Source organism: Dipodomys merriami, unplaced genomic scaffold (genome assembly GCF_024711535.1).
Source record: "Dipodomys merriami isolate MVZ:Mamm:240054 unplaced genomic scaffold, mDipMer1.0.p SCAF_1, whole genome shotgun sequence".
Taxonomy (NCBI): Eukaryota; Metazoa; Chordata; class Mammalia; order Rodentia; family Heteromyidae; genus Dipodomys; species Dipodomys merriami.
In genome coordinates this window covers 132,314,369-132,458,547 of record NW_027202270.1, presented here as the reverse complement: position 1 = coordinate 132,458,547, position 144,179 = coordinate 132,314,369, and the positions used below count along the sequence as shown (strand labels likewise).

Sequence of the window (144,179 nt, the reverse complement as noted above, 5' to 3'; positions counted from 1 at the left end):
GGGTTTGTTAGAAGCCTGAACGGCTCCGAGTCTTATGACTTCAACAGATGTTTCTGCTTAAGGAGCCCTGGCATCTTTATGGCCTGTTTTTTCCATTCTTGCCTCTCTTCGTCTGTCCCAGCATCCCTAAACGCAATTTGGATTTCATTTTCTTTCTAATGGTTACAGGGATAGAAAAGACGTGGGTTTTTGGGGTGTGTGTGTGTGTGTGTGTGTGTGTGTGTGTTTCAGTTTTTTCCCCCTTTTTCCTCCATTCTTCATGTTTCTTTCTCTCTCTCTCTCTCTCTCTCACGCGCGCACACACACACACACACACACACACACACACACACACACACACACATATGCGTTCAGATCTAGGCCCATGATATATATCCTTAATATTGCATGAACATTTTTTTATCCCGTCTCTGTGGCCTGAGTTCCCCTTCTTCTCTGCCTGTCCCCACACAGGTGACCTTAGGAACTGACAGGCATCCACGTAAGTACTCATTCAAAAGTTCATGTTGACCTCAGCCTGGAGCCTGTCCCTCCAGCAAAATCCCAGGAGCCTTGCTGCATGCCAGGTGATGTGTGTCAGGTAGATACAGGCTGATGGATAGAGTGAGAACCCCCTCAAGACATGCTCAGTCTGCCCCCCTGCCCAAACTGAGGTGGGGCCAAGTTGACAGTTGTTAAAAAATGGAACCAGTTTTCCACAGGCAGATCACAGGCTGGAAACCAGTCAGGCCACTCCTCAGCTCACACCTGTAATCCCCCTCAGCTTGCCTGCATGGCGGGGTGTTTCCCTGTCACCTTCCCTGCAGGGCTGAGAGTGACCTGTCCCACGACCTTAGGTCTTCAGCTTATGGTTTGTGGATGCCTGAGGCTGAGGCCTCTTTATTGCCTGCCAAGACTGAGGAGAAGGCTGGAATTTCTCCTCTGGGCTCCCACTGAAAGTCTAAACAGATCTACCTGAAATCCTCAATCGTGATATCATCTGGTTGCCTTGCCCGGGGCTAGACACGTTGCCTGCAAGCCACCATCTGATTCTAAATTGTGTCTCTACATCCTTTCTCCAGGTGTGGACTCCTCCTACCTGGGGATATTGCCCTACCCAGCTAACTGTTCCACACTGTCCAGATCAACCTGTGCTGAGCAGTGGATGGGGAGAGTGGTCTTTAGGATGACCATCATCAATGCCCTCACCATGGAGGGACCTTTCCCCATGACTGGGCTGTACCTCCTGTTTTCACTAAGCCATTGTCCCACCTCAGCAGCCAATGGCTGTTGTCCACGCCCCTGAACCTTCCACAGCACTGCCACACACACCTCACCCCAGACCCTCTCTTCCCTCCTTCCTAGGTAAACATGTAAGAATCTCATCCTTCTTTGTTCATTTTTTTTTTGTTTTGTTTTGGAGGCTGGAGGAACACAGAGCCCTTGGACCTGGCCTCACCACCTCGACTGTGAAACCAGTGCAGACTTGGGGTGGGGCAGGTCACTTCCAGCAGTCAAAGGGAAGCAATCCATGTCTTCTTAGGGGCTCAGTTCCCGAAGGACCTGGCTACACCCTTCCTTCTAGATGCCCATGTTTCATCAAGGGCAGCAATGAAGATGGATGCTTGCCATGACTTATAATACCACTCCCTCTCTGCCATGTGGACACCCTGATTTATGGGCTGGAAGAGGGACAGCTGAATCCTCAGGTGCTTCACAGTACCATTGACTTGAGGGGAGTTGGAAGAATGTATGTACCATGGTGTGTGTGTGTGTGTGTGTGTGTGTGTGTGTGTGTGTGTGTGTGTGTGTGTGTGTATGCGTGTGTACCTACAAAGGAATCTGTCATAGAGGAAGCACTGAATGGACCTCAATGCTTTAATATATGTATCTCCTTTTTAAACTAGTAATGGTATTAATGCCAATATTGTTTTTGCAATCACTGATTGAGATCTTTGGGGTGGCTATAATACTTCACATGAATTATTTCATTGAATTCTTTAAGAAAAGAAAAAGCCCCATGAATCATAAGTACAAAAAAAAAAAGGTCAGGATTAGACCCCCTTAGAGCCCAAAGTCTTCCCCAAGCTGCTTTGATAACAGTAAGGTGCCCATAATGTTTACCTTGGCCCTTATGGGGCAGGCCCCATATGCCAGACTATTATAAGTGCTTTATGTAGACTTGCCTTATTAACTCTTATAAAACCCTGTATTTGCTATTACTACCTCATTTTTATTAGGAAACTGAGGCACAGGGTATTTTCAGAGAGATTAATGCCAGCCTGGACCAAAATAAAGTTATTCAAACCTTCATCCAAACAGATAAACCAATCATGAAAGTGTATTCTCTAATCCCAGCCACACAGAGGTATAGATATGAAGTCTGAAGGTCCAGTTAGAATGTGCAAGACTCTATTTCAGAAACAGAAAAATGGTTGAGGGCATGACTCAAGTGGCAAAGTGCTGGCTTCGCAAGCAGGAAGCTCTGAGTTATAACCCCTAAACCACTATATCAACAAAAAGCAAACATATATACACATACACATATACATATACACATCTGTTGATAATAATGCATATGTATGTGTGTATATATACTGGCTAATTTAGTATAGATGTAGTATATATGTGTGTGTTTATTGATTTTTATTTACTTATTTAAATTCTTTCTCCCTAGCTGTGTAGCCTTGGGCAAGTTAATGAATTTCAATATCCTAGCCTGTGAAGCAGGGATAATGATGGTGCCCACCCTATGATCTGCTGTGAGGACTGTCAGCCCGTGGCTGTCAGCGGCAGGCAGCTCTAGGATAGGAGAGGAAAACTAGCAGGAATGGGTGAGAGCCTATCTTTAGGCTGGATGGAGATGGACTGGGTGGGTGTGCACAGCCTGGGTGTAAGTATCGTGGCAGCTCTGCACTGCCCGAGGCCAAGGTGGAGGTGCCTGGAAGTGGGATTGCTCTAGCGGGCTTTATTGTGGCGCCACTGTCACCCAGTTATCGGCATGAAGAGAAGCTTCTGTTGTCTCCTCATAGCAACTCCCGCATCCTGGACAGGAATATTGATCTCTTCCCACCACTAATGACCCAACCCCAGCCTCCAGCTTGGAAAAGACCAGGGGTGGTGGGCGGGATGGTGGAAGACGGCCACGTTCTGCTGCTGTAAATCTTTCCTAGGAGAGGAGATGGCTGAGCTCATCAGCCAAGGCTGGATCTGCCGGGAAAGGATCCTTTCCAAATCCTCCCCCCACCACCCCCCCCTACCCCGCTTCCCCAAAGGAAAAAGACCCCTCAGCAGCTTGGGAAAGGAAGGGCTCACTGGGGCACTGGGTTTGTGTACATGGAACTGTCTGCTGGCCAGGGGTGTGTGGTGACATATTAGAGCAGCTGAGAAGAGTGGGAGTCCTTTTGGAGGTGGGACCAAGATGTTGGCTGAGGGGAATCTTGTGATTGCCACCCCCCACCAACCTCCCACCCAACCAGCTTTTGAGAACTTATTCCAGGACTTTCCATGTGCATTTGAGACAAGTTTTCTCTCCCAGAAACCCCATTAAACTGAGGGAGCTGGAGGGAGGAGGGTAAGGGGGAGAGCATGTGATATGCACAGCTAGTTTTCTCGCCTGCATTTTTTTTTCTAAGTACATTGCAACCATTTTGGATATTTCTATGCCAGGTCCTTTATGAACTCACTCTCTCTTTCCAGTAAGTCTTCTTCCATCCTCTTTTGGAAGCCTTGGGTCACCGGTGGGGGCTGTGGGGGTGTAGAGATTCAGAGAATGACAAAGAGGTCTGGACTTTGCCTTGTAGAGGAGAATTAATTTTCATCCAACGTCTTGCTACAGATGTGTTCTAGATTAGGAATGAGAAGGGGGAAATGGGGAGGGGAGGGTTCTGCCCCATGTAGACCCCACTTCTGAGGCTGGCAGCCCCTGCCCCTCCAGCTGGGAAATGCATTTCCTAGCTGACGGGCTACTGGTGGAGGGGATCAAGGATGCAGAAAGAGAAGGTATACTAAGGCACATCCAGTCCCATGGGGCAGCTCAAGTGTCTTGAGCGTGAGCTGAGCCGAGGACCTGTGGCCTAGATTCTGTCCCACATTCTTCATTAGGAGTGGTTGGTGCTGTCAGCTCAAGTGTCCTCTCTGTCTAGGCTCTCTGGCCTGCAGGGAGCCCTGGGCTTTGATTCTATTTGTTCTGATTATCTGCTCTAATAGAGCAGAATCAAGACATAGAGACTGCTGGACATAGAAAGTGATGGAGTCACTCAGCCAGGTGCCTGTGGCTCACGCCAGTCATCCTAGCTACTCAGGAGGCTGAGATCTGAGGATCAGTTCAAAGCCAGCCCTGCAGGAAAGTCCTTAAACTTTTACCCCCAATTAACCACCAAAAAATCAGAAGTAGAGTTGTGTCTCAAGTACTAGAATACCAGCCTTAAGCAAAAAAGCTAAGAGACGGCACTTAGGCCTGAGTTCAAGCCCCTGGCACACACACAAAAATAAATTTAAAAAAGCAGCCTCCAGTTTCTGTACAGATGGACCTCACAAAAGCATTTAGTTTCTACTGCTGATGCTGAATTTGCATCAGAGAAGAGATGGCCTAGCCAAAGGAGATTGGTCCAGGGACCTTGTTTTGTCTTTTTTTTTTTTAACATTGGTGGGAATTTCTGTGGGATTAAACAACAACAAACAAACACACACAACAAAACAGTCAGGATGCTGCTAGCTTGAATACATTAAATCTACCCTTGTACTCTGACCAAAGATCAAAGGTTAAGAAGCCTCCAAAATGACCCATGGCTTTTCAGGAAGGACTAGACGACTTACAGTCAAAGAAAAAAGAACCCCCTGAGTTAATCTCCCCAATGTCTACATTATATAACTTATCATAGCAAAAAAAATTAACCACAAGCTAAAATGCAAATAACCCTGCTGCATTATTCTTTAATATGTTTTTTATTGTGAAAATACCATACAGAGGGGTTACAATTACATGAGCACGGTAATGAGAACATTTCTTATCAAGCATTGTTGCCTCCTCCTTTGTTTTTCCCCTACCATCCCTGCCTTCCCATCTCCACGACTACACTCCCCCCTCCCCCATGCCCGCCAAAGTTGCAAAGTTCATTTTTTGACATAGCATCTTGTACATCTCATTGTTGCAATGGGTCCACCTGTATCCCTATTTAAACAATTTGTTTTTTCCCTTCCCCTTCGCAAATTATACCAACATCAAATACAGTGAAAACAAGGGTTATACAGTGGGGGAGGGACATACAAAGCAACAAAAAAAAATCATCTTATAACTATATTAGAAACAATAGCAAGAAAGAAAAAACCACTTGTGTCCTTATCTTGAGGTTCATTTCGCCTAACACCATCTTATCTGTCCTTTTCTGCTTGTCTCAGAAATATACTAGTTATTGAAAATAAGAGAAACCATGGGACCTATGTTTCTTTGGGCCTGGCTTACTTCACTTAATATAATTTTTTCCAAGTCTTTCCATTTCCTAACAAATGGGGCAATGTCATTCTTTCTGATGGAGGCATAGAATTCCACTGGTAAATATACCACATTTTCTTGGTCCATTCATCTACTAAGGGGCATCTGGGTTGGTTCCATATCTTACCTATGGTAAATAATGCTGCAATAAACATAGTTATGCTGGTAGCTTTAGTATGGTCTTGTTTGTGATCATTTGGATAAATGCCCAAAAGTGAGATTGCTGGATCATAGGGGAGCTCTATGTGGAGTTTTTTTAGGAACCTCCATACTACTTTCCAAAGTGGCTTAACAAGTTTACATTCCCACCAACAATGCAGTAGGATATCCTTCTGTCCACATCCCCTCCAGCATCTGTTGTTATTAGAGTTCTTGATTTTAGCCATTCTAACTGGGATGAGGTGGTATCTCAATGTTGTTTTGATTTGCATTTCTTTTATGGCTAGGGAGGTTGAGCATTTCTTCATGTGTCTATTGGCCATCCTTCTTTCCTCTTCAGAGAAGTTTCTCTCTAAGTCTTCAGCCACTTATTTATTGGGCAGCTGTTTCTTTGGGGATTTAATTTTTTTGGGGGGGGGGATCAGGTCGTGGGGCCTGAACTCTGGTCCTGGGCGCTGTTCCTCAGCTCTTCAGCTCAAGGCTAGTGCTCTACCACTTGAGCCACAGCGCCACTTCCAGCTTTTTTCTTTTTGCTTATGTGGTGCTGAGGAGTCGAACCCAGGGCCTCAGGCATGCCAGGCAAGCACTCTAGCCACCTTCCCAGCCTAGAGATTTAATTTTTGAGTTCCAGGTATATTTTAGATATGAGACCCTTGTCTGTTGTATGGCTAGTGAAGATCTTCTCCCAATCCATGGGCTTTCTATTGATCCTTTGCCATGCAGAAGCTCCGCAACTTCATTCAATCCCATTTTTCCAATCTTTCTTTGATTTGTTGTGTTTCTGAGTCTCTATTAAGAAAATTTCGGTTTGTGCCAAGGAGACCTAGGGTTTCTCCTATTCCGTCCTGTGATGTTTTCAGGGTGTCTGCTTTGACTCCGAGGTCTTTGATCCATTTGGAGTTGATTCTGGTGCAGGGTGATATATAAGGATCTAGCTCTAGTTTTCTACAAGTGATTAACCAATTTTGCCAGCACCATTTACTGAAGAGGCTGTCTTTCTTCCATTCTATTTTTTTAGCTCCCTTATCAAAGATTAGATGGCTATAGGTCTGTGGATTTATTTCTGGGTTTTCAATTCTATTCCATTGGTCCTGAGGTCTCTTCTTGTTCCAATACCAAGTTGTTTTGATTACTATGGCTTTGTAGTAGAGTTTGAAATTTGGTATTGATATTTCTCCAGCACTGTTCTTTCTGTTAAGGATCATTTTTGCTATTCAGGGTCTCTTATTGTTCCATATGAATTTTTGGATTGCCTCTTCTATTTCCTTGAAGAATGAGGGTGGAATATTGATAGGTATCCCATTGAATTTGTAGATCCCTGCTCCATTATTAACATCATTAAAACTATATGTCAGAAGAAAGCTTAATCTGATGGGAAAGTGTTCACCCTCTATAACCAAAGGGAAAAGCAGATTCTATGCAGAGACATTAATAGATCAAGAAAAATACAAGTGTCATGTACATTTTTCAACTGGAAAAATATGTATAAAAATGTCCACCATGCTGTCTATGGGTAATAGATGTTTCTGCTTGACTTATCTCTTCAGGAGGAATTGTCTCTATTTTTCTACTTTTTTTTCTCATGAATATCTGCTTTCCAAAAACAAGGAAGGATTTTACATTTTAAAAAAGGGGGGGAGGGCTGGGAAGTTGACTCAGTGGTAGAGTGCTTGCCTTGCATGCATGAGGCCCTGGTTTCGATTCTTCAGCACCACATAAGCAGAAAAAGCCAGAAGTGGCGCGCTGTGGCTCAAGTGGTAGACCGCTAGCCTTGTGCTGAAGAGCTGAGGGACAGCGCCCAGGCCCAGAATTCAGGCCCCACAACCGACAAAATAAATAAATAAATAAAAGATTATCTGAGGAAGTAGGAGATATTTCCTGTTCCTTATCCCACATCTTTTCTTAATTTGATTCCTAAGATTCCCATTCCCTGGCCTTAACCAATAGAAATAGGTGGAATGAGAGAGGGGCGGGGGAGCTGATGTCCTCAACATCACCAAGGCCACTTCTCAGTGCCAGTAACAGCTTTGGAGAGGTTTCCTTTCTGACACTGGGAATTAATTGTACCCAACTCTTTTTTTCCCCCTGTCTCTCTCTAATTGATAATGAGCATCTCTGAGGGATCCTAAATACATTTCCAGGGGTTCATGAAGGACAATTACAAACCTTGACAGCCCCTCAGTGGGTTTTCAAACATGAGTGTGATTCATCTCTTCCCCTGGGCCTTTTCACATCATCTATCCCTCAGAGCTTTGTGGGAAATAAAAGGAGCTGGGGAGAACAATGGCCCTTCTCCTTTTGTGGGAGGATGATGAAGGGAAAGGGAGAGAACAAAACCAGAGGGGAAAGACAATTCAGCTTTGTCTGTTCAGCTCATAGCACAGTGTCCCCTATAGAGTGGAGCCCAAATGGATGAAGAGAGAAATGAATGACTTCACAGAGGGAACAGTTGGGCCACTGTAAAACCTGCTGCAGTGTCCATAAGCCCTCATGCTATCATTCTGGTCACAGATCTTAAAGAACCCTCACACCACCTTCATGCCAACTCCAACCAAAGTGTATCAAGATTTCACCTGTATGCTAGGCACTGGTGGCTCACACCTACAATTCTAGACACTCTGGAAGCTGAGATCTGAGGATTGCAGTTCGAAGCCAGTCTGGAAAGGAAAGTCTGTGAGACTCTTATCTACAATTAATCACCAAAAAGCCAGTGTAGAGCTATAGTTCAAATAGTAGCGCACCAGCTTGAGTGAAAAAGCTAAGGATCAGCACTCAGATCCTAAGTTCAAGCGCCATGACAGGCAGTGAGGAGGGGAAGGATTATGTCTCTTCTCACCACAGAGAAATGGTACCACAGTGTTCTAACTATCCTGAAGTCCCTAATCCACTGGGAAGATGGGAGTGTAAAGTTTTTCCTGGTCCAAAAGTCCAGCCAGTCATGAGCTGCACCAAGAGGTGCCACATTCTGGTGCCTGGTCAGATGGTAGTTCTTCTCGGATAGACTGTCCTTGGAAAATTCATTCCCCTGTTGTATTGGAAAATTCCTCTTGTGCCTGTCATTGCTCACATCAGGAGACCAAGGTTTCCATTTTCTCAGAAGAAATTAACCAGCTACTGTCATTGACAGCAAGCCTGCTCCTGGAATGTTTTACTCATCCTCTTAGAACCATAATCCAGGAGAGGCAGTCTGAGCTCGAGGCCTGGGTTCTTCCCACGGCACAGAAATAAGCTACAGAGAGGCCGGGAATATGGAGGCTGGCGTCCATCCAGTTCCAGTGGGACAAGGTAAATTCGGTCCCAACACTGGCATCTTTGGTGTTATCTACTCCTGGTTGTTGGGGAAACCTCTGAGCCTGGTTGGATAGTCAGTGGGGAAGGAGGGCCAGCCAAGGAGCACTTTGTGTATAGGATGAGATCCCCTTACTCCTGCCCTCATGACCCTTCTAATGATGATCATGAGATTCACATGGGAACATAGAAAATAATAGGAAGAAGTCCATCTGATGTGCCAGGTCACAAGAAGGAAAAAAATGTTTGCTTTTCAAATGATTCACCAGAAATATTAAAATTGGTATTTCAGGGCCACAACCTCAACAGGTTGATGGAAGATCCTTGTCATTCTGGCTCCTGGGATTTGCTAATGCAGGGACATCGGCTTGCAAGGTGGTCTCCGTTTGGTTTTCAATCTAAATTCTCAAGTACAAGTAGCTTCTGGGAAAAGAGATCTCCATACACACAAAATAATGGATCATTGGAAATCTTAGGCTGGACCATTGTCTTGTCAGTGATGATGAAAATGAAGTATTTCCTGTTGATGTCACCAGACTGTGTTAGACTATACACCTACCTAATAACTCTTCAACGGCTGGTATATTCATGAACCAAATAGTGGGCTTAAGCATGAGGATTCAGAAATGACTTCATGTGATCCCCTGTTGAGAACCTCGAAGTCCAGAAGGAGGGATGCTAGGAAGACTGAGGTACTGTAACAGGTTATAGCTGGAGCCTAAATCAAGGTACAAAACAATGAGCCACAGAAGCTCAAAGAAAGAAGTGGTGCTGTGGCTCAAGTGGTAGAGGCTAGCCTTGAGCTGAAGAGCTGAGGGACAGCGCCCAGACCCAGAGTTCAAGCCCCCCCCCCAACTGACAAAAACAAACATACAAACAAAAAACTCAAAGAAGAGCTGCAAATTCGACTCAGAGCTTCTGGAATGCTTCCCAGTAAAGGAAGCTTGAGAATTGAGGTTGACACTGAGCAGTTTTCCAAATAAGTGGACCAGCTTTTCTGACTAGGCAAGCGTGTATTTCACCATGTACTCTAGGGAGGCAGGAACACAAGTGAGTGACAACTGCTCAGAGAACATGGATTACATCCACTAGGAACCATGGTGAGCTCTTGGATAATGTGTCCAGTAGCATAGTGACTTAAGGCATGTTCAGTGTCAAATAGAACCAGCCAGCCATCTCAGAGCAGAGTCCGGAAGAAAGGGCATGTTCCTCCAGGGGCTGCTCCTTCTCACAAAAAGGGAAGTCCAGCTCTACTTCAGTGTAAAGGACCAAAAAGAAAGAATACCTGGACAAAGAATGCAGAGGGTGTGGATGATGGCAGGTCCAAACTCACCAGCATTTTCCCTTTTATAGTATTCCCTCCAAATTGCTCTATGCCCTGGCATCTGAGGCTCAGGCTTCAGCTCAAATGTCATCTTCTCTAAGACCACTTTTCTCACTCCTAGGGTAGAATGGCCATCCCCTCCAAGACCACTCAGTTTAGCACAGGTCCTGCTACCTGTCTGAAGAACTGTATTTACTTAGATGTGTGTGTGTGTGTGTGTGTGTGTGTGTGTGTGTGTGTCTCCCTGAGGGAAAGCAGGGGTGGGGCTTCCTCATCTTGGCAATCCCAGTGTCTAAGTACCATTAAGCTTTTGCCGAGTACCTCAATAGCCCTGGCTCCGTGTATAAAGAAACTAAGATGTGAAGAAAAGAGGTATGTGCAGAACTCGATGCGTCCCAAGTCCAGAGCTGTGGCTAGCACCCCTCAGTCTAGAATCAATCCACCAGGATAGTGCTGAGACCAAAATTCCTCAGAATCCATGGGCCACCCCAAATCAGATGATTATCTAAACAAGTCATCATGCCAGACTCCAGTATGTTCTGGAATGTTCTCCTGAGCTGTGCCTCTGGAAGGCCAGAGCCTCACAGGCCCAATGCAGTGTCAGATTTCCCCCTTTTCTGTCAGCAGGCATGGAAGAGCCTTTAAGAAAATGGGGTATTATTATTTGTTTGTTTTTACAGTGACTCAGTCTGTAGTAACTGGGTTAAAGTCCACTTTGAGAAAAGGAGAACAAAAGACCTCCTGTTAGTACTGGAAGTTTGCCTCTTAAGATATCGCTGAGAGGAACTAGGAAGAAAAAAAAAAAAAAAAAAAAAAAACACCAGCAGGGCAGGGGAAGCACAGGCCTTCAGAAACACAGCAGCACTTTAGGAAGGAAAACACACCGCCTTTCATCTCCAGCACCCTATCTGCGCTGGCCACTCCCTTTGCCTCTGTTTCATGGCCCACTGCAGGGCCAATGCCTGATTCCCACACTCCACAAACGTGGCAAGGCTGCCAGGAGTTGTGACAAAATGGACAGACCTCCAATCCAAGCAGCATGTGGGAGGAGAGGAGGAAGAGAAGGAGAGGGAGGAGGAGGGGGAGGAGGAGGAGGAGGAGAAGGAGAAGGAGAAGGAGGAGGAGGAAGAAAAAGAAAGAGGAGATCCAACCCTACAGAACTTACGATATTCCTGATGCTATTGTAACAGTATCCATTGTTACCCATGTCATAAACACTGAGGAGGTGGACATGCCTAGGTATGGCAATAGGAAGAAGCCTTGGGAGGAATCTGGCCTATTCTCTGCCATGCAAGTAGAGGAAGGAACCATGAAGCCAGGTGACATCTCCCAGGTTACTCTCAGGCCCTCTGCTACGAGCATCTGAAAAGGCTTGACTCTATTCTCTTTAATGAACAAAGAAAGTCGAGGGGAGATGAGAAAAAGGTTCTCCTCCCATCCCTCTCTTCAGATCAGCCCCCTACCTATATGAAACTTGTACCCGTGACCTTTCTCATCTTTGGGAATGTTACTCTCACACATGACTACCGACAATGAGGCACATCTGTACCATGGATGCCCATTCTAGAGTTGCCCCTCTATATCTCCGTTGTGAAGACTTGGAGATTGCTGTTCTAGGACTATGAAGATGAGACTGGAGCAGGAAGGGAAAAGAGAAATTCCCTGAGACTCTCAGGTCCTTCCTCCCCTCAGAATCATTTATTGTCACCGTCTGCCTTCTCAGTTTCTTCACAGATGAGGACTCCATAGCAGGTGCCAGACCCTGTGCTACAGAGTTGTAGGGCCATCTGAATCTCCCAACTCAACTCAAATCGTCAACCCTAATCATTCTGTTTTCTGAATGAGTTATATTTGTGTTGATTTGTGACCAAAGATATACCTAAGTACAAGTGTTACTGTGCTAACCTATACTCTGATTCCTCATAGGCACCCGTGTTCCAGGGGTGCAGCAGATGAGTGTGGGAAATGAGCAACAGAAGGGGTGGCCCGAGTGGCTAAACGACCTCTACTTGTCCTCTGACATTGTGTGCAGTTGCCAGCAATTTGGAGGAGATTGTTTGCAACAACAAGCATTACTTGGATAAACAATGGCATTAGGGGAAGACTCAAAAGAAACTGATGGGTGTTCTTTGGGATGTTTCTCCTTTTGGGGGAGGTTTGGAGCCTAATTAAACCCTAGTATTAGGTCAACATGCTGGTGGCTTCTTGAGGTTTTCAGATCCACCCAAGTGGCACAAACCCAGTCTGAGTGTGTATATGACTTAACCCCACAAAAGCAGTGGTCCTCATTGGGTGAGAGCATACTGATGAGAGCAACTAGGGCCCAGTCCCGGGAAGAACATGTGACTTTAAGTCAAGCACTCTCTGTGGGGCTTTGCAGCTCTCCTCCACTACTGGAACCTGAGGGATTCCCCCCTATTGTCCTGGGGAGCCAATAGCACACCACCAAAGGTGACCAAACTGCTTTCTTAGCTGGATGTCCCTGGTTTGTCTTTGCAAGTAGAGAGAATTTGGTCTCTAAGCACATGAGTGGTTCTTGCACAACTCGAAGCATAAGAATTGAGGTCCTTCTGTACTTTACACGGAAGAGAATTTCTCATGTGAGCATTCCCTCAATACCCAAGCTGAGTGACTGCATGTTTTCTTGAGTCGGACAATTTGGTTAGTTCTTGGTCTCAGCCTGTGCTGATAATCGTTGAGCAAGCAGAGGGAGGCTGCTTAGGTCTCCATGTGTCTAAGACAGAGCATGCAAAAGACCCGTTCTCTAAGCCTCACATCTGGTCCCAGGATTCTCCCAGGATTATCTTTCAGCCAATTGATGAATCATCAAATCCTGTAGTTGAACTCAAGTCCACAGCTCATCAGTAAGATGGAGGGCATGGCCAGATGTGGGTGCCTTAGCAACAGCTGACCTACAGAGAAGGTCAGACGCCCCCTGTCACAGACACTTTGTGACCCTGGAGGAGTCATTCTCATCTCTGCCTATAAACATAATGATACATTCCCCCCACGGGAAGCTGGGAGAATGAATTAATTAATGTTTATTGAGTACTTGAAGTTCTTTGGAGAAAGGCCTTTATAAATATAAGGCATGATTAAAGGATATCAGTTTGCTAACTCTCAGAGGAAGTACTTAATGGGATCAGGCCTGAATATCCTGATGATTGAGTTTCATTCTTTATTCAAATATGCACAGAGCTCCCATAGCTCAACTCTGCTGCCCATTCATGTGGTTATTCTGCTGTTTTTCCATTTCCATATAATCATGGCGGGGGTCCAGCAAATGTTGCCCTCCCACCATGCATACCCATGACCTTCTTTCCCTTATTGTCAAATCTGATGGCTTATTCTCATTCTATGGTTTCCAGTCCTTTCTGCAGTATGACACTGTTCACTATCCTTTCCTCTTCCTAGAAGTCTTGCTCTGCAACATTTTGAATCCCAGCAGGTAAAACTTAAGTCATCATCAACCATAGAGTTATTATTTCTCACCCTAACTACCTGATTTCTCTTCTCCAGGCCTCTTCCTCTGTTGCCACACATTGCCCCCCACTTTCCCTATGAAAGTTCTTATTGTCCCAACCTGTTTCTGAGAAGGTATGGCATGTATATGTCCCTGAACTGTCTCCATGATCTCTCTATACCACCTCTGATCTCTGGCCATCCTGTTCCCAAACATATGCCTGTCTCTTTGCTGTCAGCTGATCCAGCTCTGTATATCACGTATGATCTACTTTCTTGTAGTCTACTTCTTTCCCAGTCTTCAAGTCCAGTTTATAATCTCCCTTCCAGTAAGCTGCCTGAATGAACTGAGAATCAAGTCACAAATGTCTTTTCTGAAGTCACTATGACAGACACTTCCTCTGCCCACATTCCTAAACAGGCACCAGACACTCATAGCGTGATACCTACTGATCCATGCCTAAGTACACTTACATAGGCACACACACGTACACATGCACATACACAAATACACAAGAATATATGAACTTCTATAGACATACAGACCAACAGAGGCACACACAGGCTAAGGCAAGGACATAGAGACAAGTTCATGTACTTCTGTGTATATAGGTACACAGAGAAGTACATGGACATTTGCACTCAAGGAAGCACGCACACAAATGATGTCCTCACATGCACAGGCATATGTAGGGTCAACAGCATGCATTCACATACCCCTTTTTACTGCTTTTTACTGACAGCATCTTAATTCACCTGACTTCCTTTAGCCTAATTGAGAAGCCAGCTCTTTCTCGCTCCTGAGTTTCTCCATTCCCACCTGCGTCAGTTAGGGTGCTCCAGAGAAACAGAATCAACAGGACGTGCATGTGCATGCATGGATGGGTGGGTAGTGGGTGGGGATTGCTTGTGGTTACAGAGGTTCAAAAGTCCAAAATCTGTAGGCTTGCAGATAAGCTAAGGAGAGCTGATGTTATAACTAGGGCCCAAAGGCAGAGTCGAGGCAGAATTTCCTCTTCCTTGGGGGGGGGTGTCTTATTTTTTTTCTCCTATGGCCTTCATTGAATGGATGAGGCCCACCCATATTATTATATTATAGAGAGTAATCCGATTAACTCAAAGCCCACTGGTTTAAGTATTAGTCTCACCTTAAGAATACCTTTAGAAAAAACATCTAACGTTTGACCATATATGGCCAACCCAAGCTGGTACTTAAAATTCTACCATGCCACCCATCTAGTAAATCCATGCACATACAACTCTTGAGACCACTTTCAGCATAATACTTGCTCCAGCACCTGGACAACTTCACTGACAAATAGTAGACTCAGAGTAAATATGTGTTGAGTAAATAAATAATGAACAGCCTTGGGATGGACTCCATTGTGCTCAACTCCGCAAACTCTCGCAAGGATGGAGTGGTGAGTTTTGCTAGGAGCTGAGGATACAAATATGAAAAGCTACTCAGTGTTCCTCTTTTCCTTCTTCCATTGTCTCCATGTCCTATAGACACCTCTAACAAGCCACAGTAACTAGCACACAAGTCCCTTACACACAAGTAGGCCTTGGATTATTGGTGGGTTAGTTGATTCTATTTTTTATTGATACCTCTGTCAAATTTGCCTGAAATATTGCAGGTAAAATCCCCTATAAAATCATGAACTGCGATACAAAATTGGTCTCCACTTTTATTTTTAAACTACAGATGTGAAAAGGTATTTTCATCATCAAGAAGGATATTTATACCCCAGAACATTGACAGTGTCTCTTGGGATGAAATTGTGGGTAACTTCTATTTTACTTTTTATACTTTTCCAAATTTTATACTTTTTCTAAATTTTCCTCTGTGACCATGTTCTTACTTTTAGAACCATAAAACGTACGGGGTGTTTTTTTCTGAGTGTGAGGAAGTTCGGGGCTATTCTCAGTTCTTTCTTGGGACCCTCAGCCATACATCTTGGCTTCTTTGAAAATCAGGTGATCTGGGACTTCCTTGTAAATGTCTATAAGGTTGTAAAGGGCTAATTGCCAATCATTGCTCTATTTTAATTCCCTCTGAGTGTCAGCCACATGGAACTTTTAATGAAAGCATTTGGAGAGTTAATGATGCCTACCTTTGTCAGGCAGGGGTACACTGGATCTCCCCTTGGACCACTCCTTTAGTCTGCCTCGTCCTAGTGATTGGTGCTGGACCAGCTGTCGGCAAGTTGTCAGGCTATGTCTGTGTCAGACAAAACCCAGCCCTGGTGGAAGCGACTGTTCCTTGAACTTTGCTACAGCCCCCGCCTGGCTGGGTCTCCGGAGGGAACCATTCACCTCTAGCCCAAATGAAATGGAGCTTCAGAAAAACCACAGCGGTCTCAGGCCCTGAATTTTGTATTTCTTAGACTGCCAGCATCATTCACCGTGGAGTGTCGTATAACTCAAAAAAAAAAAAAAAATGTGAAGAGGAAACCAAAGACCCAGAGGAACGCAGGTATCTCACAGCCGGAGAGTCTGTCTAGAAAGTCACCTTTCACAGTGTGGCCAGGTGTGCTGCAGAGGGGCTGAAAGCCTGCGCAAAGGTAGCTGATCCCAGAGAAGGCAGGCCAGGCCTGCTCCAAGGCTGCTGCGGTTCCAAGAAGCCCTGGACAAGGCCAAGGTTGTGAAATTCCCCTCCTTCTGGAAAGCATCCTACACAAACTGCTGGTTTCCAGGTTTCCAGCCTGATATTTGATAAGTGCAAATGGACTGAAAATATTCTGGAGATATTTTGGGGGGTTGTGCAATTAGTGGCGGCTGCAGAGGCCCACTTCACCTCACCTCAGTACCACACCAGTATTTGTCCCTGAGTAAAATGTTTGCTTTGCTATTTGCCTCATCTTTATTGGCTCATGTTCTTTGTGGCCCTTCCTCTGGCCCATCCCTTAAGAGCTGTGGCCACAGTAATGGTACCTTGGTCCCCAGCTGGGTGTCTCCTTTCCTCCTCTGGGTTACTGACTGTCAAGAGGCTCATGGTCCTCTTTGGTAACTCTTGGGCTCAAACTTCCTGAGGACAGGGTGGGTCTGGCTGTGGCCTTGTGGATCTTTGTGTTCTGAGAGCTTGGCTCCTGCTAAGTTCTTGGGGGGTTGTGAGTGTGGCAGTGAGTGAATGAATGAACTGACCCCTTTGATTCTCTTCTCCTCAGAATGACACTAGGTGGCTCACAATTTACTCCATCCTTCAGCTTTTCTGCCAGTGCTTGTTCCCTTCCAGGGGCACAGAAATGAGTTGTATTACTATGGTCCTTGAGACACCCAAGCCATGTGGAGTCTAAGGGAAGAGCATCGCAGCCAGACTACTAATAATAAATAGGCTTCTAAGCCTGCCAGGACAAAGTACCACAAACTCAGTGAAGTTGAACTTAAAAATAGCAGAAATTTATTCTCTCACACTTCTGGAGACTAGAATCTCAGAATCCAGTTGCTGGCAGAGGTGGCACTTTCCAAGCTGAAGGACAATTTGGTCCAGATCTTCCTCTTGCTTCTGGTGGTTTCCAGCAATCTGTGGGCATAGCCTGTGGCCGTGGACATATCACTCCAGTTTTTGCCTCCATCTTCAATGGTATTCTCCTGTCTCCTCTCCCCCCACCTTTTTTTTTGTTGGCTGTGGTGCTTGAACTCTGGGCCTGGGCGCTGTCCCTCAGCTCTTCAGCTCAAGGCCAAGTGCTCTACCACTTGAGCCATAGTGCCACTTCCGGTTTTCTGGTGCTTTATTGGAGATAAGAGTCTCATGGACTTTCTGCCTGGGCTGGCTTTGAACCATTACCCTCAGCTCTCAGCCTCTCAGTAGCTAGGATTACAGGCGTGAGCCACTGGTGCCCTGCTCCCCACCTCTTCTTATAAGGACACAGTAGTTATACTGGATTAAAGGTCTACAACCACCCTACTCTACTATCTTAGCCCTTTACATCCACAATTGACCCTGTTTCTGAGGTTCAGGAAAAGGATATGAACTTTGAGGGAATGGTATCTAGCCTTGTACAACTTTCCAGACTGCCCCCTCTGTCAAGTCTTGCCTTCTACCTCCCCCCTAACCTCTCTGCCCTTTCCTTTACTTCTGGAAGCCAGTCTCACCCACCCACTAGCCTAGACAGTAATTGATAAACATAGTGTAGGGAGTGGTCTGTGCCACCAGTTCCCTCTCCAAGGATGTCAATGTCCTGGACATCTCTGAACCCTGAAGTCTGGACTGTAAGTCAGTATACCCAGGGACCCACCCTGAGGCTCTTCAGACACAAGACCCCTAACCACGTTCCCAGGAATTCTGGGAAATACACAGCATGTGTATTTTTTAAAATTGACCAGTCTAAGGCATAGCCTGGGACAAAACCAATGCTGTGCAAACAGCTGTCTGAATATAGGTTTCTTCACCCTGAATATGGGTTTCTTCCACCCACTATCAAGTGGCTCAAAACCCCACTGGAAAGAGACACCCATGCCAGACTTCTAGGAGGGTCTAGCTCAGGTTAGGGCCTGGGGCAATGTGTCTCAGACTCCTACCACATTCTCAAAAGGCAGGAGAAAGTGAATACCTTCTTTAGAGGAACTGAAATAGACCAAAACAAGCTCAAAATGGCTTTAAATTTCCTGCCTTAGCTTTAAATTTTGAATTTCACATCTCCTTTCATAAAATATTTGGTTTTATAATTTTTTTATATCAGGATGATTTTTCCCCTCCAAAAATTGAAATGAGGCGCTCTGGAAAGATATGCAACATTTTACCTCTGGCTTTGCTTGTACTTGTTTATGTTTATGTATTCTTTCACTCCACATTGAGTTCCTCTGGAGTTCCTGACTTCCCATCCTTCTCTAGAGTTGTGGTGGAGGCTCTGGTGAGGTAGAAGCACTTAGAAATGATGAGACTTGTGTGTCGGGATAAGGGGCTATGCCCATGGGTCCAGTCTAACACTTCTGGCAGGTCCTAGCCACAGCAACCTTCTCAAGGCCATGCTGGGCAGATAGCTGTCTAAAGGAGCACCAGGATGGTGCCCCTGCCATCTACCAAGTGGTCTAGGGTAGGCTGAGGCCCTCCATTGGCTTTGTTGGACCAAGTTTTTACCTACCCAGCTAGAACAACAAGCCACAGAAGTGTTTCTTCAAAGACCTTGTCCCAGTCCTGGGCACATCTCTGCAAAGGGAAAAAATTACAGGAAAGGAGAGGCAGGCAACCACAGTGGCCTGTCTTCTTCCTTCCTTACTGAAGCCTAGGCCCTCCCCCTAACCCCTCTTCTTCAGAAGAAGTCATGCTCCTGTCCTGCCTAGCCTGCCTGCCCGCCCTCCCTGTCCCAGGCCCACAGAGGCTGCTCAGCCCCATCACCCTTTTCTGTTTACACTAGGAGATAAGCTTCTGCTGAGCTTAAGTGCAGTTCTGGCCCTTTTGTTTGTTTTTAAGTCAAGTTATGACTTTGCTCCTGGATTGATTGCAAATTCCATTTATCTTCCTCTGCTCAGAGTCTCTGCTCAAAATCCCTTAGAGCTTCCCTCCCCCACTGAGGCCACATATCAAGGGGCATAGGGAAAGGAGGGCAGCACAAAGATGATGGGAGGGAGGCCAACAGGAAGAACCAGAGTCTGTCCTGGACTAGCTGCAGGGGCGGGAGAAGGGATGCAGATTACCCAGGAGGGACAGGCCAGGGGCTTGCCTCATGCCTCCTTCTTACAGACCTTAATAGGAAAAGAGAGCCAGGCTGAAAGAAATCCCAGACCTTCCCAGAGGGAGTAAACAAAAGAAAGTTCTGGTTTGGAGGGAAGGGAAGAGACCGTAGGAAATGGTATGAAGCCAAGGATCCCAGGAGGCCTGGAAAAGTTACCTTGGTGGGGCTGGTCTGACAGGGGCTGAGGACCTGGGGGTAGAATATGCACTCGTGCCCTAGGAGAACCATCCCAGGCCTGACTGGGCACCACCACAGCCTCCGAGCCTCCCTTTCCCTCTCATAGGCCACCCTGACCCTCTCCAAACCCCACTGTGTGCACACACTGTTGATGAAGGGAAAATAACTCCACACTGATGCTCACTGGGGGAGAGGAGAATCAAACTGATCCAAACAAAGTGGGAGAGTCCAACTGGACTGCTGGTGTCTCCTTTCCAGACAGGAAGTGCCATGGCCTGTGCTTCCTTCTCACAAGTTCCCTGGTCAAGAGCAAAACAGGAGACATTCAGGGATTTACATGGCTTCACAGCCTGGTGAGGTGGTCCCAGGGCTTGACCTGGAAATGGGGACTGAGTTTCTCAATGGCCTAGAGAGCAGCTACAGGGCTTGGTGGCTGCAAGAGTACCCAGGAACAGGCTATAGGAAGTAGGCAACAGTTGCAGGACTCCTCTTCCATGTCTTCCCTTCAGCATCACAGTCCCAGGGAGTGAAACGTGGGCCTCCATGTCTCAGTCTAGCCCTCTAGGAAGTAGGATTAGCACCATAGCTGCCAAACAGGTACTACTGAATATAAGGAAAGGGCTTGCTGGGTGCAGGTGGCTCATACCTGTAATCCTAGCTACTCAGGAGGCTGAAATCTGAAGATTCAAGGTTGAAGCCAGTTCAGGTAGACAAATCTGAGAGACTCTGATCTCTAATTAGCCACAAAAAAAAGCCCAAAGTAAAGATGTGGCTCCAATGGTAGAGTGCCAGCCTTGAGCAAAGAAAGAAGAACATAAGGCCCTGAGTTTAAGCCTCAACACCAACACACACACACACACACACACACACACACACACACCACACACCACACACACACACACACACACACACACACACACACACACGAACTTGCCTCATAATTTTACCATCAAGACCTAGGGCTCCATCCCTGCCCCACTGTTCCAGTGCCTCATCAATTCTACCATGAGCCCAGCCTCTTCTTGCAGCAAGCTGTAGCCTAAAACCTCCCACACTCTTCTGCCTTCCCTTTGGACTTGGTTACCTAGCAACTTGGCTCCCTCAGAACCTCCAGCCTCTCCCTCAAGGGGAGACCTCCACCACCATCCTCTGACCATTAGAGCCTGTCCCTCATCTCTTCCTTCCTGTGGCTCTCCTTGGTCTCTTGTGTCCCCATACTTCCTCAAATCCCTTTGGGCGGTTCTCTGGGCTGCCCACCAACCCGATCACTTCACCTTCAATCTCTCCATCCTGGCTGTTCCTGGACCTATCCTGAGGACCCCCACATGGATGGCCTCCCTCCTTCCCTCTACACCTGCAGATGCCAGGCCGTGTAGGGCAAAGCGCAGCCCACATGCTGGCTACAGACCCAGCAGACCCTGTAATTCGGCAAAAGATGGCTCTTCCCTAAGGCCTGTCAGTCAGCCAAGCCACTGTCCCTGAGCTTACTCTCCCCACCCACTCCCTCTCCCACCTTCCACCTACAGAACACCTCACTTCCTACCTTGCTAAAATGGTCTAGTCCTTTCCACAGGGACCCCTGCCATTTGTTCTCATTCACCTCAATGCCTTCCCATCACCACCCTTTCTTTGGTGGGGAAAAAAATATTGTGGCTATCCTCGCCTCCATTGCAAACTAACTTATTTACCTGGTCTATGACAGCAATGGTCCATCATGTCATCACCTGCCCTCCTCCCATTCCAGACACTGTGTGGTCACAGGATCTCTGGTGATTCAAGCACACGTTCATGTTTGAGAAGCAATGCCCTAAAGCATGGCTGCCTCTTCCTTAGGCAACACAGTTCTATTTAGGCTGCTTTTTCTCAGTTCACTGTTCTTTTGTTCTTCTCTGTCAGCCCAATCTGTACTGCAAGCGCTGCAGTGGTTGATCAGCAACTGTTGACTGAGGACTTGCATGTGTCCATGCTCAACTCCTAGTCATTCATGTTCCATTCCCAGAGCTTGCCACTCCCTATACCCCAAAGCACCCAGTTTCCAGGTTCCTCTTCCTTTCTTTCTTTCTTTCTTTCTTTCTTTTTTTTTTTATTGGTTGTGGGGTTTGAACTCTGGGCCTGGACGCTGTCCCTCAGCTCTTCAGCTCAAAGCTAGTGCTCTACAACTTGGGCCACAGCACCACTTCTGTTTTTTGTTTTTTGTTTTTTTTTCTGTTGGTGGTTACTTGGAGATTAGGGTCTCACGGATTTTCCTGCCCAGGCTGGCTTTGAACCTCGATCCTCAGATCTTAGCCTCCTGAGTAGCTAGGATTACAGGCGTGAGCTGCCCGGCTGGTTCCTCTTTTCATTGATTCATTTTATCTACTGATGACACCTCTCTTTTGCTCCTATATTTACCTGCCAGCAACTTATTCAACTTTGCTCAGGACTTAGCTCCTCTTCCTCATTCCACCTTAGTATACTGCTCCCTAATACAGTGTATGTGTGTGTGTGTGTGTGTGTGTGTGTGAGAGAGAGAGAGAGAGAGAGAGAGAGAGAGAGAGAGAGAAAGAGAGAGAGAGAGATCTCCAGACTGTGCAGTGTTGCAAGCCAAATAGTTCTTATTCAATTTGTGTGTAGTTTATATGTACATAATATTTGTTTGTTGCCATTGAACTGGGTTTTATTCCCTCATTTTATTCCCTCATAAAACTATGGCCAGAGTTAGAGTGCAAGTCTACCTGAATCCTATTTCCTGGTTCCTAAGAAAAATAAATCCCAGGCCCAGTGGCCTGAAAGTCTGACAGCACATGCCCTGCCAGGGGGCTGCAAGTATCTACTCTTCTGCTCTTCCCCCTACTAACTGGGTGGAAGAGAGAGACTTTGGATGAGCATCCACGAGTCTCTCAGCCTGTGTTTACACCACCATCTCCAGGTCCACATATAATATCTAACAATGAGCCAAATGAAACTCCAGGGCACTCGGAACCTTCCTTGCTTCTTTCACAATGGGAATCTCTTCTATGTTTTAGATCTTCCTCTCACCCTCCAACACTTGATGCTTACACTATGCCCCATATCCTCCAGCCAGTCTGTGAAGTGGAAGAGCTTCTCCTGCTTGCCTTCTTTTGGCTTGAGTATGAAAAGATTTTTGAAGCTTGTAAAGACTTGTAGTTCCTGGGAAGGAAGAAAGAAAGGACACCAAGTGCATTTTATAAAAGTTGACTGGGGATCCAACTATCTATGACTGCCGAGGCTGAGTGGCCACGTGGGTATTCTCAAATGGGAATCTGGAGGATGCCAAAGTTCACAAATTCTCGTGCCTGGGCATACACAGCACAAGTTGCTCTCAGCCTTCCACCAGGAAACTTGGCCTAAGACATCCCAAGGCCTGTTGATCCATCTTTGTGTTTGGTCTGCTTTGTTCAGTCTAGCTGAGTCCTCACTCAGAATCTAGTAAAGGATTTTCTCTGTTAATAATAAGAAATTGGATGCCAAGTGCGGGTGGCTCACATCTGTAATACTAGCTACTCAGGAGGCTGAGATCTGAGGATCACAGTTCAAAGCCAGCCTGGTCAGGAAAGTCTGTGAGACTCTTACCTCCAATTAACCACCACAAATCTTGAAGTAGAGCTGTGGCTCAAATGGTAGAGTGCTAGCCTTGAGCGAAAACTCAGGGACAGCACCTGAGTTCAAGTTCAGGATGTGCACAGATGATGATGATGATAATGATGATGATGATGATGATGATGATGATGATGATGATGATGATGATGATGATGATGATAAGGAATCGGTTCATTCATCTTCACAAAAAAGCCAGAGGAAGGATTATTCATAAGGCTCCAATCCCTGCCCTGAATTTCAAAGAACTGGTTACATAAATAAAATTATCATGCCAACAAAGGGTGGTGGAGATTGAATGAACCTCTGTGAGTAGCAGGATGGATGTGTTTTGAAAGTGCTCCACACTGGTCTCTGCACAACTTGGAACACAAACCGGTCATGGCTCTCAGGGAGCTGGTGTTCTCTGTCAAGGGTGAGCTGGAGCAGGCTGACCCTGGAACGGGCAGTCATAGCTGAGTGCATCAGCTTACGTGGGAAGTCCAGCTGTCTCAGTGGGGCCCAGGAGACAGACTGACGAGAGAATTCCTGTGTTTGGGATCAGGCTTGAAAAGTCTCCTGTTTGTAACACTCAACTCACACAAGAGCAGAAAGAATTTCCAGCTGTTGTCAGAGTGCAGAGAGCCCTCTTAATTCTCTTCAGGGCTTATTTTCTGCTGTGGGCATTTGTGCCCCTCCTCTTGGGCTGGCTACCACATAGAACACCTGGTCCCAGAGGCTAGCTCTGGAACTATATGACCCCTTGCAGCCAAGGAGCAATATTGTGTGGTTCCATGTATATGAGGTCCTAGAGAGAGGAAGTAAAATAGTAGTTATCTGGGGCTGGGATGGGGAGAAGAGAATGAGGAATTAGGGGCTCAGCATTTCAGTGTTGTAAGATGAAAAGTTCCTGAAGATGATTGGTGGTATACTTGCAGATCACTGTACTCAATGCCATTGAAGTAGACATTGAACACTTGTTGAAATGAGCAATTTTATGGCATGTATACTTTATCATAACAGCAGGAAAGGAGAGAGGGAAGGAAGAAGAAAGGAAAGGAAGGAGGGAAGGAAGAGAAAGGGAGAAGGAAGGAAAAGGAAGGAGGGAGGGAAGAGGAAAGAGGGAGGGAAGAGGAAGGAGGGAGGAAGAGAAAGAGGGAAGAAGAGAAGGAGAGAGGAAGAGAAGGAAGGAAAGAAAGAAGAGGGGTAGGCAGACAACTGGAACTGTGTCTTGGTCACCCATCAATAAAGTTTCAGTACCTTTATTATCTTTCTTCATAGGACAGAGAAGGTGAGGAGGTAGGCAGTTCTGGATGGGTTGTAAGTGATTGGGAGAATGAATGATCCAAGACGACAGAGACAACAGTTCATAAGTGATTCTCTCTAGAAGAATGGTTGGACTTGGAGAATGAAGAATAGATATGGGGTTATGACATCTTCAGTCTTCCTTCCAGAGGTATAAACTGATGGAAATCTCAGGGATTAAGCTGAAGGCAATTGTTTTTCCTCTTTGGTGGATCTGGTCTTAACAAAGATAAGGGAATATCAGTAAAGCCTCTTCCAAAATCTGCTGATCTCCAAAGACCTTATCTTAGAATAATCAGCATACCAGCATATAATGTTTCAGACCAAAATCCCTGGGCTTCTAAAGTATAACCACAAGCTTGAGCAACCATTACCACTATCTAATTTAGAATGCTTTAATCATTCCTGAAAGAAACCCCATACTCATTACCAGTCACTCACCATTTCTCCCTCCCTTTTCTGCTAGCAACAATTACTCTATTATTTACCTGTATGGATTTGTTTAGCCTGACATTTTACCCAAATGGAATTATACAGTATGTAACATATCTTGTGTTTGAATTCTTTCAATCAGCGTCCTGTCTTCAGAGTTCACCTTGGTCCTAGCATGTATCAGAATTTCATTGCATTTAATGGCTGAATAAGATTCTGTGGTATGGATATATCCACTTATTGTAGATACATATTTGGGTTGCTTCCACTTTGTGATTAATAGTAATTGGGTACTAATTCTCTTATACAGCGTGTGTGGACATATGTTTTTCAGTAACTTGTGGGTATATATCTTAGGAATAGATTTTCCAGGTCATATGGTAACTTCTTGTTTGACTTTTTGAGGAACCATCAACATGTTTTTCAAAGTCATGTCATCATGTACATTCTAACCAGTGGTATATGATGGCTACAAATGTTCTGCATTCTCACACACTTGTTATTAGCACTGTTATCATTATTGCCATCCCACTGAGAGTGGGATCTCATTGTGATTTTGATGTGCATTCTACTAATAACTAAAAATGTTATGCATCTTTTCTCCAAATGCTTCAGAGAAATGTCTGTTTGAATCCTTTGCCAGTTTTTAAAATTAGATTGTCTGTGTTTCTGTTGTTACGTTGAAAGAGTTAGTTATATATTCTGGATACAGGTCATTTGCCATATATTTAATTTGCAAATATTTGTGCATCCTATGAACATTTCACATATTTGATAGTGTCATTTGATGCAAATATTGTTACTTTTGACAAAGCCCACTTTGTTTCCTATGTTATAGCTAAGAAACCATTGCCTCATCTAAAGTTATGAAGATTTGCATCTGTTTCTTCTGATAGTTTTATATTTTTAAGTGTTAAGTTTGTGCCTTTGATCCAGTTTAAGTTAATTTTTATGTGGTGTGAAATAGAGGTGCAACTTAATTCTTTTATAGATGGATATCTGTCTCAACACCATTTGTTGAAAAGACTATTTGATCTCTCTTGAATTGCATTGATAACCAGGTCAAAATGAGTTGATTTTCTTTTCTAAAATGGGAGCCTTTAAACTTGTAAAATTCTATCCAAATGCAAGTGAAAGAAGCAAGACACAAAAGCCACATAGTATAAACTTCCATTTATTTTAGACATCAGATGTAGATCCATGATTTCTGAGGATAAAGAGAAGTAGTGCTGACTGTTTGTTAGGTATGGGTTTTCTGTAGAAGTGATAGAAATGTTCTGGAAGGGAATACATATATAGCAATGTCTTCAATTTCATTCCGTTTGAAATGATTTTAAATTATCCTCATTTTTTCTTCTTTGAGAAGCAAAGAAGACTCACTTGCCTACTAGCCTAGACAGTAGCTGGCAAACATAGTGCAGGGAGCAGATCTCAACTTCCTTAGTAGCTAGGATTACACAGTAAGCCACTGGCATCCAGCAAGTGCTTTATGGTATAGCCTTTTAAATTATTTTGCTTGTAAATGATTTGGATTTTTTTGTTTTAAAAAGAGTTTCATTAATTAAAGGTATGTGTAACATATACATTACATTTTTTTATTTAAAGGTATGTGTAACATATACATTCCATTTTTTTATTTGTCTAATATGTTCTTTATCACTTTTTTCATCTTTTCCTATCTTCTTTTGGATAGAAGTTTCTTTTTCTTATTTCATTTTTTTTCTTTTTCTTATTTCATTTTGTTTAGAGCATAGACTTTCATGTTTACATGACCCTCAAGTTTACCATTTCTAGAACTTTTAAAAATATTTTATGTAGGTCCAAGCATTATTTTTCTACTGCTTAACAAACTTCCTTTAATACTTTTTGTAATTCAGATTTGTTGGTTGTGAACTCCAGAATTTTGTCTCAGAAAGTCTTTATTAGGCCTCCACTTTACTGGGGTATTTTCACTGGCTACAGACGTCTAGATATGTATGTATGTATGTGTGTGTGTGTGTGTGTATGTATGTATGCATGTATGTATGTATGTATGTATTTGCTATACCAGGATTGATTCAGGGCCTTCCTCACACTTGATAAGATGGTGCTCTGTCATTTGAGCCCACCTCCAGCTCTGTTTTACATTGGTTATTTTCAAGGTATAGTTTTGTTTATACCTAGACTGGTCTGGGTTGAGATCCTCCTACTTGTACTTCGTGCTATAGCTGGGATAACAGAGGCATGCATGGCACCCAGACACTGGGCTCTCCCTATAGGTGACACATGTCACCATACCCAGCCATTGGTTGAGGTGTAGTCTTAAAGAAATTTTTTTGTTAGTATAAAAGTGTTGTGCAGAAGGGTTACAGTTATATAAGGTAGGGGCTGGGAAGGTAGCTCAGTGGTAGAGTGCTTGCCTTGCATGCATGAGGCACTGGGTTCAATTCCTCAGCACCACATAAACAGAAAAAGCCAAAAGTGGCACTATTGCTCAAGCGGTAGAATGCTAGCCTTGAGCTGAAGAGCTAAGGGACAGCGCCCAGGCCCAGAGTTCAGGCCCCATGACAAAAGAAGAAGAAGAAGGAGGAGAAGGAGGAGGAGGAGGAGGAGGAGGAGGAGGAGGAGGAGGAGGAGGAGGAGGAGGAGGAGGAGGAGGAGGAGGAGGAGGAGGAGGAGGAGGAGGAGGAGGAGGAGAAGGAGAAGAAAGAAGAAAGAAGAAAGAAAAAAGAAGAAGAAGGTGGTAAAGAGTACATTTGGACAATGTCACCCCTTCCCTTGCTCTCTCTTGGTTTTTCCTTCCTGTCCTCTCTTACAAGTTGTATAATTCATTTTCAACATAGTGTCTAGTGAGTACTACTGCTGCATTTGTTCACCTTTTTTTGCCTGGGGTGGCCTCTAATCACAATCTCCGGATCTCTGCCTCTAAAGTAGCTAGGATTACAGGCTTGAACCAAACTATCAGGCTTGTGTGTGTGTGTGTGTGTGTGTGTGTGTGTGTGTGTGTGTGTGTGTGTGTGTGTGTGTGTGTGTGTGTGTGTGTGTGTGTGTGTGTGTGTGTGTGTGTGTTGAATATATCATTCCATTGTCTTGTGGTTTGCATAGTTTTGATCAGAAGTCTGCAATATTTCTTATTCTTGTATAAATTGTACATTCTGTCTTGTCCTTGGGCTGTTTTTCAGATTTTCCCTTTTTTGCTAGGCTGGTTTTTTGTAATTTTGCTATAATGAATCATATTAGGATATTGTTTAAGTCTTTGTAATTCTTAGGTTATGTATAGTTTAAAAATCAAATTTGTGATAATTTTGCCAATCGTTTTGTCAAGTATCTGTTCACCCTGTCTTCTCTCTCAATTATACTTGTTGAAATTGGTTACTTAACATTGACAAATGGGTTACTGGAGCCCTGTTACATTCATTTCTCTTCTTTTCTTTTCTATTTTCCAGTTGAAGGGAATTGAATTCACTCAGCTTGCTTATTCATGCCTGGCACTCTACTACTTGAGCCAGCCTTATAGTCCAGCTTTTTGTTGATTAGTTTGAGATGGAGTCTCATGGGCTTTTCTCTATGGGCTGGCTTCAAACCAAGATCCTCCAAATCTCAACCTCCTGAGAATCCAGGATAACAAGCATGACCAACCAATGCCTGACTTATGTTTTTTAAGTCTTTCTAGTCTGTGCTTCACTTTGGATTTTAACTCTTTCTAGTCTATGTTTCACTTTGGATATTTTTTTCACTTATTTTTATTCTGCGGTGTCCAGTTTACTTTTAATTTCATTACTGACTCTTTAGATATATGTTTCATCAATAGAAGTAATATTTGGTTCTTGTTTTTTAATCTTTCCTAAAGCCATGCATGTTTTTATTCAAATATTTAAACACATCTATACACTTATAATAGCTATTTTAGTGTGTCTGTTACTCATTTAATCAATTATCGTATTAAAATATATTTCTAATTAATGTTTCCCTTGATATAGGTTACATTCTCTCTTTACCATTTTGATTGGATGATGGATATTTTAAAGGTTCCATTGTTGAGTGTGTAAATGTGTGTCTGTATTATTTGTATCTTCCTAAGAGAACATGATGTTTTTATTGAATAGGTCACTCCTGGTTCTCCTACCCACGCTGGTACGACAGGCACTTATCTAGTTTGTTTATTAATATGGGGGCTAATCTCTATCTCCAGAGTAGGTACGATTACAGATATGTACCACCACTCCCAGCCCTAGAGGTTCATTTTAAGACTTTTAGAGTGGGTTTTCTTTTTGGCTAGGAATAGTTTATTCCTACTATTTGAACATAACCTTTATTAGGCCTTTATAAAATGGAACTGGTTGATATTTGTACATCTCCTATGTGAACTGTCTGAATCATCCTGTTTGTAGTTCCTAGTCAGTCAGTATAAAGGAGAAAATACTAGAACTTGAGCTCGGGACCTCAAGCTCTTGCTCAGCTTTTTTTTTATTTTTTTGCCCACAGTAGGCATTCTATTACTTGAGTGAGGCCTCCACTTCCTCCCTTTATATGTCTATTTGGACCTGAGTCTTGAGGATTTGTCTGCCTAGGCTAGCTCTGAACCTTAATTTTAAATCTCAGACTCCTAAGAAGCTAGGATTATAAACATAAGCCACCAGCACCCCCTGGTCATTCTTTATCCAGCCTCATGCAGCTATTCTCTGTAAGTACACCTACTTAATAGTAAGCAAACACTCAGTGGAGAAGTTGTAAAGATTTCTTGAGGTTTTTCCACACAGCCCCTTCTTTTGTAGAACTCTGGCCCCCAACTTTTCCATCTAAAGTTTCTTTGACCTTTATTTCTGTCTTTTAAAATCATCATGAACATCAGGTTGTGCTTGCTATTCCTTTTCACTTCTTTAATGTAAAAAATGTGTTCCCATTCTAGAATGGGTGATCAGAGGACTCACCTCATTTATCTGCTTTATTTCTGGGATTTCAGTCCTATTGTGCAATAGCTGAAGCCATCAGTACATTATGTGATGCAGTTTTGTTTACAGTGGGAGAGCAAATCTGGGTCTTGTTGCTTTGTCATAGTCAGAAGCAGAAATTTTACAGGTTTTTTTTTTGTTGTTTGTGGATTGGTTGGTTTAGTTTGGTTGGCTTTTTTTGTTTGTTTGTTTTGTTTTGTTTTTGTGGTACTGGGGATTGAACCCAGAAAGAACTACTGTTAATAAAGAGATGATAAGAGACAAGATAATCTAAAGAACTAGACCCTGATGACCTGACTAGAGTCCTAGGGTTAGGGTAGTAGCAGAAAAGGGAGCAACTGCAAGTCATGCAAGAGCAGATATAACAATGAAGAAGATAGCAGAAAATTACAGGTTACTAAACAAATCTGACCTGTGTTTCCAGGTAACTGTGTTTCCACCTCCACTCACCCTTGCTCTGTCCTATACCCTAGGGGACTGACCTGCTGGTACTGTACCAATTGGCCATCTTTGACCTTTTTTTCCTTCCTCTGCTCAAGCAAAGGGAGGTACAAACAGGAAATTGGAAGGAAGAGAATTGTTTATTTGCCTTGCTCCTTTCCTGCCAAGTCACTGTAGATTAGTTTTGCCCTAGTACCAAAGGCCACACTATTCCATCAGATCTCTTCTAAGAGGTACCGTCTTTGGATTCTAGTAACTATTCCTTCCTCTTAAGATTTCAGATTTGGGGATAACAATATTATTAAACCAAAATTATTATACCTTTGTTTATTAGTTCCCCTAAGCTCAGCCTACAGTTTAAGAAATAGTTCTTTTTATTAAATTCTCCTATCTTTTCCCCCCAATAGAATCTTGACTGAGACTATAAGATTGTCAAGGCTGTCTCTAAATGTGAATTATCTACTGCCCTCTAAGGTATGACCTTTAGCAGATCACTTTACTAACTTTAGTTCAGTCTTCCTTTGGCCTAATATGGCTACTTCAGTTCTTATAAATCAGAAACTCCAGCTCCAGAGGTTATCCTGTAACGGCAGATTTGGGGAAATCTCCCCTCCCAGTTTTTCAGTCCTCTCCTTCCAAATTAGCTGCTGTTTCAGATGCTGTTTCTGTTGCTCCTTCCAGATCTTAACAACAGAAACAACCTAGTAAGAGCTGAGAGAGCAGATGAAAAATCACTCACATGGAGTAACCTTCACTTGTGGATCATGGTCAAGGTCCAAGTGCACATAAAAAACTCAACTTCTATTACTGACTTATAGGGCTCAACACATGAGGAACTCTTTTTCTCTCTCAACAGAGCTCCTTTGAGAAGATCTGTGGATCTATTGTTTTCTTTAAAAGTTAGTTGTTTTTGAGACAGGATCTTACGATGTTACCCAGTCTGGTTTCAAACTCCTGGGCTCAAGGGATCCTCCTGCCTCAACTTCCTGAGTAGCTGAGACTATAGTATAGGCACAACACTTAATATTACTCTTTTATGCTTGGTCATTATTATTATTTTTTAATTAAGAAGACAGGTCAATAACATGCGTAAATGTATAGCTTTAAATAATTTAAGGGGGAAAGTCATGGGTTCTAAAAGATTGGTCTTTTTTTAAAGGGTAGTCCTGAAGCCAAGGAGGCAATTTAGCTAGTACTGGATACCACCGTCTCCCTCAGGGTGAAGCAGATTTAGAAATGGAAGCCAATAGGAGGATGAAAGGAATCCAAGAAAGGGGGAGCCAAAGAGTTAGGGAGTCAACCCAAAAAGACATTAGGTCATGAGGAAGATCACAAAAGCCAACATAGAAGCTGAGCTCTGATGGTGCACGCCTATAATCCTAGCAACTCAAGAAGCAAAAATCTGAGGATTGCCATTGGAAGTCAGTCAGGGAAGAAAATACTCTTATCTTCAATTAACTATCAAAAAAACCTGAAGTGGAGCTACAGCTCCAGTAGTAGAGCACTAGCCTTGAGCAATAAAGCTAAGGGACAGCACTCAGGTCCTGAGTTCAAGTTCCAGTACCAGCATACACACACACACACACACACACACACACACACACACACACACACACACACACACACACACACACACACACACACACACACAGCCAACACAGAAGTTCTCCAGCCAGCAGGCCCAGACTCTGTCCTAAGAACAGGAAACAGTCTCATACCCTTCTGTGAAAACCTACTACACTATTCAATAAACTCCGGGGAGGTTATTTCTACTTCTATCATATTGTTTTTGTGTCCTCTGATCCAAGGAGAACTGCCAGCTGCTTGGAGGCTTCTACTATGGCAAGCTGTACGTGTCCCAAGCTGCAGTTTTTTCTAAGGTTTCACTTGATCCTTGCCTCAAATACAATGCACCTTTCCTTCATTCACTGTGGGTCTCAGGGCCAAAGCCTCCACACCTGAGTCAGGCCCTCTCTCTCCTCTCCCTTCAGGTTTCCTTCCAAAGTTTTGAGTAAGGTTGATACTTCTTTGGAAATCAGACCTCCTAACCTCATTCTGGCATAGGCCTGAATATGACATTGCATCTTTTTTAGGTTAAAGGCCAATGTTTATCTGCTATATATTGACATTAAAGGCACCCCAGTCTTACCTGAGAACACACCCACAAAGGCAGTTGCACTGGATCTACTCAAGAGTTCAGAGATTCCCCAGTGAGTCAACAGGCCTCTGAGGGAGTAAGGATCCAAGTATGTCACCCCTTTGCTCCAGCGTCTACTTGACCCTCTTCTGACCTGTCTTGCCATAGGCAGCTGTTGTAATATGACTCACCGTGTCCCTCTGTACAGCTCTGATTTCTGATGAAGTCCTTTCATGAGAGACTCTTGCTTACTTCTGGTTCAAAGTGTGCAGGGTGTAGCCCTTTGACCCTTAACCCTTGACCCTGACTCCAATGAACTATTCCCTCTGAGCCTTTCCAGGGGAAAAGCCTGTATTTAACATTTTTCACTGAAGGGCTGGAAAGAGACAATCCACCCAATGCCTCGCCATTGTGAGAGTAATCAATAGTCTAAATCCCTAAATAAGAGTGACTGAAAGCTTTACAGCCCCTCAACTCATCTTTGTTTTTTAACCAAATCTAAAGCTTATTTCTTCTGCCTCTGCTAGCTATGTTTCAGTCCCTCACTTGTCTGTCCTCAGCCTGAATATACCTGGTCCAGGACGGGATCTGTAGAAAACACATAGTGTCTGACAGATGAACTGTGGCAGCTCTGGAGCTTCTTAAAGGACCTGAAGGTGGAGACCTGGGCATCCAGGGGCTCAGGGACTTTTCTTCAAGCTGTTCACTATGTGAATACTCTAATGTTCACTTTGATTGCAGGTTTATATAGGATAACTTCAGGAGATTGGAGCAAAGAAAGGAGGAGGAAGGACCTCCTATGCTGCTCCTTGGCACTAACTTTAAAGTTGTCAAACCCTGATTAAATTGATTGGATAACCACCCCCCCTTCATTCACTTTGCCCAGCACCTGGGAACTCTATCCCACTGTTCTTTGTCTCATTCATTTATTCACCTAGCTATCCATCCACTCATCTGTCCATCTATCCACCTATCCACCCATCCCTGTATCCATGATGGCAGCTTCATATCACTGGAAAGCCATAGCCCCTTGCCAGAAAGAATCCCACTGTTTTCATGTGGGGCTGCAGGCTAATGCAACTTTGGCTTCATATCCCAAGTGATGCTCACGTGTGTCTATCTTTCTTCTCTCTCCACCCTTTCTGTGCCTTTCTCTTCTACTCTCCACTTCCTTTTCACTTCTTTTAACTCCTTTCCCTTTTCTCCCTGTACTCCCATGCTTTAGACCTGCCCAAGGCAGCTACCAGGGATAATTTGTAGCCAGGCAGAGCTAAAAAGGCCCATTGAACTCAATCCTAGAATTGCGGACAGTTCCCCACTTCATGAAAGCCTCATCACTTTCGCCATCTCCAGTTTGCCTGGGAGGAGCTAAGTTACCTTATTCTTACTGGCCACTAGAATCTTGGCCACAGCTTCAGTGGGACTGCCACAGGGAATCAAGCTTCCAGGCTGGGGCTCTGAACTGGTGGTAGTTCATTCCACAAGAGAAAAAGCTAAGTTTCCAAGGCAGAAAAGGTAACCTTCCCTCTTGTTGCTATTAGAAACAGAACAACAAGAGTTAGTGGCCCTAACCAACAGCTTTTATGCTTCATAAAACAATGCTGTCAGCAACCAGGGCCCAGCTAATCTCCTTCCCAGCAGTGATATGGGTCTAAGCATGGTGACAATGAGCGTAACCGGAGCCAAAGCTCTAGGGTGCAGGAGGTAAGCCAAACAAACACTGTACAGCTCCTCTTTCATGTATCACCTCCTGCCTCTGGCAGACCCATCAGTGGATAGGTGGTTTGGGTGAAGGATGGGCTCGTATCAGGCCCCAGAGTGCTTCCTGCTCCTATCTTTATTTCTTTCATAATGAAGGCTTGGGCCAAGAATGTCTGGGCAGGTATGCCTTAACCTGATTATTCCTGTACTCCAGTAACCCTTTGCCTATGCCTGCCTCCTGGCTGACTGAGCATCACTAGCCCTCTAGTCCTGTTGCTTTTAGGAGCAGAAGAATCCTTAATTGACATACAGTTCTCCACAGGGACTTCTTATTCTAAATCCAGAGCATCACCTGAGGCCATCCATTCTGACTCTCAGTATACTTGAGCAACAAACTAGGTAAGCCAAACCATATCATTCAGCACCACATTGTGCCAGGATGGATGCCAACTCATCGCAATTACCACAGAGAAGATTCCTCTGCATGAGTTCAATAAAGCAGGGCAGACAAAGTGAATCAAGCTCTTAAGTGGATGCTGTTTCCCAAAAGGGGCACACCAGGGGGACCCTAAGTTTATAAATGGAGGTCAAAGAATGAGGTGGCCAGGAAAGTAGGTGTGAGTGGATGCTAGTGGGATGAAGAAATGAATATCTCTATAGCCCTTGATTATTTACTGAGCCTATTAATATATCCCTTTAGAAAATATCTAATCACCCTCAATACCATAATTCCTCCTTAGGTCTAGCTATGATGTGTCGTGTGTTGTTCTTTTGGTTTGGAAGTGCATACACTGGGGAAAGTGATACCCCTGAGATTCCGCAAAGAGCCTTTCAGACTTGCCCTGCCCCCTACCAGATCACACCATGAAGAACTCTGTAAATGGATTCATCAAAGCAGGGAAAGCAAGCCTCCTGACAGGTGATTGGATTTACATCTGAAAGCAGAGATGGGTTCAAACTCTCTATGCCCAGATGTCCTAACCACAAGCCAAAGTTTCAGAGAAGAGCAGCAGCATGCTTCCAGCCCCTTCTTCCTCAGAAAAGTGTGGCCATTCTTGGAAATTCCCTAAAAGCATCCAAGTGAACAAATCCAGAGCTGCCTAAACTTCAAAATCCTCTGTGTGTGTGTGTGTGTGTGTGTGTGTGTGTGTGTGTGTGTGTGTGTGTGTGTGTGTGTGCGTGTGTATGTATGTATGTTTGGCAATAATAGGATTTGATCTCATTTGCTAGACACTCCACCTAGGCTCTACTTGAGCCATGCCCCTTTTCTGTTTTTAGTTATCTTTCAGGAAAAGTCTTCCACTATTTGCTGGGAGCTGGTCTCAGATTGTGAACTTCCTACCCATGTCTCCTGCCTATCTGGCATTACAGGTATATACTCCCCTGCTTGGCAACCAAACCTAGTTCTCTGTCCCAAGATAAGAAGGGTCTCGTGTCAAATGCTCTAAACCTCTTCTAGCCCCCAAGACATCCCACACTAATATGACATTCTTGAACTTTTGACACTCCAAGAACTTTTTTCAAATGTATAACAACAAAGTCCTCTTCTTCCTCATTCTTCCACAAGCCCCTTCCCAAGAAAAGAAACAAGAGCTAGTAGCATTGCGTAGAGTCACACACCATGTGCAATTGTGCAGGCTGTCTACTTCACAAGGCTAAGTGGCAAGGAGGGCAAATGGAGGCTAAGTCCAGCTAGTACTTGGCTAGGCAAACTGTGTCCTACCATGGCTATTTCCACACAGAAGAAGAGGGACCTGCTACACATCTGAAACTAGATGCCATATGGACTAGTAGTGACCCTGGGTGGAGAGCCCAAAGAATTACATCCAGGGAAGAAAAGAGGCCAGTCATTCCCTAAACTTTCTAACCAGGTGTTGCTCAACAGATCAGATATGCTAATAAGGCACACTTCTTAGATGGTAATTGAATACAATGTATAAACCAGTCAGACCTGTAGAACTTTATGTTTTCCTTTTGGGTCCTGAGATTCGATGACAGTGCAAATCAAACTACTGCAATGTACTAAGGAAGGATCTGATGTCTTCTTTCTTCCTGCTAAACTACTTTAAGGAGAGTAAAGATTTATAATAGGCATGACCCATCTGTGTTGGAAACACTAGGAGTTTGGAATCTGGCCCAGACATGGTACCAGGGCTTCATTTGCCTTGAACCTGTTGGTCAGGAAGTAGACCTTTGAAAGAGGAGGTAAAAAGAACATTTTCTCAAAAAGAAAAATGACCCTCCCACCAAGGTCCAAGCATTCAGCAGAGAATACATTCCATACACAACAAGTAGGTCTGGGTGCTGGCACAACACCAGTGTCCTACTTAGGAAGGGATTGTGGTACATGCTGGATAGTAAGGTGATGGCAGTGGGCAATTGCTTTACTCCTGCAGGTGGCTTTACATTGCGGGGTATTTGCCAAAGGTAAGGAAGACCTTGGATAGGGCAGCTGCCTCCTCTCAGACTAATGTCCTTAGCCAACTATGCTATCTCCTCATCTGCTCAGTCTTCTTCAGGGTCAAAAAGGAGCTATGGCTCTGGGGAATGGAAGGGGGAGGGTGCAAGCTGAACTGTGAATCACAGCTGGAGTTTGAAGGAGACTCAAGGATGGAACTGAAATGCTTCCCCAGGTTCAGGGCCAACCTAACCTCAGTTCCCTAAGTCCCACATCTTCCCTGGCTCCTAGGCCAGGCAGTGCCTGTGAACAGTCCCTGGGAAGCCAGCCAAGCTCATCCCAAGTTCAAGTTGAAGAGCCAAGGCTCAGGAGCTGTGTGGAACTCTTGAGTAGATACAGGAGTAGTTCTCTGGGTGGGACACACAGGAGTGCCCAACTAGGCCAGGAACACTTGTGCTCTATGGGGCTTTCCAGAATAGATGCCCAGAGCAGCAGGGCCCCAGGCAATGTGGTTCCTAGGAAGACCCTCTTCTTTCCTCATTTGTTTTTGGGTTTTTTTTTCTAAGCAAAAGCTATTCCTGATAACTTAGTCAGGACCTTATAGAAAGTTTCACATTCAGAGCCCTCCCATTCCTGTGAGACATAGGATGACAGCAGTCAGTGGTACAGATGCCAGGTATGAACTAAGTGCTCACTGTGCAAGCAGGATCTCATGGGATCCTCATTAAGTCCTAGTGAAGTGCTATTACCATTCCTACTGTTACTGATGAGAAACTGGGGAACCAAATAGATTTAGTAACTGGTCCCAGGTCACACAGCCAACAGTGATGGAGCAAGGGCTTTGACTCCATACTACATGACTCTAGCATCCCATAGCATAGACAGTTTTAGGGTGTTTTGGTTTTTGTGATACTGGGATTTGAACTTAGGACCTCACACTTGCAGGTTATTTTGGAAATGGAGTCTATTTTCTGCTTAGACTGGTCTCAAGACGGCAATCCTCCAGATCTCAGCCTCCTTAGTTGCTCAGATTCCTGATGTGATTTCTAGGTCTTTAATGAAGCCTAAAGGTAAGATATAAGGAGGAGGAAAGACCACATTTCACCCTATACTTGTCATCAGATAAACTCTGCCTAGGTCTTCAGAGAGGAAAGAGGCTTTGTCCTTATGCTTAAAAAAGAATGTATTTCTCTTATTTCCACTGTTTCCTTACCTCATATCCCAAGATACATTCCCAGGACTGGAGATATATCTAGCCTAGTATTCATAAGTCCTGAGTTCAATCCCCAGTACCACCAAAAAACAAAACAAAAACAAAAACAAAAAAACAAAGCACATTCCTAGACTAGGTCCTAGGTCCAGAATTCTAGGGCCAGCATGTGGAAGAGAGTGGAAAAAAACCACTTACATCATCCTCACTGACCAGCCCACATTTAAGAATGAGTTTGCTACGTGCCTGACGCTGGGAAATTGTTTGTCTGCCCTTGTTACAGCGTGGCCTTTAAGGGACATGATCTGGTGCCAGTGACGTCCCAACAGCAGCTGTCCTGGAGACCTGGAGGTCAAGGATGGTAAGGGAGCTTCTTGCCAAGATGATCTCACATAAAAATCCCTTTGCTGGGGCTATAGCTCAGTGGGAGAGTGTATACTTAGCATGTACATGGCCCTAGGTTCAGATCCCAGACTAGGGGTGGGAAAAAAAAAACTTCATTTTCTTGTGACCACCTGGTAATTAAGTTATGAAGAAAAGAGAAAGATCTGCCATAAATTCCTCAGATGTGTGTACACAGGCCGTGGAGGAACGGCTAAGTACTGCCGTACCGGTCATGAGACATCCCTTTGATTGCTTCTACTCCCTAGAATTTACCTAGAGGCTCTGGAACTTCATTATGGAATCAGAGACTGCCTGTCACATCCATCTGGACAACTCTAGTACAATACTTTCAAACTTCAGTTGTCTTTCCCCAGCCCATGCCTGTCTCTCTTTCATTACATATTTGAGGTAATTTTGATCAGTATATGGCAGAATGTTTTTTTTTTAATATCGTATTTCCCACCAAATCATTCTTAATCTACTCTATTGGTGTGATCTGGTAAACTAAGTTCTTCCCCAACAGCAAAGAACACATTTAGTCACTGTTTTCTCTCTCTCTCTCTCTCTCTCTCTCTCTCTCTCTCTCTCTCTCTCTCTCTCTCTCTCTCTCTCTCTCTCTCTTTCTCTCTCTCTCCCTTCTCTGTCTTCTCTGTCTCTCTTACTCTCTTGCTACCTTGCTCTCTCTCTTGCCAGTACTAGGGCTTGAACTCAGTGCTTGGATACTGCTACCACTTGAGCCACACCTCCACTTCTGGCTTTTTACTGGTTAATTGTGCATAAGAATTTCACCAACTGGGGCTGGGAATGTGGCTTAGTGGTAGAGTGCTTGCCTAGCATGCATGAAGCCCTGGGTTCCATTCCTCAGTACCACATAAACAGAAAAGGCTGGAAGAGGTGCTGTGGCTCAAGTGGTAGAGTGCTAGCCTTGAGCAAAGAAGCTCAAAGACAATGCCCAGGCCCTGAGTTCAAGCTCCAGGACTGGCAAAAAAAAAAAAAAAAAGAAGGAAGGAAGGAAGGAAGGAAGGAAGGAAGGAAGGAAGGGTGGGAAGGAAGGAAGGGTGGAAAGGTGGGAAGGAGGGAGGGAGAAAGGAAGGAAGAGAGAGAAACAAAGAAGGAAGGAAAGAGAACAAAAGAAAGAAAAAAGAAAGAAAGAAAGAAAGAAAGAAAAGAGGGAGGAGGAGAGAAAATCTCACCAACTGGATTTGAACCATTATCCTCAGATCTCAGCCTTTTGAATAGCTAGGATTACAAGCCTGAGCCATCAGCATTTGGCTAGCTAGTTGCTTTTTAAATAAATAAACACCATCCTCTACACAGATCAAAACAAAAATCCAGGCCTTGACAATAACCAACACATCTTCCAAATCCCAAGTGACAGTAAACAGGCAAATGACAAAGCGGTTTACACAACACAAACAAGACAGAGGCCCGTTCCTTAAAAAAAATAAAGTTTCACTTCTTGCTTCCAAAGAAGGCATGTGTCCCAAATGCCTTAGTTTTTACATGGCCCAAGTGTCCTATTATTCCCGGTCATTTAAAACCTGAGTTCCCAACTGGTATATCATTTTATTTTAATGATCTATGCTTCCTACAGAAACATGGAAAATAACTATTTCTTTTTTCAATTAAACATGTCGTGACTAACAGATTAAAGCCAGCCTGTCCTTCAGTCTGAGCAGGGAAGGGGTTAACGCAGTGCCCAGGGAACCTAGGGTGAAAATGGTCCAGAACCTGGAGGGGGGGAGGGGGAGGGGGAGCGGCCTGTGACTGCCTGCGCCTGCGCAGGACCTCCGAGCTCTGAGCAGGCCGCAGGGCTGCACAAAGGCCTGCTTTGTGCTCTCGGCTCTGTTTTAAATATCTGACGAATATTGCCCCAGTCTCTGCGCCAAATCCCCCGGCCTGGCTACAGGCCCAGCACAAGGGCGCATTGTCGGGCTGAGTGAGGGGTGAAAGGGGCCGATGGAGACGCTCAGGTTGTGTCAAGTTGACTCAGCCATTTGGGTCACCCCGGCTGAGTGGTGGGGCGCATAGGATGGAGGCAGTGTGTGTGTGGTGGTGGGGGGGTTGTGTGTGGTTGGGGGGTGGGGGCCTTCTTCTTCCTATCCCAGAAGTAAAGATTTGAAAATGAGGCACTTGATAGGCAATAGAACCTTTTACAACAATGGCCTTGTAAGGAGGTGCAGAAGTTTCCGCCCAGCATAAGAGTTGGGGTCTGCTTCCCCATCCTGAGCCATGCAGGGGCATGAACCTGCCAAGCCAGCCCCTTGGGTTCTTATCTGAACTTCTGGTCGCTGTGCCTGTCTCTGGGACACTTTGAAAAGCGTGGAGTTCCAGGGCTGAGTGGACGTTCTTCTCCACCCCTGCCACCCCCCTCCTCCACAAAATCTGTGCCCAGGAGTCACCCCAAAGGCCCCACTGGTTTCCTGCAGGTACAGACAGGCTGATGCGGTGACCAGCTTCATTTTAGCAGTGGCACCTGGGGGGAAATTGCACCTACCATTGCGCCGACTTACCCTCCTGGGAGATGGAGGTAGGATGTGGTTCCAACAAAAGTAGGCTCTCAGCTGGTGGGGAGCAGGTGGGTCCGCCCTTCCCTTCCCCTCCCCTTCGCTCCCCTTGTCTCCCTGGCCTCCCCATGGGCAGTAGGTAAAGTTCCTTCCCAGCTCAGGTGTTTGGTTTCCTGTGGCTGCAGGGAAGGAGGTCTTGCACTGTCTCTTGGGAGCCTTTTAAAACAGGAATTACAAAAACCCACATTTCTCTCCTGGTTTCTTCTTTAGAGGGAGAGGGAACATTGCCTCTTAATCCAAGCCTTGAAAACTCAAAAAGCAAAACAAAATGTGGGCCTAAGCAACTCTCAAAAACAGGCACTTCGGTCTTAAATTGAATTAAAAGGTAGGTTTGGGTGCTGGGAATGTGGCGGCGTAGTGGTAGAATGCTTGCCTAGCATGCATGAAGCTCTGGATTCAATTCCTCAGTACCACTTAAACAGAAAAAGCCAGAAGTGGTGCTGTGGTTCTAGTGGTAGAGTGCTAGCCTTGAGCAAAAGAAGTTCAGGGACAGTGCCCAGGCTTTGAGTTCACAAGCCCTGGGACTGGCAAAACAAAAACAAAAACAAAAAACCAGGATCAGCACCAAAAAGGTAGGTTTCATATCTCATCTGTGAACAAAGCTCACATAGGGCTCAATATCTCTAAGGGAACCTGGGACTCCCCTGCCCCAGCAGGGGAAGGAAAAGCCATGGTTTGCAGGATTTGAATCCAAAGCAAGTGGCATGGTCATTTGGCTGTACTTGTTCTGGCCCTCATAGTTTGTTCTAACTCTCAAAGTCAAATTTATATTTCCCAGCAGAGAAAGAGCATGAATACCTCCAGCAGGAGGGCTTTATTTTTTCTACATAAGTGACATACTTTTAAAAAAAAGTCTTTAAATAGTTGTACAAAGGGGTTTCAGCATGTCATTTTACAAGTGTAATACATCTTGATCAGTGTTACCCCTTCGATCATGCTCCTCAGATATATTTTTAATTGCACTTTACAGGTGGTTTTTTTTGTGGTTTTGTTCTTACATTTCACCAATTGTCACATTTTGTCAACACTCTGATACCTGAATATAGATCTGCTATCTATCAGAAAGCATCCTCTTCTACAAATGAGGAAACTTGTCGAAGCCACTCAGACAGATAAGGCAGAAACAGCTGGGGGCCCAGCTCTGAGACCGAGTTCTGTCCTTCCATGTAATAAGACTAAAACTCCAGGTTCTCACCCATTACTTCCTTGAATCTTTCTCACATGAGAAAACTAATTCCATCTCAAGAGTGAAGCTCTGAGGAAAGGCTCTTAGCATTCTAGTAGTTTTGTAGGGAAGGGATCTTTTCTCATTGAAAGATGTGGGGCTGCTGGAACTACTGTATTTTCAAGGACCCCAGCCTACAAGCTTGAAGACAGAAGAGTCATGGATGTCTGATATCAGGCACTCTGGCCTACTGAGGAATGTCTTCAGGGAATACTAAGGGTCCTTTCACCACTCTACAGGCTGTGAACCTCCTATCTCTGGAGATTATAGCATCTTGTTCCCTACTCCACCTCCCTGCTAGTAGACCAGTGTGGAGCTATAGTATCTGAGCCAAGTGCTAGCTAGATTGTACCCAGCTTGCAGAATCTCCCCAGCTGTGAAATGGCATGGCAGCTTCTCTTCTGCAGCTCTAGATTTAGGGATGCTGAAATTTTTCTAAGCATATCTGTTCAATGCTTCAAAAATAGTCTTTGTCCACAGTCTCTCTGCATGGCAGTGACAGCCCAGGTAAGCTGGAGGTGCCAGGATTTATACCCCACCCAGCTTCAAAGGCTAAGATCATGCTAAGTGACCTTTTGCTTATACCACTGACTTTGGCACACCATTCCTTAAAATATATATATAGTAAATACATAAATAAGAAATATATAATAATAAATAGATAATGATAAATAAATATACAGCCAGATATTTATTATCATATTATAAATTGTATTATATTATGTATTAAATATTATATTTTATTATACATTTTGATATATAGTTATTATATTATACATATTTATATATAATAAACATATAGTATAATAACAATAAATATTTGTTTGTATATATATATACATACATACGTACATGCACACACATACACACTTTTTTTTTAACCTTGACTACCACCACCCAGCGCTTTGAGCCAACCCCTGGCTTCTGTCTGTCCAGTCTGGTGGGAAAGCACTTCAAGCCATCACAGTGACACACCCTGCCGCCAACTGATCCATTTCAGCTCTGTCACCTTTTAACTGTTCAGCATTGTTTGTGCATGTATTTGAATATTTTCTTGCATTTTGACATTATTATTTTATAAGAATGAGTGGAAATGGAAAAATGAAGTGCTGATGCTAGTGATAAGCAGGGCAGGTCTCATAAACATAATGTAATTGAGACCAAGATGGAAATCATTAGGCATGCTGATGCTGAAAGGGGGGAATAGTTACCCTCAATCAGATGTTCTCTGGATTGAAGCCAGATAACTGTGTGTTCACTTGCGAAGAGAAAAAGAATACACTTGCAAAGCAGACATAAAATTCAGGACATATATGGGCAAAAATTATGTCTAAAAGGAGGATAGAGTTAGACATTGATTATAACCCATCATTTAAACTGGATGGATTAGTAATTAATAACAGTTTTAACTGAATAACAGGTTTCAAGGCTTGGTTGGGGAGAGATATTGTGAGACTGGAAGTCAAGAAAATAGAGTTATAGTGTTGATTTACTTCCTGGGAACAAAGCCTTCCTTCTAGCACACAAACAGGTGTGGGAGAGCGTTAGGGATGAGAGGATAGGGTGGCCTAGAGATGCGATCTCTGTGTGACACGCCACGGTACCAATGCCAGGGACAAGGCTTTTCATGAATGTGCTAGAAGGAATGGAATTTGACCCAAGAGAGGCCCTTGAATGCAGCATCACACGCCCAACTTATAGAAAAGCATGAGTCGGAAGCCAAGAGTATTGGGTGCAACTTTTCCTCTTTGGGCACAGCGCCAGTGTGGCCATTGTCCCAGCTCTCCCTGAGGGGCTGGGGAAGGCTTATACTCACAGCCTTTGCATGGTCTGTCCTTTCTGTCTGAGTAGCTACTGCTTCCCTGGCCTGTTCTGAAGGCTCAAGTCAGATCTCCACCTCCACTGCTCCCCTGTTGTGGTGGTTTGAACACAGCACCCCTTGCTGCCTGCCTACCCTTCTCTCCTTCCTCTGTCCACATTATGTAACAGGCACCAGCTTATTTGGGTGCTCCCTGGTGGCAATGGCCCCTCCCATCTTTGTATCCACAGCATCCCCCTTGGTAGGCCTGGGGACTTGTTTTCTACATGAAGGAGATCAGAAAGAAACAGGAGACTCTGAGGCCTTCCACACACTGCAGATTTTCACCCTTGGATCCAGTGCTTCCTATGTGACCCAGTGTGGCCATTTTGGACTTCTTAGACAATACTGTCCCTGTCTTTACTCTCCAGAAACCAACCCATCTGTTTCTGAATCTCTTAATTTGCCCTCAAAGCCTTCTCTTTGGGAGTTTTCTTGCTTGCTTTAGTGTCATTAAGTCTCAGCCCTGACAACACTGCCCTTTGCATCCCTTGGAGAATTCTTTGCTATTACTTTTAGTAAGAAAATACACTGATGTTGAAAATGAACTATACAATTTGTGGATGGGGATGAGAAGGAAAATCTGGGAGACACCGAGGGAGGGAGGGGACATCGTCCAAGAAGAAATGTACTCTTCACCCGACTTATGTAACTGTAACCCCTCTGTACATCACTTTATAATAACAATAAAATTTTTTAATTTAAAAAAGAAAATGTAGGGCTGGGAAGGTGGCTCAGTGGTAGAGTGCTTGCCTTGCATGCATGAGGCCCTGGGTTTGATTCCTCAGCACCACATAAGCAGAAAAAGTCGGAAGTGGCGCTGTGGCGCTGAAGTGGTAGAGCGCTAGCCTTGAGCTGAAGAGTTGAGGGACAGAGCCCAGGCCCAGAGTTCAGGCCCCACAACTGATGAAAAAAGAAAAGAAAAAAGGTACTGATTTATAATCCACTGTAAGCTTCTCCACTCTCTTCATGCAGAACAATCCAAGGGGTGCTCTGATGCAAAGTGTTGCTCGGGGAGGAGAGCCAAATATGTGCAAGACCCACTCAGCTGCCTGGAACTGTGATGTGATGTCTGAACAGCATCTTCGGAAACACTCTGACCTTCTCCTGGGATGCCATCCAGACAGGGATACCACTTGAAGCTGTCTGGAGCTTTAGAGACACGGGCAAGAAGCTCCTGATCAGGGGACTTAGTCTGATGGAGCCTTGATTGGCATCACTGGTTGTCTGTAAATGAGGTGGGGTCTGAGTGTCATCTTTTACCTATCTGATCACTTCCACTCTCCTGACTAAACACACCCTGCCCCTGTTGCTCTGGGCTATGACCATCCAAAGCAAAAATCCAAAAAAAAAGCTCAGAAAAGTTACCCTTGGCCCACCACCAACCCCACCAGTATGAAGATTGCCAGGTCTCTTAAGATACCTGTTGTATCACCCCCTTGGCTAAATGGCTCTCCGATCCATTTGCTATCCAGGTTCCCTAGTCCCTTCAGTCTTCCTGGGGCTAAAAATCCCAGAGTCCACTTGATAGAAAGCCCTATGGGCCAGAAAAGCTCAGACCAAGTTGCCTGTGGGAGCAGAAGAGTGGCATGGCAGAACTACAGTGCCAAGACTCAGATGCATCTTCTCTGTGTATGTATGTGATTTCCCAAAATTCAGGCAGGAAAATATGTCTTTCCCCTGACAGGCTCCAGCCCCCTTCCCCCAGCCACATTTGCATTCCCTCAACGATGTGGAAAAGGGGCCAGAGTGAGCTGGGCCCCTAGCGAGGACAAGGCTGTAATTCAGCCAGGCCCCGATGACATCCCAACCGTGAGAGTGCAGCTGGGGCAGCTTATGAACAGTGCTCAAGTCCCAGGGGGAAGTCAGGCCTGTTCTCCAGCCCACAAGCGCCTATTGTTCACTTTCTTGTTTTTCTCCAAATGTTTAGATGTGCTCAGAGCACAGAAAAGCCCGAAACCAAGGCCATCAGCCAGGCCAATGCCTGAAATAGGGAGGCCTGGGGGCTGGAGCTCTGGGGGCCTCCATCCCCCTCCTCAGTTTTTCCCACATCTCCCTAAGATATGACCATGCTGCGGTTAAGGGCATAGGGAAGGCCTCTTCCTGGACAGGGCTGTTTGGACAGCAGTGGGTTTGGGTGATTCCATCAAGTGGGGTAGGAGCCCAAGCTCTCTTGGCTGGCAGCCAGGTGCAACAGCCATATTATCTTGGGGCTGTCCAAAATGTGGGCAGGAAAGCATGGTGACTGCCTTCTGACTGCTTGTCATTGGCCAAGGCTGTTGAAGGGTTGATGGGAAAAATTAGGGGCCAGGTTTCTATCGGTACCAGGAACTGAGGCTCCAAGGTTCAGCCTCTTTGAGTCCTGGCTCTAGCTCTCACCAGCTATGCAACCTTGGACAAGTTACTCAATGTCTCTGAGCCTCAGTTTCCTCCTTTGTAAAATGGCACCTATCTCTTAGACCTGTTGTCAATTTAATGAGATAAGAAAAAACATGGACTCCAGGAAATGGAAACAAGAGGGGTTTTTTTTTTTTTTGATGTTTTTGCTTTTCTTTTTGCTCTGTTTGTTCATTTCTATGTCTTTGGGATGGTAAGGGGGGAGCACAGAAATGGAGGGGAAAAGGGTGAATAAATGAATGCAGCAGTGGTTCTCACTAGACACTGTTGAACAGGAACTATACAACTTGTGGGTGGGAATGGGAAAGAGCCAGGGAAGGGGTGAAATTGTCCCCAAAAGAAATGTACTCTTGACCCGACTTAATGTAAATGTACATCTGTATATCACCTATATAATAACAATTAAAGAATTTGTGGGGGGGGGAGGTCCGGTCGTGGGGCCTGAACTCTGGGCCTGGGCGCTGTCCCTCAGCTCTTCAGCTCAAGGCTAGTACTCTACCACTTGAGCCACAGCTCCACTTCTGGCTTTTTTCTTTTTTCTTATGTGGTGCTGAGGAATCGAACCCAGGGCCTCTGGCATGCAAGGCAACTGCTCTACCACTGAGCCACCTTCCTTCCCAGCCCCAAAGAAATTTTTTAAAAGAAAGAATATGGACACAAAGGGAGCCCCAGGTCTCTGTTAGTTATTCTTTGTGTTATTATTATCTGTGATTACTATGATAGCATCCTGAAGCTGCTGTCTGCTTGGGACACCTAAAATGAATGCCTTCCAAACCTCCAATTGTGGGTCAGAACAGCTGTGTGGGAGCAGAGAAATGAAGGATGAAGTGTTTGTGACACAAGGGAGGAGAGAACATGCTCAACAGCCTGCCCTCTCTTCCCTTCCCTCTTCCCCTCCCTCTCTCCTCCCACAGATCTCTTTCTGCAGGGGTCTCATATTACCTGCTCTCCCCCACGCCTGGCTTCCCAGCCTGCCACGTGGCTCTAAGTCCCATCCAGGCCCCTGAACACCCCCCCACCACACACACACACTCCTCCCTCTGTATACCCACTTTGGTGGCCACTACTGGTCAGCCACAAAATGGGGTACAGGTGAGCAGAGAGGGAATCTCTGGAAATGAATATACCAAGAGGAAGCTCCAGTCTCAAAGGGGTCTGGGATGCTGGGTGCAATGGAGAGATGAAGTCCAAGAGCTTTGGTATGAATGGAGATGGAGAGGCAGGGAGGGAAGAGCCCACTAGAGGCTGGAGAGGAGAGGTCGGTGGGGTCTGAATTCTAGTCCTCCATACCTAGCCAAAGGTAAGGCTTTGGGGCTTCTGCCTTCCTCAGAAACAGAGCTATGATGATCCCCCTTCAGACTCATTAATCCTTCCAGGAATAAGACCCCAGGAGCCTCTGGTGACAGGGCCATCTGGTTTCCTTATCTTCCTTATCTCCCAGCACTCACCTTCCATTTGGAATGTTTATCCCAAGATAAAGATCAGATTCCACTTAGGGTGATTGAATGAGGGCCTCCCCCCAATTTCAGATGAATGGGCATCTGATCCAATCATAGATGAGCCAGACAAGGCTCGGCTAATGGATAGGGCTCCGCCCATCCTCACCACTCCACACCCCCTGTCTCCTTCCCCTGAAAGGCCTTTCTTCCATCCAGGAAGCTCTCCTTTTACCTGCTTTGAGAACTCTGTCCTCACAGAGTTCTGCATGAGGTTTCCAAGGGCCAAAATGTAGCTGCTTTGAACAATAGGTTTAAAAGCCAGAGATCTACTACAAGGAGGCCAGCAATTTTCACAAAGGCAAGCTACATATGTAATTAGAAATGTTCTAAGAGCCCCAAGTAAAAGATAAAACTGGAGAAGTTAATTTTAAGGATCTGTTTTCCCCATTATACATTGTTATTTATATTCATTTACATTTTATTTTACCTCAAAATATCATTTCAAGATGTAGCCAGAATAAAAATTATTTGAGGCCAGGTATGGTGGCACATGATCTTGACTTCAAGGACAGCTTGGGCTACATAGCAAAATCCAACTCAAAAAATAATTATAATTCATATTCACTTTTTTGGACTTAGTCTTTAATATCTATAGACTTAGAGCACATGTTAATAATAGACATTTGAAAGTGCTCATTGGCTCCCTGTGGCTAGTAGCTATTGAATTAGTTAGAAGATCTGATCTAGACCACACGAAGCAACCTAGGGAAAAACACAGTGGGACAAGATGGCTGTCACACTAGCTGGTTGCCAGAGAGAGCTTTTATGGGAACATGAACAATCCATGCACTACTTCATTCTGGGCTAAACCAACATTAGACTTCATCTTGCCCCTTCTCCTTCCCCCTTTCTACTCAGAAAAGAAAACACACAAAATACATACAAATCCAACCTTTTTTTAAAAAGTAGCCAGGTGGCAGTATCTCAATCCTGTAATTCTAGTTACTTGGGAGGCTGAGATCTGAGGATCACAGTTCAAAGTCAGCCCAAGCAGAAAAGTCCTTGAAACTCCAGTTAACTAGCTAAAAGCCAGAAGTGGAGGTGTCATTCAAGTGATAGTGCTTCAGCCCTGAGGAGAAAAACAAAAAAACAAACAAACAACTAAGGAATAGAACCCAGGCCCTGAGTTTGAGCCCTAGTATGGCATGCACACACAAAAAAACATGACAGTCACCTTTATTGCTACTCGTTAACTCATCTGCTAAGGAACTTACTGACTGAAGCCTCTATCTTCCCTCCAGCCTCCAAGCCCCAGGCTCCACTGCACTTAGTAGGAAGAGAGAAGGCCATGTGTATAGATGGAGTCAGTTTTGGGTGGCCACTGCCAGTTCATGGCCCCTGATCCTAGGGAAGGGGACACACACTTTATCCACTAAAAGGACGCTGAGGCAGAGTGCCTACTAGTTAAGCAGAAACCACATTTAGATGACCACCTGTGTTCTGGGTGGGGAAAAGGAAAGGAACCAAGTTTGTGTTTTGGGGATCTCTATGAGTGTGCATGCGTGCGTGCACACACACACACACACACACACACACACACACACACACACACACACACGCTTGATTCTGACCCTAGAATGTTGATAACATCACAGATCTGCTGAAACAGAGGGTGTCCAATGCCTCCTCTGGCCTTCTGATTACTGCATACAACTCAGAGAAGAAGGGATGGGTGTCCTTTGGCAAAACAGGAACATGTTCAAGATCTGAGCCCCAAGAGAAGAAAAGGTAGCCCCAGAGAGACCTCTCACACAACCTTGTCTGTGTAGGAATTGCTCGCTGTTCCTTCTCCCCACTTTATTTTTTCCTCCCAAGCATATCTTTTTAAATTTTAATTAACTAATTTTTTTTTGTTATTTTATTACTAGAGCTTGAACTCAGGGCCTGTCCCTTAGCTTTTTTTCACTCAAGGCTGACACTCTGCCACTTGAGCCATACCTCCATTTCCCACTTTTTGCAGTTAATTGGCGTCTCTCAGATTTGTCTGTCCAGACTGGCTTCAAATCGTGTTTCTCAAACCCCAGCCTCCTGAGTAGCTAAGGTTACAGGTGTGAGCCCAAGAACTTCTCATTCTTGACTCGGTTCTATTTATTGTGTTAACTGCTATCCTCGGTTTGGGTTCTCACTTCCTCTCTAGTGCCTAGGAGAGTGCCTGTTCCTCTTCATTCATACTGGCTGGCACCAGGCATACTGAGCAGGCCTGGAAAAGCTATGAGCCCATCCCAGGCACAGTGAGAGCATGAGAATAAGCCAGCAAGAACAGAGGGGGCAGGAACGAGGTGTGGGGAAGGGGGAGGTGTAGAAGCCTAGAGAGAAGGGAGATGGTGGTCTGTGTATGTGTGTGTGATTCTGCCAGCAATGGGGAGACAGAGAAGAATTTGCAGAAGTGAAGGAATGTGATTGCAGCACAAAGGGAGCAAGATTATTTTGTCAGCAACATTTGGATCCCATTGGTGATGAGAGACATGTGGGCCCGGCAAGGAGACAATTGTGGTAGTCAAGACAGGATGTGAATAAGACATAAAGAAGTGTTTCATCAGTGGGGATGGAAAAGAACCAGGCTTGTGGGAGCCAAGTGAAAGACAAGGAAGGGTCGGCCGCAGCACTCACACGTGCCTCTTCTCATGCACCTCAGTGTGTCACAAACACACACATACATATGCGCATGCACACACACACACACACACACACACACACACACACACACACACACTCCCATAGGCTGCCCTCTGGGAGCATTCATTCCTTCAAAGATCCACATCCTGTGGACTCACACAGCTGCACACCTCACATCCAACATCAAGCTTTGGCCTTTGTCTCAGTTTGCTTCTGACCCTAGCCTTGAAGGGAATGAGAAGGGCAGGGCCCAGAAACTTCAGAGGAGGCAGGATCTTCTCCAGTAATGGGTTGGATGCTGGTACCTTTGAGGGAGGGGGAGAGCTCTCAGAAGAGTCCCAGGGTCCTCTGGGACAGAAAGGAGAGACTTACCCAGTGAAAGGAGACCTGGAAGAGAAATCCTTTGAATGGGGCAGGGAGGGCAACTGTGAGCTGACATCCTAACTGACACGCTCACACATGTGTGGGCCACGTGAAGGGTCTGTAATCGAGACTGCCCTCCCCCACCCCCGCAGAAGGCAAATGAGCTTCTTGTTAAGAGTGGGTGGGTGGGGACATGCTTGGGGATCCAGCTGCAACAGGACTTTATTTTTAAAGAGATTTAGATTGATGTCTCTGCTAGCCTAAATATAACTGAGCAGCCAAGTTTTCTTCCCAGGCAGGCCAGGCCTGTGAGCAAGCTCCAAGACCCTGGGGAGGGGGAAAAAAGACAGAGAGACAGAGACAGAAACAGAAAGACAGAAGAAAGTAGCAATGGAAAAACAGAAAGACAGGGAGAAACAAAAACATGGTAGGCGAGAAAAAGGGAGAAAAATGGAAGTATATGGAGATAAAACAGAGAAAGAGAAACAGAAAAAGAAAGGAAGACACACACAGAGAAAAACAGAGACAGAGACAAAAACAGAAAGACAGAAACAAAGAAGAGGAACAGAAAGAAAGAGAGGCCCACAGATGGAAAAGGTCACATAGTCAGCCCTCTGGGTGTGCTGGGGGAGGGAGATGGATGAGCTGGTTGTGGACACTCTGCAGTCCTGTAGCCTCACACTCAAGGAAGAAAGATTGAGGATGGCTCGGGGAATAGGGAGGTGATCCAGCACCCACTTTGTATCTAGGTGCTGCCTGGCCCAGTGGGGACAGCTAAGACCTCAGCCAACTGACTGTCCAATGGGAGAGGAGGAGGCCCAAGCACCATAGTGCAAAGCAGTAATGGATGGAGCTCATGGGACACCCATGCAGAGCACTGTGAGTGTTCACAGCAGAGTCATTTGAGAACTTGAGATGGATTTAAAAGGGAAGAACCAAGATGGAGACAAACAACAGGTAGTAGAGACAGGGGTGGGTGGATTTGGTGGATGGATTTAAGGAGTCCCACTAGACAGGAATGTAAAAATGCGCAAGTAAAGAAGGAGGTAGTGGTTGGAGGCCAATGTCTCCACACCTCTCCCAAAAGCATGTCCTTGAGTCTGTTAGTACAAGGGAGCTATGGAAGACTAGGGAGGGAAGGTAGCAACATAACCCAGATAGATGAGTGAGTTAATCTGGCAATGATATGTAGGTATAGCTTGGGGAAGGGAAAGGGGGAAGGGCAGGGAGCTAAGAGCACAGAAGTCTAGAAGTTGGGGAAAGTTCTGGGCTAGGTAGGAGAAGCTGGCTACCGGAATAGACTCCCAGATCTCAGGAACAGAACCCAACAGGAGTTTGCTGAAGGTAAGCTTCAGCTTCTAGAGTAGTTCAAGGATCCTGGGTGAGGGGAGGGGAATCTTTCATTTTCAACACATGGCCTTGGGGCCACCCTAGAATTACCATCTACCTGACACAGGCATTCCATTGACAGGACTCTGTCACATGTCCCTTGTAAGGGATGGGGACAGAGGAAAGTGGTTAATATATCCCAAAGGCTCAGGTGTTGAAGGCTTGGATTCCAGCCCGTGATACCACTGGGAGACAGTGGAACCTTTAAGGGGTAGGGGGAAATTGGAGGAAGTTAGGTCATTGGAAGTGTGTCCTTGAAAGGGATTTGGGGTCCCTGCCCACCCCCATTCCCCATCATAAGGGGAAACAGCTTTGCTCTATCACAAGCTACTTCCATGATATTCTGTCTGGCCACAGGCCCAAAGGCAATGGGGCCAAACAACCAAACACTAAAACCTTTGAAACTGTGGGCCAAAGTAAGCCTTTTCTTCTTATAAGTTTGATTAGTTTATTTTGTCACAGTGATAGAAAGCTGACTAACACAGTGGTTAACTCTGCCACAGTACAGAGAGGGACTGAGAACTAAGAAGTAGGTCAACCACAAACAGGGGGCTAAGGGAGAGGCAGAGGTGGGAAGAGTGTCTCTACATGTATATGGAATTAAGAGAACAGGGAGTCAGGGAAAGAGCAGCTTGAAAGAAACAAAAGACTTCAATAGAGGCTGAGAAAATGCCCTTTTTATGCCCACAAGGCCATCGGTAGAGAGGTGGACAGAGCCAGGTTTTAAGGCTTTGGGAAGTGCCAGCAATGATTCCTTAGTGCTTTCCAGAAACATATCCCTAAAATATGCATGTATGACCTAACTCAGGACATTAACTTAACACCTAACAGGCTGTACAAAGGACGTCTTTCTAGAGTTTCTGCTCAGCAGCTAGGATATCATCTTTGGAGTCAGTAGATCTAAAATCCAGGAGTAGACACCTTGAGCAACTTCATTCCTAGGTTTCCTCATCTCCTAAGTGGATATACTGGTAGCTGTTTTTTCTTTTATCCCTTCCTCCCTCCCTCCCACCCTCTCTCCCTTTTGTCCTTTCTTTCTTTCTTTCTTTTTTTCTTTCTTTCTTTCTTTCTTTCTTTCTTTCTTTCTTTCTTTCTTTCTTTCTTTTTTCATTCTTTTTCTCTTTCTTTCTTCTCTCTTTCCTTCCTCTCTTTCTTTTTGGTGTGGGGGGAGGGGTGTTACTGTTTGAACTCAGGGCTTTATGCTTGCTAAGCACATGTACCAACCTCTTTCTTTGATTGTCTTCAAGATAGGATTTTACTTTATGTCTCCACCAGCCTGAACTGGCCATTTGTGCTTCCCTCTATTACTGGGATGACAGATGCATACCACTGCACAGAGCTATTGGTTGAGAAGGAGTCTCATGACCCTTTCTGCCTAGGCAGGCCTCTAAATGTGATTCCTCCATTACTGCCTGCCAAGCTGGTAGATGTAGATGGACTTAGTAGAGAAGAAGAGTTTACCAAGGATGGATCTAATACATGAAGATGAAGGACTACAGGAGTGAAGGAGGAATGTTGAACTGCCACATGACAAGTGGAAGGAATAGGACATGGAAAAGGCTAGACTTTAACAGAGTCTATTGTCTCTAACCATAAATTTGTAGAAGTAGAGAAAATAATGGGAAATGTAGTAGCATCCTGAATTTTGGGACTTTACCCTGTGTGCAATGGGTGACCCTTGAGAAGTTTTAAACAAGAGACTGACAATGGTCCTGTTTGCTTTCTTATGAGCTTGTCAAGGTTGCTATTTGGAGGGGAGATTTAAGGAGAGAATAGGGGCAAAGAAGCCCAAAACACTTCAGATTTCAAATCCACATGTTTATTGCTGATATGTAGGGATATGTAATTGATAATTTTTAATTAACCTTGTGTACTACAATGAATTGTGTACTCCTGATGAATTCTAGCTCCTTGTAGATTCTCTTGACTTTTCTATATAGCAGATCATAGCATCTCCAACAAAAAAAATGTTTCTTCCTTTCTAATCTATATACTTTTTATTTCCTTTTCTTGTCTTATTGCAGTATCTAAGACTTCAAATATAATGTTGAAAAGGAGAAGGTTGAGACATCCTTTCTTGGTTCCTGATCTTAGTGGAAAGGCTTTCAGTTTCTTGCCATTAAGTAATATGCTAGCTGCAGGGTGTTTTGTAGATGGTCTTTATCAAGTTGAGGAAAGTCTCTTCTGTCCTTAGCTTACTGAGAATTTTTGTCATGAATGAGTGTTGGATTTTGTAGAATGCTTTTATGCATCTGTTGATATGATCATGTGCTTTTATTTTTCTTTAACTTGTTGATGTGATGGATTACATTAACTGATTTTAAAATGTTGAACCAGCATTATTGGGATAAATTCCACTTGTTTAAGGTATATATTTTTTGCATATATTGTTGGATTCACTTTGACAAAGTTTTACTGAGGATTTCTGTATTCATAGGAAATAATTGGTCTGTAATTTCCCTTTTTTGTTGTTTTGTTTTGTTTGTTGGTTGTAGGGCTTAAACTCAAGGACTGGTGCTGTCTATGAGCCTCTCTATGCTCAAAGCTAGCACTCTACCACTTGAGTCACAGCACCAGTTCCAGTTTTTGAGTGGTTAATTAAAGATAAGTGTCTCACAGGGACTTTTCTACCCAGGCTGGCTTTGAACCCTATCCTCACATCTCAGCCTCCTGAATACCTAGGATTACAGGCATGAGCCACCAGCAGCCAGCTTGTAATTTCGTATTTTTTGTAATATCTTTGATTTGAATGTTATTGGCCTCATACAATTAGTAAGTATTCCTGTTTTTTTTTTATCTCTTGAAAACATCTGTGCAGAATTGGTATCATTTCTTCCTTAAATAATTGGTAGAGTTTACCAATGAATCCAGATGAGCCTAGGGCCTTCTGTTCAGAGAGGTTATTAGCCATTGATTCAATCACTGGAAGAAATATAGGCCTGTTCAGTTGATTTCTTTCTGTGTGAGTTTTGCCTGATTGTATTGTTCAAGGAATTGGTCTATTTCATCCACAAACTTTAATAAGTTGGTGTTTCCAGTTGCATTTAGTTCAAAGTGTTTTAAAATTTCCCTTGAGATCTCTTCTTTGATCCGTTTTACTTACAGACATATTGTTTAATCTGCAAATATGTAGGGATTTCCCAGCTATCTTGCTATTGATTTCTGTTTACCTCTATTATAGCTTGAGAGCTGACATTGTTATGATTTATATTCTTTTTCCTCCTAATATTTTTGCCATTAAAAGTAGAATTGCAACAGAGATTCATACATAAACATTTGCTGAATTTTAGATTATTTCGACAGGCAAGAAGGCTGTATTGTAATTCATTCATGGATTCAAGTAATATTTATTGAGCATCTTCTGAGGGTCAGGAACATATGTAAGATTTCTTCCAGCATTAAAATTCTAAGGCAAGAATTGCCAGATAAAATACAGGATGCCCAGCTAAATTTGAATTTCACATAAATAGTGAATAATTTTTAGTATAAGTATGCCCAAAACACTGCCTAGAACAAACTTAATCTTTTAAAAAATATTCATACTGTACCTAGAATTCAAATTTACATATGCATCTTATCTTTTGCTTTATTAAAGAAAGCAAGCTGGAACAGGCATAATTCCTAGGAATGAATGAAAACAAACGAGCATTTTCAAGGACAAGGACAAGGTCTCTTGGGTAAATTGGGGCTAGTTTTCTTTTCCCATAGTGAATGAAAACTATGGGTTTCCCACAAAAAGTGGCAACTTTGAATTTTTTCATTTGAAAAGTAAGAAAACTTTACTTTCTAGATGATAGGCAGGAAATGATCACTTAGAAAACTTCATCAATGCAATTGACCCTTCTAAAAGTGAAGCTGAGCTTTTCCAGATTGGTGTTTATACCATCATAGGTAGATGCTCTGTTCCTAGCATTGGCTCATTTAGATTTTGCTTTTATTATCAAACCACATGCACTCTTAAAAAAAATATTAATCTGGCCAGATGCTAGTGGCTCACGCCTGTAATCCTAGCTATTCAGGAAGCTGAGATCTGAGGATCACAGTTCAAAGCCAACTCAGGCAGGAAAGTTCATGAGACACTTTTTTTTAAAATTATAAAGGTGATATATAGAGGAGTTACAGTTACATAAGTCGGGTAATGAATACATTTCTTTTTGAACAGCGTCACCTTCTCCCTCATTTTCTCCCAGTTTTTTCCCTCCTGACTCCTCTCCCCAAGTTATATAGTTCATTTCCAACATAGTGTCTAGTGAGTATCACTGCTGAATTAGTTCACTCTTTGTCCCACCATTTCTTTGCTTCCCCTTCCCCTCCATTTAAGTCTATTATCTCCAATTAATCACTAGAAAACTGAAAGTGGCCCTGTGGCTCAAAGTGGTAGAGCACTAGCCTTGAGCAAAAGAGCTCTGGGGTAGTGCCCAGACCCTGAGATCAAGCCCCATGACTGACAAAAAATATATAGATAAATAGGTAGATAGATAAATAGATAGATATAATCTGTGTCTATTTCTCTCAGCTTTTTGTTTGCTTTTGAGTCTGTTGATACTATTCCCCAAAGTAAAGGATTTTAAACATTTAGGTAGCCAAAAAAGTAGGATTTTGCATTTCATCCATTGCCTTTTGTCTGCAAAATAAATAAATTCGAGATTAGGATATTTGTTCACCTGTATTTTCTTCTAGAAAATCAAAACAGATTCATTTTTAGGGGCATTGGTTTTTGTTTTGTTTTATTTACATTTAACTCTCTAAGCCATCTGGAGTTTCTTTGGAAATAGTTTACAATGAATTTCCAAATTATTTTTCCATCTAATTTATCTAGATCTATTTGCTGAATGAAATCATTCTCTTCTTCATGATTTATAAAATCTCTTTAGTTTTAGACATAAAGAAAGAATCTATTTTTCTCAAAAGTAACTTTATTTATATCATGTAATCTCTTTGGTCCTTGTTATATTAACCATAAAATGATGCTATAGTGAAATTAATTTGTGTACTCAACCATTACTGATAATCCATGGGGTGATTATGCATTTTTCCAGCCTTAAAATTCAAATCTGTTGGTTTTTATTTAAATATTACATTTAATTTATTTATCTTACATTTAATTTATCTTGCTGAAACTTAATTTTGTTCATAGCTTTTCCTGGAGTTATATTCCCCATTGTTGTATCATGTCTTATTGAACTGAAAAAAATTACAAATGACTATTCTAAACTGGGCTCTGGTGGCTCACCCCTATAATCCTAGTTATTCAGGAGGCTAAGATTTGAGGGTTGTGGTTCAAAAACCCCTGGGGCAGGCTGAGACTTACCTCCAATTTACCACCTGAAAATCAGAAATAGAGCTGTAGGTCAAGTGGTAGAGCATTAGCCTTGAGCAAAAATGCTAAGGAATGGTGCCCAGGCCCTGGGTTCAAGCCCCAAGACCAGCTCAAAAGCAAAAAAAAAAAAAAGGCTGTTATACAGTCAAAGTGATAATTAATGTCTTTGTTTTATCTCTACTAGTAAAGAAAATATCACTAAGGTTGTACCAATAATAATAACTTTGTCTTCTGATTTAAGAAAGTTATTATCTGAAATAGGATGTGGTCAAGGGGAAAGGGGTGAACAAGAAAAGAGGAAAAGAGGAGAATGCAATCAAGAAGCCTATGCATATCCTACAAAATTAAGAAGAGTGAGGGAAGGCATGGGTGAGTGAGAGGTGAGTGAGAAAGGGGTAATGTTAATCAAAAAATGGCAACTACTTAATAAAACATAATAAGAAAAAAGAAAATCATTAGCAGACTAGAGCTATGCTCAGTGCTGTGCCATTTAGCACTTGCTAGCATATGCAAGGCCTTAGATTTCACCCCTAGTATGAGAGACAGAGAGAGATAGAAAGAGACAGAGAGATGGACAGAAAGAAAGAAAGAAAGAAAGAAAGAAAGAAAGAAAGAAAGAAAGAAAGAAAGAAAGAAAGAAAGAAAGAAAGAAGAAAGACAGACAGACAGACAGAAAGAGAGAAAGAGAGAGAGAAAGAAAGAAAGAAAGAAAGAAAGAAAGAAAGAAAGAAAGAAAGAAAGAAGAAAGAAAGAAAGAAAGAAAGAAGACAGAAAGAAAGAAAGAAAGAAAGAAAGAAAGAAAGAAAGAAAGAAAGAAAGAAAGAAAGAAAGAAAGAAAGAAAGAAAGAAAGGAAGGAAGCAAGCAAGCAAGCAAGCAAGCAAGCTAAAGAGGAGACAGAAGTGAGGGAAGGGAAGAAAAGAGGGAAGGAGGAAGGGAGGAAAAGTGGGAAAGAAGGGAGAGAGAGAAAGAGAAAGAAGGAAGGAAAGGGGAGGAGAGAAGAAAGGAGAGAGGGAGAAGGAAAGGAAAGGAGAGGAGAAGAGAGGAAAGGAAAGGAGAAAGGGGGGAGAGAGGAAGGAGGAGGTGGAAGAAAAGAAAGAAAGGAAAAGAAAAGAAAAGAAAGGGAGAGAGAGAAGAAAGAGAGAGAAGGAGGTAGAGGGAGCAATGGAGAAAGGAAGGAAGGAAGGAAGGGGATGGAGGAAGAAAAAGATAGTAATTGTCCTTCCCTATTTTTCTGTCTTTTAAAGATAAGTAAAGAATGCTTAATTTTACTCAATATATTTTAGAACCTATTAAAGCTATTGTAATATTTTATATTAATAAAGTATAAATACATTTAATGTAAAACACAGCAAATTTTAATTTTTTAACTATTTTGCTATAGCACAATATGTCATATTTGTGGGTTCACTCTACTGGGACATCTGCACCTTCTTCATTCCTGTTTTGTATGCTTTGTTTTGTTTATTTGTTGCCCAGGCTGCTCCCCAACTACTCCTGGCACCAGCAATCATCCTGACTCTACTTCCTTTTTCACACTCATACGTATCAGTCATAAAGGATCATAAATAATGTGTTTAAATTTGAACATATATATATACTATGAAATATCCTCTAGAGCTGGAAGAAGAATTGAAAAGCTAGTGGGATAAGTTCAGTCATGGCAAACACACACACACACACACACACACACATATGTACACACGCACACATGCACGCACGCACGCACTCATGGACAAACAAGTTATTCAGCTTCATCTGACCTTAAGTGAGTTATGCAGCCTCTTTAGGACTCAGTTTCCTCATGACTAACATGACTAAGTTTGGCTAGCTCATCATCCAGGCCCTTCCTGCATGACATTTAGTGACAGTGACGACCCTGCAGGGAGTATCGGGTTATGGGAGAAGCAGGTCTGTATGTCAGTCATCAGGCAGCTCTGTCATTAGGAAACTAAGCAGAGTATGGGCCTGAGATTGATGTCCAGGAGACAGCATACTCGAAAAATCAATCCTGGCTGTCTCCAGGGGCAACCTTGGCACCAGCCAGAGCAAAGGAACACGAGGCTTTGGAGATCCTAGGAGGGGATCATAGAAAGACAACATAAGGATTAAAGCCTTGGAAAATGGGTCCTCTGAGGAAAAGTTGAAGAAATAGAAATTCCTTAGGCTAGAGGACACATTGAGTTCCTAGTGTTTGAGCAAATGTTTTCAAGGGAACATGGCAGTCTTAGGCAAAGCTTAGTCTTAGGCAAAGTGTTGCAAGACCTACTCAAGTCAGCTTTCAGGAATTCCCAGCTAAGAATACAAGTGTTAAGTGGGTTTTGTGGGAACTGACAAGCTGTGAGGAATTCAGATCTCTGTCTCTCTGTCTATCTCTCTCTGTCTCTCTCTCTCTCTCTCTGTCTCTCTCTCTTTATTTCTCCCCCCATGCATATGTGTCTGTCTCTCTGTCTCTTTCTTCTCTTGCTTGCTTGCTTGTTTGCTTGCTTTATGTTTCTCTCTCTCTCTCTCAGCTTTATGTTCCTTTATTAAACCTCTGCTCCATTTTCTGCTCTGCATACCATATTCCCAGTTGACACTTCACAGTTAAGTGAAGGTCACCCATGTTATCTGTGGCCCTCCTCAGCCTCCTGGCCCAGAATCCCACCTTCCAGAAAAAAAAAAAAAAGGGAGACATTAGTAAACAAGTTGGGAGGGTAATTGTTTATTGTTTTTGTATTTTTCTTGAACTAGGTTTCATTACATGACCAGCCTCAAATATTATCAGGCAAAAACTCAATAACCCAGGGCTGGGAAGGTGGCTCAGTGGTAGAGTGCTTGCCTTGCATGTATGAGGCTGGGTTCGATTCCTCAGCACCACATAAGCAAAAAGAAAAAAGCCGGAAGTGGTGCTGTGACTCAAGTGGTAGAGTGCTAGCTTTGAGCTGAAGAGCTGAGGGACAGTGCCCAGAGTTCAGGCCTCATGACCGGACCCCCCCCAAAAAAAAACTCAGTAACCCCCAATAAAAAAGCCTTGAGAACACAGACTTCAAAACAGAATAAGGCTTCCTCTGCCTAAAACACAGTCTACCAGACATCTCACTATCTTAAGTCAGACCAGAACCTGGGGATGAGCCAAAGATGTCTAAGCAGCCAAAATTATCAACATAAGCCCAGATTGAAGTATTTAAAGTAGCATATAATTCAAAGCAACTGTGCTCCCCGGAGGGCTGGATGACTTGTTACTGGGTAAATTCTATAGGAACAAGGAAGGCCAGGTTTCACACTCACAATTATTTACTTCTTTGTTTACACAGTATCTGAACAAGTTGGCATATCTGCTTACTCAACCCAGAAGATGCTAAAGAAGCAAATGAAACTAAATGAAGCTGGACTGTGAGGTGGTACAGGAGAGACAGCATTCTCCCTGACAACAGAGACAAGTTGAACTACATAGCCACAAGAAAGAGACAGGAAAATGATCAAAAGAGCCCCGTGAAGCCCCAAATCATGGTGACACACATATCTCAGAGGCTTTTGGCTTGTTAACTAAAGTTCATAAAAATGACTCTAAACAGAATAAAAAGTGTTAAGATCAGCGCAGTCTAGCTGGGTATAGTGGTTCTTGCATGTACAACTATTTAGGAAGCTGAGGCAGGAAGATCCTGGAGTCCAGGAGTTTGAGGCCAGTCTGGGTAACACAGTAAGGTGCTAGCTCTTTAAAAAAAAAAATCTCAAAAAAAAAAAAAAAAAGCCAGGCTCTGGTGGCCCTCACCTATAATCCTAGCTACTTAGGAAGCTGAGACCTGAGCAGGAAAGTCCTTGTGACTCTTATCGCCAATGAGCCACCAAAAAACTATAAAGTAGAACTGTGGCTCAAGTGGTAGAAGCGCCAGCCTTGATCAAAACAGCTCAGTGACAGTGCCAAGACCCTGAGTTCAAGCCTTAAGAATAGCACAAATAATAGAGTCAAATAAAATAATAGGAGATGAGTATAATCGATTTTAAAACCAAGTATGTGACTGTGGTGTGCGTGCACGCGCAAGTGTGCACACACGTATGTTCAAGCCCCAGTACTGAGGCTCCTTTAGCTTTTTCACTCAAAGCTAGTGCTCTACCACTTGAGCCATAGCTCCACTTCTGCTTTTTGATGGAGATAAACATCTCATGGAATTATCTAGCCAGGATGGCTTTAAACCACAATACTCAGATCTCAACCTCCTGAATAGTTAGGATTATAGGCATGAGCCACCTGCATCTAGCAAACTTTCTTTAGGTGATCTGAACTCAGAGCCTTATACATAGTATGCTGGTATAATACTACTGAGCCACATCACCAACCCTAGTGACTTTTTCCATTCAAAATGATTAACTTTTTAAAATATTTTATTTAAAGGATAAATCTTAAGCTAGCTAGCTAGCAACCACTGTCCAAAGTGATGTGTGCAATTATGGATAATTGAGTGTTCACCACACCTCTATTCAGACTCTCAAGACTGTAGCCTAAAGGACAACTGGGCACCTAGTCAGCTGACTGAGAAGTTCACTCTTGCTGTGGCATGATTTAAATGCTATTTGGAATTAACCAAGAAGGGTTCAAGGAGGTTTTACTGTATTTGGTTGTCAGGCTCCACTTGGCACCATCTCTTTAAAAGGCTGCCTACCTTTGAACTAATCCTCTATTTAGAATCCAGCTGGAGAAAGGCCTCAGCAATGTATACACATGCCTAGAATTGACAGAGTGCTGCTCATGTCAGCCTGAGCCCTCACCCATAGCCCTGGCTGGCCCTCGCTTCCCCAGAGAGCATGCTGCACCCGGCCGGAAGTGCCGGGTGCTGAGGGAGACAGGCTGTCCAGTGTGCCCAGGAACGCACCCCACATTCTTGATGAGGCACACAGGGTCCATCTGGGCCTGGGGCATGAGCTAGATTAGACTGAATTAGCACCATCATCCCTTACTCCTGATGGCTCTCCCAGTGGCCAGGGCCTAAAGCCTCACATACAGCTTTGCCCTATCAAGCCGTTCCTTTCTTATAACTCATTCCCTCCCCCAAGCGTTGCCAACTTCACATTTTCCTTTTTTCCCCCCTCACACAAATTATTGCAAGTCATGGCTGTCTAAATATAGCCTCCGGTCTGTTTTCCAGATGCCGGCCTCACCAGCCGGCCCCGACATTTTCCTGATGTCCTTCCAGCTCCCTCTTTGCTCTGTCTTTCCCTTCTCCTTCTGTCTCACCTTTTTTTTTTTTTCCCCTCCCTGATACTCCTCCCTTCTGCCTCCCAGGCTCCTCGGTCAGTCTTTCTTGCTTTTCCAATTCAGAAGAACATTCCAGAGGCAAGGCCTGAAGCCTGACAGCCTGGACCTCAGACCTTCGATGATGTCAACTGCTAGCAATTGGCTACAGATACCTTCTTGGAAAGAAGTTCAAGGTTTAAGGGCTACTATGACCCTTAGCAATGATCTTCCAGGGTTTGGGCCCAACCACTGAACTTACTTGCTTTGTTCAGAAGCCGTTGAGACCCTTCTTTTTTATCTGTTTCTTCTTAGTCATCTGAAACCTACTGCCAAAGAGAAATCAGTACTCCTCCACTTGACAGCCTCCAGTATTATTTCAAGCCATCTCTCTTCCTTCCTTTCTTCCTTCCTCCCTTCCTTCTCCTTATTTGTGCTAGTATTAGGGTTTGAACTTAGGGCCTTGTGCTGGCCAGGCAGGCATTTTACCACTTGAGACACTCTCTTAGCCCTTTTTGGTTTTAGTCACTTTTTTGATAGAATGTCTTTTTTTTTTTTTTCTTTTTTGCTCAGGGTCAACCTTAGATCCCAATCCTCCTACCTACAGCCTCCTATACGGCTGAGAATACAAGCATGTGTGCCTTGCCAAGCCCTCACTTTCTTGAGATTACATGATACCAATTCTTTTTGCCTTTCTTTATAGGCCTAGGTGTCTAGAGCATAACTGCTTTCATGATAGACTCTTACACCCTCCATGTTGGCCATATCTGACATACAATGATGCTGTGTGTTCCTACCCAATTTAAGGTCTCCTCTTATGCAATATGGACACATTTCATGCCATCTTCTTTAAGGTGCTCGCTCACTCACAAGTAATCACCTTATTACACAAGGACCAATTTGGTGGATTCAGTATGAACTGAGGTACAGAATATATAACCACAAGTGCAGTCATACATTGTTTAAAAAGAGAGTTTTTGTTTTTGTTTTTGTTTTGCCAGTCCTGGGGCTTGAACTCAGAGCCTGGGTGCTCTGAACATCTCTGTGCTCAAGGCTAATGCTCTACCACTTGAGCCACAGCACCACTTCCAGCCTTTTCTGTTTATGTGGTACTGAGGAATTGAACTCAGGGCTTCATACATGCTATACAAGCACTCTACCACTGAACGACATTCCCAGTCCAAAAAAGAGAGTTTTTGAACACTTCTTTAGGCCAAGCATTTCAGACACAGAGGTACAAATGAGAATTCTCCTAATGAGACACGTAGAGTAGAGCCAGGATCCAGGGGCTCATACCTTATAATCTTAGGTACTCAGGAGGCTGAGATCTCAGAATCACTGTTCAAAGCCAGCTCAGGCAGGGAAATCCATGACACTCTTATTTCCAATTAACTACCAGAACAAAAACAAAAACCAGAAGTATGCACAAATGGTATTGCACCAGCCTTGAGCAAAGATGCTCAGGGACAGTGTTCAAGCCGAGTTCGAGCCTCAAGACTGGAGAAAGAGAGACAGACGGACAGAGACAGAGACAGAGACAGAGAAACATGCCTAGTCCAGGGCTTCTTCACCTTAACAAGACTAACAGTTACAACTAGAGAGAGAAACTGTCCTGTACATTTCAGATGTTTAACATCTTCCATGGCTTCTACTTACTAGATGCCAGCAGCGCACACACATGGCCAAATGTCCCCTGAAGATACAACCACCCTAGACTGAGAACCACTAGCTCAGCTGGCTAGACAGATAAGCCAACAATGGTTACCATTCACAGAAGCCTTAACAGAGGCATGAATACAGGCCCATGCCTAGACTCAGAGGGCATTTGAGTTGTATCCTCAAGGACAAGATACAAATTTCCCCTGCGTAATAGTGTTAGAGGGACTAGCATATACAAAGGCACTGGGGTTTCACTACCTGTCATGGCAAGTGCCCAGGTAGCAACAGTAAGACAGGAAGATGGATTGGGATCAGTCTTAATTAAAAAAAAAAAAAAAAAGCCTATATGACCAGGATGCCTGTGTTTGATCCTGAGGACAAGGGGAACAGGGAGGTTTTTCAGCTGGAGTATGTGGTGAACAGATACACTTTTGGTCTGCAGGCATGATGAGGGATGAGAAGAGTGGAGGTACAGCATTGGAGGATAATTCAGGAAGAGGGGATGCACACTTGAATTAAAACAATGGTGCTTGGAACAAGGATGAAGGATGGAAGAGCTCTTTCTGGAACAGAAAGCTCAGGATGCAGAGAGGTTACAGGGAAGGAGACAGAATGGAGTTGAATGTGACCGGGCCTCAGAAATGGTGGAGTCCCGCTGGGTGGGTCTGAGTACCCAGGGCTTTGTCCTGTAAACACGCTGGAGTGTGGGTTGTGTCTGGAAAGACAAGGCTCGGGATGTTTACATTGGGAAGTGCTTATACCCATCTGCCCTCCTTGCTTGCTTTTCCACCAGGCTCTCCAGAGGCACCTGGTGGGCAAAACCCCAGCCTTGAGAACTAGGTGAAAGCTGCGTTTCTAATCTTCTCCTTGCCCATCCCTGGCAGGCAGGGGGCTCTGAGCCTCAGTTTATCCATTTGTGAATAAGAAGAACTTTTCTCCAGTCTCCTAGGACGTGGTGGGTATGAATAGGGCTGTTTCAGTGGGCAACTCAGACCCCCATGGTACTTGGCATAAAATGCCTACAGTTGGCAAGGGCCGCCAGTGGTTGAAATCGGGCCTGATGGAAAGGCCCCTGACTCCACCACGGCCTTGAGCAGCTGCCAGCTCCACCACCAGGCCTGCTTCAAAACTTGCGTGCGAGATATTTTTTTTTTCTTTCCTTCCAAGGTGTCTGGTTCCTATAAGCAGGCTTTCCAAAATCTTCCCAGGCTCCAGGAAGCCTTTTGGCTGTGCATCCTCTGTCCTTCACAGTCCTCCGGCACAATGGGAAACCTTGAAACAATTCTTCTTGATTTGGCTGTGCAAAAGTCCTCTGCTCTTCTGTTCAGCTCCTTCCCAGCTAAGTCAGAGTGAACAGACAGGATAAGTGGCTACGATGGAGGTATAGAGAGAAAGGATGGCTCTGCTGGCCTGTCAGGAGGGGTTCAGGGCTGCTAGGTAGCACCTTTCCCCAGAGGTTACCCTGAGCGGGCAAGATAGGTGGGTGGAATCAGGAAGAAAATGGTGGGAGAGAGATGGACAGAGACTGTGTATATATATATGTGTGTGCCCAGGCGTGAGTATGTGTGTGTGTGTGTACATTGTATTCATGTGCAAGCTCACTCACTATACCCCATTCCCAAGAACCTAATGCTGATGGTAACAAAGAGAGAGACAGAGATGGAGAGACAGAGAGACAGAGAGACACAGACACTGAGAGAGACTCTGTGTGTGTATGTGTGTGTGTGTGCGCGTGTGTGCACACATGCTCACTCATTGAATCCCATTCCCAGGAGCCTGACACTGATGGTAACCCTAACCCTAACAGAGAGACAGACAGACAGACAGACAGACAGACAGGCAGGCAGGCAGGCAGGCAGGCAGGCAGGCAGGCGAGACACAGAGACTGTGCATATCTGTGTGTCTATGTGTGTATGCGTGCATGTATGAGCGCATGCTCACTCACTGTACTCCACTCCCAGGAGCCTGATGCTGATGGTAATCGTGCTCTCTCGCTGTCTTTTCCCCCCACCCCCCATGCAGGAACAAGGGGCTGCATTGTTAGCCAGCCTATCTCTTGGTTTCTGATTCACTCCGGGCCACGGCAGCCTGAGCAGGTTCACAGCTGCTCAGGGATATCCTTTCCCCTCACATTTAGGATTTGGAACAGCCCCAGGTTTCAGGAACACATGGTGATGGGGGAGGGAGGGGGCTCAAATAGACCAGGAAAAGAGAAGTGAACTCCTGCTTTCTTTCTTCAAGACGAATCTCTATTTTCGCCATCTGATAGCAGGAACAGCATGGGAGGACGGCAGATGAATTGCAAACCTGTGCAGGTCGGGGTGGGGTGGGGGAGAGGGCAGGTGAGTGGAGGAAGATGGAGAGATCGAGTTCAACCTGGCTGTGGTTTTCTGTGTACCCCGGTCCCCTTGCTCCAGTTACAGGTTCTGCCCGGCCCCAGCCCCAGCCCACCAGGGAGACACACTGAAAGCCAGCCCCAGTGCAAGTCAGCCTCGCTGCTGGGAGCCCCCAAATGCAAGGGCCAGGAACAAGGGGGGAAACGCAGCCATCCCAAAGATGTAGGGAGCAGCCAGGTCCCACCTTACAAATCAGGGGTGTCTTTCTTTTCCATTCCTGTTGGCTTGTTAAAAGGAGTAATTGTGTACACTCCGGGAGAGAGGTGACACTGCTATGCCTGATTGTAACATTCTGTCCACGTTTACCCACAGTCATTTAGCGATCCTTTCAATGTCTATGGAAGGCCTTCTAAAAGCCAGTCATGTCCAAGTGCTGGCTTTTAGCGAGGGACAGAATACTGGCCTTCCAAGAGCCCCTAGTTGGTAGCGAATCTAAAGGAATAGGCAGGCATCTCCAGCGCCTAGTGAAGGTGGCTCAGCAGAGCAAAAGCTGAGGGGAGCATGCTCCATACCTGTGGTCAGCTCACCTGGCTGTAGGCAGCCTCCTCCATGTCCCCCATTGAGCTGGATGACCTGGGACAGATTTCTCTGTGTGTCCCGGTCATCTCGGCTAGACAATGGGAATGAAGGAAGGAGAGTGGGCGGCCCCACCTACCTAGTAGAAGATGAGTCAGACTCTGCACGGTACCCCTTGGCAAACCAGAAAGCCTGTGTCTGATTCTCAGGTTCCTCTTTGCTCTACCAGTGACCAAGGTTCAAGGCCCGTCCCATGGGAGCCAGAATCAGAACAGGGAGGCTGATGTGCTGCAGGAACAGGGGGAGGGGGACTCTGGGCAATGCTGCACAGAGCTGGCCTCTGTACAGGGTGGCAAGCAGCAACTAGCTCTCACACAGAGCCCCTTTCTCCTACACTCTTTGCACAGAGCTCACTCACAGGCTCCCATTCAGAGAGTCGGGGCATAGAAAACATGGCTGCAGGCCGGCAGGGTGACCTTTGGGCTTCCTTGGCGGGTGAGGGAATTAGGCTCTGAGGCTCTCCCAGCCCTGAGGGAACCCAGCAGGGCCCTGGTGCTGCACTCACATAGCTAGAAAAGTGCCATGAAGCAGGAAGACAGCGGAGGTCCCCAGCTCTCCTGGATCTTTCCCTTACTGCTCCCATTCACAAAGCGGGGTAGATAATCACACCCCTTTCTTTGAATGGACTAGGAAGAGGGAAGCTGTAGGTATTTGGCAACTAAATGAGCTTACCAATAACAGTCTAGTCTCCCAGTTCATGGCCCTGTCTGCAAAAGATGGAATGTTCCAGGCCTGTACTGTCTACTGGGACAGTTGCTACCCGCAGGCGGCCACTGAGTGCTGACATGTAGCCAGTGTGACTGCAGAACTGAACATTTCATTTAATTAATTAGGTTTAAATAGCCACATATGGCTACTGACATCTTAGTGGGTAGGGTTAGGTCTGATGGAGAAGAAATGCTGTGGCTTTGACCCGGATTCACATCCTGATTCTACAACACAGACTAACCCTGACCTGATTGGGGCCTGCTGCTCGACTCCCAGAAACTCAGGTTTACATATTATTCAATATACAATTTAGTAATAATGCTAAATCAGCCTGGGAGGGGACCAGAAGCCTCAGGTACATCCCCTGCAAAGGTTAGTCTGTGGGTTCAGGGTGTTGTGTTGAATTTTTCCAGTGCATGGGAGATTCCACAGAGCAGGTTCAGAAGTCTCAGGACCGGCTGTCAGGCTCGGGCTTTCTGCTCTGTTACACACACACCCCTCCCCTCCCATTAATCCTCTGTGACCAAATATTCCTGGATTCAATGAGTCTAAACAACCTAGCCTACACAATGATGAAGCTGGAAGGATGTCCCTGCCCTATGCCTGGCCTGCTGACAGCCAACCCCCTAAACTGCTGCAGGTGTGAGTCATTCTTTCTCCTATACCTGAGTCAAAACTTACCTGGCCCATGCCATATCCTATCAAGAATCTCCATGGTCTCAGGGACTGATATCCTCCTAAGATCTGGCCCTGTCCTTGGGGGTCAGGTTGGGATGATCTCCCAGTCTTGTATGAGGGTAGCCGCCTCTTCTGCCTAGCTCTGTAGGAGCCATTGAGCCACTGACGTGTAAACGGCGGAGCTGCCCTGCCAAGTGAGTGGGGATGCAGGACTCTGCCCCAACAGCACCTCCAGGCCTGTCTTCATGGCATATAGAGCAAAGGGTTCACCTGGATGATGACCACCAGCCTCTCTTCCTCAGTGACAGGGATCAGACAGGAGAAAAGTCCAGGGGAGCCAAGAGGCACAGCGTAAAACAGCCCCCCTAAGGCAAATCATGGCCAAGTTTAGTTTCCCAGAGGTCCTTTATCTCGTGTGCACATGCACCCCACTCAGTATCACGTCACTGTCCCTCTACCTCAAAGAGGGAAGAGACCCAGCTGGGAAGATCAAGGTTTAGCAAGCTACTGAGAGCCTCTAGGAGGCTCCTCCTCTTCCTCCTTACCATTCATTGAAGTGACAGGTTTTATGTGAAACTTGCTTTGCGATTTATCCTTTCTTCCCACAACAGTTCTAGAAAGTGGTTCTCATTATCCCCATTGTACAGATGAAGAAACAGAACCAGAGACATCAGAAGAGCACATAGCCCCTTTGAGGTGTGGATGTGAAGCCAGGCTGTGCTGCTCAACAGATTGAGGGAAAGAAACAAGAGAGGAAAACCTCTTCTCCATAATAGATCACCAAGCCCAGAACTCAGAGCCTGCTGCCTGCATGCTGCCTGGAGCCATGGTAGCCAGCAGAGAGCAGTGGGAGACAGACCCTACAGACAGGCAGGAGAACCCCCGCAGAACTAGCTGCCGCCACATGGATCTTCTTTCCCTCCCCTCCTCCCTTGTGGAGCCTTTTCCTCCAGGCCAGCCTGTTCCACTGGAAAAGCAATCTCCCCTGCCTGCAGACCTGGGGCTGATGGGCCACCTTCTGGTCTGTCTTTATTCAGATCCATTTCTCTCCTCTCTAGCGGGGGGAGGGAGTCATGCTGGGGAAGGCACGGGTTAGGCTGAAATCTTCATCTGGCCCTTTTTAAACCAAGTAAAGAAAAATAGCTCTTTGCCAAGATCTTTCATCTCAGTCATTTACTCTCACAGATGTTTTCTGCAATATAAACACCAAGCGAGGAATGCTGGGGAGGAGAAGAGGGCGGGAGGGGGCTGGAGGAGTGAATGGACAGCTTTGAAATCTGGGCCTGCAGAGGGCAGGAAACAGGACCTCAGCAGGGTCCCTCCTGCTCTGACAGCGTGGGCAACCTCAGGTCACTGTACCAGGCCAAGCGGAGGGTCACTGCCCAGGGTGTCTTTGAAAGAAAGTTCTAGAGAAAAGGGTCAGCCTTTGACTGAGTGGCCATCCCAAACAGTCTTCCTTCTCCTGAAGAGTTGCTGCTGGGACCTAGCTCTGAGCTAGCTTGGAGCAGTGTGCTGTGCAAAGGCCCACACCTGCCTACCTTAGCAAAGCTGGACAGGATTCCGGGGGATCCTGAGCCTGCTGCTAGCAGAGGTGTGGGGTCCATCAGTAAAAGGTAGGAATTAGAGTTTGGTTGCACCAGGGGAGAAAGAAGTGAGCTGGTAGGGGTAGAGGAATACATCCTACAACCCAGGAAGTTAGAGGTGTCCAAGCTTAAGGTTTATGAGATTTCTATCGATGTCAGTCACCTTGAAACTAATAAGCACTGGCTTGCAAACTCAAAAGCCTATGGAAGAGCTAGGCACCGGTGCCTTACTCCTATAATCCTAGCTACCCAGGAGACTGAGATCAGAAGGTCACAGGTTCAAAGCCAGCCAGGGCAAGAAAGACTGTGAGACTCGTATCACCAATTAACTACCAAAACCCCCCCACAAAAACCCATACAAAAAACTGAAGTGGAGCTGTGGTTCAAGTGATAGAGCTCCAGCCTTGAACAAAAGAAGCTCAGGGACAGCATCCATGCCTTGAGTGCAAGCTCCAGGACTGGAACCAATAAATAAATAAACAAATAAATATGCGTAAGGGGCTGGAAGGAGCCCAAGGCAGTAAGCCAATGGAGCTTGGGTGTCCTGAAGACAGGCAATCCAGAGGGGTAGCCTAAATCCAGTTTCAACTGGATATTCAAGACAGCCTTGAAATCCAGTTTTGTATAAAATCTCCTGTGTTTAGCAATAATTGTAATTGTTAAGGCCAAAATAAAAACACGCTATGTCGTCTACACGAGATGAGCCTGTGGGCAGGTTTTAGTTTGTGAGTCACAAACATTTGCAAAATGTTGGTTGAATGAATAAATGCTAACTTGGTGTTTACTTTTTCTGCTCTCTCAACTTGAGATTTGTGAGAAGGTTGGGAAAGCATGAAACAGAAAGCTTTTATTGGGTATCAACTGTCTCCCCCAAAATGGACCTAAACATTCAGATGAATCCAAGAATCAGGACCTGGCTCCAGCTCTGGAGGATGTACAATGTGGTTGGGAGACAGGAAGACTGGAGGACTGAGAGGTTTGGTTGTGTGACAGAACTTCCTGGAGAAGGGGACCTTCAGCCTTGCTTCCCAGAGGATATAGTGTTAGGGCTAAGCCTTGGAAAATGGATAGCAAGAGTCACTAATTTTAGCCTAACCATGAATTAATGACACTGGAAAGCATCTCATCCAGGACACAGAAAACTCCTAAAAAACAGAACTTGAGGCCTCAAAACAAGGGGGAAAGAATGTATATCCTATTCCTGCCATTAGTCTTCCCAGACTTACCCAGACTTACCTGCCACCAAGTTGTGGGTCAGGTCTCCAACAGACAGATAACCCTTTAGAATCACCAAAGGGAAGTTAGCAAATGGGTGTTGCCTGAAGAAATACAAGCCACAGAGGCAAGGTTGCTATTCTGAAGGACAAATGGGTCTGATATTCACTAGCCATTTGAGAGGGAAGTGAGACGCAAATTTCATACAAAGGCCAGCGAAGGTCTCTGGTGCCCAAGCTCTCCTAGAATGATCACAACATTGAGCTCCCTGCAAGGAATAACATGGAAAGCAAATCCACTCTGGGTTAGTCCCACGCTTCCATCCAGCAGTCCCATACATTCCTTACAATATGCTGTAGGGCACCATACAGAGAGCAGGGCGGTATATTCTCTGAGGATGGGAGTCTTTTGTTCCTAAGTAGGGTCTGCCTCTAGGATCTGAGGGTGCCCAAAGTGCCTGACCAGAAGCCAATAAGAGAAATTTCAACCCCGGATCTGCCTGACTCCAGAACCTAGGCTTTTCCAAGTCACCAGGGAAACTCAGAATTTCCAAAGATTTCCCAAAGTTCACTTGAAGGGGAATGTCCTTCCCTGAGGACCAGATGGCCTAAATATTGAAGACTAGTTGTGCTTCATCACCCCTTGCCAGGGCTGAAAAATTGTTAGTATGAAGGAGGTACAAGGTACAGACATTACTCATGTGGCCAGGCATTTGGATTCTACAAAGATCCTCTGAGACACATGGCCTTCTTATTCATTGAATAGTGCAGTAGCCCTCGGCTCTGACACCTCTAGGGAGAGCATGGTTGCCTTATCACATGCCACTCTGCTCACAGGATGAGCCTCAGTCAGCCTCTCTTTAGCAGACACCCACTGGTCTTTGTGCATTTCTTTCTTCCTTACCCGTGGCTAGTCTATATGGCCACTTGTCAAATACTCAAAGAATTTTCTCTTGTACCCTCCCTCTTGTCTCTTCCCCTTTTTCTTTCACATGTGATACATTTTCAGGTCCCCTCTCCTATCCCCTAGTCTCATCTAAATGTAGTTTAATTTTTTGTGTGATTTTCCCTTAAAAAGTAATGTAGTAACATTCTAGGTAGTACAGACTGGTAAAGAATCCAGCAACCCATTTCCTCATCTGCAAGACCCTTAGTTAATGTCATCTGAGATTATTTTTCAATGAATATCACCTAAAATTACATTAATTTACTTGGTAATGAGCATGTTCACACCCAGGATACTGTCAATTTGAAACTTTTCATGTCCATCCCTAATCCTGGAAGGTTCCATTTTTTTAGCCCCCAGGTCTTCAAATGTGCATTTAATCCTAATACATTTAATCTTGTCACATTAAGCCACATTGTTGATGCCTTTCTGGACTCTGCTTCTGTTATCCAAGATGTGAGCTATTCCTGCTCACAGCCAGTTTTCTGGAGGGAGTACTGTAAGAGAAGGGCCAAAGGAAAACTCTGAGATACTGAGGGCACCCTCTGTCAAGGCTACACTAATCTGCTTAATAATAGCCTTAGGGCCCAACACCTACCACATACATAGACAATCCGCTCTTACTGTCTTCCATCCCTCACCAACTTCCAGTGTCATGAGTAACCTGGTCTGCTGCCTACTGTGATACTATAGGCCTCCAGCCTGGAAGTCCCATCTGGACTCTAAAAAAAAGTACAACTGGCAGGTCATTTTATCTCTCTTCTTGGCAATTCTATGCTGATTCCTACCATCTGCATTTTCTCCCCTAAGTCTTCCAAAGCCATCTCTTGTCCCTAAACCCCCAAAGCAGAACCAACATATAGATGAACTTGTTCACTCACTATTCTGGGCATGTCCATTTGCCCATCGGGTCCCCTCACCATGCTTCTCCCCACTGCACCCCAGGAAGCTAACCTTGTGAACTACATTATAAGATACCCTTTGGCTCCAGTTAGTTTCAGTCAGTGGGAGGCACCACAAGAGACAGACAGGAGGTGGAACAAGGTCAAGATGTTCATTCCCTTGGTTCCACTCTATGAGGTCAAGTGGGCTTGGCTGTGTCTTTCAATTTCTAATCCCCTCCCCCTTGACACACACACAATAATGCCATAGTCCCTGTGTGGTGGCTCTTTCAAGTAGACACTTTCTCCTATGCTTCTCTGCCCTTGCCCTCAGCTTCTCTGACCCTCCTAGCTCTGACAGCCTCACCATGTCTTGTTAACTTTCCTTGCCCATAACTTGTAAGTAGTTCCATTTCTAAGCTCTCCTCAGTCATCTTATAGGAGAGGGCACTGACTGATGCACTGATATTTTGAGTCACACTTCGTAAAGACGAGCCCAACAATGCTCAGCTGTGGGAGAGAAGAGGCGTTGGTGACAACAGCAAAGGATGTAAGTGTGCAGGGTTTATAGCCTCACTATTGAGTAAGGTTAAATTCAGTTTCTACTGCTTACCAGCTAGCCTATGTTCTTTTTTTGTAACATGGAAGCCATAATCTCTCCTTACAAGTCCACCTTCAGGACTTCATGAGATTGTACTTGCACAATACTAACTAGCATCAGGTGCATTTTTGTTGTAAAATGTTATTAAGACAAAATCTGGAATTCAAGGGAAGGGATGGCAGATAAATGGAGAGAGGAAGGATGGGCAAACACAGTCATAATATTCAATGTACATATATCTGAAAATGGAACCAAGTAGCTTGAGAGGATATATGGAGTTGGAAGAGACAGGAGAATGACGAAAGGGGTAATGTTGATCAAGATGCATTGTACTCACCCACTGACATGCTGAGTTGAAACTCCTTTGAACCACTACCGAAAACAATCTTTTAAATGTAAAAGGAAAGAAGAAAAAGAAAATCTAACCATTGGCTAGTGTCACTTTTCTGTTAGAAAATGCTACCTATAGGGGCTGGGAAGTTGGCTCAGTAGTAGAGTGCCTGCCTTGCATGCATGAGGCCCTGGGTTTGATTCCTCAAGCGCCACATAAGCAGAAAAAAGCCAGAAGTGGCGCTGCGGCTCAAGTGTAGAATGCTAGCCTTGAGCTGAAGAGCTGAAGGACAGCACTCAGGCCAAGAGTTCAGGCCTCACAACTGACAAAAAAGAAAGAAAGAAAATGCTACCTATAAGCTATAAAGTTTGACATTCAGGGAATTTGACCAGTGAATAATGCCCATACACTATAGGAAAGAAAGAAATATAAATGTGGTTATTATTGTTATTTTATTAGAGAAGCAGTCAGTTCTATTACTTATTTTAAGAGAAATTTCTAGCAAAAAAATACTTAGCGAGGCTATTTTTAGTCTATCTGGTGATCTTTTCCAATTGCTTTTTCTGAATAATCTTAAAGTCCCCCAATCATTAAGCCTAGGAAATGTGGTACCCTTTAGCCTGTTCCTACTGAGCCTCTGCCACCATCATTTCACTCCTCCTTTCTCCAATGATGTTCTTACCAAAATTAGCTCAGAAGAGTCTCTTAACTTGGTCCAAAAACTAAATCTGAAAGAGGTCAAAGATTCTCTGGTCAGTCACATTTCACCCAACTATTTTTAACTGGTATAGGGCAAAACAAGGTTCTCCAAAGAGCTGGGCCCTGTGAATGCTGGAAATTCTGCCAAGATGGAGGAATACAGCCATGCTTGCTGGAAAAGAGAGAACAATTGGCTCTTAACCACTCCAGTGTACCCATTTGCTGCCATAAATCTTCTACCTGCTCTCTTTTGACTTTAGTCTCCCTGGGTTGTTCTGCTTCTTTTCTGCTCCAACCTTCACCTTTGTCATTGTACTTGTGCTACTAAATCATCATCTTCTGGGCTCTTCACCATACTGTCCTTGGTCTTCTGTGTCAAAAGCTCGGTGGGTTTCCGAATATCTGTCCTGATGTAAACACTATGGTGAAGCATCCTGGGTTCTCAGCTGGACAAACTCCTTTTCCAGTCTCTTCTGCCAATACACCATTCCTGCTTCTCTCTGCTGAGAGCCTATGCTTTGCTCTGCTCCTTCTCCTTCCTACTCCCTTCTCCTCCTCTCTACTTGACTGCCCCAAGGGTAAGCATCTTCTTGTCCTGATGCATCTCTCCTTCCACATACTTGCCCGTGACCCTCCACTCTCTAACCTCCATTACCAGAATCCCTTGAGTTAGAAAACCAGAGTTGTTTCCATGACTTTTAAGGCTGTTTGGCTAAACAGCAAAGAGAAGGGAGTAAGGAGTCAAGCTCCAAGTTTCTGGGCCTGACCCCAGATTGATGCCGAGGGCAATGCCATGGGAAGGTGACCTCCCCACAGGCTTAGGGACTGTCCCAATGGAATGACACATTCAAAGCCTGAATATTCAAGGTCAGGCTTCTCTTTTGATAGGACACTGGATGGATAGAAACTAAGTTGTAAGTTAAAAGACATGGCTAAAAGCTTCATTCTGTGATTTATGGCCTAGACCAGGCTTTCTAAAACTGTACAGAGTTATTCCTGGCTAAGTTCCTTATTAGTCACATGTGTGAAATGGAAACATCAGCTTTGTCAGAAATATACTTCCTTCCCCCTATGCCAAACTACTTTATAATCAGGTTCTGGGTGGAAGATACTGGTAACTGATATTGGGAAAATACTGGGAACAGAACAAAAGGAAAGAATACTTTACAACAGAACTGCAGCATCAAGTCAGTGACAATTACTAAGCATATATGGAGAGGGACCATGGGAAGTCAAAATATGGTGAGCCAACCCCTCATTAGCATGGCCCCCAGAGGTGTATATCTTTTAATGAACAGATGAGGAACGTTTAGACTCTCTAGTAGGTCATTTGTAACTAGTTAGCACTTCTCCACTCTCTTCTAGTACCTGTATTCCAATATTTTCTCAGTGAGTCTCAAGCTGTCCCCAGCTCTTAGCTAATGAGATTTAGTATAACAGATTCATCCAGATAATTCAGGTGAAGCATATGACCTAGGCCTCAGCTAATCAGGACTTCCCCTTCTCTTGGGCATAGTCATTAATTTAGCAATAGATATAAGAGTCCATGAGAGCCAATATGATACTTTGAGATTTTCCTTGAAATTTAGGGAAAGGATACTGGCTCTTTCTCTCTAAACCTCAGATCTGAGAAGTAGACAGCCTTGAATTACCGTCCTTTCCATCTTGTGAAATGTGAGTCTAAAGCCAGCATAGAGAAAAGGACAGAGAGATGGAGAGAAACCAAGTTCTGGTAACAACATATTACATATTTATCTCTGACTATGAGCTCTAATTCTGGATCTTTCCATTTGCACAGTCTACTCAATTTCCCATTGGCTAAAGCAGTATAACTTTCAATTCTTGGTGACCCAAGAGCCCTTGTTTATAGTTATTATTTAAATATATAGGAATAGCTTAAATAAAACTAAGAGGAAAAAGGCAGGCCAGCGGTAGGCCTTACTTTGCAAGCTCAGCTGAGGACCAGTGCCAGGAGGACCCCAAACAGGAAGAGGGAGAACTCCAGACAGGAAGTTCCACCAGCCAACATCACCTTTTAAGAAGTGAAACTGCTAAAAGATTGGGCCATTTCTATTCAGTTCAGTCTCTGGAACACCTACTTCATATACTTAATAGTAAGTAGCATTCGTAATGGTATTCATAAATATAGTTTAATAAAATTCCTTTATTTATATACTCACAGCTTGTGTTTCCAGATATTTACTCCCTTTCTCTATAAATTAATAAAACTATTAATCATGAAATATTGTGTTAGGTCTAGGGTCTTCAGAGAAAGAACCAATGATCTCAATCATCTCTAGCTCTAGCTATAGGTCTAGCTCTGTCTCTACCCCTGGGCAAACGTTACCAGAGGCTTTCTCCTGGCATCATTATTCTCCAGGCCCTAAAACCTAAAGAATCATTCTCCAAGAACATTCTTCTTAGCTGTGGGCAGAACAATTCTGTAAACCTCCCAGGGCCTGTGGCCTGAGCTCATTGAAAAACAACGAAAGAAGATTTTAGGGCTCTGAACAGTGCTAGATCCCTTCTATTTTCATTGAGGTTGAAAAGAAGATGCCATTGTTGGGGTCCAGAAATGGAATCTTATCTGTTGAGAACCAATGCAACTTAAAACTCCTCCATCCAGAAAGCCCACCGGGCCTGCCACATGCATGACCCATGACTGTGGGTGGGATGCCTTGGTATTTTCAGACTGATGGAAACAGTGGCCTTGTTGATCTGGGACAGTCCCAGATTAAGCTGATTTTGCTATTTTTAATCTCTCCGGAAATAAGCAAAGAAGAGAAGTCTAATTACAAACAGACAGAACTTTAGATAGGAAATATGTAGGTCCCCTGAGGCACCTAGAAAGTATCTGAAACCCAGCAAACCCCTTATCCTCCCCTCCCAAGAGCCACACCCAAGAGGCCTGAGGCTGCAGGAGGGTTTACAATCAGGAGTCCAGTCTGGCCTTGGACTGGCCAAACCAGCCCAGCCAGTCAGCCCACTGGGCCTAGGGGCAGGGTCTCTGCATGAGAAACCGGAAGGCATTTGCCCACAGCCTGCACCATGGTTTTGGAAGAGCTCCTTGTTCTCTCCTCCCCATTATTTTGGGTTTTCTGGTCTTTCTCTATTCTGTGCTTGTCAAATACCAGGCATGGAAGGATTTCAAACACCACCATCAAGCCCAACACACACACAGACACACACACACACACACACACACACACACACACACACACATTTATATACTTCCCACTCTATTGTATTCCCACCACAATCTCATTTGCCACACAGTCCTGGGATCTGTAGCCAAGTGAAACCCAGTGAAAGCTTTGAAACTGTTCATATACTTTCCACCTGTGGCCTTCTATAAGCGCTCCAGAGTTAAGGTTCCAGCCAGAACCCTGGGTTTTGCTGGCAGCTATGCTTCTGGGTCACTGTGGGAGGCGGGACAAAGTCTTATGGCCTGCTGTGCCTCAGTTTCCCTGTCTGTCAGTTTAGACAACCATGACCACAGCTAATTCTGAATTGTCTGCCTGCTGGTGGGATCAAACACTGGGGGGTAGAGAGGACAGTTGGGGGTGTACCCATGGATTTGTAGCAAAGAAGTCCCAGAATGAGTCAAAGAGGAGACCAAAATAGACCAAGAGCCCAGCGCCCAGAACGGCAGCCAGCAAAGATTAGACACGCTGCCGAGTACACCATCTCGATGACTTTATTGAGAGCTTTTACTCATAAACAGCCACTGTGTTATTGTAACTTCCCTGGACCAGACTGCCCCTTCCTGGTGGTGGGAAGTTTGGGATTGGAACTATCCATGGGCGCTGTGGTTGCCGAGGTCACCCTGGGAGCTGGGGCTCTTCCAAAGGAAATCAGCATGGGGGCTCCTGGGCTTGGCGGAATGGCTGGACAGATGGACAGTCTTTGAGTGAGAAAGTCATGCTTATAATGCAGGAAGGAGTGGCAAGCTTCCCCAACCTCCCCCAGCTCTGTTGGTGGGATTCTGGCTTTCTTATGGGGGACATTTCTCCTGCATTTGCTTCTTGTTCTCATGAATCCATATTCAAGGAAGTAGAGCAGGAACACAGGCATGGAAAGGCCCATAGTTCCCATCATCCCCATCCCTAGAGGCCCAGAGTCCCCAGCCAATCCTCAGCAATTGCTTTTCTTCTCCCATCTTCTGTGTCACTGAAGGATCCATCTTTGCTCTTCTGGCCATTTCCTCAGTTCTTCCTTTTCCAGAGAGACTAGACAAAGTAGATTCAGTTCACCCTGTCTTTCATTACAATTCCTCAGGCAACATGGAGAACATTTGATTCACGTGTATCAAAGACATGGTCTAGGGAGCATTTGTAGAAAGGATCAAAGATATCTCATTTTCATACTGAGACTCTTTCTTCCCTACCACTGCCAGCTCTCAACCACTCATCCATCTCTTACTCATCCCTGCTGGAAACACTACCAGTCAAGCCAAGCCAAGCCAAACAGGTGTCTGTGGGCTCTTGGCTTCTCCAAAGATGAGAATCTCTTCTGTGGCTACCAGATTGCATCCTGATGTCAGCCAGCTCCTGGCATCTGCTGCTGGCCCTCCCAAGATGAGAGTCTGTGGGGACACAACCCAAACTCTTGATCCAGCCTCTTCCCAATCCCACTCTGTCAGCAAAATGAAACTCCTTGCCAAGAGAGAGGCAGCCTAGATGATCTGTGGGACATCCTTGATAATTGGGCAAACCACCTGTCCTTAGTTGGCCAGTGTACCTGAAAGACTTATCCTTGGTTGACCAGTGTAAAGAAGGAAACAGGAGAAAGATACCCAAGTCAAATGTCAGATTTTTGAACAATCCATGGCTGGCTTCAAATCTTTATCTAGAAAATAGTACACAAGAACTTCTAGTGAAAATGAAGCTTTAAAAACCCCTCCATAATGTAGCCCTGTCTTATCCCTCTCCAATCTGTTCTACCATGCCTTTCTTCCTCAGGACTCCACTTTAGCCAGACCTTCAAACCCATCCCATATTCTATTTTATCTTTGCTCTTTGTTCTTGTTCACTCTATTTCCTTTGCTTATAATATTTAACTATATTCTGCCCTTCTTCTGAAAGGCCCAGCTACAGATTTGATCCATCCTGCCACTCTACCCCAATCCCCAGCAAGCCTCTGGGTAACTGGGAGCCTATATTGCCTTTTTATTACACCAGGCTACATTTTTTGTCCACTGTCCACAGTTCACTTCCTTTATTGAAGGTTAATAACACATTCTCTTTTGTCTCTCTAATGAATCTATATAGGCCCAAGGACATCACTCTTCTCTGATCTGTGCTCTGGGGCTTTAGGCAATACACATGAATTTGGTTGGTTGTCTATAAAGGAACCTAAGAGACACAGATGTATACCCAAGAGGAAATATAGAAATATTTAACAAAATCTGAGTCTGGGTCCAGATGATCTGTTTTGGGGAGCAGTGGCATAATAGACTTTGCTTTCTAGGCAATCCTGTAATAGTCCTAGAATCTCATGGAGGCACAGAGAAGTTGGTTAGGTGAACAGTGTTCTGCAATCAAGCAAGATCATAAACGTCAAGCCAGGGAAGCTAAGCAATTTTAGCTTAACAACTCCAGGTGATGAGAATGGTATTTATAGTCCTAGTGACATGTTTGAAGCAGCAAGTCCCAGAGGGTAATATTTTTAACTGGACATCCTGAGACTCTGATGTTTTTATTCTCCTCCCCATCCTTCCCTCCTGGAGCCTCTGGAACTTTCCATGCAATTTGGACAAGAGCATGAATCCTCTATTGTTTCTAAATCCTTACTCATGCTAGGGAAGGAATTAAAACTGCTTTGTGGAAGGATGATTGAAGATGAGTGGAAAACATTCTCATGCTTCAAGATGACATTTACCATTGCACCAAAAACTTCCATCAGGGAATTTCAAAATTCTAGGCAGAGATAGAGCTCTCTCTGCCCTCGGAGAACTCTTGAGGGCAATGATGCTACAACAGGAATAGTAAGTTCTTGGTGACAGGTAGATTATCTTGGCCCAGAGGTCCTGGACAAGCCAGGTCCACTAATTTAAGAACATTCTCTTAAGATCTTTTTCATATTGGACAATAGAGCCTGAGATAAATGTACCAACAGAGAGTGGGAACCTATAATGTTGCTATTTATATGGCCCAGAAAAATAAAAAGGGGGGGCATGGAATTAGTGTTTTCCTTCTAAGCAATCTAGAAAGTACTAGCCAAAGAACAAAATACAACTAGCTACACAAGCGGCAGGGAAATCCCATAGATCAGAAGGGATGGAAAATAACCATGAGATCATTATACTCATCTCCCCCAGGGTCTCTACAGCCAAGATGCAGTTGTACAACCCCCACCGAGGGTGTCCATTATTACCTCTCCTGCTTTGCACTGTGAACAGCATTCCTGATTAATCTTGCATGCATTCCCCAAAACAGGCAATACCTATGAAACATGCTCCACATGTAAGGGAGTTAAATTCAGAATTTTCTCTACTGGGTAGATTTTTTTCTCTTCTGTTCTTTATAACTAATTCTAGATGGTCATCGGTGGCTCACTCAACCATGCTAACCAGCTCTATGCACTAGCCAGACCTGGCCAAGCTTAACTATGCACCAAATCTTACAGTGACCTGAACTCAAGTGTTAGAAGCTATCAAATATAGGCAAAAAAGTTGTACCTGTTCTTCATGTTAAGAAAAGCATATAGCCAATCTATACCAGGAAGACAAACAAAAGTAATGGTTTGTAAATAACTTGAATTTTTTTTGTTTTCAAAAGGAATCATGCAGAAACACATATACATATTTATATACACATACATATACACTTATATATACAGATACACACAATATATAATTAATGCCCTATGCAAAAATCTCAAAGAAAACAGCTAGAAAATTATTCAGAAATTTGTTGTATTTCCTTCCAATATTTTCTGTGAATAGTCACCTATAATTAATGTGTGAAAAATATATATTTCAGTTTGTGTATATGTTATATAATATACAACATATAGCTCTATAAAGCAAGTGGAGTATAAAATTATTTTTCTTAAGTATGAACAAATACCTGTGTGTTTCATGAAAAATATCCATAAGAAGCCAGGTGCTGGTGGCTCACACCTATAATCCTAGCTGCTCAGAAGGCTGAGCTCTGAGGATCATGGTTCAAAGCACTGAGAACCAAGCCCTCAACACATGAGCCTTTAGGGGGATACTTCACCTTCAAGACACAACCCAGTGCTATCCTGTGACACTGAAATAATTAGGAGAAATGGTTCAATGTCTAGGCAAATGGGAATGGACAGCACTTTTGGCTGGTTTGGATGTCCAGGGAATTCCCTTATGGGCTCATTGTGGCAACAGAAGTGACAAGAAGAGGCCTGAAGTGAGGGATACAAAGCCACAGTTATTGTCAACCTTCCATTCTAAGTCAAGGGAGGAGCAATATGGCTAATACAGCAACTTTCAAAGTCACTTAAATTCAGTTCAATTTAATTGATATGAAGGCTTTGTCTTCAAATGAACTCCAAACTTGTGCACCACTGTGGTACACAAGTGATAAAAGTTGCATTGAGGTAAACACTGGGAGACTTTAGAGATGAGGAAACTCTACAGACACTGTGTTTACTACACTTGAGGGTTTAGATCTCAAGAGGGTTAATCCAGGCCCTATTAGCTCAGCCTGGTGTTTTTTATTTTGTTTTGACAGTACTAGGGTTTAAACTCAGGGCCTGGTAGTTATTAGACAGATACTCTACTAGCTAAGCCCACCCCCAATCATTTTTGCTTTTTTTTTTCAGTAGGGTCTTGCTTTTGTCTAAGCCAGCCTGCAATCTACCTATTTACACTCCCCTTGTAGCTAAAACAACATAAGCATGCCACTATGGCTAGTTTTTTCATTTGTTTTAATTAAGATGAAGTCTTGTGAACTTTTTGCCCAGGCTGGCTTCAAATAAGAATCCTTCCAATTCCCAACTCCTGAGTAGCATCATGCCTGGTGCTCACTCTGTTTTCTATAGCCTTAATCGTCTCTTTGCCCCTGAACCCATCCCTGTCCTCTTCTTAATCCTCAATCTTCACCTGCCTCAAACAGCCTCTCTCCTATATCTTGTTCCCTAGGTCTTAGAAGGCTGATGGTTGGAACAAACGTGGGAGCTAGAGCCAGGCTTATGGTGAGAAAGGCAGGAAAATGTGACAAGAGTGATCATTTGGGTGGCCACTGATAATAATATTGCCATCATTTATCACATAATTTTTCTCACTATCTGCCAGGCATTGGTTATGCAATTTACATATTTGGTGTGGGTGCCTAAATCGATGTTAACTCAAATGAAGCATGAGTATACAGTGTGTTTGTAGCAACCTATGCTGTAGGTGTGAGCATGGCCCTTATTTTAGTGCTAAGATGTTCAGCATATAGTGGCTAAAATGGCAGGCAGAACATTATTCCAATCTCTCATAAAAGGTGACCGTTGAAGACACCAAACACTGAAGCAGGGTTGCATTTGATTTGGGAATGCAGCCTGGACCAGAAAGAGAGCTGAGAATCTAAAACCAGCCATCAGAGTTTTTAGAGAAGATGTCCCAGTAGGTCAGGAGTTCAGAGTGTCTATGGCTTTGCCATGCTGGAAACCGAGGAATGGAGAGGTCATGGCTGTGTGATGATGTATTGGAATCTACAGGGTTTGCATGCTGTCAGGGTATACACACCTGCACCAATCTTTGGAGGCCCCAGGTATTGTGAGCCCCAAGCTGAGGAAGGCAGTGAGATCAGCACCTTTGTCTCATGCTATGGCTTTCCAGCAAAGACCCAGAGTGCTCAGTGTGCTTGGTGACTGAGCCAAGCAATGGTCAACACTAACCAAAGGAACTGCATTTTTCTCATGGGGCCATACTAGGCCCGTGGGGTGGGGGGTAGGGGAGTCTGTGAAAGTCACTGATCCTTGAACATGACACACAAAACAAAAACAAAACAACAACATAAAATAAGCAGCAGCAGTGAGCTTGAGTCTCCTTCAGTTTTGGCAATGACCCAGTGGGAGAACTAGACATGGTCTTCCCTATATTACAGATGAGGAAACTAAGGCTCAAGATCAAAGCTAGAAGGTGACTTTTGGAACCTCAACCCAAATCTCTTGGTCTACCTTCACATATTCCATTCTGTCTTGAGCATTGACAACATTTAACATGGCAAGCCCATTGGTGACCTCTTGAACTGAAATCAAGCTTACCCTAAAGACCTGTTCCACAGACCCCAGCTTCCAGAACAGCCTTTGTTGTTTGTCTGCCTGATACCTGATACACTTGGTGCCCTCCCTCTGCCCACTTCCCCTGCTCCGTTCTCTTCACCACCCACTTCCTCTCATAATGCTCTTTCCTGCCCTTAGTGTGCCTTCTCCTGCCCTTTCCTCAAGCCTTCTCCTGGCAACCGCCTTTGAAACCTACCTTCAATAATGAGAAACCTCAGATGCTTCCATGAAAGCAATATCGCATGGCCCTCCACAGTTCTAAATTGGACATAACATAAATTCTGTGTCCTGTATTCCTGATCATGGTCTCAGTCTTGGTACCCTCCTCGTACCGTGCTTTCCTACATGCCAGTGTACGTGTGTGGTTATTGTACCCAAGGAAAGAAGGCTGTGTGAGGCACAGCAAAGGCATTGGTATCAATCCAGTGGCTTCTAGATCTAGCTAAGATGGTAATGATAGCTCCAAAGCCTGAGCCATGTCTTCCTGGGTCCATGTGCTACCAACATGCCTTACAGTAGTCTGTCCCAGGCTGGCAGGATGCTTCTGTGTGTACAGGAGTGGGGTTTCTTCATCCTGCCTGGCTTTCCTCATGTTCTCCAGCTGGGCTCTCACCTCCTGCCCAAATTCTTCACCCCCAACTTCAGCTTCACAAGGGGATAGAGGTTGGTTCCTTCTCCTCTGTGCTGAACACTCGCCAACATTTGCTCATTCATCACCTCCACACAGCCTTGTGAAGTAGATATTTTTATCCACATTTTACAGATAAATGAGACTCAGAGGCATAAAATAGTAAGCGCCAGGGCTGGATTTGAACCACCACATTCTTAGCCACCGAGTTCCACTGCCTCATTCAGTCCATGTTAGCAGGTCAGAGACACCCATTTCCACAGTGAGCTCTGCCACGGATCCCTGACAATACCCTCACTGCCATGATTCTCCCTTGTGATGCCTGAGCCAAATCTGAATGTGTTGAACTTGATCAAAGCAACGATGATGATTTGAGACAGATTTTTATAAAGAGGACGTTGGGCTCTGGTGTTTCATGCCTGTAATCCTAGCTACTCGGGAGGTTGTGATAGGAGAACTGTGGTTTGAAACCAGCCTTAAGCTGAGAAAAATCATGCATGTCCAATTAACCAGCAAAACAACAGAAGTAGCAGTATGGCCTTAAGTTTAAAAAGCCATGCAAGAGCATGAGGCCCTGAGTTCTATCCCTAGTGCTAGAATTAAAGCAAAACCAAACAACAACAACAAAGAATGAGGATAATAATGCATGTCACTCTCTTCTTTGAGACACTATGCGTTTGTTAGTGTACATCAGTGTATGAGGTCTCATGATGATATGTTTATGTATGTATAATAAGGTGTTTTCATCACTGGCCTCAATCCAAAGTGAAAAAGCCCTGGCCTCAAAGCACTAAGAAGAAAGACAGATTCAGGACGAAAGGGAAAAAACAGTGGGTATTCCCTTGAGGCTGGGTCCTAACTCAAGGCAGAGAGTAGAGGGAAGACCTGAGAAGGTTGGTGATATTGGAGGTCTGAGCTGGGAGGCCCACATGGAACTCTAGCTCCTACTGCATGGAATGGCTTTGCTTAGCATGGCTGTGGCTGCAAACGATCAATGAGCAAAAGAACAATTACCGAAATTGTCATCCTGCCTTCTGCCTGCCTTCGCCCCTAACCCCTCATATTGATTTGACCTGAAGCCATGCAGGGAAATCTTACCTAAATGTAAACAATGCAACTGGGATAGTTAATATGTTAGCAGAAAGAATCTAATACTTAAATCCAATGTCAGTCATTTTGAAACCTCATAACATTAAAGAAGAAGAAAGCAACTTTCATAGATAACCTCATAAGTACTAAGTCCTTTATTCCTGATCTCTCACTTCAACCAATCCTCACTGTAAACTTGTGAGTCAGGAGTTACCATCTCATTTTGCAAGTTTACAAAACACTGCGGGGGGGGTGGGGGTGGGGGGAAGGTGGCTCAATGGTAGAGCGCTTGCCTTGCATGGATGAGGCCCTGGGTTCGATTCCTCAGCACCACATAAGCAAAAAAAGAAAAAGAAAAAGAAAAAAGCCAGAAGTGGTGCTGTGGTTCAAGTGGTAGAGCACTAGCCTTGAGCTGAAGAGCTGAGGGACAGTGCCCAGGCCCAGAGTTCAGGCCCCACGACCAGACCCAAAAAAACAAAAAAAAACACTGGGGTTTTTTGTTTGTTTGTTTTGTTTTGTTTTTATCAGTTGTGGGGCTTGAACTGTGGGCCTGAGTGCTGTCCCTCAGCTCTTGAACTCAAGACAAGCATTGTACCACTTGAGGTACAGTGCCGTTTCTGATTTTCTGGTGGTTAATTGGTTAAAAGTTTCACAGACTTTCCTGCCTGGGCTGGCTTTGAACTGCAATCCTCAGATCTCAGCCTCCTGAGTAGCTAGGATTACAGGCTTGAGCCACCGGCACCTGGCATAAAACACTGTTTAATGGTACATGACCACACATTATTTATTAGTTTACTTTTTATTTTTTTACTTATTAGTTTACTTTTCTTGTACTTCTTACTGTAAACCAAATTGTCAACCAATATCTAGTAACCCTGTAAGATTATTGCCTTGTAACGTCATAGCAGTCCCCTTAGTTTCTGTAAATACATTACGAGGTTCACACAATGAAATCACCTAACAGCACATTTCTCAACATGTACTTCTATCATTAAGTCATGCATAACTGTTAGTTCATAACTTTATTCATTTTTCTATGGTATAAGCAACTTCTTTTTTTTTAATTTTATTTTATTTTATTTGAGAACATACTGTACAGAGGGGCTACAATTACAAGGGCAGGATAATGCATACATTTCTTACCAAGCATTGCAGCCTCCTCCTTTGTTTACCCTATAAGCAACTTCTTTGCTGAATAGGATAATAGATTTTTGAAAACTGGAAGACTATTACCCCACTATTTTGTGTTATCTACAATGTCATTGCTAGAGATACAGCCTATTTCTACATTTGATCTACCTTATTACTATTTTCTCTATTACTTTCTTTTTTTGATTCGTCATGGGGCTTGAACTCTGGGTCTGGTTGCTGTCCCTCAGCTCTTTAGCTCAAGGCTAGCACTCTACCACTTGAGCCACAGTGTCACTTCCAGTTTTCTGGTGGCTTATTGGAGATGAGTCCCATGGATTTTCCTGCCCAGGCTGACTTTGAACTGTGATCCTCAGTTCTCAGTCTCCTGAATAGCTAGGATTACAGATGTGAACTACTGGCATCCACCTTCTATCACTTAAGTATAGATGGTGAACAATTTTTTTAAATCAAGCCTTGAGTATAGGGTTTGCCAGTTTCTTTAATGTAACTATTTGGGGGGGGGTGCATGGGTATGTATGTGCATGCACTGGTACTGTGGCTTGAACTCAAAACCGGGGCATTATCTTTTAGATTTTTCACTCAAGGCTGGTGCTGTACCACTTGAGCCACAGCTCCATTTCCAGTTTTTTGGTGGTTAATTGGTGATAAGAGTCTCAAGGACTTACCTACCCTGGCTGGCCTCACACTGTGATCCTCATCTATCAGTCTCTGGACTAGCTAGGATTATAGATGCAAACCACCAGCGCTTGGCTAGTAAATCTTCTTGCCATAGTTGATTTCAAACTACCAATATGATGTTACTGAAAGTGAAATTACACACATATTCACAGTAGCATTCCACTCTATTGCCCATCTCTCTCTCTATATATATATATCTATATATATTTATATATATAATAGATACATAACTCAAGGGCATAGTTAATACTAAACTATGGTAAAAATAATTATGGTACAATGTACTTTAGCATTTATGACCTTTGTTTTAATATGTCATTTTAATGTATGTCATTTTTTTAAATTAATGGCTGTGTTTAACAACCAACTCACAAATTTCCTGAAAATTCAACAAGCAGTTTTCACAAGCCAGTTCCATCATACCACTGTCCGGTTCCCCTCTCATCTGTCACATGGACTCTAGGCCATTTGATGGCCACACCCTCTGTTAAATAGCTACAGCTAGTCTCTGGTCCACATAAATCAAGGAAACATTAGTCAATGCCAAGCTTGTCCAAATAAGCAATGTCCACGGCTCTAGTCCAGTAGAGTGACTTAATGATCTGTTTCCTTCAATAAACTGTGATTTCTGAACTCAATTCAGATACCTGAGCACCATCGTAAGCTGAAAGTGAGGCCGGAGGCGTTCATGATGTAATATACTCAGTTTAAACTTGGCAGCAGATGACATTGTGAGAAACGGATTTTCTTAGGCTGATTTGGGGAGTTTGGGGTGGGTTCTTTTTTCTTTTTAAGAGTTATGTGGGGGCAAGGGGGGGGGTGGATACCCTTGCAACATATCCCTTCACAGCTGGAGAAACTATTCTGGGATATTCACGCTAAGACAGTTCTTTAAACTCCAGGCAAAGTGGAATTAAATTGTAGGGGTTTCTATTTCTGTCTGTGTACAGTCAGTTCCCTGACAGATATCTCAGTTTACCCTTTAGTTAAATCAAGTCATCTACCTTTATCAGAAACATTTGGTTAGGTGAGGGCTGTTGGCTCACACCTGTAATCCTAGTTATGCAGAAGGCTGAGATTTGAGGATCATAGTTCCAAGCCATGGCAAGAAAGTCCAGGAGAATTTTTTTTTTTTTTGGTCAGTCGTGGGGCCTGAACTCGGCCTGGGAGCTGGCCCTCAGCTCTTCAGCTCAAGGATAGTGCCTCTATTGGGTGCCACTTCTGGCACTACTTCTGGGGTTTTTTTTTTGCTTGTATGGTGCTGAGGAATCAAACCCAGGGCCTCATGCATGCAAGACAAGCACTCTACCACTGAGCCACCTTCCCAGCCCTCCAAGAGAATCTTATCTCCAATTAATCACCAGAAAACCAAAAGTGGCTCTGGCTCAAGTGGTAGTGTACTAGTCTTAAGCAAAAGGAACTTAGGGAGAGCCCCTAGGCTCAGAGTTCAAGCCCCAGGACTGGTTAAAAAAAAATCCATTAGGCTTAGCTGGGCACTGGTGGCTCACACCTATAATCCTAGCAATGTCTCCAGGAGATTGAGACATGAGGGTTACAGTTCAAAGACAGCCTGGGAAGGAAATTCCTTGAGCTCATCTCCAGTTAACCACCAGGAGGAAAAAAGGAAGTAGAGCTGTGACTCAAAGTGGTAGAGCACTAGCCTTGAGCAAAAACAGCTCAGGGACAGCACCTAGGCCCAGAGTTCAAGCTCCAAGACCAACATACATACATACATACATACATACATACATACATACATACATACATACATACATACATACATACATACACACACACACACATAAATAGGCTTTGGACTAAGGAGGGTAAAGAGTCCCTTGGGTATCTAGGATGGTTATTGGTGGTTTAGAGTTTCTAGTTGAAGTGCTTTAATCAGTGGAAACTCTGGGAGGAGCCAAGCCTAAGTAGAATCCTATAAAAGTGGACTAATGAGCAAGGTGTTACACAAAGGAGAAAGAAGATGAGTGAGGAGACAGGCCCTCCAGGTAATACTGTTGTAAAAATGTGGGACTAGTGTAGCTCAAATTTCAGGGTTCACCCTTCTGGGACAAAGACTGTGTGTCTAAGATGAGTGCATTACAGAAAAAATGGGGGGCAGGCAAGATAGAGTACTTTTGTCTGAGTTGAATAAGGAGAGAAGAAATATGACCTGTTATAATTTCAAGACTTGCACAGACAATGACTAAAGAGTAGACAAACTTAGTAGCAAATGCCATGCTCCCAGACACCTATACAGAACTTGTGCTAGATTGCTACTAACAAGCCCCTCCTCACTGCTAAAGTTCTTTGGATAGATGAAGAAGCATTAGAAGAGGGAATCACTGCATGTGTCTTCATACTTCCTACCTTGTCTTAGTTTTTGTCATCTCCCTTTTCCTTGCCTACAGCAGCTGGAAGGAAAGGACACTAACCCAATTTTAACCTTCCAACAACGGAGACCTAAAGACATTAAATGACTCAATTCAGCCAGTCCATGACTAAGACCCAAATCCAACATCTGGCTACAAATCCCATGTTTTATCTGACTCTAGCTAACCAACTCTTCCCACCCATGAATTAGAAGATACCTCTTGAAATTAAAAGTCATTTGGATCTCTAGAAAAAAAACTAAAAGGCTACTTCCAGTTATCAAACACTGCAAGCTAGAAAGACTCTCTTCTAAAAGTTCTCCAGCAAGTCCAAGGATTCAAGATTTCAAAGCCAGGCAGACTTAGATTTTCCTCTGTAAAAGAGAGCCCGGGTCTGTTCAAACACAGTTAAGCTAGTTCTGCGTTTTCTAATAACTTTTGCTTACACCACAAAATTGCCATAAACTATGGAAACACAAAGGCCTTGGGAAAAAGACCCTGAGCCCCTGGAAGTCATTATTCCTTCCTCTAGCGATTGCTGAGTTAAGCACCATAAATGTGGTTCCCATCCTGCCCTCTTCCCCACCCCCTCACACACACACACACACACACACACACACACACACAATCATGCGATCTGCTGGACATATGTTCAGAAGAAAGCAACAACACAGGGTGGGAGAGAAGACTCTAGCATGTGGTGAGTCAAGAGTTTGAAAAGAAGAAGTGGGGAGAGGGCCGGGACCGTGTAGCCCTGGAGAAGGAATGTCCAAAGGATTTATTGCCTTTCAGTATCTCACAGGGCTGAGGTTATTTTTTTTAATGTATAAAAATCTGTAGCTTATGGCGTTTTTTGTGGTTTTTTTTTTTGGGGGGGGATACAGCAGTAAACAAGAGCTCTGAAAGGGGAAGGAAGCCGGGAGAAAGCCAGCGCCATTAGTCACGCAGCTGTATATCCTGTCACAAAGGACCCCAGTTGAGTAATCTCGCCCAAAATATGCCTGTTATTTTTTTTCAGTCAGAAAAAAAAAAAAATGGAGCTTGCCAAAATATACTGTAAAAAAAGAAGGAAGAAGAAAGAAGAGGAGGAGGAGGAGGAGGAGGAGGAAGAAATCTGTCCCCTTTGTCCCAGAGGAGAAAGCAAAATAAAGAAGAAATAGGCACAGAGTCTAAGTGTGCTTCTGGCCAACTCCCCAACTTAGCTTTAAAAGAAAAAGCACTCTGGGATACTATGGTGATGGAACCCTCTGGGCTCAAGGAAAGCTGGCTCCCAGAGGAGACAGCCCTCATCCCAAAGTCCTTGCAGTCTCTTAGTGCCCAGGGCGGCTCAGAAAGGGAGGGGAGGTGGGAGAGAGTAAGTAGGAGGCCGTGGCCTCCTGGGGGAGGGGCTTAATAAAAAGGGGACCAGGAGAGTGAACGAGTCCTTTGATGGCCTCTAGTGGGTGACTTTGTCACTCCAGAGGGGCCCTGCCGCAGCCCATGCCAGGTCCTTAGGCTGCCTCTCCCATGCCTAGGCTGTTTGGGCCACAGAGGGAACAAGAGCTGATTGGAAGAACGTCTTATTTCTGGAGTAGTCTGAACAACAGAGGCTGGAAGCCAGGCACACTGGTGGGTGCCTACAGTTCCAGCTACCTGACAGAATAAAGCAGAAAGATCACTTGAACCCACGAGTTTGAGACCAGCTCGGACAACATAACAAGACTTCATCTAAAAATTATTATTATTTCCTTTTGGGGGGCTTGAACTGAGGGCTTGGGTGTTGTCCCTGAGCCTTTGTGCTCAATGCTAACACTCTACCACTTGAGCCACAGCTTCACTTCTAGCTTCTTGCTGGTTAATTGGCCCCATCTGGCCAAATCTCAGCCTCCCGAGTAGCTAGGTAAAAATGATTTATAAATACATATTTAAAAAAAAAACAAACAAGAGCTAGGAAAAGACTGATTGGTCAGAGTTGTCTACAACTTCAGCTATTTCCATGGATCAACTTTCCAAAACCTCTGGATGGCAAGCTTTCTGGTAGGGAAACTAAAGCACAGCAAGCAAAGATACTGTGAATCTTTGTCTTGTCACTGCCTCTGTCTCATGTTCCTTGCTGGTGATTCTCAGAACCAGGATACAAGGTCAAGAGCTAGTCCAAGGGTAGAGCACTTTTGAAAAGCCATAATTTCTCTCCTGCTAACATTCTAAGCCAGTCAGAGCTGTCTCTGAGGAAGAAGGTTTTCTGTATCTAATGGACCAAAAGATCGCAGGAAGCCTTCTCCTTAGGAAAGGAAAGGGGACTCTGCAGCCAGGAGGAGGGCAGATGCTATTCTTTCATTCGGAGCTGTCTGGATAGGTCCTAGAGGAGAGAGCCCTGCCCCCTCACTCACTCTGCAAGGGCCAGCTGGAAGATAACCTTCAGGACATCTCCATCCACCTACACTGTAGTAATCTGGCTGCTTGGCTGCTTTAGGTTAAGGGAACTCCCTCCCCAGCCCAAGCAAGAACCCCAGGTCAGCTTCTTTGCTGATTGTGACAGAAATGCCCAATTACCTAACCCAGGGCTCTCCATTCTTTAATGCCTTGGATCTTGTCTGAAGTATAGTCCCAAATCAATCCTGAGCTTCATGGTACATGCCTGCCTTAGCCACTGCTTCCTCTGAGAGACCTCACAGATAGCTAAACCCACCCAAGGGACACTTAAAAGAAGTTGTCCATGGTTTCCTGCAGAGAACTGGACTGCATGTTAGAGGCTGCCTCCCAGTTCTAAAATCTGGAGAATTTCAGGCAACTACTGTGAGTTTGATCTCAATATTATTTTCCTTGCTTCAAGATTTGTCAACCTGCTAGGTGCTGGTAGCTGAGGGCTAAGGATCACAGTTCAAACTAGCCTGGGCAGAAAAGTCTCAAGATTTTGATCTCCAATTAACCAGCAAAAAGGCTGGAAGTAGAGGTGTGGCTCAAATGGCAGAGCACCAGCACAAGGAGCACTAACAGATGATAGAAGATAGATGATAGAAGTCATTGACACAACATGGCCTTTGCAATCCAGACACACAGTAAACACAGATGTATGAGACATCCTATGCACCAAATAATCAATACAATACAAAAGCCATCATCATTTGTGATCTTTATCAAGTATTATACACTGTACATAATTCTATAGTCACAACATAAATGAGTATTACATGAGTAATGTGCTATGGTATTACATTCTGACAGCACACATGTCACCAGATGAGAAGAGTTATTTAGCTTCATTATAACTCATAGGACCACTGTTGTTGACCAAAACCTTATTAATAAGCACATGACTATAGTAACTATAGCTTCCATATGACTGTCATTTGCAAGGTCTCTGAACTGATGGCAAATTGTAGTCTAGTAAAACTTCCTTCTCTGGTTCAATTCTTTTGGATGTATATCCAGAAATTGAATTTAAAAAAAAAAAAAAAAAGCATTTGCGCCCCAGAAGAAAACCATCTCTGTCTCACCTCAACTGTCTCGTGGGAGTGGAATCACGTAGCATTTGTCTTTTTGTGACAAGAATGAGAAGCCAGGGCAACCCTTCCTATTTCTTCCTCCTTTCTTGAGTTTCCTGATAGCAGCTTCCTGGATGGATGTGCCAAGGATGGGAAAGGGGGGTAATAAATACATTTTAAAAACAAACTCATGGGGGGAGGCGGGGAAGGGAAGTGAAGGGTAAACAAAGGAGGAGGCTGCAATGCTTGGTAAGAAATGTATGCATTATCCTGCCCATGTAATTGTAGCCCCTCTGTACAGTATGTTCTCAAATAAAATAAAATACAATTAAAAAATAAAAATAAAAACAAACTCATCTACATACTGAAAGAAACCCTGTGCTAATAGTATTTCCAAAATGCTTATAGGTAGAAGACAGTCCCTTAGCAACCTGATTGTAATGAAAATTCCACAAGGGCATCTGGAATTTACTCTGACAAACATTCCAGACAATTGGGAGAGGAAAAGACCCAAAGACTGTCTTATAATAAACAAATTATGTTAATAGTAATACGAATGTCTATCACCTAGCTTATATTAGCCCCCAGTCATGAGACTGACCCATGGGGCTGTTCTTCATCTTCATGTTGATTGTATCAAATACCTAAGGGTTGTTCTCTTCCTTAGGGCTTCCCTAATCCTTTTCTTTTTCTTTTTTCCTTTCTTTTTTTTTTTTTCTGTCAGTCCTGGGGCTTGAACTCTGGGTCTGGATGCCTTCCCTGTGCTCTTCAGCTCAAGGCAAGTGCTCTACCACTTGAGCCACAGCACCACTTCTGGTTTGCTAGTGGTTTATTGGAGATAAGAGTCTCATGGATTTTCCTGCCCAGGCTGGCTTTGAACTTCAATTCTCAGATCTCAGCCTCCTGAGTAGCTAGGATTACAGGCGTGAGCCACCAGTGCCCGGCTTCTTTTTTCCTTTCTTTCCTCTACTCTCCTTTCTTTTTCCCTCACTCTTTCCTTCTTTTCTTTCTTTCCTTCCTTCCTTCCTTCCTTCCTTCCTTCCTTCCTTCCTTCCTTCCTCTCTCCCTCCCTCCCTCCCTCACTCTTTCGTTCTTTCTTTCTTTCCTTCCTTCCTTCCTTCCTTCCTTCCTTCCTTCCTTCCTTCCTTCCTTCCTCTCTCCCTCCCTCCCTCCCTCCCTCTCTCTCTCTCTTTCTTTCTTTCTCTCTCCCTCCCTCTCTCCCTCCCTCTCTCTCTCTCTTTCTTTCTTTCTTTCTCTCTCTCTTTCTTTCCTTCCTTCCTTCTTTCCCTCCTTCCTTCCTTCTTTCTTTCTTCTCTTTCTTTTCTTTCTTCCTTTCATAGCACTAGAGTTTGACTCCAGGCCTTACACTTCCTAAGCAAGCGTTCTCCACTTGAGCCATGCCTCTAGCCCTTTATTTGTGATAGGGTCTTTTGCTTTTGTCCCAGGATAGCTTCAATGTGATCCTTTTGCCTCTGCCTCCCAAATAGCTGATGTAACAGTCATGTGTCACTATATTCTGCTTCCTCAACCCCTTCTTGTGCCTGGTCTTTCACATATCCCATGAGTTAAGATATAACTTAACACAGGCCCTCCGACAGCCTGGAACACGTGTTCCAGTGACTGTTCTCCCCTGGAGAGCAGGTAAGGAGGTCACTGAGGCACATACCCACACAGATTTCCTTTCGTGGTTAACGGTGACTTCTGAGGCACTATCTAGGTCTCTCCTTCATTTCTTGTGCTCCAGAAGAGAGCTAGGGGCAAGAGTTCTTGTTCCAAGCTCCAGATGAGTCTCAGCCTGTCAGGCCTCAAAGCCTGTGGTCAACAAGGCTCGGGTGACCATCATTCCCTTGTAGCCCTTTGATGTTTTAAAGCTGACAAGGCCAGTATCTTCCAGGCTGCAGGGAACATGCCTGCCAGGCACACTTTTCCGGCAGCTGATATGTCATGAGCCTTTGATCAGACAAGACTCTAAGAGGTTGCTGCAATGACCTTCCAGCTCTGTCCTTCGGCCTTGGGAGAACTAACCTATCATAAAGAAAACTTCCTCCAAAGTTAGAGCTAAATTATAAACATATTTGAAAACATAGAGGGCTGTATGCACATACATATAAGCTTATTATGATAGTGTAACTCCTGGGAACAACTAACTTATAGTTTAACAAAATGAGTATCAGAAAGCTAAAATGTGTTTTCAGGAGGCAGGGAAATCAAAGGGAGGGAGGAAAGACAAATGGGAGAGTAAGGGTGGGCAAATGCAATCATAATATTCAATGTACATATGTGAAAGTGGAACCGGTAACTTGAGCAGCTCGATAGGATTAGGAGAGGTGGGGAGGAATGGTAGGCCAGGTGACATTGATCAAGATGCACTCTACTCATACACTGACGTGTTGAATCGAAACACCTTTGTACAACTACTTAAAGATATTTTTTTTTAATTTAAAGAAGCCTTCCACCAAAATAAACATATGGGCTCAGTCAGTGAAGCTCTAGTGGCCAAAAAATTCACATTCCAAAAGAGAGGAGAGATAGAGGGGGGAGGCCTTCTTTTCCTGCCAGGGACCCCAAAGCCTGAGCCTCGGAATTAAAGCCTAGCAATGTTTATCCGTCCTGCTGATGAAAAGCAAGTATGATCTCCAGAGCCCACTCACTAGCCTATTATGGGCATCTCCAGATCTGCCCTCGGGAATCCGTAATGGGGGTCTCTGAAGTGTGTGAAGCACTAGTGATCTGACAAGTACTTACTGACCAAGGAAAATCAACTTTGAGTACAGCAGGAAAGGTCTGGAAAAGATTGCCTAATAATGTAATGGCTCTTTCCCTGGAAATATCTGAAATAGGATAAAGGCTCCAAGTGTTCGCTGGGCCAGCAGAACCCAGCGTGAGAAGGTGGCTGTGGCTACCGAAAGCCATAGAGAAGGAGTGCCAGCAACTCTACATCTCAAAGACAGCACATTTTCACACAAAGAAAAGATGCTTTTTGCAGTAGTCATTTGAATCATGTTGCTATTACACAGTTCAGTGGAACTGAGTATATTCCCATTGTTACACAACCATCACTACAGTCCCCCATGAAATAAATGTAACTTGGTCCCCACTAAACACAAACTCCCCCTCTTCCCTTCCTTCCAGCTTCCAGCAACGGCCACATGACATGTTTGTATTTATTTATTTGTTCCAGCATTGAGAAAAACTCAGAGCCTTTAACACAGTAGGCAAGTGCTCTGCCCCTAAGTTTAGTCCCTGTCTTTATGATTTGGACTACTCTAAGTATCTCATATAAGTGGAATGATGCTGTCCTTGTCCTTTTATGACTGGTTTATTTCACTTATTGTAATGTCCTCAAGTTCTTACATGTAACGTGTCAGAATTTTTCTCCTTTTTAAGCAATATCCCATTTATACTTATATATGTACCTATGTTACTTTTCCTTCACCCATTCTTCTGTTGTTTAATATATGAGATGTTTCCCCCTCTAGTTATTGTGAATAGTGCTGCTATAAACTTGGGTATATATTTATCTCTGCTTTCACTTCTTTGGGGCATATACCCAGAAGTTGAACTGCTCAAAGAAAAGCTTAAAAAGACAAAAGCATCCTGCCCCCAGGATTAAAGATGTCAATATCCTTGCATCAAGATCCATTATAAAGAATAGACAACTATAAAAGCTGAGCTACAGGGCTGGGAAGGTGGCTCAGTGGTAGAGCACTTGCCTTGCATGCATGAGGCCCTGGGTTTGATTCCCCAGCACCACATAAGCAAAAAGAAAAAAAAGCCAGAAGTGGCACTGTGGCTCAAGTGGTAGAGCGCTAGCCTTGAGCTGAAGAGCTAAGGGACAGCGCTCAGGCCCAGAGTTCAGGCCCCACAACTGGACCCTCCCCCCCAAAAAAAGCTAAGCTACAGTAGGCTAGGAAAGAGAAGCTACAGAAATATGAAAAAAAGGAATTGATGGCTTCCTGGGACAATTAGAGAAAATGTCACAGAAGAGATGAAATTTGAGCTAGATTCCAACAGGGAACTAAGAGTTGGCCTGGAAGGGGGGAAAATAATAGAGAAGAGCAAAATGGCAGACACAACTCCCCCCCCCGAAAGTATAGGTTACCCATAAAGTGCATATATCCTTTGATTCTGCAATTTTCTGGTCTGAATTCTTCTAGTTATCATTACACACTCAAGGCTTGCATCCAAGGATCTCCACGGACATCCATGTTGCTTAGACCTATAGAGGAGAAACTGCCTATCTGCTTGTCCCTGGGACTTGGACACCACCCAGTCACATCATACATTCACATGCCACCACTAAAAAGAATCAAGGAGCCTCCATGTGCTGAAAGGACAAGAATTCCAGACTTACTTTTCCTTAAGAAAAGAAGAGGAACAAATTTTTTCTCAGAAAGGATATCCAAGAAACCCTTAAAGGTCCCTGCCTTTGAGGGGAGCAACTGTAGTAGAGAGGAAGAAAAAAAAAGACATGTGCATGTCTTGCATTAAAAGAAATGTTAACAAGGCTTTCTGGGTGATGGGATTATGGGACATTTTTATATTCCTTATGCGTTCCTTATTTAAAATATTTTAAAGAGGAAAGCAGCTATTTTTCTGGAATTGTTTAGTCCCAGTGGCTCTTAAAGGTGGAGGATGGAGTAGATATTTAAAGGGCCAGCCTCACTAAGGAGTAGCTCTTAGAAGAATTCCTTCTGTGTCCTTCCAAAGGGACAAGGAAGGGCAGCAATGAAAGAACTAGACCAAAAGCTTAGCGGAAGACAACGTGTGGAACCAGGGGCTCCCAGAATACACTTGAATAGCTGTCAGAAAAGCCTGTCCCTCTGCCTCTTGGACATTTTTCTGCATTCCTGGGATCTACATTTCAGGGACAGAAACCCAGGCAACATAGGGTTAACCTTTGAGCTTTGCTTCACTGAGCACAGTGGAGGAGGAGGGGTGGTAAGAGCAGAGGGGGCCCAGCCCAGCCCCAGCTCCAGGCGGCATTAATAAAATGCAGGTGTTTGTACAGTTGCTTTATGGAGGAGGGAAGAAAGAGCAAGCATATAGAAACAAGAGCGGGGTGTGGTAGAGGAAAATGTGCCGGCAAGTCATGAGAAAGCATTTTGCAAAGTGGGCTGGCTTGAGGTAGAGAGGAATGCAGCCGTTTCTGGCACAGGCCTTCCCCATAGCTCTGTGTGTGTGTGTGTGTGTGTGTGTGTGTGTGTGTGTGTGTGTGTGTGTGTGTGTGTGTGTGTGTGTGTGTGTGTGTGTGTGTGTGTGTGTGTGTGTGTGTGTGTGTGTGTGTGTGTGTGTGTGTGTGTGATGTTCTTTCTCTCTCACACTCACACTGCCATCATAGATTTTTCTCAGAAAAATACCTGAGAATTCTTGAATTTGGGCTTCATTCATTGTGACCCAGGATTGGCTTGGACATCCTCCAGCACCTGGTCTGCCTGTTCCCCGCCTCTTCCGCACCCTGGACTCTGTACCCTGCTCCTTCTTTGTGTCATTCTCCCAGAGGCCTCAGAGTTATGATCTCTCCACAGCCAACCTCCATGCCCGAATCTTACTTGCCCTGCTTTCTCTCCAGAACTGTGGGAACACTGCTTCCTGCCTCCCTTCCCCAAGCCCTGCATTCCTTGTAGCCAGGAAGAGAGGAAAACAAAATGGCCTCTCTTCCCTGGGCATCTAGTGAGTGCCACAGCTCAGACCCGTGTCCAGCTCCTACTGTTCTAGCACTGGGGAAATAAATGTTTCAGCGGTCATTTGAGAAGAGGGGCAGGAAGTGTGATAAAGCAGAAGAGGGGGTACAGTTGGCTCGTCCCTATAATCCTAGCTACTCAGGAGGCTGAGATCTGAGGTTCCTGGTTTGAAGCCAACCTGGGCTGGAAAGTTCATGAGACTCTTATTGCCAATTAATCACCAAAAAAGCCAAAAATGGAGCTGTGGCTCAAGTGGTAGAATGTTAGGCATGAACACAAAAGCTCAGGGATATGCTCAGGCCATGAGCTCAAGCTCCAGGGACCAGAACAAAAAGGGGGGCGGGAGGGGGAAGGTTGGGTAGAAAAGGGAGCCTTGTCTTCTTGGCCACCCCAGGCAGAAAAGGGTGACAAAGTACAGAGGTAACAGGGAGGCAGGCAGCTCTGTGAAGAGTTGGGGCTGCTTGGATCCTCTGCCCCCCTTTTCCATATACCCCAGTGTATGGGGAATACCAGGCAGCCCCTGCCTTCTAGGGGCTTTGCTCTCAGCTTGCCAAAAAAATAAAGGAGCTTAAAGCAATTCCTCCTTTGGCTTATGTAGTTTGACTCCTTGTTTGAGGGCTATAGAGGAGTAAGATCCTAAGCATGCTCTGACATAGGAAAACGCTTTGAGTATCTGGGCTAGGTCCCAGGTGGGCTCCTTCAAAGGATTTTGGGTTCTTTTTCTTTCTTTATTTTTCTTTTTGTGCTCAAGACTAGCACTCTACCACTTGAGCCACAGCCCGGTTTCTAGTTTTCTGGTGGTTAATTGGAGATAAGAGTCTCACAGACTTTCCTGCCTAGGGTTGGCTTCAAACTGCAATCTTCAGATCTCAGCCTCCTAGGTAGTTAGGAGCCACCAGCGCCCAGCTGGATCCTGGGTTCTTGACTCTCATGAAGAAGAAAGGGAGGGGAGATGCATTAAGAGATTTTGGGCTGACCCTGAGTGTCAATATGTATGAAACTCCAGCCCACAGAGCCATGGCCTTTGGGGGCAAAAGATCAGCCCAACTGCATGACAAATGCGTTCCCTGGAATTCAGCACCCAATGAGCCTAGGGGAGCAGGGGCAGGCAAGAACTCACCAGCCACACACTGCTCTAGCCTGACTGAAATAGGTGGATCAAGTTCTGAGGGATCAAGTTTACTTTCTTTAGCTTACACCCTTCATTCCACTTGCCTCCTCACCACCCACTCCTCCACTGAGGAGGAAGGGGGGGGGGTGGAGAAGCAGACCTAGTAGGGGTAAACAGGTGACAAGCAAATTCTCTCCTTACTCATTCCTGCCCACAGGCAGGCCCAGTGGGGACAGTGTAGAGAAGACAGGAATGGCCATCAACTCTGGGAATCATATTCAGAAACTCTGAGAAATCTTTCAATAAAGGTTTGGGGGTCTCTGGGCCTAGACCATCCTGTCTGACAACATTGGGAGGCAGTGACCCCAAACCAGTGCCACTAAGTGGCCTTTAGGGGCCCTGTGTCCCTATGCAGCCTCTCCCTCACCTTTTAGGGCTGGAGTGGAGGAAAGCTTTGCATCTTCAAAGTCACCCACCCCACCCCCCATCTGAAAATTGTGTAGTGGCTTCATGACTTTCTTCCTCCATTCTGCCCTATGGCAGAGGTCGGCGACTACCAGATGTTTCTAATGAAGTGCCCAGCTCCAGTCCAGAGGGAACAGGCAAGCCCTGGCTCCCATAAAGGGAAACAAGAGCCCCCCAGACTTTGGAAAGCAAAAGCTGCCCAGTGAATGGGACCCACAACACTCACTTGCATTCTCCTTTCAGGAAATTGCCAAGTTAGCCCTCGCCTTTCTCCTTCCCTGCGCCTCCCTGTTCCCATAGCAACCGCCCCCTCCATCACGTGGAGCCTCTCCGCGTGCTGCCCGTGTCCCATTCCCCCCACCCCACCTCCTCTCATCTGTCTGGGTGGGAACCAGGATTAGAGTTCATTGGGGACACTTTTCCCAGGGTCGCTTTGCCTTCGTGATCCTTTTGCGCTGCCGGCTCCTGTCCCAAGCTTTTCAAGTCCTCAGGCTTAATGACCAGCCCTGGGTTTCCTCCTCTTCTCTTTTTCTGCCTCCAATAAAGCCGGGAGAATTAACCCAGGTTTTAAGTGCCCCCAGTTCCAAGCTGCATATCAAAGGGGACTTCCCCAAGCTCCTTCTGCATTTCAAAGAAGCTGATTTATCGCTTTCACTTAAACCCCCCACATTTTGGGGTAAGAGTTTTACCCAGAGGTCAAACTCTGGAAAAACAAATGGGTCCCCATTCACCCCCTCCTAGGGTGCTGTGGGCTATTAGTTTATAAACTAGGGGAGGGGAGGAGAAAGGTGGGAAACAGGCTGCTGGGCTACCCAGAAGCCAATCCAGCACCACCACCCCCCCATTCCCAGGCCCTAGATATGAGGACAGTGGGGGAGGGGAGCATCTAGAGGCAGACTCATCTCACGGCTTCTCCAGCCCTGTGTACCTGGCCCAGGCCAAGCCTTAAAGTCTGTCCCTGTTTCCTTGACCTCTTCTGGGAAATGTGGTGCCTTGCACAACCACCAAGTATGTATTAGCACTTACCAGGGAGATGCGGGCTGCCCCAGACACCCCATTCTCAAACAGCTGGTACCACAACTCGTGGTTCATTTCCTTCTAGCTGAGAAACCTTTGTACTTAATATTTGGCCACCACTGGACTGGGCTCAAATGCCATCATACAGCCCCCAAGGTTTCTCTCCTACCTTCACAGAGAAACCTTGCCCACACCCATATGCACATTCGCTCACGCTCTCTACAACCCCTGCCACCATCCCACACTGCCTCCTACCCCACCTCAACTCAATCACCACCATTGTTTCCTGCACCTCCTCCTCCTCCCAAAGTCTGAAGTCTCTCCTTCCTCCTTGAGAACCATCCTGAGCAGACTCCAAACTCACCTCAAAATGTGAGATGTATCCCATGATTCAACAGATTGATTCCCAGGCTTTCTCAGGCATTAAGTCCCTGCCAAACAAGTCCTACTGGCCAGAAAAGCAAAGAGAAAGAAGCTGATGGATGAAACAATCTGTAAATGAGGCAGGGCAGATGGCACAGCATCCTTGAAGAATCTCTTGGCTACACTAAGGGACAAGAGCTGGAAAAGCCATGCCCAAAAGCCAGCCTCTGAGGAGAGCGTCCTGATGAAAGTGGTGAGGCATTTTCCCCCATAAGGGACATGTCTATATTTACTTTTCACCTTGCTACTAGCTCCTTCATTCCTTTGTTCATTCACGCATACATACACAAGACAATTTATGGACTGCCTATGGGGAATTAGGTTGGAGGACCAACAATAAATCATAATACAATAAGGTACATCTTGTCTCACATAAAGAAGTCAGCAATGTACATCATCCTTGCCTGAACCTTTACCTGTGGCTCCAAGGAAGACTCTAGAAAGATGGGCAAAAGCTTAGCAGAGTATATTCCAGGTGGAGGGAACAGCAAGAACAAAGGCACAACCAGATCAGGTAGATCAGCATGATCTAACACCCCAAGAATATGGAAGAAGGTGTTGAACAAAAAGTTTTGAGTGGCCAGGGGGCACTCAACCCCAATCATCCAAACTCAACCCCAACAAGATCCAAGTCATACTCCTGAAATACACCTACATCAGCACCCTCGGCCTTTTTCTGCAAGAGATTGATGGCGTAAGCAAAGCAGTCAGTAACCAGGAAGGACTGAGCATTGCAGTGACACTGTTCTGAGCAGACAGACCACAGCAAGCCAGCATCTTCTGCCTCAGCCACAATTGACAAGCCATCAAGGAACCTCCCAGGGATAGAAACAAGCAGAAAATTACTAAGCACAGTGAGATAATCACCTTTAATAAAACTGCTAACACAGTCCAACAGATAGCTTTGGGCAGAGAACTTTTTGGAAGCACTGAAAAGGTTCTGCCTGGTTCTATCCCTCTGTGGGCTGCCATGCTAATGTCACCACCCTCACTGGGTGACATTCTAAGTGACATCAACTATGATGGGGTGGAATGACCAGCTAGTTAAGAGCCACACAGGAAACCTTTCCAATGAGGGATCATTTAACAACTAAAAGAAGACAAAAACAAGGAAGAAGGGATGGAACTAAAGAAAGTAGATAATGCAGGGAGCCAGGTAGGAACACAGGACCAACAAGTCCACAGCTGTGTTGTGGCCCAGATGCTCCTGTCACCTGCAGCTCCTCCCCTGCAGCTTCTTTATGCTCAGACCCAGCCTCTGTTCACTGTTCAGGGATACACTGAGCAAAACTAGCTCTTCTCCAGAAGTCCTTGCTATGGAAACCACTCACAGAGGCTGGGGATGTGGCTTAGCGGTAGAGTGCTTGCCTAGCATGCATAAAGCCTTAGGTTCTTCAATTCTTCAGTACCACATAAACAGAAAAAGCCAGAAGTGGCACTGTGACTCAAGTGGTAAAGTGCTAGCCTTGAGCACACCTTGACAAGCTCAAGGATGGTGCCCAGGCCCTGAGTTCAAGCTCCAGGACTGGGAAAGAGAAAGAGCGAAAGAAAGAAAGAGAGAGAGAGAGAGAGAGAGAGAGAGAGAGAGGAGAGAGAGAGAAAAAGAAAGAAAGAAAGAAAGAAAGAAAGAAAGAAAGAAAGAAAGAAAGAAAGAAAGAAAGAAAGAAGAAAGAGAGAAAGAGAGGAAGGAAGGAAGGAAGGAAGGAAGGAAGGAAGGAAGGAAGGAAGGAAGGAAGGAAGGAAGGAAGGGGCAAGCCACTCATCACACCACCCTACTGTGATTAACTGAGGAAGATGAGTGGGACCCCCAAAATAGAAGCTTCTTTTTTTCTCTCTCTCTCTCTGGAGAAGGGAGGAACCCAAGGAAATTTTAGGGCAACCATATAGGGCCTGGCAATGTACCCAGGGCGGTACCTCCCAGTTAGACCTGCAGTTGGTCAAAAGTCCTTCCTAGGTCTTGCCCATCCCACTTGTCTTTGTGGCATCTTTCCTGCCCACCCCCTACTGACCCAGTTATCTTGACAGTGGCTCCCTCCAACACCTCTCCTTAGCAACCAAAGTACCACATGAAGGACAGACGGACAGAGACAGACAAAGAGAGAAGTTTCATGGTACAAAGGGCAGGACAGAGAGAGAGAGAGAGAGAGAGAGAGAGAGAGAGAGAGAGAGATCTGCCCTCAAGGAGCTTTCCCCAGAGAGACGGGTCCCTTGGGAAACCCATGCTCTCTGGTACCCCAGCAGCCCAGACACCCATGCAAGTGGTGCTCCATTCCCCAGCCATAGGTGGGCCCTCAGTGCTCTCAGGTCTCATTCCCACTCACAAGGCATGAGCAACAGAAGTACCAACCGCTGGACTTTCCATGGGCTGCCTGTGTCCACATTCATTTCCTGATTTTACTTCTCCTCCATACATGGCCAGAGAAGAAAGGTTGAAAAAAAAAAGAACTTAAACTTTTCTCAAGGACCCTATTGTGTACCTTTTCACACTGAGCTTTCAAGCCACTGCCAAAATGCCACATGTTCCCTCCCCTACCCCTCAACCCCAGAGCCATGTCCTCTGGCCTCCTCTGCCCCGCTTTGCCCCACCAGCCCCCTGGAAAGCTTCAACCCTCATGGTACAAACTCTCAGACTCTAGTTGATCTTGGCCCACAGCCAAGTCACCATCTTTCACTGTCCAGAGCCCTCACCTCCACTTCAGTGACAAAGACAGGTGTCCAGGGGAATCTGGCTCAGTCTGCTGGAAACCAGAGGAAATAACATTGGTCTGATTCAAGGCCCGGAGAAGTGAGTCAGCCCCCAGCCCATAGCCTTCACTGTTACCTAATATCATCCACGTTATTCATGGATTACTGCCTTCAGTTTACTAGACAGCAGAGCCCAGCCAGAATCCTAGGAGTCAGAGGATGACTTATCAGTCAGTTGTGGGGTCAACATCAAGTACACACCCTGCTTCTGTCCAAAAACTGGAGTGCAACTCACAAGAGTCAAGAGAGACACATGACTCCAAGTCTCTTCCTGAAGCCCCCAGTTACTCTGAGCAAACTCTTCTGTTTCGTACCTTGGGGAAATGTCCCCTATGAATAAAATGAATAGGAAAATCCTCACCTGTGGCCATGATGCCTCACCAAAGCTTGTCCTCCTAGCAATCAGGAAACTTCCCACTGAACAGAAATACCTAATGTGATGGGAACTTCCAATGAGCCACAGAAGTAGAAATAAACTACGAGGTGATCTTGAGACTCTTGTGTTTAGGGGACATAAGAAATAATCCTCCACCAGGTACAATGCCTACACCTGTATTCTTAGCTACTCAGGAAGCAGATATCAGGAGGATTGTAGTCCAACTCTGAAGGATAAAAAATGTAAGATGTATCTCAAAAATAACCAAAGCAAAATGGGCTGGAGGTGTGGCTCAAGTGGTAGAACATCTACCTAGTAAACACAAGGCTCCCAGTTCAAACCCCAGTACCAAAGAAAAGAGGGAAAGAAGGGGGGAAGGAAGGAAAGAGGAAAGGAGGGAAAAGGAAAGAGGGAGTTACCCTCTTTCCTTTTAAAGAGGAGCCAAGTAAGAAAAACACCACGCACGTGTATTCAGGCAAGGGGTAGGTTTATTCATCTTTCCAGCTGGCACCAGGCCAGGCTAGCACTCCACGTGGCTGGGAAAGAGAGCGTCTAGCCCTGGGGTAGGCCTTATCCTAGGGTAGGGGTGGGGAAAGGTGTGGCCACATCAAATCCAGATGTGACCTCAGCGGATGCAGATGTGACCTCTTCGAGGTGTGCTAGTTGCCTAGGTAACGCAGGTACTGGTGGAGACTTTGCTGCGAGGAAGATGGAGTCTGCTCGCCATCCTTACATTACAGTGGACCTTACAGAGGGAGAGAAGGAGAAAAGGAAGGAGAAAGGGAGAGAGGGAAAGGGGAGAAGGGAGAAAGGAGAAGTAAAGGAAGGTGCCAAAACTGGTCTGCTCCATTTGTACTTGGAATTAGATAATATAGAGGTAGAGGGAGAAGATGCTGGAGAAGGAAGCCCAGGTTGGAGTTGTGGCCTCCAGACTTTGAAGACCAGGCCAACAAAGATAGAAGGGAGTGAGCCTCCCATATAACTCCCAATCCCTACTCCCAATATGACATAATTCACAGGACCAGCCCAGAGCCACAAACCAAACAAAACTAAACCAAACTTCATCCTTTTTCATCCTTTTGGAAAATGGTCCCCTTCATCTTCTCTCTTGATGCTAAAGCTTCCCTCAGCTTAGCTACCAGCCCTCCCAGGGTGCTTGCAATTAATAAAAGTGAGAGCCTCAGCATTCCAAAGAAGGAATTGCATGCACTGTGTTTGTTTTATAATTTTTTTTGTTGGTCATGGGACTTGGGCCTGGGACTGAGCGCTGTCCCTCAGCTCTTCAGCTCAAGGTGAGCGCTTTACCACTTCTGGTTTTCTGGTGGTTAATTGGAGATAAGAGTTTCATGACTTTCCTGCCTGGACTGGCTTTGAACTGTAATACGCAGATTTCAGCCTCCTGAGTAGTTAGGATTATAGGCATGAGCCCCAGGCACCATGCTGTTTTATAATTTTTAAGTCAGTTTATTGAGGCAGAATTTACATACAATAAAACTCCTTCCCCTTTCCCCCCCTGCTCTGTAGGTTCCAGGGCTTGGGCACTGATCCTGAGTTTTCTTACTCAAGACTAGTGCTCTATCATTTGAGCCAGAGCTCTACTTTCAGCTTTTTTGGGGGTAGTTTCATTGGAGATAAGAGTCTCATGGACTTTCCAGTGCAGGCTGGCTTTGAACCTCAATCCTCAGATCTTAACTTCCTGAGTAGCTAGGGTTACAGGCATAAGCCACTGGCACCCAGTAAAATCATCCATTTTAAACTCTACTTCTGTGAGTTTTAAATGTATGCGGTTATATAACCATCACCACAATAAAGACACCAAAAGTATTCCATAATCCTCAGATTCTGCAATGTTTCTTTATAGTCAAACTCTTCCCCCAGCCCAGACCCTCAAAACTGATTATGAGTTTATTTCCTCTTTTTAGTTTTGTCTTTTCCAAAATGTCCTATCAACAGAACCATACCATACATACACAGCCACACAGCCACCAGAGAGAGGACCTGCTTTTACTTGGCCCAGTGTACTTGAGGCTCACTCAGGTTATGTTAAATTCAGAAGTTCATGTTCCTTGATGAGCAGTGTTCCACTACACAGATGCATAACAGAGACTTATTCATTCAGTAATCAAAGGACATTGGACTCATTACCATTTGAGGCTATTCTGATTAGAGCCATTGTTAACATCTGTATATAAGTTTTTGTGTAGACATGTTTTCATTTAACTTGGTAAATACCTAAGAGTGGTATCGCTGGAACCTTTTCCAAAGCAAAGATACTATTTTACCCTCCTGCCCAATGTATGAGAGTTCCAGTTGCTCCATATAGTTTCCAGCATCCAATACTTTTATTATTTGTGGGATCTTTTATTTCAGCCACTTCGAAAGTGGTTGCCATTCACATTTCTTCTTTGATGAAAGTATGCTTAAATATCTGGCCCATTAAAAAAATAGGATTGTTTTCTTCTTATTGAATTCTGAGGGTTTTTAAATATATATATATATATATATATATATATATATATAGTACATACAAGTTTTCTATCAAAATAGGCTTTTGCAAATATATTTTCCTTCATCTTTTTAACAGGAAAAACAGAAGTTTTCCATTGTGATGAAATAAAATTGATCACTTTTTAGTGGGTTGTGTTTTCAGCATCATAATCCAAGAAATTCTTGTTTAGTCCAAATCACAAATGCCATTTTCCTATGTTTGACTTTTTCTCCTTTTATAGTTTTATTTTTTCTTTCATACACTACAGTTTTCTTTTATACTTATTTTTGCATTGGTACTAGGCTTAAAGTCAAGGCCTAAGCACTGTCCTTTAGCTTTTTTGCTCAAGGCTGGAACTCTAAAACTTGAGCCATAACTCTACTTCTGGCTCTTTGGTGGTTAACTGGAGATAAGAGTCTCATGAACTTTCCTGCACTGATTGGCTTTGAACCTTGATTCTCAGATCTCAGCCCAGTCATTAGCTATGATTACAGGCATGAACCAACAGTGCCAGTTTGTCTTTTATACTGTGAAGTTAACATTTATGTCTTGATTTATTTGGGACTATAGGCCAATGTTTTCATGTTGCCACTGTCTCCTGCCACTGTCTCCTCCTCCTCTTTCTCCTTCTTTTTATTTCCTCCTCCTCCTCATTCTTCTCTTCCTGCTCCTCCTCCTTTTCCTTCCTGTCCCTCTCCTGCTCCCTCTTGTCTTCCCCCTCCTTTGCTTACTCTTCCTCTTCTTCCCGCTCCTTCTCCTTTTTTATTTTCCACATATGGACATTTAAATTTTCTAGCACTAGTTTTTAAGCCCTGTCTATTGAATTTTTGCATTGTTACAGATCCTCTGACTTTGCATGTGCAGCTGTATTTCTTCACTCTCCTTTCTTTCCCATTGTTAGAAATGTTTACCATTTAATTATTCCACTGTCTCGCTTTCTAGTAACTCTTAAAATCAGGCAGTGCGGAACCTAGTTGTACTGTTTTTAAGGTCCTCCCTCCTCTACACTGAGGTTTTTTTAGGCCAGGGCCAAAAGTTGGACAAGGCTCAGGGCCATTTCTGTCTTGCGGGTCCTTGTGATACAAACCTTGACAGTCGTCTCCTGCCATACCTGCGTCCTAGGAATACCAATATGCTGACAGCACTCAGCTTTTACTTAGCCATGTCAAGTCTTCAAGCCTTTAACCACTGGTGGTCCCTGGCCTGGCCTCCTCAGAAGTCACTTTGCCCAGAAGTATAGTATAATGGTCAGAGAGTGAACTTGAGAATCAGACTGCCCAGACTTGAACTCAGAGTATAGGAAACTACTTGTATGAAGGCAATTTAGTATTTTTTTTTAAAAAAGCAAAATAAGGGGTTATATTAGGGATTATATGAGTCAATATATAAATAAATACATGTACTTGTTTAAATGCATCCTATAAACAAACAGAATGGGATGTATACCCAAGGAAATGTGGGTTGTTATATTTAGTTGACAATTGAGATGCCTTTGAGGCCCACAATTCCCCTAGTCCTGTCCCCCCCCACACACACACACAGACAGACTCAGCCCGTGACAGAGCTGCTGTTCCTAGGCCCCTCACTCTAGGGAACAAGTAGCAGCTGGTAAGTGCCAATGGGCACTGAGAAGATGTGACTCCCGCCTCCATGTCCATGTGTACCACTCAACACACCCAACATGGGGATCCCTCCTGCTGGGACCCGGGCCAGGAGTTCACACCTGTGCTGCCCCAAGGTCCTGGGCAACCAGGCCTCTGAACTTCAGGGATGGAGCCCACTTGCAAGATGGCAGGATGTGTCCCAGGCCTGAGAGGCAGAACTATTCATCCTTGAAGGGACATCTCCCCGAGACGGAGGCCAAGAAAGGACCAGTAACATCACTTGTTTTATTTCAGCGTGGAATGGAGCCCTGCAAGTAGAGAGGACTCCTGAACGTGAGAATTGGCTTGGGGTATGGAAGGAAGCTCGGGGGAGCAGCCTGGAGGCAGAGAAGTTTCTAATCCTGCTCAAGGCCACTTTCCTGACCTCAGGTTCCTCACCTCTCTAGACACCCCTTATGGGGAACAGGAACAAAGTCTGTTGTGTACAGCCCTTGTGCAGGTCCAGGTCACAAGCTGGCTGTGTACTCTACCTGGGAGGGGTAGAATGTTTCTGGGAGGCCCAGAGCACTCTCTAGGGAGCTAAGAACCAGAAGAGGGAAACCATCTCCTACAGCCCCCTCACAGCCTGGGCCCTAGAAAGGGCCCTCCAGAGAAGAACTCTCCTCCTTGCCCTAAGGCGTCTGGTGCCTGGATCCTTGGGCCTTCTCTCTCTAGCCCCAGGCACAGCTGAGGAGAGCAACAGGAGAGCAGGCACTGCCCGGCTAGGCACCCACTGTGTGAGGCAGGAGAAGAGGGTGGCCCTGACTCTTTACTAGAGCCTCAGGGAGGAGGCAAAGGCATTCCTGTGTGTCCCTTCCATCGCTCAGTTATTTCCTCCTCTGCTCCAGGACCAGTGCTCCATCTGCTCCTACTTAACCATTTCCTGTTGACTGCTTGCCTTCTGCAGCCTCCATGCCAGCAGCCAGCAGTCTCGTAGTCCAGCAAGACTTTCCCGCATGGACAGACACATGGACAGAGAAGGGTCAGCTTTCTCTAGATCCTAAAGAGCAAAGAGCAGCTTCCCTTCCGGCAGCTTCATCAGCTTCAGGAACATTGTCAGGCTTTCCCCAGTAGGATATGGCCAGGGAGGGAAAGAACTTCCCAGCCGAACCAGACTGACTTGCCACACTGAGTGTTAGTCACCCCTTCATGAGACACAGCTGTGCCCTGTTGTGCCCTCTTCTCTCCCAAGCCCTGCCCTATTCCACCTGCCCAAAGCAGATATCTATTTTAGCCCCTCACACTGGCACAGGGAATGAGAGCCCATCGAGTCACTGGTCACTACAAATGCTCCTCCGGCACTCTGGAAGAACTCTGAGAATTTTCTAATAACCGATTTGGGGGATGGGGTCCAAGACGTGGTTCCAACCTTAGCACCACTTATTTTTATTTTTGCGAATTGGACAAATCCTGTCATGGGGAATAATAATGCTAACTACCTAGTAGGGTTGTGACAGTGATATCATATAATGCACAAGCAGGTTATTGCTACAAATGAAATGAGCAGTGCATCGTAGTCTGTGCTATGGTTGTTATGTAAGGGGGAAGAATGATCCTTTACGCATGGCCATTTTTCTTTTTTTCTTTTTTCTTTTTTTCCAGTCATGGGGCCTGAACTCTGGTCCTGGGCGCTGTCCCTGAACTCTTCAGCTCACAGCGAGCACACTACCACTTGAGCCACAGCACCACTTCCGGCTTTTTCTGCTTATGTGGTACTGAGGAATCGAACCCAGGGCCTCATGCATGCAAGGCAAGCGCTCTACCACTGAGCCACCTTCCCAGCCCAACACACAGCCTTTTTTCACAGGCTCTTTTCTTGCTAGATAGGTGCTCTGTCATTGGAACCACACCCCCAACTCTTTTTGTTTTAGTTACTTTCTAGATAGAGTCATGTTTTGCCTAGGGTAGCCTCAGACTGAAATTACTCCACATATGTTTCCTGTGTAGCTGGGATTGCAGGCAGGCCAGCATTGGTTGGAATGTGATCTCCACTCCTAGAGGGTTTAGGTGGAATAGCCTGTAACTGAGTCCTTCCCAGTCTTTACCTCCCAAACAACGGCTTGCAAGTGTGCACCACTCTAGCCATCCCACACAACGTAACGGTAACACATCCCTTGACCCCTTGTCTGAGACTGTAGCTAACATGGAACCAAATAAAAGAACTAGAAGATTTCCCAGCATCTGCCATCCACTGACCATAGAAACGATCCCCATCAGGCACCATTGAGAAGTGAGGTGACCATGGCTGTGGGCAGAGAGAACAAGAATCAATGCCAGAAACCATAGCTCCATGGGAGGGCCTGGAAGGGATAGAGAAGGCTGCAGATTGGCCCTGAGAACTCTGCTGCCCTCTGTTCCTGGAAGCCAATTTGTCTACCTCTCAAACAGAAGGCCTCCAATGCAGCTGATCCTGACTCTCAGGGATTTTCGCTTCAGCATTTGACACCTGGGGTTGGGTAATTCTTGTGGGGCACTGGAAGATGGTTGGCAACATCCCAACCCCTAACATCCACACTAGATGCCATCCCCTTGCCAGTTGTGACAAGAATGTCTCCAATCACTGACAAATACACATCCACACACTCTGAGAGCCTCTCCTGTGGGCAATAGAGTGATAGAGTGAACTTCCTGGATTCCCCCACTCAACCCCACCTCCTTGCCTTCTGCTGGGCCTTCCTCCCCAACTCACCCTTCTCCAGGCTTGGCAGGGATGTCCTCCCAAAATTCTCTGGGAAAAGCAACACCTAGCCGCTCACTGCATCTTGGGAAGGCATCTTGGGAAGGCAGCTTGGTCCAGCTGCTGGCAATTAGGATCAATGGGCTAAAGGGCTGCTAGGTCAAGGAGTAGTCATGAAGGCCTCCGAGTGGTAACAGGAGAATACAGAGCCTGAGAACAGCCAGAGACCACCATGAATGGGATATAGGCCCTGACATTGGCACTTTTGCTTGGTCATCAGCCCAGCTGACAAGGAGCACAGAACCCCAGCAGGTTGTCATCCCCAAAAGACAGGCTGATGATAAACCCCGTGTTGAGGATGTCCAGGCTGGATCAGAAATCAAGTTCAAAACTTCATCTGGAAGCACCAATATAAGTACTTTCTCTCCAGAAAAGGGACCGAAAAGAACCCTTAAGAAAGGGTCAAAGGAAGGAAGCATCTGGCAGGCTTCACAAGGGTGTGGCTTTGAAGCAAGTTCTGGCAAATGTCCTATGCAGCAGGTAAAGAAGCAGATGGAGGAACATTACTAGAGACAGGTGCTCATGTCCCACACATAGGCAAAGGTCTCAGGTGTGTGTGGCTGACATAGGAGCCCTGGTGGGCAGCAGGGCATTACACGTGAGTGAGGGGAATGAAAGTAAGGAGGGTCTATTACCATAGAAACACAGGCTGACAACATGAAGATGAATGGCCATTTATGTAGGGTACAAATACACCTCACTACTGAAATGCAGGTTACTCTGAGGTGTTGGCCAACCAGCAGCTAGTGTAGGCAAGCTAGCCTTTGTTCCCATGAGAGACCCAAGCTCAGGTACACGTAGGCCATAATCAGTTCCATGGGGAAGACAAGAGTTTCCCCTGTTCAGAACACGGTCACAAAGAAAGTACATGCCTCTAAACCAAGATATAGTCAGGAAGCACACAGTCCTAGGTCCACATAAGAGTCACTGAAGACTGGCTCACAGCACCTTCCCTCCAGGCTACTTTGGAAGAGCACCAGGGCAGTTAGACCAGCCTGGCCCCCAGGGCAAGGGAGATCTGATGGAGATCTGGAGCTCTGGTACCCAGGTTCAACCCTGGCTAGAGGAGACTCCGTCCCCCGCCCCTCCCACCCAGTCCCAGGAAAGACCTGAGAGTTTTCATTTCCAACCTGTCTGGGCCTTGCCTTTCCTGCCAAGTGGCTTTGCCAGGAAGCCTAGAACAGCTGAGCAAGCTTTTCAGGACAGGCTGGACGCCAGAGCCACACAAAAGTCATCTCCTGTGGCCAAAGGAGCTTTCTCTAGAGGCTCTCCAAGTTTTGGGGGTTTCATTTTGTTTTTTGTTTTTTTTTAATTTTTTAATACGAGAAATAAGGGTTGGCTGAGCTGCAAGGATGCAAAAAAAAAAAAAAAAAAGGCAGGAGAGGGAGGGGGTGTTACAACCAAGCCAATCACAGCCTTGGCAAATGAATGGATGTTTTTAAAGTAACAAGTCACCCAGAAAAGCACAAATAAAACTGAAAAGCTAAAATGCATCCTTAATAAATATTATTTGAAATAGAAACAAGTGTTCACTTTTTATGAAAATCTATACAAATCTAATAAGCACAGAGTGGGGTGTGTGTGTGTGTGTGTGTGTGTGTGTGTGTGTGTGTGTGTGTGTGTACAGGAGAGGATGCAATAGAACAAGATGTACCTTTGATGAAAATCTTCCCTCTGAAATTCTGTACCCATGGCCACTTCTTCCTCCCTAGACCAGGAGGTTGCAGTTCTCTCACTGAGAGACACAGCTCTTACAAGCCTTCTACCCTCCAGATGGACACCTACCTACTCTACTTGAAAGATGAGGGCATTCCTTTGAATTGTCCTTTGGGTCATCTTTCCTCCACACACAGCTCACCCTCAACAGAGACTCTGGGTTTTAGTTCCCCATCCCTCCCTACCCTCTGTCTCTGCCAATTCTACCTGCCACCCCAAATTAGCCTTCTTAAAATCCTGCTTGATTCATCCCCTATCCTTGTCCAAATGACATTAGGCAAAATCTCTATCAGGATTTCAGGACATCCAAGTCCCTCCCTTGTGCTGACCTCTCCTGAAGTAGTCTCCTCTAGACAGCTAACCATCCCCACCCTCTACACCCTCCCAGCCCTTCCCCACCTACCCAGGAGTTTGTGCCTCACAGAGCATCTTCTGGGTTTGTGACTTGCCAACATCAGGCCACTTCCTTGGGTTTACATCTACAATTCTTCCTTCTCCAACCAAGGCCTCATCTGTACTTCTTGATCAGTTCTTTTTAAGCACACTGCTTGAGTTATAAGCTATCTCACCAAAGAATTTGGATTGCTAGATTTAGCAAATTAAAATCCCAGAGTCTTGATTAAATTTGAATTTCAAGTCCACAGTAACAACCAAAACTTTATAATAAATCTCTGTGATACTTAAAATATGTTGACATTAAAATTTTGTTGTTGGAATTCAGATTTCAGTGGGAATTCTCTATGTTCTCTAGCAGCCCTTCATAGAAAGCAGCAGCCCATTTTTGATGGGTTCTATCCCACTCAATCAGACTAGTTTCTCAGGATCTGTACGTGTGTGTGTGTGTGTGTGTGTGTGTTGTGTGTGTGTGTGTGTAAGAGAGAGAGAGAGAGAGAAAGAGACAGACAGATAGACAGACAGCAGGTGCTGGGGTTCAAACCCAGGGCCTTCCTTGCACATGCTAGGCAAGCACTCTGCCACTGAGCTACACCACGACTCAGAACCTGTATTGTTGAATCATTTTTGATTCAGCAAAGAATCACTTGCTTTTATCTGCTGTGGACCCACTTGAATGCCTTTGGTCCAGCATAAACATTTTCAATAAGCTCCTGGCAGGCCACCTAGAGTACATCTCTTTCTATACCACCTCTTTTTCTCCAAAATACCTGTCTTCAAGAACTTTGCTAGGGCAAACAGTCATCAGGCAATAATTTTTAACCAAGGAAGGCAGAAGCTCTGGAGCAGCCTGCTTGTTTTCAAAGCTCAACTTGCTATCCACAAGACCTCAAACAAGTGACTTGGCATCTCTGTGTCTCAATTTCCTCATTTACAAATTAGCAATAATATCTCTTTATAGGGTTTTATGAGAATCCAATGAGCATGGATAGACATGGGTAAATTCACTGTCTCTCACAGAAAGCGTATAATAAATAAGGTCGTGATGATCTAAGTCTGTCAAGTGACATCATTATGGTCTTCTTTGGAAGGTTCTTTCACTAGATGCTCCCTGACATGGTATCCAGGTGTGATTTGCATATGTAACAGAGCTATAGGAGAGCCATAAGGAGGACAAGGGAACAAAGAGACAGGGGACAAGGTTCTTCAAAGAGGCAGAGCAAGACACCAATTTGCTCTTATGTGAATTAGGAAAACCCTGTCCCCCCTTCTCCAATTAAATGCAAAGCAATACCCCCTTTTTTTCAATTCCCAAAAGTACTCATCTCACATCTTTAAAAATCAAAGGGGTTACACATGCGGCTCAAGGGGTCCAGTCTTTGCCTAGTGAAGACAAGGCTCTGAGTTCAGACCTCAGTATGGCCAAAACAAGGAGAGACAAGGAAAGGCTGTTTTCCTCTGTAATGAAAGCAGAGTCAGGGGGCTCCAGGCTGGACTGGATGATGACAGGAGAAAACTACCACTGGCTTTGGACCCTACGGAAGAGCATCTGGACCTCAGGGATGATATTCTTTTGCATCCTTTCACCCCTTGCTCAGCTTCCAAGCCCTCCATTCTGCCCTTGAACCTCAGCAGGGGTGGGGGACCTTGGGCCTTTTGAGGGGATTCTAGGTCAAGTCTTCAAATTGAATGCTCATAGGAAAAAACTTGCTGAACAGCAATTCTTTAAGGTCACTAAATTCACAATTTCACAGTAACTCCTTAACTATTCTGAGTGAATGTTTTCCTGAACAGTCACTTAGGGAATATTGAATTTGTCAGAAATTTAAATGCTAGCATGATTTCCTTTTCTTATTTACACAGTCTTCTTATGGACATGTTTTTCTTTTAAATATATATATATATATATATATATATTTTTTTTTTTTTTTGGGTCGTGGGGCCTGAACTCTGGGCCTGGGTGCTGTCCCTCAGCTCTTCAGCTCAAGGCTAGCTCTCTATCACTTGAGCCACAGCGCCACTCCGGCTTTTTTCTTTTTGCTTATGTGGTGCTGAGGAATCGAACCCAGGGCCTCAGGCATGCAAGGCAAGTACTCTACCACTGAGCCACCTTTCCAGCCTTAAATATGTTACTTTAAATAACACATTTTTCTTATGAAGGCATTTGTGAGAATACTCAATAAAATAATGCATTGTTTTTCTCATGCTTTGTTTTCTGAGATAGAGACTCACAATATGGCCAAGGTTGGCCTCAGACTTTATATCCCTGCCTCTACTTCCCAGATGCTGGGAATTTAGACATATACCGGGAATTTAGACCATGTTTGATTTCAGAACATATTTCTAGTGCATAGTTACTAACATTCAAAGAGACAATAATCATATGTTCATAAATAATACAGACACTAAATGTATTTGAACAGATTGTTGTTTAAGGCAAAATTCTGGAAAATTAACAAATTTGGTAAATTTTTAAAAATCTAGTGAATTGACTCCTGAATGAATTAGTTTTCAGAGACTTGTCCTAATTCTCATGAAAGCATATCAGTGTTTTGCCTCCTGTCATATGTTTACCATGTGATTCTGAGAACTTCTAGAACAGCAGTCCTCAAATATGAATTCGCATTAGGTTATCAGGAAGCTTAGCTAATGCTGGCTCTTGGCTTACAGCCCCAAAGGATTCTGTTCTAAGTGATGACCCATGAGTGGACAGGTTGCTTATCATTCCAAAGCCACTCAGATACATGAAGACCCCACATGTCATTTTGAGGGTGAGGAATGGTTAATCATGAAGTTACTTGATAGTCTGAAGATTTTTCCCCTTTAAAAAAAAAATAGAACAGAGCTGAGAGCCTTTATTAATTTCAAGCAAATCAGACTTCAGAGCAAGAAAAAAATCATGAGTTAGAAAGAGACATTGCATAATAAAAATTAATAATATGTATATATACATGTGCAAGTAGATATAAAAGGCTTTAATTCACATGTGCCCAGTAAACTACCAAATGTATAAGGGAAAAAAATGACAGAACTACAAAAAGAAATAGATTCCTTATAATACCTAGAATTTCAACATCTCAATTACTAATTGAAAGAACCAGCAGGTATGTATCGCATATGTGTTGTGTATGCCACATATATTCGGTGTATGTAGAATATCATGTAGGCTGCCATGTGTGCCATGTATGTCATATAGGTCTTGTGTGCCTGGCATGCATGCTGCATGTCACGTTTGTTGCGTGTCATGTGTGACATGTCAGGTGTCATGTGTGTCATGTGTGACACGTACAACACATGACATGTGTGAACTATGCCATATTTGTCATGCATGGTACGTTGCTGTGTGTAGTGTCGCCTATGTCATATATGTCATGCATACCAATATTCCATGTGTGTAATGTGTGACGTGCATTGTATGCATGACATATGTGGCATGCATGTCCCATATCACATGTGTCACATGTGGCATGCATCATGTGTCGCCTGTGTCGTGTGTCATGTGTGACAAGGGTTGCATTGTGTATGGCACATGTGACAAGACACGTGATATGCCATGTGTGTCGTTGTGGCACATGTGGCATATACAATGTATGTCGCATGCATGTCATGCATCTCATGTGTCCTGTGTCATGTGTGTCACCTATATCATGTGTTGCATGTCTCGTGTCATATGTGGTGGGCATGTGTGCCATTTACGCCATGTATGTTGTTTATGTCACATACATGTCATGCATGTTGTGTATGTGTTACATGTGTGCCCTACACATCATTTGTGTTGCATATATGTCCCTTCTTTTAGCAAGCTTTAAAATTACATCCATCTAGAAGTTTCCCACTTGGGTGGCAACAGAACTCTTTACCCTGTTAGTGGCTGACTCTGCATCAGTCACAGTGACTTAGAGATAATAGCGGCTGCAGCAGGACCTGCAACTGCCCAGCAGTTTTTCCCAAGCTTCTCTGATGCTCTAATTGACGAGGACTCCCAGGTGGCCTTGGAGGAGCTAACTAAGGTCTTAGAACAGAATCCTGATGATGCACAGTATTATTGTCAGAGAGTTTATTGTCACATTCTTCTTAGAAAATACTGTGGTGTCATTGCTGATGCAAAGTTGAGTTCAAGAGACTCAATCCAAATAATGCCACTGCTATACTAAGAAAAGGAATATGTGAATACTATAGGAAAAAAAACTATGCTGTTGCTCTAGAACGTTTTACAGAAAGACAGAAATTAAGTGCAGATGCAGATTTCAGTGTCAGAATGGAACAGAATCTGAGGTGAATCAATCTGCATCCCAGTGGACGCAGTCAAAAATCAAGTATGATTGGTATCAGACAGAATGTCAAGCAATCATTACACTTGTGATAAAGAATGTTCAGAAGAATGACGTAAATTCTCTGAAGTTTCTGAAAAAGAGTTATCTGCTTTTTACAAGATTATTTCTTTGTTGCTTTGTATGTCCCTCCCCCACAGTGTAACTCCCGCTTTCACTATATTTGATGTCAGTATAACATGTAGAGGAGATGGGGACAAACAAGTCGTTTAAGGATTCAGGTGGACCTGTTGCAACAATGAGAAGTACAAAATGTCATGTCAAAACCAGCTTTACAATGTCGGTGTGGGGGGGGGGAGGGGGGTATAATTGAGTGGGGGGAGGGGGGTAAAATTGGGTGGGGGGAGGGGGGAGGCGGGGAAGGGAAGTGAAGGGTAAACAAAGGAGGAGGCTGCAATGCTTGGTAAGAAATGTATGCATTAGCCTGCCCATGTAATTGTAGCCCCTCTGTACAGTATGTTCCCAAATAAAATAAAATACAATTAAAAAAAAAAAAAAGAGTTATCTGCTTTGGTGAGAGAGGAAAAACTAAGGGGGCAAGGATATGTGCCCACACCAAAAAAGTTTATAGCAGATGTAAATAACCTATATTCATCATCATCTCATTATATAAGAAATTGGGGGGCTGGGAAGGTGGCTCAGTGGTAGAGTGTTTGCCTTACATGCATGAGGCCCTGGGTTCGATTCCTCAGCACCACACAAGAAAAAAGAAAAAAGCCGGAAGTGGTGCTGTGACTCAAGTGGTAGAGCACTAGCCTTGAGCTGAAATGCTGAGGGACAGCGCCCAGGCCCAGAGTTCAGGCCCCATGACCGGACCCAAAAAAAAAAAAGAAAAGAAATTGGGATACATTGGTTGGTGAAATCAACAAAGAAGAAAAGAATGAGAAGTTGGAGGGCGATGCAGCTTTCAGCAAATCTATTCAGATGGCTCTGATGAAGTGAAACGTTCCATGAACAAATCACTTATGGAGTCTAGTGGTACAGTTTTGAGTACCAATTGGTCATATGGAGGTAAAAGGAGAGTTGAAATCAATCCTCCTGATGATATGGAATGGAAAATGTACTAACGCTACCACTGTATTGCATATATTCACTAATACCCAGCGTGTATCGATACTGCATTCTTGAATTTTGAACACTGAATATCTTTTTTTTTTTTTTTTTTTGGGTCCGGTCGTGGGTCCTGAACTCTGGGCCTGGGCACTGTCCCTCAGCTCTTCAGCTGAAGGCTAGTGCTCTACCACTTGAGCCACAGCCCCACTTCCAGCTTTTTGCTTATGTGGTGCTGAGGAATTGAACCCAGGGCCTCAGGCATGCAAGGCAAGCACTCTACCACTGAGCCACTTCCTAGCCCGAACACTGAATATCTTTTTAAAAGATATCTTTACCTTGTTGTGCTTTGGAAACTATTTTCCTTCAAGTGTTCTAAGAGTCTAATGAAGAATGAAGATCACATCTTTATTACTTCTGTCCCTAAAGATTTCAAACATGATGAATCTGAATGAAATAGTATTTGCCACTAGGCAGATTCATTCTGTTTACTAGTTGGGGGAGTGGAGAAATCTTTGATGACATATCTTGGGTTGTTGCCTTACTTTTGATAAAATATTCTGTTATTAGACCTGGCAACTTTAGTTGAGCACAAATTTTTTAACTTCATTTTTATGTTTTCTTTTAAAAACTGCTTTTGAATGAGAGTGATAAATACAATTTTTCCATGAAAACAAAAAAATTACATCCCTCATTAACTCTAGCTTATAAAATAACAAAATTACCTATATCCTACCATTCTACAGTATCTTTTATTAAAAAAAAAAACAGCCTTCAACATACATAAATATTTACTGATTGACAAAATGTGTGTGGCTATTTATAGCCCTCCTGTACCACTTATCATATAAAAACACTTTCACCTGCCAATGTATTGTTATTATCATTTCTAATGGCTGTGTAATATGCCACTGCTATGGTTCGGATGTGGTTTGTTACCTAGGGGTTCAGGTGTTGGAAGTTTGGTGTAGTCATGTTGAGGTGATCAAATTTTACAAGGTAGGACCTTATGAGAGGTTCTTAAGTAAGTTGGGGGCCATGCCTTTAGAAGGGATGATGGGTCCTCCATCTTGCCAGTTCCTGTCTGTTGATGTGATCCCTTCCTTCTACACATGATCCCTCCATTTTTATACCAGCAACTATGAGCTCCTCACTAGAGTTGAGTAAATGTTGGCACTGGGCTGAACTTCCAGAAACTTCCTCATAAAAGTTACCTAGCCTCCAGTATTTCATTATAATAAAATAAGATCATTTCATAAAATAAAAAGAGACCAATAGCCCAAGCATCAGTGGCTCACACCTGTAATCCTAGCTACTCAGGAGACTGAGATCTGAGGATCATGGTTCAAAGCCAGTCCAGGCAGGAAAGTCCATGGGATTCTTATCTCTAATTAACTACCAGAAAACCTGAAGTGTCACTGTGGCTCAAGTGGTAGAGCACTAGCCTTGAGCTGAAAGAGCTGAAGGATAGCACCCAGGCCCAGAGTTTAAGCCCCAAAACTGATAAATTTTTAAAGCGAGAGAGACCAATAGAATAGCATAGAAATTCAAACTACTAAATTTGTTTAGTCTTTTTTTTTAACTTTACTCTGTGCTAAGTTTCCATTTAGTAACAGTGAATCTCTTCAAATGTGCAGTTTTTTTTTTAGTTCTGTTGAATAATTTTCCTCAGGTCCATTTCCAAGAGTGGAACCAGAGGTGAGGTGGGTACCTTCCCTACAGTGACAACATAGTAGAATAAGGACCAAAACCATTCCTGGGTTGCTATGAGACTAGTTTGTATTCCTCCATTAAGTCACTCTCCAGGAGCCCTAGGATAGGAGTCACAGTTGGTTTTACAGATCAATTTAAGGTCAAGTCACAGGAGTAGTTGGATAAGTATGAGTTATGAGCTTCTTCTATTATAGTGATTTTAATGTAGCATGCATGGGGAAGGCCTGAGATATTGTAGGTACTGAATGTATTCCAGTGTTTGATGCATAATAAAGATACATTAGCTCATTAGCAGCCCAGCATAATTTGAATTGCATCATTGACACTCCTGTCACACCACCCAACATGTCTGAATGCTGTCCGTAGGCAGCTCATGGAGTCTCAAGACCTTGGGAAGAGTAGAATGTTCTACTCTTCCATTCTGCTCCCATCTGCTTCACCATCAAAAAGGGGGAGGTGAAGTTCTGGTCATAATGAAGACCATGGACAAGGTCTCACTTCCTGCCTGTCATGTGTTGAAAAAGAAGGAAACACCATCAGGAGCAAGATGATTGCTCTCCAGATGTGTACTCTAAACAGATGGTTCTGATTTTACTTCCATGAAGAAAGCATCTCTGTCTTATTGACAGCACTCAAATGAATGATGGCTGACTAAAAGAATGGATGAGTTTGCCTAGGCTCCCTAGACACTGTCCCCCAAGCAGCACCTCCCTAAGGGCTCTGTAGGAAGAGCTCTGACTACTGCCTCTGCTGTGGCAGCTGCTGGGATGCAGGTACTTGAGTCTCCATCCTCCTTATGCAGCATTCACTTGGGCCTTGTCTCTTGGATCTGACTCTTGGAGACTCAGCAGTGCCCACTCTCACTGGTTTTCTGAACCTGACAAAAGCAGTCAGGGGCTGTGCAGTGTCAAAGCATATACTGTGCAGTATGGTTCTTAGCTGGTTGACCTTGTAGTAGCACTGGGTCCCACTTTAGTGGGCATTATGGAAACATCTCCCATCAGGAAGCTATCTTCTCCATCCAATGCCAGGCCATTAGCGTGTTCACCCTGGCTATCTAAGCAGCAATTCTATTCAAAGCCTTATACTCTTCTGAAATCCAGTTACCCTCGCTAAGATTATATATTTTTTATTTATTTATCTATTTGTGCCAGTACTGGGGCTTGGACTCAGCCCAGGCACCGTCCCTTAGCTTTGTAGCTCAAGACTAGAGCTCTGCCACTGGAGCCACAGATCCACTTGCAGCTTTTTGGTAGTTAACTGGAGATTAATGTTTCACGGAGTTTCCTGCTGAAGCTGGCTTCAAATCTTGACCTTCAGATCTCAGCTTCCTGAGTAGCTGGAATTACAGGCATGAGTCACTGGTGCTTGACTAAAGCACTGACTGATCACTACTTACCAAAAGATGCACTGGTGGTTCATGCCTGTAGTCCCCAAAGCTCAGCTCTCATCTTTTTTTTTTGTCAGTCCTGGGACATGAACTCTGAGCCTGAACCCTGTCCCTGAGCTCTTCAGCTCAAGGCTAGCGCTCTACCACTTGAGCCACAGCACCACTTCCAGTTTTCTGGTGGTTAAATGGAGATAAGAGTCTCACAGTCGTTCCTGCTGGGCCTGGCTTTAAACCATGATCCTCAGATCTCAGCCTCCTGTGTAGCTAGGATTACAGGAGTGAGCCATGGGTCCCAGGCTCAGCTCTCATCTTAAAACAAGAATCAGCCCCAAAGACATCAAAAGCAGAACTTTGGTCCCTCCAACCACAGATCCTGCATACAAGTGGCATAGCCAACATCTTCCCCCTTCCATGTCCCCTGTCTGTAGCATTTGGAAGTTCAGGTAAGCAGCAGAGAAAGCTTCCTGTCCCTCCCCTGCTGTCAAGAGATGAGCCAGGAAGACAACCTAAATCCAGTTGGCCCAGGTGGAGGCACAGACAATCAGACACCTCCTAGTTCCCACGCTCAGGCTGCAGGCCTGAAGCAGAACAGGTTTCATAATCCATAATCTTACCTCTGATGGTGCTCTGTGCATAATGACCTGCTATTTGGTTCCCACATCACAATCATAGTATTTATCTATGCAAAACAGCACCTCATTAAAAAAAGAAGAAGAAGAAACACATCACTATTGGCCCAACCCCTCATTAGAGTATAATGCACAGGCCCTGGGCACACCCAGGGTAGAACAGCACCTAGGTCAGGTTTAACGCCTATCACACAAGCTCTGTGGATAATTCAGCTCTCATTCTTCCTCAGCCAGCTATGCTGCTGTCAGTGGCGAGAGGTGACACAGAGGAGCCCTGGGGACGGAGACATGGACTCCCTGAAGGACCCCTATCCTGAAGGCCTTTGTTTACTGGAACTGCTCTGTTTAAACCTTGTCCTAATTCCTTCCGGCTAGCTTGCACAATGGTATTTGCTGTCTATTACTCTATTTTTACCTTGGTTTCTCCCTACAACAAAAATGCCCTGAGACAATGAACCCATATTCTACCCAGGGCCTAATCGAATAGCACATGGTAGGCCTTTGTGAAAGTGTTGAGTGATACTTGAATTTTGGACTTCTGTAGAAGGAACTTCATGACTGTTCTCGGCCAACTGATTCTACTCCCATTCTCATGAGAAGTACAACAACCCTTCTGTGGCCGTCGGTGGTCCTTCCATCCTTCATGCTCAGATTCTCCACAATCGAATTTAAAATGCTTTCATTTCCAACAATAATCCTATGCTTGTGTGTCATCTGTATAACTTGATATGCTGCTATTGAAGATAGAAAAGAATAAAGAAAAAGATAAAAAGCTGTGTATTCACACTACCCAACATGGGGGAAGGGATGACTCAAAACATTTCCATTACAACTGAAGCTCCAAACTTCACCCACCCACTTGTTCCCTGCAGAGAAACTTACATTCTAACTGGGCTGAATTTGTGCCAGTCAGTCTGTCTGAGGACTGCCATCAGTGTGTCCTGCCAACCGGGGTAAGATCTGTGTTCTCAGCCTCAGTTCCACCCCACACTGCACCTGCTCTCTGTCCCAGTTTCTCTATCTGTCAAATGGTCATAATAATACCTGTCTCTTCCCTGTTTCTGAGCGTGCAGATGAATGAGATAAATACGAAGTGCTTAGAGCATCAGGGAAGAGAGGCATCAGGTCATCCCAAGGAGAGGGAGTCCACACGCCCAACCCCAGCAAAGCCAGCCATTGCAGGCTTCACATCCCTGAGGAGTAGCAGCTGAACATTCTTGCCTTCCTGTGCCCAGGGCCCCATGCCAACCTGGGCACCACTGGCCAGTCCTGCTATCTCCATTGGAGACCTCCATTGATGCACCAGGACAGTGGGACTGAGGCAGGGGACAGCCAACATCACCCTCTGGCCACCAGGGACTCTTTTTATCCACAGAGTAAGCAGCTTCTCGCTAGGCCCTTCCGGTCTCCCTTCCTGCCTTTCTGTGAGCCAGGGCCATGCTGCCCACACAGCAAGCCCCTCAGCCATGGTGAAGATCACAGAGAAATACAAAGAGGGAAGGTCAGTTTGTTGACATCCTCAGCAGTACACTGCTCCCAAAAGCAGTGGGGTGGCTGTAACTGTGCTGAGTAGGTAGGCCAGTACGGTCTACTAGGTTAAGACTCCCAGGACCCAAGGAGAGAAAGAAGGCTGAAAATCACAGAGTGGACAAAATAAATAAAGAAAAGGAAAAGCAGATAATTCCCACCTGAGGCTATCTGACAGAGGGCATCCGTGTAGAGATCAGATAGGGAGAAGCAGAGTGGGGCCTGGGTGGCCCTGAGGCTGGAGCAGGGCTGTGATGGAGGAAGGACACAGAGGCCACAGGCTGACATTGGCCTAAGATACCATCATTGGATCAAACCAGTGGAGGCCTCCAAAGCCATGTGATGGTGTTGTTACAGAAAGTGGCAAGCTTGGTAGGTAAAAGAGTTTACTAATGCAGATATTATCCACAGTGGAGAAGTGACTGTCATCAGAAACGATCCCCCATGTGCTGAGTGCTTTCGGCCTGCTGAGCAGAGAGGTAACTCAACATGCTGAGGCTGCAGACAAGCAAGCAGGGAGTGACTGGAAGTCCCTCCTGACTATCTTCCTTCTCAAGACTCATTGCTGACTCCAGGCACCCATCCTGTAGCTAGTGTCAACACAGTTATGGAGGTAAACAGTGCCTCAAAAATATCCCAAAGAGGGAGTCTAGAAGACTGGCCACCTCCCAGGAGTATTTGATGGGAGGCTTGGATCTCCAAGCTAGGGTATCAGAAGTTGTACAGATAAGAACCCAGAAGGTCTAGCCCGTAAAGCAGAGTCATTGTGATGAACTTCCCTGGTGGAGGAGAACGAGTCAAAGAGCTGAGTGATGACCTTGCCATTTACTATCTGCATGACCTTGGGTGAGTAATTTCATCTCTCTGGTCCTCTGTTTCCTTATTTTTCATATGATAGGATTAAATAATAGTAGTCCACCCTTTTCCAAGACCTGCAGTGGATACCTGAAACAACAATAGAACCAAACCATATACATATGGTTTATTTCTTTGCAAATACATATCTATGATAAAGTGGAATATTCCTAACTGTAATGTTAAAGGCCACCTTGGCAGACTAGAGTGTAGAATTAGAACTTGAGTTTGGGAAGCATCAGAACAAAGTGCAAGCATCTCCGACCACCAGGAAACCTGCATCCAACAATTATGTAGCACCCCGACCTTATCACCCGTGGTCAAGTTGAACAACCCAATTCTGGGTCCAGGGCTTCTGTTGGCTGTGTGACTTCAGGCAAGGCAGTTATTTTTTTACCCAGCCAGGTTCCTTGTTTCTAATCATCTTTTCCTCCTCCCTGCCCTGGGAAGGAGAAGCTGTGAGAATTCACTGAGTAATGTCCACAAAGCACTTAGCTTGCAAGAGAGAAAGAGTCTCACCTACATAGAAGATGACGATGATTGTTGTGACAGCTGCTGGATTCTCTTAACACTCTCTTCTCCAGCCCTTCATTTGCTGCTGATGGAAATGAACCTGCAGTGAGTCATGACTGTCCTTTTCCTCAAGGTTTGGTTAAGAGTACTCAGCATCTTGTTTATATCTACTTGGCCAGCAATGGAGATATCAGAACAAGGCTAAGAAAACATGATGTCACACCTCCCTTACCACCTGATTCCACTTTACTTTTTCTCTACTAGACCATAATGTCCTAAGAGCCGGGATATCTGGGCCACCACGCTGCACAAATGCAGGAGGTACCATTTCACCATTTCCCAGCACTTGGTTGATATTCAATAGGTATGTGTTGAATAAATGAACGACACAGATTACCCAACCACTATTTAGAAGGAAATGAATATTACCGAATGCCACTATGTGCCTTGAGAAAATATTTTACATTTTTGGTTTCATTGATGCTTCTCAGCATTTCCATGGAATCAAACTTACCTTCCCATTTCATGGTTGGGCTCATGCATTGCAGTAGGAAGTAAAACCAGGACTGTATGAGTGAGCTTCATTGACAATACCTTGAACATGAGAAGTAAGCAAACTCCTTGAACCAAGGTAAGTTATCCATCTTCAACAGGTGTCTGGGTTGGCCCAAAAGGGGAACAGTGTGGGAAAGGGATAGCCTATGACCAAATCAGTCTCTTAAGTGACAAGTGCTGGTGAGTAAGAACCCAAGTTCTAATAAGGTCTCAGACCTTTCTGGAAAGCCAGTAAAATTGCCTTCCCTTCTTCTCTCTCCCTTCCTGCCTATCTTTACCTCCACTACCCAGCCCAACCACATACAGAAACAAAACTTATCCTGCCTGCACATACAAATACATAAACACCTCATATCTATTCTCCTTTACTGATAAAGCTCTTCAGCCTCTAGGAGACCGTTGAGAACCCACAAGCAAGATCAGGAGTTCATATGAATTACATAAAGAACATTAGTGTTCTTTACCTCAACATTTCCAAATCTCAAGAGTCTAGCGGCCTCATTTCTCCGTTCCCTGTCCAGGATCTTTTCCTAGAGTGAATGGGGTTGGCATGGCTCCTCCAGCCGCATTGGTTGGCCAGGTTCAACGCTTCAGTTCCTGAGCCTGGTTGACCTTCATTAGTCCTTTGATATAGGAACAATAATTTCCATAGTCTGATATGAGAAGGAACTGTGCTTTCAAATGCCTACAATGGGGCTTGTTTGAGTAGCAATCTTTAGGAAAAGCCACAGAGAGAAGTACATATTGACACAGGCCTTTAGTACCAGTAAAAGAATTTCTGACAGTTGAGAGGCACTTCCAGCTGAACGTTTATCCTACAGTGTGGTGCCTCCCCTCTCCTGGGCCTGATAATGTCTGGGGCCCTGTAAGCCACATAGCTGCTCCTGACCTCCCTAACTGTTGTCTGGAGTCAGGTGACAGGGACGGACGAGTGAGCTCATAGAATTCCTCTTCTTCTTCCCACAGATTCGCCTTACTCGGATCTTCCCACCACCACGAGATGAAGGATCTCCACTAGGAAAATTCCCCAGAACTTCACTTACAGAGATAAGACCTATGGCACTCAGAAGGTAGACGCAGGAAGTAGAGAGTGCAAGTGCAGCCTGGGCTTTGTAGTAAGTTCAAGACCAGCCCAGGCTATTTAGCAATACCTTATCCTAAGCAGGAGGAAAGGAAGAAAAGAAGGTCTATATCGCCTTGCTATGTAGCAAGACCTTATCCTAAATAGGAGGAAAGGAAGAAAAGAAAGAAGGAAGGGAAGGAGGAAGGGAAAAATAGAAGCAAAGTGAAAAGAAAAGAATTTTTTTTCAAGTTGAAATCCCGGCACCCGTGACTCACTTCTGTAATCCTAGCTACTCAGGAGGCTAAGATATGAGGATCACGGTTCAAAACCAGTGCTGGAAGGAAAGTCCATGAGACCCTTTTCTCCAATTAGTCACTGAAAAGCTAGAAGTGGAGCTATGGTTCAAATTGTAGAGCTTTAACCTTGAACAAAAAAGCTCAGAGACAGCACAAAGGCCCTGAGGTCAACTTCCACAGTTAGCACGTGCGCGTGCGCGCGCACACACACACACACACACACACACACACACACACACACACACACACACACACGCTCCCACACACACATATATACGTAAAGTCTTCACTGACTAGAGAACTCAGGATCAGACTTGCCCTTACGATTTTGAGCCTCAATCCTAGCCCTCCCAAAACCTGCTATGTTCATTTGCTGTGACTGCCATTAGAAAATCTCAAAAAAACTAAAACTACTTGTCTGGCAGTTATAAAGGCCCAAGGTCCAGAATCAAAAATGTCAGTAGATCTGGTTTCTCCTGAGGCTTCTTACAACCAGGCTGTTAGAAACAAGGCTGAGCCCAGCACCCTGTGTGAGACCCCAATGTGAGAATTCCAGGACTGTCTCAGACAGCCACATCCCACACACTGTTCTCTGCCCAAGCAGATCTGCCACATGCTGTCTATGTGAGCTTCTATAAGCCACATCAGGTGTCTGGGTCTTAGGGTCGTCTTCTATCAAATGAATATGCCAGGCCAAGTAGGGTAACATGGGCCAGTAATCCCTAGCTATTTAATGAAAGGTAGAGATCAGAAGGATTAAGGCAAAAACTTAGTGAGACACCATTTCAACAAACAAGGTCAGCATGGAGATTTACTTCTGCAATCCCAGCTACATACAGGGTATAGATCTGTCTGAAGCCAACGAAGGCACAACCAACATCCTATATATATATATTAAGCTGAAAAGCAAAAGGAGTTAGAGGCATGGCTAAAGTGGTAGAGCACTTCCCTAGCAAGCAGAAGGCTTTGAACGTAAACCCTGGTATCATCCCCCAAAATGAGTATGGCAGACAAGATCAGCTCAAGGCCAACCCTATGCCCGGTGGAGAACATATGAAGGGAAAAGCAAGATAATACAGGAGAAACAGTTTTGGATTCCAAGTGCTGCAGTGAATGACTAAACAAGAGCATTTCCTCTCCTATACCCTGAAAATCCACAGACCCTAAGAGTCCATTGATAAATAAAGGAAATGATGTACATAGAGTACCTGGGACGTTAAGAATAAAGTCTCAATCAAACATCTCTTCCTAACTCACACTCCTCCCCTGTTTAGTTTTTGCTTTTCTAAGTGAGAAATTCAACTTCACTCTTCTTTATTGGAGGTATACACATACCATAAGATTTATATTTTTCGAATGTACAATGTAGTGTTTTTTATTATATTCACAGAGTTGTGCCTCTGCTGCCACTACCACTATTTCTGGTTCTCATCACACCTAAAAGCAAGCCTATACCAGTTAGCAGTCACTTCCCCGCTCCCACTCCCCAGCCCCCGACAACACGAATCCACTTTCTGTCTACTATTCTCATCTCACAAATAGAAGTAATCTATCTGGTGTCTTTGGGGAACAACTTCCTTCACTTAGCATGTTTCCAAGCATTATCTATGCTGGACCTTATTCCTTTATTATGTTTGGGTTATCCATTCATTAGGTGATAGACATTTTTAACTACTATGAATAAACTTTCTATGAACATTCACAGATTTCTGTGGGGCATGTTTGTTTGTTTTTCCCTCCAAAGTATACCTAGGAGTGCTACTGATGGCCATAGAGAAATTCTGTGATTAGCTTTGCAAGGAACTACCAAGTTTTGTTTGTGTGTACGTATGTGTGTATGTGTGTATTTTTGTGCCGGTGTATTTTTGTGGCTTGAACTCATGGCCTGGAGACTTCTTTTGCTCAAGGCTAACACTCTACCACTTGAGCCACAACTCCACTACTGGCTTCTTCTGAGTGGTTTATTAGAGATAAAAGTCTCATGGACTTTCATGCCCAGGCTGGCTTTGAACCATGATTTTCAGATCTCAGCCTCCTGAGTAGCTAGGATTATAGGCATGAGCCACTGGAGCCTGGCTGCCAAACTGTTTTCTAAAACATCACTCTACAACTCCTCCAATCAGATATGAGGGTCCCTTTGGATTGTCACTTTCTTAGGTGTGAAGTGTACTTATCTCATTGTGGTTTGGAGTACACAAATCTTAGTTGATAGTTTGGTGTATTTTCGTCTTAAAGTCATTGCATCTATCACTAATCTCCTACTCAAAGTAACAACTATTAGATATGCTCATATACTAGTTTTCCTGTTCTTGAACCTCACACTGGTAGGATCATAGAGTGTTGTGTTATGCTATTAGTTGGTCCAGTTGTTTGTTCTTTTTTAATCCTATGTAGTTTTCCATTATGTGAATATAGTACCATCTATTTATTTGTCCTTTTTTAGGTAGATATTTGTGTTGGTCTAATTTGGAGTTATTTTAAATAAAACTGTAAAAAGCATTCTGATATGTTTCTTTTGAAAGATATATAAACTCACTCTTCTTGGCCTCTATCTAGGAGTAGGATTGCTAGATCTGTAGCTTTAGAAGAGATTTCCAGTTTTCCAGAGTTGTTGAGTCCGTTTACACCCTATACAAGCAATACATGGACATTCTGATTTTCTCTACATTTTCTCCCACACGTGAAAAATGTCAATCTTTCAAAACTTTTTTTTTAAGTTAAGATTTATTAGTATCTCAGTGTGGTTTTGCTTTGTATCTCTTTTGTTTTGTTTTTATAGTGCTGGGGATAGAACTGAGGGCCGAGCACTTGCTAGGCAAGAACTCCAACACTGAACTCTACACTTGCTAGGCAAGAACTCCAACACTGAACTCTACCCCCAGCCCTGAGGGTGGTTTTAAGTTTTCTTGGTAAATAGTGGAGTTGAATTGCTTTGCTCCCTGCCTTTAGTCTGAACCTGAGCTACAGAGATCTGATAGTCAAGCCTTTCCTGGGTGGTTGCTAGGAGAGCTAGGCCCCAGGAGGCCTCACTAAGCAGAGTGTGGTCTTTATATCCCTCAGTCCCTTGATCCTTGATCACACTCTGATCACTGATTGGCACTAATGTGGAATCATTAAGTCTGGGTTTATTTACTCATTTTCAAAGTGTCAATGATTTACTCTCAACTCCTAAAACTCTCCTTACAACACATCTTTGCTCCAAGAGAGGAAGAAAGAATACTCTTAAAGTAACTAAAAAATAAGCAACAACAACAACAAAAGTCAGGCAACTTTCAAGGCAAAGACTTGACTATGTTAAATAAAAGAACTTCCTACTTAAAAGTTAAAAGTCAGAGCTGGGCGCTGATGTCTCACACCTGTAATCCTAGCTACTTAGGAAGCTGAGATCTAAGTAAGAATCGCAGTTCAAAGCCAGCCCAAGCAGAAAAATTTGTGAGACTCCGATCTCCAATTAAATACCCAAAAAGCTGGAATTGGAGCTGTGGCTCAAATGGTAGAGCACTAGTCTTGAGCAAAAAAAAAAAAAAATATCTTCAGGAGAGCACCCAGACCCCAATTTAAGCCCCAGGACTGGCACAAAAAAAAAAAAAAAAAGGTAAAGTCAGATGAAATTATAACCTAATATTTAGTGGATATTTAAGTTAATGGTTTCTTGATTATTTAGTTTATTTCTTTATGACCACTTAATGGAAGGGCCAATTAAAAGAGGATGAGTTACATTTCACAAAAAGTGTGTTCTCTCCTCAAGCTGGCAGAGGTGATTTGACAAGGGATGTTGCAGGAGATCCCTGGGGATGATCAATGGGTCAGGTCTCTGGCAGGACAGGGAACAGTGGGGTCTGGGAGCTAAGGCTATTAGTGGAAGGACAATGAGGTTCAGGACTACAGAAGCCACATCCACTGTTCAAGACCACAGTACAGTGAAAGTTCTTGGGCCTTTGAGTGGAGAAACTTTAGACATTGGATGTAAGGCAAGATACATACTCCCCAGCTTTCCATTCTAGGCTTCATGCCACAGGACTCAACACCCAACACTGAACCCCTATTACCTCTGCCCAGTAAATATCACTAATGTGTAGCTATTTCTTGTTAAGACATTGGTGCAAAGGAGTAAACCCCAGGTTAGAACAAACAACAAAAGTCATCCTGCAACCCTAATCAAATACGAAAATGATTTTCAAGGTGGAAAATTTATTCTGAAGAGGGAACTGGAAAATTACAAATATAGAATCTCTAATCTTAGAGCTGGAAGGGACCTTTGCAGGTCATCAGTTGAACCCTATGTCTACATCTGGAATTTACATTACAACATCCCTGCTGTCCTTTGCGAGGACAATCCTGAGACTGTGCTCTTTCTCAGCACCTCTAAGGAAGTTTTCCATTCATTGTTGGATAATGGTTACACAATTCTTATGTGGAACCCCATGCTCCTTCTGGAAACTTCCACCCTCACTCATAGTTTGGATAAGTCTACCCCCTCTCCTCCATGCTCTTTCCTTCATGTTCGTTCTAATGCTATAAACCTGATTCCTTTTGAGTCTTCTTCCCCCAGACTAAACATTCAAAGACTAAACTATCCCTTAGCTTTTTCATTCAAGGCTAGCACTTTACTTGAGCTACACTCCCACTTCTAGCTTTTTGCTGGTTAACTGGAAATAAAAGTCTCAAGGATCTGTCGGCCTGGGTGAGCTTCCAACTGCGATCCTCAGATCTCAGCCTCCTGAGTAGCTAGCTAGGATTATAGTGAATCACTAGTATCCGGCTTTGTTTCTTTCTCTTTTTTTGAAAAACAGATCCAATCTCATCCGAGATGTAGTAGAGACATGCTGCTCCCTCAGTGGAGGCATTCCAAAGCACACATTTTGGAATAGGAAGACTTGATTTTTTTAAAAAATAACTATGTATTTTTAACAAATAAAAGTAACACTACTGACTCCAGTCTAGAATGAACCTGAGCAGTTTTTTGTTTTGTTTTGTTTCTAGGAGAGAGCCAAGTAATTCAGCTACGTAGTCTAACTTATTTTTTGTCACCCATGAGGACTGCAGAATAGTTGCTTCAGGGAGTGTCCTTTGTCCTGTTTCTAGCCATCTGGGCAAAATGGTCCAGATCAGCACAGGCATGGAAAAGGACACAGGCACTTCATGCAGGAGATGGTCAGGAAGGATTTATGCTAGTCTTACCTGCTATGCTGGGAAGTTAGCTGCTTGACCACCCATGCCCTACAGCTTGGTGCCCAGTAATGCAAGCATGTGCAAAGTAGTAGACACACACAAGCACAAGTATACATGCTATCACTTCCTCAGTATATTTAGCTTTCAATCAGGAGCAGGAAATATAAAGCAAGTCTTCTTCAAAAGAAAAACCCTGGCTCTGAACGATTTTATGGTAGATGTAATTGTGAGCAGCCAGCAAAACAAGACAAAGGTCTTATTTGGTTTATCAAGCCCAGGTTAATGCCCATTGTTCAATCAGCCAAGCAGTGTTAATCAGTACCCAGACCTTTGAGTGGAATCTCTACTAAATAAATCTGTGAAGATATTCTTGCTTCATAATAGCACAACTGACTATTTCTGATAGAGAGGCAAAACTCACTAAAGTTAAGGCAAAACTTTTCTTTGCCTATATAACACAGTAAGGCCTATCTCAGACATGTAAGCAATTTTTAATTCTTTGAAGGGGAGTCGAAAACATGCTAAAATTGGCTGTTGAAAAAAAAAGGCTAAATGGGGCTTTCTAGAAAGAAAGCATTATGCATAGAAGTACAAACAATTCATTTTTATATTTCCATGCAAACATACAAAAGGGAGAGTTGCATGGTTTGCAAATCAAACTTGCTTTTTGTAAAAAAAAAAAAAAAATCATACATGAGCATTTGAGAACACAGAGAATTCTCATTACAACACCCAGGAGAATGGTTATGAAATACCAATAATGGTTGATAAGTGCTCAGCCTATTCGATGAAACACATAGTAGACCTTTGATCCAAAGGCCCACTGAGGTTAGAAGATCACTGTCAGTGTGATAAAAAGCTGTGGGCACCTCTCTGAGAAGGAGGAAGGACATCAGGGAGCCAGGTGTCTCCTTGGCTGAGTATGGTCTCTGAGAAAGCTCAGAGACCATACTCAGAAAGCTCAGAGTGAGCAGGGGGAACCAGAAATGACCAACTGTTGTTTTGAAAAGGGCTTTCCTTGATCTTCCTGGGTTATCATCCAGCCCATTCTATAGGCCTTTCATCTGTCCTCCTAATTGTCAAAACAAAGCTGTGGGAGAGGATTTCTCAGGAATGCCTGATGCTCTATTTCATAGGGAAGATGACCCTCCAAGGAGCCGGCAAGAAATGAAGAAGCAGATTTCTTCTGATGCAGGGTTACTCCCCTCAACGGGAGGGGTTAACTTCTTAATAGATTAGCACACAATGAAACTGGGATTTTCCTAATCTCAGCCTCCGGATTTAGGAGTTGTGTGACTCTCCGTAGCCTCATCTGTGAAGTGGGACTAGAACTTGCCTTGGAATTATATACATTGACCAAGAAGTGTTGGACCCAACTTGCGAAATTGTAACCCCTCTGTACAACTACTTAATGACAACTTTTTTAAAAAGGAAAAGAAAAAGAAAAGTAGAATTAGTTCAAGACCAAGCAGTGGTGTCTCATGCCTATAATCCTAGCTACTCGAGTCTGAGATCACCAGGATCATGATTTGAAGCCAGCCTAAGCAGAAAAGTCTATATCCAAATGAATCAGCAAACAGCTAAGCTAGAGGTGTGGCTCAAGTAGTAGAGTGCCAGCTGAGCAAGCAAGCTAAGCAAGGGTGAGGCCCTGAGTTCAAACTCTAGTGAAGCAAAAAATGTCATTAATTCAATGAAGTTCAAATTTCATCTTAGTATGGGATACATGGCATCCTGGCAACAGTAGCTATTGTTATGTAAACCACATGTATAATCTCACTGCTGATTCATTCAGGGGATTTGATACAGAAGAGTCATTATAAAAATCAATTCTTGTGCAGGTAGGCAATGCTGGCCTTCAGAGCATAGAGAAGCATCTTAGTAATAAAGTGCGGAACTCCAATGACTCTTCCTTCTGCAAATCTGAACATGTTACATTCCCATAAGACATAACTACTAAATGTCATATATAACATAATGGGAAAGGCCTTGAATTCCAGGTTAGCATCATTACTATCTCATCATGTAACCATGGTAACATTACACAGCCAGCACAGGAATTTAGGCTGATTTCGAATTCATGAGCTCCAGTGATCCTTCCACCCAAGCCTTCCAAGTATGTAAACGTAACTGTGCTTTCTGTGGATAAGACTTCCCTGGTAACTAGCTATTTTAGCTTCTGTAACTCTGTTTCTGCTATTTTCTGAACAAGGCTTTCCCTAACCCACTGAGCCATCACCAACCTTTGTTCTATTTCCCAGCCCCCCCACACACACTCCAGCAAAACCTTGGGGGGGGGATTTAAACTTAAGGTGCGAATTTCTTGTAACGATCTCCCTTTCCCTGCCCTAGCCAAAAATGCTTAAAGGCCAAGGTGGACTGGCACTCAGGGCCGGTTTCCTGGGATCCTGACTCCAGGTACGGTCCTGGCCTGTCAGTACTTTTCGCTCAATAAAATCTTTTATATTTTCACTGTGGACTGAGCGGTGTCACTGCACATCTTCCCTAAAGCACCACAGCTCCACTTCCAGCTTTTCTTTTTTCCCCAGTTAATTGGAGATGAGTCTCACAGACTTTTCTGTCCTGATTGGCTTCAGACTATGATCCTCTGATCTCAGCCTCTTGAGTAGCTAGGATTTCAGGCAAGAGCTACCTACACCTGGCAGACCTACTTGCACTATTTCTTTTTTCTTTTATCAGTTGTGGGGCTTGAACTCAGGACCTGGGCACTGTTCCTGAGCCTCTTTGTACTCAAGGTCTACCTTTTGAGCCACAGCACCACTTGCAGTTTTTGAGTGGTTAATTGGAGATAAGAGTTTCACAGGGACTTTTCTACTCAGACTGGCTTCAAACGGCAATCCTCAGATCTCAGCCTCCTGAGTAGCTAGAATTTCAAGCATGAGCCACCAGCTGCACTGGCTAGACCTTGCACTTTTGAAAAGTAAATCACTTTCAAAAACCTGTTTTTGTTTTTAACTTAGAGAACTGTATTACATAAAGAATGAGAAATCATAATTCTGCCAGGTGTGATGGTACTCACCTGTAATCCCAACACTCAGGAAGCTCAGGTAGTCAGCTAACAAGTTTGAGGCCAGCCTGAACTATATAACAGGCCCTGCCTCAACAAAACATCATAATTCTACCTTCCTATCACAACCACCATCTCCACTGTGTTTCCTGAGCAGTGAAAGCATCATTGAGAGCACATTATGATTTTTCTCTCCCTCTTCCTTCTTCCATTCTCTCAAGTACTTGCCAGCTTGATAGTAGAGTAATACACACACACAAACTCACACACACACACACACACACACACACACACACACACACACACATATACACACATACACACCAAGAAAGGCAAAAATATATGGTCTTCAAGGATTCTATCAAATGAGCCTATCTGACCATTTGGCCTTTACTAACCTTATACATGCTCAAATGGAACTTGGTTTTCTTCTAATATGTGTATTTTTAGGGAGAGACCTGGACAGCCTGAGTCCTACCTTACCAACATTTAATCACCTTGGAGATTCACATCTGGATTAATAGAGCTTTTGGATGTTATCCACCCAGAAGTCCAAAACGATGGGTGGAAATGTTGTCTGATGTCTTAGCACATTCCTCCTCTGGAGGCCAAACACTGAACCTGGACCTGCACAGAACCAAAGAGAAAATAAAGCTACAGAACTACACCATGTGGAAGGAGAGGTGTGGTTCAAGTGGTAAAGTGCCAGCCCTAAATATCTAAACCCAAGCATGAGGGTGAGACCCTGAGTTCAAGCCCCAGTGCTGCTGTACTGGCATAGAAACAAATAACAACAACAAACACACACACACACACACACACACACACACACACACACACAAACACACACACACTCAGAGAAAGGGGGGAAGAGGATGGGAGTGAGGGAGGGAGGATGGGAGAATGGGAGGGAGGGAGGGAGAAGGGGAGGGAGGGAGGAAGGGAAGATGGGAGGGAGGGAGTGAAGAAGAGAGAAAGAGAAAAACACATTCTGAAATATATGGGAAAGGACACTTAGGAAAAGCAAAGACAAACCACCACAACACTGTTTCATACAGAAGATAACATACCTGGAAACTCTGCCCCAAGAAGTCCTTCACACTGGCAGAAATTACAAATAGATTTGAAAAGGCTTGGGTGGGGATAGCTGAAGAAGGTAGGATTGCCAATAAAAGCTAGGACACCCTGTTATGTTTTAATGTCAGATAAATAACAAGTAATTTTTATCATGTAATTTTTACACTAAAGAAAAATTGCTCTTCCAGGGATCACTTAAGGCTTCATCCAGTCTATAGGCACCAGGTGGGCTCTGAGCAATACCAGAGCACTCCCTATATCTTGGTGAATGAACACCCGAATCAAACCACACTCCCTTTAACAGCCCCCTCCACCCACCCCATCCCTCCCCCACTCCCCTGCAGCCTTTTAACATTCATTTTCCTTATAAAGTCTCTTTAGCCCTCCTCCACCCTGCAACTGCACCCAAGGGCCTCATGAGTGAACAGGGATGGAGACTGCTCCTCAGCCTGCCTGCTCCTCCAGAGAAGGCAGCCCCGCCCCAGTGTCGCCAAGTGTTTCTTGCCTCTCTCTGCATATTCTGGTGACTTCCATCACATCAGGGGCAAAGTTTTCCTGTGGTGGTTCCAGGTGAGCAGTCATCTCCTTTGACTGTGTGACTATGGGCTTATGGGTAAGCAGGGACGTGACCTGGGTACACACTGACTCTAGCCCTCATGAGTTTAGGCATCAGATAAGCATTTGGTCCTGTCCAGGAAGTAGCTGAACCATGAAATCAGATATGGGGAGGAAGTGGGTCCATGGGAGGGCTTCTCACAATCGGGTGTGCAAGGGAATGGAGAGAGACAAGAACGCCAGCTAATGTGGATAGAGGAAGGCGAGGTGGACAGGCCCCCAGGCATTGAGAGTGTGCCATTTGGTATCAGCCAAAGTTTATTGAATCCATCCATCCATTTTTTAGGACTAAGGTGTCCTAGGAATGTTTGTGATTCACTAGTACTTAATATTTAATCCCCCAGTTGTAAACATATCCATGTATGGACTAAAATACATCAGTTAGCACAATGATTTCAGAAAAATTTCCACTGATGGTCATCATAATGGACATAAAATGGTGAGATTTTTAAACACCCAGGCACTTCTTAAAAGTCTCACTTGTTATCCAGGTGCAAATGGCTCATGCACAGACACTGACAGGCAATGGTGGCTATAATCCTAGCTACTCAGGAAGCTGAGATTGGCAGAGTACAGTTTGAAGACAGCCCAGGCAGGAAAGTCCTGAGACTTTTCACTCCAATTAACCAGCAAAAAAACTGGAGCTATGGCTCCATGGGTAGAGCATCAGCCTTGAGTTAAAAAGCTAAGGGACAGTATCCAGGAGCTGAGTTCAAGTATCAGTACCAGCACACACACACACACACACACACACACACACACACACACACAAGCCAACTTTTTATTCCCTTGGGTGCCTACTCATAGTAGCAAATACTATTTGAATATCTGAAATGAAGAAGTGATTGAGTGAAAGCTGTATGAAATAGAACCTGAAAACAGTAAACAAGCCATTGTGAGAAAAGCCCCAGAGCAGACACAGCTTTACCACAGTCTTGTGACCAGGACCAGTCACTTAAACTCCATGACCTTCAGCTTCTGCGGCTATAGATGGAAATAATCTCCTGCTTTAATAAGCACTTTGAAGAAGCCAGGGTGATTTCATATCTGAAAGTGCTTTTGTGACTGACAATAGGCTGCTGTGTAGATCTAAGATAATCTGAAAGGATTCCAACCCCAGTTCTCTCGACCCTCAGCTATGTGATCTTGCTCAAGCTGGTTGACCTCTCCAGACCTCCATTTTCTCATTTATACAATGGAAATAATCATCAGGCCACCTTGGATGAGTTGCCATAAAACTTACACGAGGCCACATACCCTCAGAGAGTGGGTCCATGTCTTCTCTGGGAAGCTACTCTCTGTGTTTTTTCCAAATGGTTTGTTAGGCTGCATTGCTTGCACTTGTTTCTCTGCCAACGCACCAGGGGGGAAGTAAATTAATTAGGTGATAACCCAGCCCTTGATCTTCCTATGATTATTACTAGTTTATGACAATTATTAAAGCAGGTGGCTGTTTGGTTGGCCATAGGTCACGCACACAGAACAGCTGCAGTGGCACCTTAGGGCTGTTTCCTTATCAGAGACCTACCATCCAGGTGTTTCCTCATCTTGGGATACGCCTTCTAGGTTTCCTCAAATTGTGTCTTTCAGATGATAACCAATCAGATTTGGTGTGTGTGAGGCAAGGACTTCAGCCATCCTCTCAGGAAAGCACAGTGACCCTTCCCCCCCCCCCCCCCACACACACACACACACACGTCCTCAGAAAAAAACCAGGAACACAGTTCATTGTCTCCAAAACCCTGGCTAACCCAGATAACTTTGCTTTGCTTTGGATTTGGTTTCTGATTGTTGAAGTTATTTAAAACTCATGAACAGTGTGCTAATTTATATATTACTCATCTCTCCTCTCATCAATACTGGCTCTTCTGTCCCCTTGGGTGGATGCCACAGTTTGAAGGGCAATGAAGGATGTCCATCTGACAGTGCCAGGTCAGGTGCTCCCCACGAGATAAGATCTCAGAGTGGGTCTCAGCAAGAGTCTATACACCTCTGTGTTCCTGACATGCTTGGACCTCTCACCTCTAAGTCCTGGGACAAAGTCTCCTCCTTGTTTTCCCGCTTGTTATCCCTGAAGCTAAATGCCTGTGCTCTTGTGCTCAAGAAGGGGCCAGATTTTAAACTCCTCTCACAAAGCCTAGTGCTTGAGACAAAGTCAGCCCAGGTTCTGCACTTGATCCATATTTCAGCAGTTTCCCTGCTCCATATTAAAAATAGCTTTGTCTGGTCCACAGAGCTCAGACCAGGAGACAGGCGCCTGCTGCTCTAATCTCAGCTTCACAAATAGCTCTTGATGGGCTGGAGCCTCCCTCAACACCTCCAGGGGCTCCAGTGACAACACGGGGCTCTGCCTAGTTGCCTCTAAAGGTAGGTATAACTCTCCCAAGCTGGCTGTGGAGTCAGGGTGGGGCCTGTACATGCCCATTCCTACCATGGACCATCAGATGCTTCAGAACTGAGAAGATGTTAAAAAGCATCCTTCGCATTTAGGCTATTCTGTGTTTCCCAGGCCAGAACCTACACAAACTTCCCTTGAGACTTAAAACCCAGCCCTGGTAAATAGGCCACCCCTCCCCCCTTCCTCCCTCTTTCCCCCCCTCTGCCAATCCCCCACCCTCGTTTCCACCTCCCTTCCTCCCCCAAGCCCATCTTGTACTCTGTGAAAAACCATAGACCTTTGGGTTGCCAAGGGAACCAAGCCTTTTATTCCATCCCAGTGACTGGCTGGTTGAGCTAAGGAGTAGGGCAACAACTGGTGCCCAGGCTTTTAGAAATCCTCACAACCAGTCACCCACCCCCACCCCCACTTTCTCCCCAATGAGAGGAGTGGGCTGCACCCCTGTTGCCTTTTCACCCAAACCCAGCTGTGTGGGAGGGAACCCTTGGGCTCTCTGGAGTTCCCTGGCTGTGGCTTGGGGAGATCAGAGCTCCCCAAGTCCTCCTCTGGGCCTGGCCCTTTCCAGAGGACAATAGCCTCCCGGCAAGGGAAAATTCCATCGCCCAGGGTTCAAGTCTCCAAGGAGTTGCTGGGGCCTCTGTTTAGCCTGGAGTGGGCTCTGAGGAGCCGCTGCAGCTGCCTGGCTAGTTTTCCCCCACTCACTGTGTCTTTACGTTTAACCCCCGAGCTGCCAAGGACCACCTTGCTCCAAGCCAGTGCCTGGGAACTCAAGAGAGGGAAGAAATAAAGCTTTGTTCCATTTGGCGAACTAATTGGGAAACACGAGCAGTATAGCCAGCAGGGAGTGGGACTTCTACCCCTCACTATACACACACACCTTCATCTAACCAGGGCCACTGTGGATGCTCTCAGGCTGCAGCCTCCCCAGGGGCTGGAGGAAACCCCAGTGCTGCATTGAAGCCCCCAGTGCAGAGGAGAGCAATTTTCTGAGCTTAAGATATTCAATAAATAAGATGATGGGAGCTGCAAATTTCTACTTCCCCCACCCCCACCAACCCCCATTTCCAATTCCCAAACCAAAGCCTGCTTTTCTCTCCCTGCTGTTTCTTCCCTGATTTGCATAAAGAATTCTGGAACAAAATAAGACACATGAAAATCAAGGTATTATGTTTTAAAATACTTGGCTGATAAACAGGAAATACTTAGCAATCCCACTTATAAGTTTATTCCCTCAATTGTTTTCAACTCAGGAATTTAGCTTCATTGCAAATCATCTAAAAATTTTTAAAAAAATTGAGTTTCCTGGCATTTGCTTTACAATCAAAGAGATTCCAAGTAGAGATTCACAAAGTATGGAAGGATTATTTTGATCATCCTGCCAGGAATAGAGCACATTTCTAAGAAGTCATCAATACCCTCTACTTGCGGCAAAGCCAACTAACTCTGCCCACTGCCCACTCAGTACATTTAAATGAGAACTGCTTGTCTATTCACCAAGAACACTTGAGAAAAGAAAGTGTTCTTGCAGTTAGGTACCAGGAGTTCATTCCCATAACCACAAACTGCTTGGGAAGCTGAGATTGGGAGGACAGAGGTTCGAGGTCAAGCTGGGCAAACAAAAAAAAAAACAACTTCAAAATCCCATCTCAACCAATAACTGGACATGGCAGTACACACCTGTCACCCTAGCCACATGGAAGACCAAGAGAGAAAGGATCATGGTTCCAGCGAAGACCAGGCTCCAACTCAACTAAAAGAAGCTGGCATCTGTCACCCTAGCAACAAAAGAAAGAAGAAGAAAAAAAAAAAAGTAGAAGGCATATACTTCCAGGCAGAAAGTGAGACCCTATCTCAAAAATAACCAGTGGTCTCAAAAATCACCAGGTCAAAAATAGCCCTCAAAAAGGGGGGGGGGGGGGGCTGGAAGGTGGCTCAGTGGTAGAGCTCTTGCCTTGCATGCATGAGGCCCTGGGTTCGATTCCTCAGCACCACATAAGCAAAAAGAAAAAAGCCAGAAGTGGCGCTGTGGCTCAAGTGGTAGAGCACTAGCCTTGAGCTGAAGAGCTGAGGGACAGTGCTCAGGCCCAGAGTTCAGGCCCCACAACCGGACCCCCCCAAAAAAGGGGGGGTGAGGCTGGAGGTGTGGTTCCAGGGTAGATCACCTTTTTAGCAAATGAGAGGCCCAAACTTCCAATCCCAGTACTCCCCTCCCCAACAAAAGAAAGTATTCCTGCATAGCAGAAGTAGCACAAATGTTGTCTCTACAACAGGACATACCTGGTTCACGAACAAACCTAGATGTGCAGGCTGTCAGGGAACTGATACAGAGCCCAAAGGTTCATGCTGGTACTGGAAGAATGCAGGTTGGAGCATAATGCAGGGCTGAACACAATAAATAAAAAGAGGTATAATGGAAGGGCTAACCCTGTTGACTTCTTCATCCATGCAGTCGTGGCTTTGATTCATGCCCTAATGTGTCCAGCACTACAGTGTCCGGTCTTCCTCTGCAATGACAATCTGCATTTTCAGGAAGCTGTTAGGTAGGATGAGGCAATGTGAAGCTCAGAAGTACCCACATGCCTTTTAGGAATGGGATTAATCTCTTCCCCCCAACCCAGGAATTTCCCACAAAGGCACTAAGAATTAGAGCAGCAGATGGAAGGGGAAGTTAAGCTGGCACTTAGCATCCTTGAACCTGGCAGTGGCTACTACTCTTATCATCACACACTGCCTCTCTACAGAGCATCTGGTCAAAGCCTATGGAGCCCAAGCTCCTGCTCCCCATCCAGCCTCTCAGTATTGGTGGACAATAAAAACAGACCCTAGGAGGGTAGGGGAAGGGGCCTGCCCACAGCCCCGAGACAGGCTTCCTGCTTCGTATCCTATCTGAAGAGACACCCTTTACCTATCAGTATTGATTCTGCACTGGATCATCTCTATTATTTTCTCTGGGCTCTTATAAGACGAGCTGGCTGTTGGGAAACTAGCCAGGGTTAAGGTAGAGCTTCAATGTAGCCATTTTCACAGCCCCAGCGAAGCCCATGGTTGGTGCCAGATTCTGGCGGAGTTGAATAGAATGGAGGAAAGCACACCAACTCACCAGAATAATAATAGCGAACACAGACAGTGCCGTTACACACCAAGATTGTTGTAAGGGTTTTATGTATATTCAATTCTTTTTTGTTTCAAATCAAGTGCTTCGAAGGGCAGCAACTATTGCCTTCAAGTGGGACCACAGTCAGGAATCCTGGCATTAATTTGTCCACAGTTCTGGCCTGGCAACTTGATGTCCAGAGTTGAGCTTGATTTGGCTTAGATCCTCCAAGAAGAAAGATATAGGGATCCCTCTTGATCTGGCTAATATAGCTTGGGAGCCACAGACAACCCAGATTTCCTTTCTGGCTCAGCCTTCTGGGTACCAAGCATCACCAACTGTTTCAACCCCAGATCTCTCAGTGCCTGCCTGTCTTCAGATCCCATGAATGGAAACATCAGTCTGCATGAGAATTGGCCCCCAGACTAAGCAAATCTGACAAACAACTACTCACTACACACATGAGCATTGGTATGCACAATCCAATGTTTTGGCAAATATGTGCTGTTTTGAAACATGTTGGGGCCATGAGTAAGTCTGGGGGATGGGACATGAGTCTTTTTTCCAGCTAATGAAGCGAGCTTCATGGAGGAAGAAGGCTCTTACTCACATTTCCTGTTTCACACTGACCTTTTAAAAGGAAACCCACATGTCAAC

The 144,179-nt window shown here is 44.5% G+C and overlaps 1 pseudogene; it reads left to right on the top strand.

The window, feature by feature from the left end:
* Positions 1-23,234: 23,234 nt before the first annotated feature.
* Positions 23,235-123,594, top strand: LOC138824183 (protein SGT1 homolog; annotated as a pseudogene).
* The last annotated feature ends 20,585 nt before the right edge of the window (positions 123,595-144,179 follow it).